The sequence below is a fragment of the Ruditapes philippinarum genome, unplaced genomic scaffold, assembly GCF_026571515.1.
Source record: "Ruditapes philippinarum isolate M1 unplaced genomic scaffold, ASM2657151v2 ctg4900_1_1_1_1, whole genome shotgun sequence".
Lineage (NCBI taxonomy): Eukaryota > Metazoa > Mollusca > Bivalvia > Venerida > Veneridae > Ruditapes > Ruditapes philippinarum.
In genome coordinates this window covers 86,094-230,272 of record NW_026856496.1, presented here as the reverse complement: position 1 = coordinate 230,272, position 144,179 = coordinate 86,094, and the positions used below count along the sequence as shown (strand labels likewise).

General features: G+C 32.7%; 2 protein-coding genes across 8 annotated transcripts; both read left to right on the top strand.

Annotated features, from left to right (window-relative positions):
- The first annotated feature begins 54,267 nt into the window (after positions 1-54,267).
- Positions 54,268-75,062, top strand: LOC132746741 (acetylcholine receptor subunit delta-like). Its single transcript, XM_060735992.1, has 4 exons — positions 54,268-54,641; positions 56,663-56,787; positions 72,839-72,967; positions 74,400-75,062. The coding sequence occupies exons 1-4, from the start codon at positions 54,446-54,448 to the stop codon at positions 75,060-75,062; spliced, it is 1,113 nt and encodes a 370-aa protein (XP_060591975.1). The 5' UTR covers positions 54,268-54,445.
- Positions 75,063-81,563: 6,501 nt separating this feature from the next.
- Positions 81,564-138,726, top strand: LOC132746740 (LIM domain-binding protein 2-like). Of its 7 annotated transcripts, XM_060735991.1 has the most exons (12): positions 81,564-81,685; positions 85,695-85,870; positions 112,531-112,606; positions 121,123-121,225; positions 122,364-122,536; positions 125,998-126,144; positions 127,359-127,436; positions 127,964-128,093; positions 130,348-130,407; positions 131,997-132,023; positions 134,987-135,135; positions 135,781-138,726. In XM_060735991.1, exons 2-12 carry the CDS (start codon positions 85,818-85,820, stop codon positions 136,024-136,026), a joined length of 1,242 nt encoding a protein of 413 aa, XP_060591974.1. In that variant the 5' UTR covers positions 81,564-81,685; positions 85,695-85,817; the 3' UTR covers positions 136,027-138,726. The 7 variants fall into 7 exon arrangements, with proteins under 7 accessions (XP_060591974.1, XP_060591970.1, XP_060591968.1 ...); XM_060735987.1 differs by lacking the exons at positions 81,564-81,685; positions 85,695-85,870 and having other exon boundaries at positions 111,453-112,606; positions 125,998-126,135; XM_060735985.1 differs by lacking the exons at positions 81,564-81,685; positions 85,695-85,870 and having other exon boundaries at positions 111,455-112,606.
- The last annotated feature ends 5,453 nt before the right edge of the window (positions 138,727-144,179 follow it).

Here is a 144,179-nt window from a genome sequence, read left to right as displayed (position 1 = left end):
GATGCGCAGGCTGGTCTGGATCCATGCTGGTCGCAAACCCATTATGTTGGTTTTGTTGTGACGCGGCTCAAATATTCATGCACTGTATGGTGCCTCGCTATTTAATCCATTACGTCCCAGGTTGATTCGTACTCACCATTAACCGGAAATACAACGATGGTATTCACTTGGGTTAGTGTGAACAACATTGATATCAGTAGAGACACAAAAAACTAGTCTACATTTCTAACTATCACATTAAAAAATGTACTACGTTAAACTTAAGTTATTAGCTTTAATAATACTTTAGCATTTTTGCCTTTTCATTATTTTAATTTTGTACTCTGTTACAAATGAGCAAAGCTGTACAAGGTTGTAATTTAAACCGGGATCACTTACAAGTAAGTAAAGAAAGGATTCGCTCTGTTATGATAAAAGTATCAATGTATTACAAATAAGAAAATAATTAATTAACTCATTGTCCTTTTTTTCTAATAAATACTGATTTATTAAATATGAACAAAGATCAATTCGTCAAACCCTTCTCCCTGATCCTAATTATTCTTTCCGCTTTGAAAACAAATTACTATACCTTCATAAAATAGCTTTCAGCATCATTTTCGACCAGTTTACGTCCGCGACGCTCTCGTTCGGGTAAATTAGGGGCTGATGATAACGCTGGCAACGTGTCTGCAGTCTGAACATCATCTGACAGCGAAGGTCCGGTAGATAGCTCCAACGACGGCTTTTCGTCTGCTGATTTCGTCTTTGGCAAAGATAAGTCAAGAGCCTCATTCTGAAACGCGAAATAATAAAACCTTGCAATTAATATTTTTTCTGTACGAAGTACCGGGAGTGTATTAACTAAGGAGGGAGCGTAGAATCTGCTATGGTCATGGAATTATTTACATCACGAGTAAAAATGAATGAAAAGATTAAGAATGACCTTTTACATTTTTCTCACTCTGTGACATTTGGCGCCCAACGGGGGACCGTGAGTGATATAGTTCAGAGTTTGATTTACATTGCTCTCTAACTCTTTGAAATTCGAGGACGAATTTCAGTATAGCAGGGGAGTATATCACGGTTCAAAACTGTTCACTAATTAGGGGAGAAAATGTGTAAGCGGCCGGATAGCTCAGTAGGTAGAGGCGCGGAACGGTATTCCGAGGGTCCCTTTTAGTTCTGGATAAGTAAAATATCACGTCATAATGTTATCTTCATGATGAATCATTCAGTCACACTACACGGACACCGGCTTGCAGGTCCATGATGATAGTACCAAACCCGAAAGTTATCAAATAATGTTACTTAGAAGTTTTATAACATGCGTTGTGTCCTTTACCAGATGTTTACAATGATTTTTACACACCCTCTACGTTAAGGTACAAAAAGTACAATAAAAAAGGACAGTAATTCTATGAATGCCATACACAATATTCAGATTGTTTTTTTTTTTTTTGCTTTTATTTTCATTATACTTTGTAACCAGAAGGTAATTATTCCAAAGGAAGACAGTGCTTGTGGTTTATTTTCCCATTATACATGAATATAACTTCTTTATAATATTTCTACTGTACTTATTTCAGCAAAATATTGACATAATTGGTATAAAAATTGGCAATATGTATTGACGACACGATGGGCTATGTTTGATTGAAATTTCATTATTAGTAAAAGCAAATAGCGGATAAATCAAACTCGCAAATTTGCAAATCTTGAAAATAGTTTCTCACTAACCGGATAGAAAATTCCGTAAATGATTCCAAAGAAAGCGGTGTTGGAAAATCTTATCACACATGGTCTTATCTCACACTCCACGTGAAGCACTTCTTCACACATGCGCAATATTTACTCCTATTTTGACAAAAGGGACAAATGTATCAAACATGTGAGCTTATCTATTAAATTGTCCACGGAATCGAACGTGCAGCACTTCTTCACGTATTCCTACACATGCGCAATATTTACTCCTATTTTGACAAAAATTAAAAGTCAAATGTATCAAACATGTGAGCGTCCAGAGAATCGAAATAAATCGATATTTACTTTCACACTTCAATGGGTCCTACTCTACCTATGTCCGACATTTCCTTTATCGATCTGTTACTAATAATAGCAGACTTTAAAATATCGCAAAAGTCTTCGTAAAATCGGATATTATGACTCTTTGCCTGGAAAACATCCATGTTTTCTGTAATGATAACGATGCTTCTTGATAAAGAATCTCTTTTTAATGTATTTTAATTGAATATTTGGCTAAAATAACCGAATAAGTAGAAGAAACTTTCTCGCCAAGACTCGTTCCCGATGGAACCGATCACCCTCAGGTTGGGATTTCCCTTTCCTCTATCTAACCCAACGTAAGACTCTATTACTCTCCCTTTAGATGCTTCAATATTTGCATGGCGACTCCATTAAACGTTACGTCAGACCGATTGATCAGTAGACGACGTAAACCTAAACGGATACAGATTTAATGGCAAATGACTAGACAATAAGGCGTTAACTTTACATCCTTTTAGATGCCTAATGCAGAAATTCCTTTCTGATTTCAGTAAGCACACAGTCTGTATGGGGTGTGGGTCCGAGCTCTACTGGGGTTCAACTTTTTTTTCATTCTTTTCTTTATTCCATTTGTCTGGTCGGATTATGATGTTTGTTTGTTTTTTGTTGTTGTTTTTTTTTTCAATTTTGTTTATAAAGATATATTTGAAAATTTATTCATACATTTTGGTGTTAAATGAGTGAAAATAGGATAGTTTTAAAACTTTCTTTTTCATATCTGGATGGTAAACCTCACTTATTTATTGCAAACACATGTTCATAATTAAATTATTGATAGATGACAAACATTTTCTGTTTTGTGAACCCACCCTCATTCATTTTTTATCAAATCTGACACATACCGGTTTCAATTAACCATTTGTTTTTCATATATGCTTTTGATACTTTTCATTCCAAAGCTATTGGTGTTTCTTAACACTTCTAAAGTCAGATGAAGATGCAGTAAGTAAAATTGTTCTTTTACTGCTGTAAACATATTTGAGCCACGTCCCGACAAAACCAACATAATGGGTTAGCGACCAGCATGGATCAAGACAAGCCTGCGCATCCGCGCAGTCTGATCAGGATCTATGCTGTTCGCTTACAAACCCTATAACAAGTAGAGAAACTGATAGCGAACAACATGGATCCTGATCAGACTGCGCGGATGCGCAGGCTGGTCTTGATCCATGCTAGTCGCAAACCCATTATGTTGGTTTTGTGATGGCGCGGCTCATTTATTGTTGTTGTTGTTTTATATAACTGATACAAAAGGTGTTTTTAATCGTGAATACATTTCAAAGATAATGGTAAACATTTGTTATGTTTGTATTTGCGTCAAGAATATGATAAAATTTAGTTTATACATCTAATACATAAACACGTAAATAAAATTGCAACGATAATCATCGAAGTCAATTAAAAAAGAAAACCGTCTTATGTGCGTAGTCAGTGTATTTTTTACCAAATTTTAATACCAAATTTTCTAATATTTCGCGCCAGTAAGTTTACTAATCAAGTACAACTCAGTGCAACATAATGTAAAGTTGTTGTAAAGTTATATATGTATACATATACTGTTATATTTCATATTCAAAACAAAAATATATTGTAAATACTTGTTGAGTAATATCAGCTAAAATATTTATATTTTTTGTATATATTTTTGTCTATATTGTTTTTTTGTTTTTGTTTTATAAAGCTTTCATAGACTATATTATTTCGAGAAGCAAATTGCACCAGTTATTAACAATAAATGTTTCTGTTTAAAATATGACTAAATTTAATATAACATACCAAAATAAATAGTTTTACCTAAAAATAAATAAATAATTTTACCTAAAAAAAAATATAAAAAAAATAAAATAAATAAACTTACCATTTCTGGCTCGGAATCCATGATTTTCTTTTCAAGTAAATTATAACACTAGATAAATGAAATAAAAATTATAGTTAAATATAAAATCCTACTTCTTATTTATTAAAGCGACTAAGCAACTAGACCGGCAGTTAACAGTTTAACACATTTTGTGTTTGATATAAAATGTTTCCCTCTATTAACATCAGGTTTCAACACTATGACTATAATAATGATTTCATCAATATATATAGAAAGTCCGCCTGAAAGAGGAACAACAACAACAATTACGTTTATCACCTAGGAACGGACCGAAATCTATTAGTAAAAGGTGTTGAAGAAGGAATAGTCGCGAAAAAAATCGCAAAAATAGTCGCAAATGACGTTACTAATTGTTGACTTTATATAAATTTAACACCGATAATTAGACGGACAGATGGACAGACAAATAAATCTTTACTAAACATCACGTATCGTACAATATTTAGTCTTTTTTAAATAAATTAATCGGGAGGACGAAAAAAAAATGAAGAAAATCATGAATGGTGTGATTTATTTTCAAAGTTACAAAAATTTCAAATGTTAATAATCATTTTTTTATTCAATAACTAGTATCAAATCAATATAAGGGGAGCGGTAACGTAGTGGTTAAGGTGTCTGCCACTCAACCCAGGGATCATGGGTTCGAGCCCTATTCGTGTCACGACTCTGTTTCCTCATATGACAGATGGACGGACAAATAAATCTTTACTTAACATCATATATCATACAATATTTAGTCTTCTTTAAACTGGAAGAAGAAAAAATAATATAGAACATCGGGAATGGTGTAATTTCTTTTTTTTTTCAAAGTTAAACAAATTGCAAACATGTTAACAATTCAAGTTTTTATCTTTTTATTCAACTGGTATCAAATCAATATAAGGGGAGCGGTAACATAGCGGTTAAGGTGTCTGCCTCCCAGCCCAGGGATCATGGGTTTGAGCCATTCTCGGGTCACGACTGTGTTTCTTCATATGACACCAATCCTTATTAGTTCAAAGTTTATTTTCAACACCGACATTTATCCATAATAGTTTGTAAAGGTACTTGTGAATAGTTTTCTTTGAAAGGGAAACTACACATCGTTGTATATAAATGAGGAAAACCTATTGTCGTTCTCTATGCTAATACGGATTAAACTCTGATACCGAATAAACAAAAAGACACGATGTATATTTGCCACATAAAATTTCTTTTAAACAGTTAACTTGCAGCAGTTTAGTTATTTTATGTTAAAAATAGTCGGGCAGGCACAGTTTCGTATATACTTGATATTTTTAGGACACGATTATCTTGAAAATGTGTAAAATTGACATTTTTTTTACTCGTGTTATTATTATTATATATATATTTATATTTACATTGGAGTAACTTAATTTAGGGGACATACCCGCGACATTCACAGTTTTGATACAAAATCGCCTGCTTTTATTATGTTCGTGTCAAAGCAATTTTTCAATAAATAAATAGCATTTTCACCATATAGTTCACAACTTTTGCCAGTTTTCACGATGTAAAAGTCTATAAACTGTTAACGAATTATAAAGACAACAAAAGGCGCGATGCTTCTTTTATTCCCCTTACAAATGACAGGTAACACTATTTGCTAGTACGATAATGTGGTGTGAATAACGACCAAAGAAGGCGAGAAATGATAGTTAACTGGTTCCTACAGGAACATCAACGTCTAAATATACCGTGTATTACCGTTGACACCATAATGCGGTTGTAGCAAAGAGAATGCGGTAAGTGTTATACCGATTAAATGTAATACGAGGTGGAGATTTTTCCATCCGTGGTGCACGCTCTAATTGTCACTTATCTTTTCACTAATAAACTGAGTTAAATGTTCATACGGCTTTTTTTAACCGGGTTATTAGATAGACAAGGTTAGCTTTTAAAAAAGCTAGTAGCGACTCGCTTCGTAATTTTTTTCAAGGGGTGTGTTTAAATGTAAAAATGACAGTTCTGTTAGCTGAAGAGACTTCAGCGAACATCAAAATAAAAGTGAAGTCAACACTGGCCCGGTGCCCGATGGCCAGTGTATATAAGTTCAGGCCAGAAAAGCCGGGATCCTATTAAAAAATATAGGGATCCCGAAAATTGACCAGTCTAAGAAGATGTTTTTCAGATAAGCCGGGATCCTATTAAAACATATAGGGATCCCGGGAATTGACCAGTTCAAGAATATAGTTTTCAGAAAAGCCGGGATCGTATTAAAATGTAAATAGATCTCACGGATTGGCCAGTTCAAGTATATAGTTTTCAGAAAAGCTGGGATCGTTTTAAAACATATAGGGATCCCGGGATTTGACCAATTCAAGAAAATAGTCTTTGATTTTTCCAATTAATTAGGCATATAATTATAAGTATTGTGATTTCCGCATTTTAAGTTTGTTAATAAATAGCTCTAAATATATCTATATTCTAAGTTAAATTAATTTAACGTTCATTATATACAATAAAAAAATTAACGTTTAATGGCCTTTCATTACGACAACAATCAACACAAATATAGTTCATTAGGTTTTTCCTCCATATCTTATACGATCCCGGATCCCGGATCCCGGCCAGTAAATACATACACTAAATACCGGAAAGGATAAAATGACCGGAAAAAAGGAAAAATAAAAAATGCACAGAACCAGATGTACACTTATGTTAATTAACCAAACGAAAACTTACTACAGAGAAAACAGGTGAAATCGCTAAATCAGAAGTCAGTGTAAATATGATTTATTGAAAAGAATTCATAAAGACAAACATTTTAATCATCATTATATCTTTGCGCTCAAAACAAAACTTGCTGATTTTTAAATATGGCGTGAAAATTGAAGGTTTTTTTGACGCTATGTAAGATTAAATTTGATTGGCTAAATAATTTTGGATCCTAGCCCTGATAGATAAATTTTGTAGAAAGCTGGAAGCCAAGCTTCGATTAAATTTTTGGATAGCTTCGGAGTTTTAGGTTGTTTCTCAGTAAAATCCTACCGTAATACCGGCTCGCCGTGGCGAGCCGGCATGAACGTCGGCGGGCGGCTGGAATAAGGTTAAAGAATTTCTTCTGTGCGCAAATCATGTCAAAATAACCAAAATGTCACAGTATATTGTACAAAAAAGGCTTGGGGAAAAGTTGGGTTTTTTTAATGATTTTATCATTTTTTTTTTACCCAACTAGGGGCCTAGTTTTTTATTTCACAAAAAAATGTAAAATTAGAGAATATTTTTTGTGCGCAAACCCCTCGTATTTCTAAGTGATTTCAATCAAACTTTCACACATTTATTGTCACTGTCTTGGTGTATTATTTTTGAAGTTTTGCGATTCAATTGATTTTGACAGCATTGTGGCCAATTTTTATTCCACATATGTAATACAGAGAAAAATATTCTGTGTGTAATTCTTTTAAGGGATTTCAACCAAATTTTCACCTCCGTTATCCAGCAACGCGGTATCGTGAAAATAACACCAAACCTGTGAAAAGCAACGCGTGAAGTAAGGGGCTAATTTATTTTATTGTAAATAAAATTTAAAGAAATTAATTAGTGTTCATTTTTCAAGATCATTCGTGGTAAAAGCCATCAACTATTAAAAAGCTGAAAAGGGTAAACACATTTTATGAAAATATCCTTTTTTAATTGAAGAACGTCGTGCCGCGTAGAACATTTTTCTTATCATTTTATAGACAATTTCGATACAACCTACCCAAAATTGACGTTGATAGAATTTTTACCAAATACCAATTTGTGTATGCCAAAAAATACGAAAATATATATCAATGCGAAAAGATTAAAATGCAAGAAGACGGGAAGCAACAGTACAAAAAAGCAAATATGTGATAATTCAATGACAAGACAAATGAACAGGGGTAATACGGCATATTATATGTGTAGTATTTTTTACTTAAATTTTTGGATATTGTCAAATTATGTCGTCATTTTAAAAATGAAATCGGCATGTTTATATGCACATTAAAAATACAACAACAATGAAAAACGCATTAAAAAAAGAAGCGTACATTATAGTCGGTCGTTCTTTAAAAAATTCTTCTACAATAAAGCACTTTATAAAGTACATCATCATATTCAATGAGGTTTATTTTTTTTTAATTTTAGGGTAGATCTGTGGCTGATATAGTATAATTTAAGCAGACGGCATAAATGGGCATGTTGATCTGACTTAATACTCGTAATAATGTCGCTTCAAGTATATGATATACATGTAGTTTTGCCATTTTTTTCAACATTTTCGTTAACTTATTGTATTCATTTACACATACAGCAATAACCGACAAGTTTTATAATGAAGTTTATAAATATCATAGAAGACGTGGAAAGTCGCAAAAATCAATTTGTTACTCTAACAAAACAAGTTATTCATAAGATCGACTATGGTTATTCGACCAGTAGTCTATTCGAGTCTAATAAACACTTATGATGTTTCTATTGCTTTTTCCCTTGTATAGAAATGTGCACACATTTTATCGCAGATTTTCATATTTTGAAATCTGTGCTTTCGAAATAAACTGTATGCCTTGTTCTGATAAAAGTTTTATTCAATTGTTGTATTTTCAAAATTGCAAATAACACGAATGACGTAGAAGTACATAATGGCGTTTTCTTTCGTGTTAACTCAGTTTTTTACTTATTTAAAACAATGCCATAAGAAAAATGCACGTATTTTTCATGCAAGCAATGTCATTAAAACGTATTCTTTCGTACAAGCAACCTGTTAGTAGCATTAAACACGTATAAATATGTTGTCGTTTTCTTTTATCGTTTAAAACCTTAATAATAGTTATATTTCGTCACCTGATTAAAATATGCAATAATTAGACCTTTATGTCAATTTATCTCCTTTTGATAATAGTGAAAGCAAAATTTCGATTTTGACAACCTCTAATTTATACGCAATATACTGTTTCTTACGGAAGCTTATCAGGGCCTCCATTTATCTAAAAGTTTCACGTCATGTCAACTTGTTTCTTCTCGTTTTGACCAAAAACATTGCATGAAGACGTTATGATTAATACGTAATACATAAAACATTCCATTGAGACGTTATGATTAAAACGTAATACGTAGAAGTTTTTAATAATTGCCAAAACACTTTTGTTGAATTACGTGAGCTATTTGTCAATGCGAGTAACGTCTTTGCATCTTACTAAATATTTCAGCAAAGTCGTGAACTTACGAAGTTTCGACATGTTTTGTCGAAGAGACAAAAGCTTCAAGCGTATCGAGAAAAATTCAGTTACAATGCCTAAAAGCTTCTCATCTTTGACAGTAAATTTTATAGAGAAATGCAAAAATATCTTATCAATGCGAATAAAAATAAGTCGACTTAGCGCAAAACATCTTACCAACTGTAGGCCCTGATACGCTTCCGTAGTTTCTTATTGAATTGCTCATTGTTGCGATGGTAACAAATACTGTGTATTTTACTTTTCACCTGGTGATAAAATCATACTCCTTACAATAATTATCACTTTTCATATAATTCCATGTAATCGATTTTTTAAAACAAGAGCTATCTCGCAAAAGTGACGAATTCCTCCGAAAATGTTTCGTAAGTATTACAGAAAGGTATTATGAAAAGAGAATAAAAATAACTAATTGCTTAATATTGTTCTTGTAAATCGAAATGCTTATCATAACAAAATTACCACACAACAGAATAATTTCCAAGGTGGTGTATAGCCTGTCCATACCTATAATTAAACCTATCATACCTGGGTGAAGTGAAGCAATCGCAGCTAAATTACTTGCTCAAGGAAATTAGCAGTGCCCCTGGTGGGGTTCGAACCCAGGACCTCTCGACCCATAAGCGCGCGTCCTACCACTGGACTACCGCTCCTGTCCTTCCTTGATAATCTTGTTTTTCGTAGTTTTTGTTTCTCTACGAACTTTTTTTAAAGATCCTGTAATACAATCTTTTTATGGTTTAATATCATAAATATGATGCTCAAATTAAGATTTATCAAATTAGTAAGTTCCAGAAAGCATTATTTATAAAGATATTACCGAAATTAACATTTCATGTAAATAAAGAGGGTAATAAAAAATTATTTTCTATAAAAACTAAGTCAAATTTTTCAATAAGAAATGAAAACATATATTTTAATGATTGCATATAATAATTATTTACAAATATTTGCAGTTCATATTCTTCGATGTTTGAAAATTATTTTATAAGCATAATTATATACATATATATATATATATATATATATATATATATATATATATATATATATATATATATATATATATATATATATATATATAACTTCATTTAAGTGTGGTATACAACCTCAATTACAACATACAGGATCTTTAACAAGTGTCTTGTAACTAACAAGATTTGTGTTAAGCCAATGCATGTACATGAAGCAAGGCTTATGAGGATAATCAACAAAAAAGCAAGGTGTATGTCATCAGACCTCAGTTTTGGTGGATGCCACAGGACACCCAAGAATGATCACTGTAATATGCCAGTGTTGTTGTTGCTCTTCGTCTTACCAGTCTGGAAAGATACAGGTGGTCCAGACAAGAACATATGTTCAATGAGTATGTCTGATCGGCAGAAGTTGCAGTTAGGTGCAAAATAACTGAAATCAGCATACAATGACATCACATAGTGCAAGGCAATGGGGTCAGTGATAATATCTTGTTAATGATGGCAAGGAAAAGACCTGATGTTGAGAAATGAGACAAATAAAAGCACTTCAAACTAAAGAACAGGCTCAATCAAAACGAGCCTGCAACATTTTCAGTTTTGCCGTTATTGTGCGTTTTTTATTAATCCTTTATTTCTCTCTATTTCTCTAGAGATTCATATATTCTCTATTTTATCGCCATATCTGCGTTGTTTGTGCCGTGTGGAGGCTGTAAAAAGTCGCCCAGTACATTCAATCAGAGATGTTATATTTCCGATCCTTAGAGATCGTTCAACACAACATTATTATGTTTGTGGTGTTTTCTTGGTGCCCTGCTTGGATGTGTCGGGGGCTGCGTCCTGTGAACGTTGCTTTTACCTTGTTGATCTTTATTTTTGTTTTTTATTACCATACGCCGCTTTTCATGGAATGGCACAGAATTGTCACATTAAAGGTTCCATAATAACCGCAGTATGAACACATCTGTTGATGTTTCTAAATTTTTACCATTTCACTTTTAAATGTTGAATTCTGCTTAAGTCGGTGCTAGGAGGCGTGGACGGTAGTTTGCACTTGACAGTGCCATCCATTAACATGCTCAATAAATTCAATTTTGTCGTTTTGGACTTTCTTTGGGGATTCTTATTTTCTCTATTTTAACTATTTGGCATTTTCTAGTTGGGTAACTTGGGTGGTTCAAATATTCCTACTTGAATAATGTTGAATCACCCCAAGGATATTTTGTCTGCTTTTTAACTTTGTTTTCTGACGTCTTATCTGTGACATGCAAGCTTCATAACCTTCGTTTCCCTTTCAAAATTCTATTTTGTTTACCACTCGTTTAGGGTACACGCTTTCTTTTACTTGCGGACATTACGCCGCTTTTCATGAACTGGCACGCAAGTGTCACATTGAAATAGAGAAAAACTGAATCCCTTAAGAAAGCCCATCACGGCAAAATTGTAAAATGTTGCAGGCTCGGTTAGATTGAGCCAGTTAATGGACGGTACTGGAAAGTGCAAGTTACCGTCCACGCCCCCTAGCACCGGGCTTAAGCAGAATTCAACATTTAAACACAAAAATGGTGAAATTGTGTATTTAGAAGCATCCGCAGATGTGTTCATACGGCGGTTATCATGGAACCTTCAATTTGACACACACAGTGGTGTCATTCCATGAAAAGCTTCATGAAGTTTCCATGATAACCATCGTATGAACAAGCTCTATCACAAAACAAGATTGCATTTGAGAAAAGTGCTATGCCACCGCATTAATATAACACTAAATAGTAGTGTAGGAACAATTTTTTTTTTATTCTATACAATTGAAGATTGTCATAATGCATAGATCCCTGACCTGTCTAATTCTTATTATCAGATTAGTGGTGAAATCTATTGTTAATCCAATAAAAGATCAGAGTAGGAATATATCAATGCACTTGAGTCTAGTGAATTTGGTGGTGAAGGTAATATTTCACACAGTCTAAATTTCATGACTACATCAAAGGATAACACAGTATTTAAGACACTCAAAATCTAGGTCAGCTGATATCAAAGTTCACTTTACATCTTAATCTGCGCACATGGTTCAAATTTAATAGCTGTGCATCAAACGACTAGAAAGTAGGTCACATCATCAAAATCTATGGGCGGACCAATTTTGACCCTAGGGCTATAATTTGAACAATCTTGGTAGAGGTTCACTTCGCAAAGTCTCATGCCATATATTTACCCTCTAGCCTTTGTCAATTCAGAGAAGACGTTTTTACTTTATACATATAAGGAAAACTATCGCCTCTGGGACAGGGCAATTTTAACACTAGGGGCATAATTAAAACATATTTAGTAGAGGACCCATAGATGATATTATATACCAAATATCAAAGCTCTAAGCCTTGTACCTTCAGACAAGATTTTTTATTTTTTTTACTATATGTACATAGTGAAAATCAATGACCCCTGGGGGTGGGGCCAATTTTGACCCCAGGGCTATAATTTGCACAATCTTGCTAGAGGTTCACGACACAATGTTTCATGCAAAATATCTTAACTCTAACCTTTGTAAATTTAGAGAAGATGATTTTTTTATGTTTTAACTACATGTATATACATATAAGGAAAACCTATGGCCCCATGGGCGTGGCTGATTTTGACACTAGAGGCAAAATTTGAACAACTTTGGTAGAGTACCTATAGATGATATCATTTAACAAATATTAAAGCTCTAAGCCTTGTACCTTCAGACAATAAGATTTTTTGATTTTTTACTATATGTATATATTGAAAAGCCATGACCCCCGGTGCTGGGACAATTTTAACCTCAGGGCTATAATTTGAACAATCTTGCTAGAGGTTCACTACACAATGTTTCATGCAAAATATCTAACCTCTAGCATTTGTCAATTGCTAGAAGAAATTATTTTAAAGTTTTTACTATAAGTTTTTACAATATACATAAAAGGAAAACCAATGACCCCCGGGACGGAGCCGATTTTGACCCCAGGGCTATAATTTGAACAATATGGGTAGAGGTCTACCAGACAATGCCTTATGCAAAATATCTAAGCTCTATCCCTTTTGGGTCTTTACAAGAAGGTATTTTAAGTTTTTACCATATGTACATATAGTGAAAATCAATGACCCCTGGGGCGAGGTCGATTTTGACCCCAGGGCTATAATTTGAACAATCTTGGTAGGCGTCTACCTGAAAATGCCTTATGCAAAATATCTAAGCTCTAGACCTTTTGGGTCTTTACAAGAAAATTTTTTAAAATTTATTCTTATAATTCCTTTTGGTTGCCATGGCAACCAGATTTCTGCATGGAATGAAATTCTTTGAACAACTTTGGAAGCCCTTCACCCAAGGATCAATCCTGCCAAGTTTGGTTGAAACTGGTTTTTCACAAGAAGATTTTGAAATTCACTATATAATCTATGTAACACACAAACACACACGCATACATACATACACACATGTGAATCGCTATATGCCACCGCATCGTAGATGCTGCGGTGGCATAAAAAGAAAAAAAGATCAGCAGGCAAAATATGATAAACAAGACCAACAAGGAAAGGCGGCGTTCAATGAACGCAACCCCCACACGACCTAGCAACAAGAACCAGTGACAAGGAGCCCATGTGGACCCAAAACAAAAACAGGACAGGGCACATGACAGAGCACGGAAAGGCTAATCACTAAACTGATAATTAAGGCAAAAAATATGATAAACAAGATCAACAAGGAAAGGCGGCGTTCAATGAACGCAACCCCCACATGACCCAGCAACAAGAACCAATGGCAAGGAGCCCAGGGGGACCCCAAACAAAAACAGGACAGGGCAAAGACAGAGCACGGACAGGTTAATCATTAAATGATAATTAATTTGTAACTGATTAGGAATTCAAAGGACGTTCAAAGGACGCAGCCTCCGACACACCCAAAATTCTGGAAACAAAGTGATCCCTCGGAAGCATTAATCACAACAAAATAACATAAGAATTGCAGACTCGGTTTGATTGAGTCTGTACATGAGGGATAATGAATAAGTGCAACATCCCTCACGCCCCCTAGCACCGGCTTGAGCGGTACTCAATTCTCAACACTTTATAGTGTTGGCATCAATGATCCCGAAGGACCAGAAAATATAACAACACTGAAGTGAAGTACGGGGCAACTTTTTACGGCTGCCACACGGCACTTGCCACCTGCTGTTGTGAAGTACAAAATTCTGGAAACAAAGTGATCCCTCGGAAGCATTAATCACAACAAAATAACATAAGAATTGCAGACTCGGTTTGATTGAGTCTGTACATGAGGGATAATGAATAAGTGCAACATCCCTCAACAATAAGTGCCAACATAAGTAGGGCACCCAGAAGGCAAACCGAGTGTACATTTTCAGTTTTGTGCTTTCTTTAAGTATTCATATAAACTTTATTTAATAAACATTTAAGAAATCATAGAAGAGTGCCATATTTCTTTTATTTTCGATACGGTCCATTTCTGCCTCTATTGTGTTACCTATTTTTTTTTTGTTAGTATTATGACTAGGTTCTCTACACTGCTGCGAAAGAATGGCATTAAGTATGTCTAGCCATTTCAGGTCAGCAGAACATACCAAAGACGAAAGTACTTAACAGCTGCCACATTTCCGACAATATTGTGGTGACCAACGGACTGTCTGCAGGAAATGGTAGCTTTTATGTACAGAAAAAAAATAAGAATAAAGATCAACAAGGTAAAGACAACATTTCACAGGACGCAGTCCCCGACACACCCAAGTAGAGCACCCAGAAGACACCCAACAAAAAAACCCCCAAGAATAAAGATCAACAAGGCAAAGGCAACGTTCACAGGAGGCAGCCCCCCGACACACATCTAAGTAGGGCACCCAACCAAAACCTGGAGTGGACATAAGGGCGGCGAAAGGAGAGGGACATGTAATGTGTGAAATATTATAAACTAAAACGGACCCATATTGGAATTTAAAGGATAAGGGTGAAAAGGGGAGGGGTGAGAAAATATCTACCGTAAACGTCAATCAAACAAGAAAGACATCACAAAACGTGTAAACATTCAAAAACAATAAACAATACAGACATGAAAAACAGGTGAAGGCACACAGAGGGGTACCGCCTTGGAACGGTCAGTGGTAGTTAAACCACTGGGGTGTTTAAAATATGATATACAAGATCAACAAGGAAAGGCGGCGTCCTTACGACCCAGCAACAAACCGGTTTTAGGCGGGTCAAACCTCACTCATTAGCCCCAATATGTGCCTGAATGACACAAAAGTGTAAATAAAATTAATCCCCATTCTATCAATTGTCATGGTTACATTAGACGAAATAAATACTATAATAGTAAAAAACAGAATCCCTAAAGAAAGCCCAACGCGGCAAAATTGACAATGTTGCAGGCTCGGTTTGATTGAGCCTGTGCATGGACGGTAATGGAAAGTGCAAGTTACCGTCCACGCCCCTAGCACGGGCTTTAGCTTAAAACACATACTCTGAAGCCACTCCTGAAAATGACTGTTCATGCACACAGGACAGCGTAAATAAAAAAGAAAACATCAATGCATGCAAACAGTTGTTGTTATTTGGGATTCACCCTATTGGGGATTGATAGGTATTTTAAATGAAAATGATCATATCTGGTAAAGTTAAATGTACACTAGAAAAGAAATACTTTAACAGCCGTCTGATTGGCATGAGTATTTTTCTGACTGCATTAATATTATTATTGACTGTTATAAAGATAATAATTATATAATTATTTTCATTTATAATTTGATTTTTTTTCTTTAACAGTGATGGCAATTCTTTTCAGAGTACGGAGGTGTTTTAATTTGAGGTCAACTAAATTGCTGGCTGGAATTTACAGACTTCTGGAGTTCTGTTGAAGAAGGTTGCTTAATTAAATTTACAGACTTCTTGAGGTCTGATAAGGAGACTGCTGCTGAATATAATTTACAGACCTCTGGAAGTCTGTTGACGTAGACTGGTGAATTAAATTTACACACTTCTTGAAATATGATAAATAAGATCAACAAGGAAAGGCGGCGTTCAATTAACGCAACCCCCACAAGATCCAGCAACAGGAGCCAGTGGCAAGGAGCCCAAGAGGACCCCAAACAAAAACAGGCCGTTGAAGTAGACTGTTGAATTGAATTAAAGTCTGTTGAAGTAGTTTTCTTAAGGTCTGCAGATGTATACTTCTAAAAAGTAAATTATCTTGTGAAATGTTTACATAGATCTGTCCAGATCTTTATGTAAATGTTAGCATGTATGTATCTACTCTATTGTGAAATAAGAATCCCTAAAGAAAGCCCAACGCGGCAAAATTGAAAATGTTGCAGGCTCGGTTTGATTGAGCCTGATCATGGACAGTACTGTCAAGTGCAAACTGCCGTCCACGCCCGCTCACCGGCTTAAGCAGAGATGTAAAATATACTGTAGAGGTACAACTAAATAAAAGTAAACAGAAATTTGATTTATAATTGTTGACCCTGTCATGCAGTTTTTCAAATTGTAATATAAATATTATCAATTCCTAGTCTGATCAATGTGACATTAAAATATCTATAAGTTTGGATGAAGAGTAAAATTTACCTAGTCCTGCCTGACTCTTTTGCGCTGTCTCTCTGTCTCCATTTCTTTCTCACGTCTGTTTACATTTTAAACCGATTTCAACTGTAACTTCTCATCTGATTTTTTAAACTATTTACATGAACATTAAAAAAGACCAAAATAGAATAGTTAAAAGGAACTTATTTTTATATAAAAAAGACCAAAATATAATAGTTAAAAGGACCTTAGATTCCCAATGGGTGAAAACAATATTTACAATTTGCAAAACAAATACAGCTGAAATCACTAATGTGTCAGACATTATTTTGAAGATGGGAAATAGAAATTTGCATTTATGTGAAAATCATAAACCCACTTGTTGTGTCTTTATCATTCAAGCCTAAATGGAAGACTATTTGCTGCTGTTTTTGATTTCACATTACATGTCCCACTCCTTTCGCCCTTGTGTCCACTCCAGGTTTTTGTTTGGTGCCTTCTGGGTGTCCTACTTGGGTGTGTCGGGGACTGCGTCCTGTGAACGTTGCCTTTGCCTTGTTGATCTTTATTCTTGTTATTCAGGAGGTAAAAGTCACTTGATATTTGGTATGTGTTATTATCTATAGGTACTCTACCAAAGTTGTTCAAATTTTGCCTCTAGTGTCAAAATCAGCCCCACCCCGGGGGTCAAAGGGTTTCCTTATATGTTTATAGTACAAACTTAAAAAATCATCTTCTCTAAATTGACAAAGGCTAGAGATTAGATATTTTGCACGAAGCATTGTGTAGTGAACCTTTAGCAATATTGTACAAATTATAGCCCTGGGGTCAAAATTGGCCCCGTCACGGGGGTCATTGATTTTCAATATGTACATATAGTAAAACATCAAAAAATCTTATTGTCTGAAGGTAAAAGGCTTAGAGCTTTAATATTTGGTATATGATATCATCCATAGGTACCCTACCGAAGTTGTTCAAATTTTGCCCTTAGTGTCAAAATTAGCCCCGCCCCGGGGGTCATAGGTTTCCCTTATATGTATATAGTTAGAACTTAAAAAAATCATCTTCTCTAATAGACAAAGGCTAGAGGTTAGATATTTTGCATGAAACATTGTGTAGTGAACCTCTAGCAAGATTGTACGAATTAAAGGCCTGGGATCAAAATTTGGCCCGCCCCTGGGGATCATTGATTTTCACTATGTCATTAAGTAAAAAATTAAAAATCTTATTGTCTGAAGGTACTAATCTGATAATAACAGATAGGTAAGTGATCTATGGAAATTATAGCAATCTGTATAGAAACAAAAAAAATGTGTTCCTACATTACTATTTAGTGTTGTATTTATGCGGTGGCATGGCATTTTTTACAAATCCCATTTCCTTAGCACGCTAGTATTTCACTGAAACAACGTCAGGGGCTTAAATTCAAAACAGTGAAATTATCAAATTGATAAATTCACTGTTTAAAACAGTGAAATTATCAGTTTTATATCACTGATATATTTCTATAAACTACCGAAAAGCATGTAATAAAAAGCAATCTTATTCATTGTGTACAATACATAGGGTAGACTTTTTGAAACGATTAGATAATTGTTTAGAAATAGCGTTAGAACAAAATAAGCGTTTAATTACTGGAGGGCATATTATAGTACAGTGTACTTGGTCTCAATGGACACATTTTCAATATTTGAGCCACGTCACGACAAAACCAACATAGTGCGATTGCGACCAACATGGATCCAGACCAGCCTGCGCATCCGCGCAGTCTGATCAGGTTCCATGCTGTTCGCTATCAGTTCCTCTACTTGTAATAGATTTGGTAAACGAACAGCATGGATCCTGATCAGACTTCGCGGATGCGCAGGCTGCTCTGGATCCATGCTGGTCGCAAACGCACTATGTTGGTTTTGTCATGACGCAGCTCATTTCATATTTCAAATATCCATAAAAACAATTTATCATTTGGATCTTCTTTAAAAAAAAATTGGTAAAAAGAAATGTTGATAAGTTTAAGTGATTTAATAAAAACATTTAAAATACTTTGTTCTTGTACACGTTTCTAGCTGATATATAAATATCAGGTATTATTGGATCATGTATCTCACATTTGCGAACAACATACTTATACATGTATAATTCTTTCATGGTTTGATTAGATGACTGATGCTAAATACTATCATCATGATTATTTATTTTTATACGTTCCTTCCATTACATACCAGTTCACTTTAATGATTTTAAAATGGGGTTTTAAAAATTAATATGATAAACATTATTCAGTGCCCTACACCTGCAAATATGCAAACACTGCTCGATCCAATTTCCATAAAAAATAACATTCATGTTTTATGACTCAGGCGTTATTAGCGTAATCAGTGATCAATAAGGAACATATATTAATTTAACAGTAAACATTGATTGAAATAAGCTTTTTGAAATGACAAAATTGAATTAGATTTAAGCTGATTTTGTAACATTTAATTCATTGGAGTACTGGCCGGTCTTTTATTCAAAACAGCAATATTATTGAAGCGTGCAATTCCAACACGGTAACACTCTTCAGTGCATTCAATCATGCTGGCGAAATGATAACTTCCATTGATAATAAGTTCAATAATAATGGGTTCTATTAATATTATATTCATATTCTAGTGCTTTAATACATGCAGTTGTGAAGCAGTTAATCAGCATTGCGTCCTAAGGTAGGAAAGTTGATTGTGCAAAACTTAAAATAGTACATATAAATTATAAATAGATAATAATATGTGCATATTTTATATGCGTGGATGCAATAATAGCCTTTTGGGAGTGTAAGTTTTAATAATCTAAAAATTGATAAAAAGAAATTATTAAAATTGGGTTAAATAAAATCTGATTATTTCTTTTGTTTAATATCATTTACTTTACCTTAACGATAACACGGTGCAAAAACAGAACATCCTTATTCGAAAATTGGCGATGGAATTAATTTTCGCTTTAAAAAAGTAAGTAATCCCCCTTGATTTGTCTTGCTAGAATCGAAGCATATTATATAGCTACCTACACACAAACTCATTAACATTCCAAAACCATCTGTTTTTTGCAAGGTTAATCAACTGTATAACAGCTTTTGATATATCTATAATCAAATCAATTTTACTTTTGGCAATAAAGAAACAATTGTTATTATATTTTGCGTTCTCTCAAAAGCGATCGATTTGGCACAAGGATCTCATCTGAAAATTAAAACTCTGGAATTCCAGGAAAATTTATCTCATGGTTAAACATCTATCTTTATTAAAGGGAGACACAGGCAAAAGTTTCATATCTTCGTTTTGTATTTTTCATTCATTTTTATATAGATGACATCAAAACAAATACACTAGGCAGTCACAGGAACAAAACTTTTCTCCTTTATAGAAAATAAAATGGTGGTTTCCTAACTTGACCCACGTGGGTCAGGTTAGAGCGTTAAGATTCCATAATAGTTGTCAAAGTGAACTCTGGAAACGTTAAAGAACGTGTCAAATGAACAACTTAGACTTGTTTTCAATCATACACTATCCAAAATATCTGCTATTGTAACATCCAGGGTTTGTTCAAGTCAAATGACTTGTTTTAAAACTACTCCGTGATTCAGTCGGCGTTCTGAATTTCATACAACATATAATTATAAACAGATTTTACACTTAAACCCAAAATTTAAAGAATTTATACAGAAATCCATGCTGGTACTTACAAAATATCATTGCTAGTGTTGAGTTGAGTGCATAAACTCAATTTAATATTTTTCTCATTAATATGGCCTGAGTATCCCTTTAAGGTCTTAAAATGTTTCTGTGCCCTTTCTTCTTTCTCTTTAAATACAGCATTACTTTGATGAGAATCTCAAGGTCCTTAGGTCCTCTTTTGTTTATAATCTTTGTGTTAATGACATTGCAGAATCCCTCAAGTGTAAGAAGCTTTTTTTGCCGACGACATTTTCGTTTTAACGAGTTCGTGTATCAACACAAGACGTGCCGTATCACGCCCGTTTTAATCACAACGAGTGAAAATGTCCATCGGGTTAAATGTTGTGAGCAACTTCCGGTTCCTCGTTGTGAGCACCCATCTATGACGTGTGGACACGAAAATAAACAAGGTGAGTTTTTCATAATTTTTGAAGATTAACAAGAGACATTTATGTAAAAATATCGGAATGCAGTTAGCTTAGCGATTTGTTTTCCGATTATGCACATGTAAAGATATTTATTTTGGCGGACAATTTGATGGAAATACCGTGCGACGCAGTCACTCGGGGTAGCTGGAAAACTGGAGACAACTTCTCTTTGGACCTAATTTAAACATTGAAAACGTCCGATTCTGGTGACGTTTTGTGCATTCTAAACTTAAAAACAGATGCGCACAAGTCTTCAGCCGTAAATTATTTTCTGAAAGTCTTCATAGAAACGAAGATATACCCTTTTTTGCTTTTATCATCGTTGTGAGCACCATAACCTCGTTGTGAGCAAGACAAGCGCAGTGCGTGTATGGTTTTTAAAAATGTAATTCAGATGGTTAAAATATAATTTTCAATCTACCAAAACCAATTAAAACGTTTTTTTTGCACAGCAGCATTTCTTTGCAAGACGTTGTGCATACCCGAAAGGGAGGCATATTAGTTTTGAACTGTCCGTCTGTCAGTCCGTCAATCCGTCCGAAAACTTTAACAATTGGCCATAAATTCCTTATTAGTTTAACTGATTTTTGATTCATATTTGAAACACAAACAACCCTTAGCACAAGACCTCCCTACGGACCTGTAATTTTTTTAACTTGACCCCTGAATGGCCTTTTACCTTAAAGGTCAAATTGTTCAAAATACATTTAAGAATTGGCCATAATGTCCTGGCATAATGTTTAGGCCACAACACCTCTTTGGACAAGGGCCTTCCAACTATCCTATATTCTTTTGACCTTGACCCCTGAATGACCTTCACCTTGAAGGACAAATTGTCCAAAATTTTAAAAATTGGTCACAACTTCCTTGTTAGTATACAGATTCTACTCATATTTTGACAAAACACCCCTTTGGGCAAGACCTTCAAACTGATTTGTATTTTTTTTACCTTGTACCCTGAATGACCTTCTAGAACATCCAAAAACTTTAATATTGGTCATAACTTCTTTATTAGTGAGTGGAATTAATTCATATTTGGACACAATGCCCCTTTGGACAAGACCTGCCAACTGACCTATATTTATTTCACCTTGACCTTGTTTGACCTTCACATTGAAGATCTATTTGTCCAAAAACAAATAATCTATCTGGTCCATAAATCAAAGGACAAAGCATCCCACTTCGGGGGCATTGTCAACTTACCACCGTGACAGTTCTTGTTTTACATACCTTGGTCAGTCTTCATCTCAGGATAAACACATGTATGTGTGTATCACACAGATTGTGAAATTGTTGAAATAATTATAAACTCCCCGTTATGTTCACTGGCCACTAGAGTATACGAAAAAAAATACCTATTTACCCCCACGATTAGTTTTCTGTTAAATTTTTATGACTTGTGAATATGAAAAATATTTTCAAAAAAGAAAAGAAATTGCAAAAAAAAAAATTTACAAAACGTTTAATTGTTTTGGTGATTGAAAATTGTATTTCGCCCCCTTTAATTCATATTAACCCCGAAAGATTGCGTTTTTTGCTACAACGAGGGTTTGGTTCCCCAACGAGGATTAAAGCCAAAAAAATATATCTTCCTTTCTATGAAAACTTTCAGAATTAATTTCGTGAAAACTTTGGGGCATCTTTTTTGGGAAAAATCAAAAAGTCACCAAATCGACTTTTTCATGTTAAATAGTCCAAAGAAAATTTCTCCAGTTTTTCCCGCTACCCCGAGTGACTGCGTCGCACGGTATTTCCATCAAATTGTCTGCCAAAAGGGGCAATATCTTTACATGTGCATACTCGGAAAACACATCGCTAGCTAACTGCATTCCGATATTTTTACATAATGTCTGTAATCTTCAACAATTATGAAAAACTCACCTTGTTTATCGTGTCACACGTCATAGATGGGTGCTCACAACGAGGAACGGAAGTTGCTCACAACATTTTAACCGATGGACATTTTTCACTCGTTGTGAGTTAAACGGGCGTGAGTATATGGTACAAAGACCATAACACAATTGCATCATAATCTAAAAATAGCTGGTTAATTTCAATCAAGCAAAACTGACGTCACGCTTTTCTCATGTTGTCATAGAAATTTCAATAATGTATTTTAATTTTGAAGACCATCATTAGCATTTAGCGGTAACATTAGCATTAAAATTCGCCATGGCATCAATACATATATCTATTATGTATCCAAAGTTTCAAAGATTCTTGGTTCAATGAAGATGTTAAAATTCAATGTAAAAAAAGTACTCTAAGTAATACCAAGAACATCGAAATACGACTCTGGATCATTTGTCCGAGTGGGGTGCAGTCAATAAGTAGAAATCAGATGGCTGAGTGTTTTGATTTTGATTTCACTTTTGTATCGTAGGCGAAATAATAAAGATGAGCCAATCAACGAGCATGCCCGACGGACAGTGTGGTAACTGGAGTGTGGGTAACTAATACACGCAGTCCGGTTAACGCATTGAGCATGTGTGGGTTAACGATTTGACTCTGACTCATTTTAAATAGAAATGTCTTCAAACTATGGTACAAATAATATTTACATATCTTATTTACGTCCTATTTTAGAATATACATCTTAAGTTTCGGACAATTGTACAAGGTACAAAAATGAATGTTAGAAAAATACAATACGAAGCCACGGTAGTAACTGGTTTAACTAGATCCGAATCAATTCAATATTTACTGACATACATAGGGTGGTTTTCACTCTCACACAAAATACAAATTCAGAAAATAGTTTTAATATATAAAGGAAAATACAATTTATTACCACAATATCTTATGCAACCTTTTCCATCATGTGTCGAGATGGAAATTCTATCAGCTATACAATTTTGGAATAATCTACCAACAAACATTCGCGAGTCAGAATCACTAGCGACATTAAAACCTAAAAAAATATCGTTTCACATATTTTTCCAACATAAGATGGGAATATCAAAACAAAATGGTATTCATCTTCTAAATCAATAGTATTACAACATAAACAATGTCTTTCACTCCGTAAGATTATATTTTGGCCATATCAACCCGTTTGTACTCTTAGTGTAATGTGCATATATTATAATTCTTGTGATGTAAAATATAAGTTAATATTTTAAGATAGTTTTCGTATGAATATAATTTTAAACAAGTTTTATAAAATTCTTAAATAGAACTTTTTGCTTCTGATGAATGCCATATTTGTATATAATTATCAAAACTATTAAAACCCTTTGTATGAATAGTTTTGGAAATAATTTACTATCAAACATATTATGTTCAAAAAGGTATTCAGATAAACACATATATCAAGCATTTCTTTAACATTTGATATCCAGCTCTTTTTACCCTTTGTAGCAATCACATACCCTTAATTCGTACATTTTCCGTATAATTGTATTGTTAGTATTTATCAATTTGCACCAAAATTTTATTATAATTGTATTATTCTTACGTATCTATTACAATAAATTATGATACTTTCTAAGTATTTCCACCATTCACAGCCACTATACCGATGATAAGGGTGATGAGAAGGGTGTATATCATCGTGATCCAAAAGAAGACAATATCTATAGCTTCAACGATGTCCGGCCATGTCACGCTACCATCCGGAAGATTGCGCTTCTTTTCTTTCGAACTTATTTGCCTAGTTGATGGAGCCACTGACTTTCTACAGACCTTACATGTAATTACATGTGAACATTTAATGAAAAACAAAAAGCCTTTGCCTATAGGTTGAGTATTGACGTCTCGAGTTGCAAGTCTCAATTCTGCAATGCTTTAAAAAAGTAACAATAAAAAGTACTCAAACTTATCATAAGCATTAAAGTAAATAGACCGACAACAGGACGTTGTCACAGAATTTTGTGGGTAATGCTTGCTGCTATTATATTGTTAAGAAAACGGCCATTGACAAGAAAAATCTGTGAATCGCATGGAGCTTGCTCTTTCTCCAGACGGCACAGGCAGAACGAACAACGAATATGTCCAGGAGGGAGAGAAAAATTACTGGTACGATACTGATATTCAAACACGTAAAGTTTGGTGCCTCTTTAATTTTAACGTGAAGAAAATACAGCTGCTTCTTTCCGTAATATTCGTTCTCTCTTGCTGAAGTTTGAACTAATTCCCATTCGGAATTTTCTACATACTCTTTCAAGTTGTACACCTTTGCTTCCCACATCCAGATCGACATGAGATTTTGAATAACTCCATGCTGTGAACTTTAGCTCAAACACGTCTGTGTGTCAAATGGAAAAAATGTAATGTTCACCGAACAAGTTGATTCTAGAACCTGTAAAAACAACAAATAATGCAATAATTACATATAATTGTATATGTAACACCAGAAAAAGAACATTGACTCCATTGTTTTGGTGACTGTTTTAAATATATAATGAATTCACTTATAGAATGTAAAAGTGACAGAAAATTAAACATAATCGTTTTGAAATATTGGGATTTGTTTCTATTTGATATAGACTCCCTAAAGAAAGCCCAACGCGACAAAAATTGGGGTTAATGTGCAGGTTCGGCTTGATTGAGTCTGTTATCATGGAAGGTAGTAGGCAATTATAAGCTTTCGTCCAAGCCCCCCCACCACTTGCACCGGCTTAAGCAGAAAAATTCAAACATTTTTTAAACATGAACTGGCGTAAAAATTTTTAATTATCAGAGACATCCACAGATGTGTTCATAAGCCGGTCATCATGAACAGTCTTCCATTCCATTTTGGTCCCCAAAATATAAATGCGTGTGCCCTAAGCGAAAAAATAATGGGCGAAACTAAATTAAATTGAAATTTTAAAAAGGGGATTAAAGAGGTTATGACGCCTGCATATTACAGATAATCTGAGACAGAATTGAAAAGCAGGTGGTAACATATCCTAAAGGGCGATTAAAATTAACAATATTGAAGTGAGTAATAGTTGCAAACCACCCCACTAGATAAAACGCTGAAATTGGAAAAAAAAAGTTCCGAAAACATGCACTCACTACAAATAAATGTAGTGCTGAAACGATCTTCAAGGATCAAAAATAAAACACCTTTATTTAAATGTACGGAGCCGCACGTGCCACACCTTACCTAACACTATGTGACAATAAAATAGAGAAAAACAAACAGAATTCCTAGGGAAAGTCCACCACGGCTAAATTGATAGCGTTGCAGGCTGGGTTTGATAAAACCGAAAACCGTTTTCCGACATCTCGTTCTAAGAAAAGATTATACGCATAATCTAGCAGGCTATTTTAAAGCTCATTGCTAGTTTATAGTAACATTTTCCACTAATCATAAAAACAACTAACATTTGGATACAAAAATACATTCAAATACAATCTTTTAAGGGCATTAATGTAATTATAATAACTTTTCCTGAGAATCTAATGTGGATGCTCAATTTTCCAAGCATATGAATTGCACACAACTTGCCATATCCTGGGCGTCATTTTATCACATTTCCGGCTCTAGGCAAATTAAAATTTAGGGGAATGGAGGAAAAGAAATTGGCCGAATTAATTGATGGGAGATTATTTCTGATTTAATTAGTTGTGCTTAAAATAATTTCTACAAACGCATTTAATCCAACTGTTAACAAGATTTTTTGCACGCAAAAGTATGTACTTGGACACTGAAAAAAAACTGTTTTAAGCGGACATGCTCTTGGACGCAATGTATCCAACATTTCATTTTTTTTCAAATTTTCATTCTTACCAAGATCAAGTTTATATTCAAGACAGTTTCAATTTGAGCTGCGCCATGACAGAACCAACATAATGGGTTTGCGAACAGCATGGAATCCTGGATCAGAACATGCGCGGATGCAGGTCTACTTGTTATAGGGTTTTGTAAGTGAACAGCATGGGATCCGTAACAACTCATACTGAAATAAGCTTGCCGTCGTGAAGAAACAAAAATTTGGTCAAATTTTCCAAACATTAACCCTGTATATACAGACCATTTTGTGTCCGACCCACTTTTTACAGGTTCTACTATAAAAATGATTGCCAATCTGTAAGTTAAACAAGGTGCAAACTGCCACTGCCAAATGAAAACAATTGATTACATGGGGTATGAGTCTCCATTCAAACACCCCATTAGATGTAAAGTAGACATTCAGGTAACTGGCACCAAGGTCCAGTTAAAGGATTTAAATGTGTTCCTGAGAGAAATATCTGGCTTCCAAATATCATCCTGTGGCTGAAAACATATAATTATCAAGAAGTTGTCGTTATGATATAAACATCAATATAATCAAAATGGCGCGATAGTGACCACGATAAAACGTCATGGTGGCAAGGATATTATCTAAACTGTCATAATTTCAAAAATAATTATAAATAAACTGTTTTCGACGTCCATTTTCTTTCTATTACTAGACAATGCATTTGATATCATTATATTTATTTTTGATATTATTGACAATGTCGTAAAGACTTTATAGTCAATTAATTAAAAGTGTTAATGATAATCAGAAAAAGTGTTCGCTCTAAAATTCAAGTGATATGCTATTTTTTTCCATTTTCAATTTGACTTGAACTGATTTTTAATTTTTAACATTTTTTTAACATTGACTGTTTATAAATTGGGGTGGATTGACAAACAAATTGATATTTGAAAATGTTAAGGATAAAATAATAAATCTGCTTACAATATAAAAAAGGACTGTCCCAACCTTTTTAATAAATTTTGAAAGGGTACAGGTTAATTCCTGAATGGATATTTATAAAATTTCCTTTTGGCTATGTGAGTTATTTTATTGTTCAGGAGCGACGTAAATAATTAAAATTTTGAAAGAGCATATTAATGTAATCTTTATTTTAACTTTCATCTGTAAACTCACTAAACCCTCGATGGGATCATGTACGTTAACAAAAGTAAACAAGTAAAATCCTTGAAATAGCCATAAGTCAATAATAGAAAAAATTAAAATGCATGTAGAATGACTGTTATACAACATCACCAACTATAAATTATAATCTCCAATTTGTACACTTAATTCAAACTCACTTGATTTTTTCCATAAATCATAAATTTTAGCATAAATTGGTTTTTTAAAGCATCTTTAAGTGCACGTATAATTACAATGAATAACTCAGAGAATGTTTGAAAATGAAGTTTTGTCCCAATTCAAATACTACGTCGAATCCATGCGCAACTTTAAAAAGCCAGATATTTTCAAATTTTTTTTCTTGTTCATCGAAATCGATTACAGCTGAAAAAATATGACATATGCGCCATAAATATAATGTTGACATTTTAATTGATATCATCCGTGTTTGATTTTTGGATCCTTTTTCATTGATGAAAATATTTTACAGATGAACGCCATGTATCTTTGAAGAACAGTGCATTCATAATGAAATAAGATAAGCTAAAAGATAGTGTCAGATACAAAGAAAAAAACTAAATTGAAACGATATAGGTAATTGTATTTCTATTTTTATTTTTCTGATAAATGACACTGACACGACCTTTATAACCGCATTTAGCCTCACTGAACAAGCCTGATTAATAGAGCTCCGATTTTGGGATCTAACCCAGTGACCAATTACGAAGTTCGTTTCTGGTGATCATTCCACTTAGCCAATCATCGGCGAGCCAATCATCGGCGAGCTTTCATAATTTTGAAAGACGACGCGGCTTCTAATTTTAACTCTGGGAAACTAAGGCTGAGTAGGAAATTGTCACTATTACGAGAAACAAACTTTGCCGTTGTCCATAAAGCCGACAGGGTAAACTGGCAAAACGATCTGGCCAATTAAAAATTAAATATTATTTCAAGTTAAAAAATTACTTTAATAACAAAAAATCAAAACACTTTGTTTAACTTTTAAGGGGATAATGGTATTTTGATACTTTTTCTAATGCCTATGTAAAAACCGTTTGATTACATGGCTAAAATAGCTTTCTACGGGGAAAATTCGAATAATAAAAGAAAGAAAGCGAAACATAAACGGTTCGTAAACACGAAATAGGTAGATCTGAACTTTAGCCAGACTGCCTCCTGACTTGTTTTAATTAATTCGTCCTGTCTCCATATTGTTAGAACTGTCCAAATTATCATTTTGGTAATAAAGATATAGCAGCTAACAGGATAGAGCCTGGTTATAAAAGGTGTCCGTGGCCGAGTGGTTAAGGTCGTTTGACATCAAACCACTTGCCTCTTACCGCTGTGTGTTACCGACAGCTACTTTGAATACTTTCATGTGTGGAAGCTATCCAGCTAGCTTACGGAGGTGGTTCTATTCAGGTGCCCGTTCGGGCCTAGGATTACGCACGGAGGGGCACCTGCATAAAGGTGGTCCCCCAAAACCATTTTAAAAAGCGGGAAAAGGGTCGCCAAAAAATTTAAACCTAAAACTGTTTTTAGTGGGGACAAAAAATGGTCAAAAAAGAAAGAAAAAAAAACGGGGCAATGTTTTAAATTGGGAAGACGATGTTTGCCCTTGCCCGACTATAGCCCTGACAAATAAAAAACGGGGGAAAAAGGCTAATCGGGGGAAAATTTCCTTTTCAGTTTGAAAATACTTTTTTGTAAAAATAAAGGGAAATGATTTAAGGAAAATTTAAATTTTAAACCTTTTCTTATAAATTTAAACCTTTTTGGGGTTTTTGTTAATAGTTGAAAAAAAATAATTCTATGTTAAATGACTTATAAATTTAAATTTGGATGATGTTCTTATAAATGTTGATACAAAAATACCCTTTTTAAAAAATGATATTTGTTATTAAAAAAGGGAATAACTAGTATTTAAATAATTATAATCATCTATTAAATTTACTACTCACAGGTTTAAGGAAATAGTCCACGCTAATTAGCATTGTTTGTTGTTTGGTCTTTTCAAAGGTCGTACTTTTTTATTGTAACCTTCAGCTAGTGAATAAATGGAGTTAAAACAGTGCACTCACAAATCCGTACCACTTTGACAATATGTCAACATGGGAAAAGACATGAAAAAAGTAGCACACTTATCACATTCATATTTGATCTTAAACTTGTCATTAAGTTGATAGAAGAAATATTTGGGTAGACTTAAAATACCTATTTTGTATAGAATTTTCCCCCTATCATTTAAAAAACGAAATGGTTCCCGAGTTCCAATAAGACAGCAAGATAATTAAAATATGTTGGCTGGCTTTAAATTATTAAAAGTTTTTAATCGATTCAAGGTAGTCAAATACCCGTCGGGATATGTTAACTATTTATTTTTAAATGGGTTATCATTGATGCAAAGCAAAATAGAATTAGCTTTCGAATAAAGCACTTGTTTTCTATGACAAATTGTTATAACACCGTTTTTTACGGTGCTTCCATGTATGAGACAGGAAAAAGATAAACAGTAAAGGGACATGTGTCAATTTATGTATATATTTAGACAAATGTGTGTATAGTAAAAGAAGAAAGTTCCATATAAGACAAAAATAAATTCACTAGATGATCACAATATGGTGCATGATGTAATGTTTACATATGATTTATATGAATAATATTTTAAGCTTAAATCTTTGGGTGAATGGATGTAACCTAATATTTGAATCGAGAGAAGTGGATAAAATATGTTTGTATTTAAGTTAAATCTCCGTACAAAAGTCACTAGTATTGAAGTGGATACGTTATTTATTACAGTACATGTATAAAGTCATCTGTGCAAATTCAACAATTTTTTTTCCTGTCAATTTGTTGTGTCGAAAGGTCAGACGTTACTTCCTTTTTTGTCTCGACAACGGTGCAAGCAACAAGCAAGCGAACAAGTACTGCCACAAATTAGACAACAGAGCATACATCTGTATGCAAAAAGAATACGGTTCAGACAACACAAAATTATTCATTGTTCATGTAACATCACATGTTTTTAAAAAATAACACAAAATACCACATTTATCTTCCTTCTACCAATAAATTTACTATCTAAAACATCCCAACAATAAAAGTTTTTGTTTTAATCAATTCACCTTTTTTGTCCTATCCTAACCCTAGCTACAAAATGGATTCAGAAAACTGTAATGTTCCTTCTCAAAGAAAGCTAAAAACCAATAGAGGAACAGAGTTTTGAAAATAGATAAATTTTTCCCTTTTTTCCCCTATTTTTCCCTTTTTTCTTTTTCTGGGTTTTATACATGACTGGTCAAAAATTTTTCAACCCATCCCCGGGGGGGTTTTGGAAACCCGGAAGGGAAAAGGCTAGGAAAGGGCCTTCTTCCATTTCTGTCGGTTTTTAAAATCCACAATTCCTTCCTTTGCCTATGTTTGTTTTTCAAATGTTTCTTTATTCTACCCCTTGACAATTGGAAAAACCAATGAAAACCGGGCATTAAGGAGATGAATTTTGGAAAAACTTTCCAAAATTAAGAAAAATTATCCTGCAACCCAAAACTGAACACCAAATTAAAACAAAAAAAATTTTTTAAACCAAAAAAACCAAACCCATAAAAATAAATAGAACAATTTCCCTTAAAAAAACCGTTTTTTTTTACCTGTGTTCAAAAGTCTCAAGAAAAATTTCCCAAAGTATCTATTGATTAAAAAACTTAAATGCCTTTTCTCCCCCCTACATTTTTTTTTTCAAAAGGGTCTCTATGAAAGAAGTGATAAAAATAGTTGAATTTTGGGGTTTTTTTTTGGACCTCTTGGGCCACGGTAAGGGGTAACTGAAAATTTGGGAAAAATGGTTTTCCCGGGCCTCAAGTAGAATTTTAAATTTTTGAGTCCCGGGAAAAATGATGCTGTAAACAAAAATTTATTATTAAAAACAAAAAAAGATAATACTTCGGGTTTTCGATTTCTTTTTGGAACCAAAATAACAAGGTTTGGTCATTTTTTCTTTATTGCAATTTGGTTTACAGTTTTTTAAAGTGCAAAGTTCCCTTTTGATAAGTTTAGTTTTTTCAAAGGGGGGTAAATTTAAATTTTTAAAATTTTTTAAAAGGTATGTGACATATTATAAAACAAATAATCTTTTTGTTTTCATTTGTTGGATTTTTTAGTGTTTTTCCTACTGTCCATTATTGATTTGTGTCATACCTTTTAGATGAAAGATTTTTTCAGTCACGCAAAATTTGATATTGGAGTGCTTGAAAGTTTGGGATAAGCACTATATCTTCAAGCATCGTGTAATCGTAAATTTTTGTAGCAAAATGTGCTACTTAAAAAGCTATGTGACAAATATTATAAACACAAATATATACTTTAGTTACATTTGTTGGCATTTTGGAGTGTTTTTCCTACTGTCATTATTGATTGTGTATACATTTTAATGAAGATTTTTTCAGTCTTGCAAATTTGACAATCGGGAGTGCTTGAAAGTTTGGATAAGCTATATCTTCAAGCTTTCGTGTAATGTTTGGGGAATTTTTGTAGCCAAAAATGTGAAAATCTTTGCTCGAAGCATAATGTGAACAGGTGACATAACGTGAATTTTTGTAGCTATCGATAATGTGAATTTTGTAGGTGGAATTCTGTGCATTATATGAATTTTTTGCAGGTAGCATTATGTGAAATTCTGGCATGTAGGAAAAAATAATACAATGTAAAATTTAAAAACGAGACTTTTTGGAAGCAGAAGTTCAATTTATTATTAACGCCACTTCGTGAGAATCTGTTTTTAAACTCTCACTCTGTGAAAAATAACATTTTCATTTTAGACACAAAAAAAATTATTCTCTATGTATGTATGTATGTATGTATGTATGAACAAAAGATCCCCCAGAAGCAATAAAAAGAACAATAATATATGAAAATGTTCAAACTTCGGTTTGTTTCAGTTTGTTCTGAAATAATGTAAGAATACAGCAACTCTCCCACCCTAGCACCGGCTTTAAATTAACATTTGATATTAAAAAAAACCCGCTTTACAGTAACATATTGGGGCCCAGTTTAAGCTTAATAAATAATGTTCACATAACTTGTCTATGCCTTTCAACAGAACATTGGTGTGAAAGGAGACACCAATTAAGTGATAAACTACTGGGAATGGATTTTCCCCGGTCGCAATAGAAAAATATTGTGATATTTTTCCTAAAGATAATGATTTCCCTACGTGCAATTTCGATTTGAACATCTTCTATTCAATTACATGTAGTTTTTAAATATTAATATTTATATTAAATCTATCGCATTGAACAATTTTAAATACAGCTGTTTTCGCAGGGTTTATTAATGTATAACAAAATTGCAAAATCTCGAAACTTAGCAATGTATTATTTTGATATAAAAGTGCGAGTAGTCCGTTAAAATATAAATATTTTGGGTTATCGAATTCAGTGCGAATGGTCAAGTTATGGGGGAAGAGCATGTCAAAAGTCTATTTGTAAATAGCATCAGGTTGTTATGTTTGTTGGAAAATACGTTGATATGATTTGACAATCAATTTATATTCGGAGCAGTAAACACAAATAGCAAGGATACTAAACACCCTGGGTCAATATATTATTCAGTCTGCAAGGACGTGGGCAAATGTTTTCAATAAGTATTTTCAAGTTTTGATAAAAAAAACAAATGGAAATGTATCATTTGTATATTCTTATAAGACGTAACCCTGGTAAAATTGTAGGTGATTTTAGTATGAACATATGTGTGATGAAAAATAGTAATTTTGTTTATAGAACATTTTATTTAATGCTATAAAAAATGTATGTATTTTCTGATATGTATCTTACATGTACAATTGGGCAACAACATCCATGTATAATGTTTGTCTGGTTTGTGGTTTACGTTTGATTCAAAATACTATCAAACATAATTGGCGAGCCGGTTAGCGGCGTGTCATTTATGGAATGCTTTTTATTTTGGCTTAATGGAAAGGAGCTGTTATTATTAGCAGTTAATGTCATGTTGTGTTAAAAAAAATTTAGTTTTTTATTTTTGATTCGTAAAAAATCAAGGTAAACAGATATTGTTGTTATATTTTGTATTTTAATAACTTTATGTAAAAAGCAGTGCTTGTGATATTATTTCCCACGAAATTGGCAGGATAAGTTTTTAACAGCTTGTCCCTTAGTTTTTTTTGACAATACTAAAAAAAACCCCGGATTTTGAATATCGTTGTGGTCTACCATTGATGCCGTAATCCATTCATTCATTTCCATTTATATTTTTCAAAAATTTTCCTACAAGAAGGAAGTTCCCTGCAAATGAGTTATAAGGTAGGTTATGAACTGTTGTAAAACGATTATCCTATTGGATTTTATCCTTATTGCGTTTATCTGTTTTGCGCAGAATGGTTGTTTTTACAAAGTGTACCAGTATTCGGATGTTGAAAAGCTATCCGATTTTTCTGCAATTACTGCTGTACATGGCCATCTATTCTTTTATAAATATTTTTTAAACCCTTGGGTTTACATGGGTAAAAAAAACTGAGCCCGGAACATTTATAATTTTTTCTGTTTATGGTGTTCTTTTGGGGTTTAGGTTTTCTCTATTTTAAGGGGGAAATAATCATGTTTACTAATTTAAATTTTTTCTTTTTTCTGTCTTTTGGTTTTTACTTTTTAAAACTATTTTTTTGTATAAAAATTTTCCCCGTTGTAAAAAGGGCATCCAAAAACAAAGTTAATGTTAATGTTAGGTTTCATATTTATTTGATAGAAAATGGGGAAATTTTTTATGTTATGTGCATCCCTGTATATCTAAGTATTTGGCATTATGAAACTTATAATTTTCTGAAATTTTTAAAAAAGTTTCAGTTAGTCCCTTATTATTATAGGGATGAGAACCCTTTTATTTAAAGTTATAAATGATAAACTGTATTGTTGAAAATGTCCTTAAAAATTGGAAACAAGCAAATAAATTAATAAAGTTCGTCCTCAAAAATAATATTTGGAATTTTCTAATTTATAAAAATTTCCTTTTTCAAAATAATAACATGGCTGCATAGTTTGAAAAGGATAGCTTTCCTGTCTTAATCTATTTGTTTAATGGAGGGACACCGGTCTCAACCTCCAGGTCTTCCTTGAAGTCAAACCCCCACTACAGACTTTACATAGAGTGAAGATTTTTACTTGCCCTTTTGAATAAATTTTGTGCCTAAATTTATAGTGGGTGATTTGTGCAACAATGAAACCAACATAGTCAAAAAGTAACTGGGGGCCAGATGATAAACATGAAAGTAAAAATTACCACAAAGTGGGGTTCATTTGTTGGCATTTTAAAGTTTCGCCCCCGGTGCCCTTGAATGCAAAATACAAATCAGCCTCATAAAAAATTTTATCATAGAAAAAAGGTTAGTTTTTTTAATCTGTACAGATATTGTTACATGTATTTAGCACAGTTATGTTCATTTCAAATTGACCTGTTATAAAATAATGGCACAACCAATAACTGTCTTAGCCCTTTTTTTAGTAAAAATAATTATACACTAATATAAAATTGTTATTTTAATTTAAGACAAGAAGTAATGTAAGGTTTTTTTTTTCCTTTATTTATTAATAAAATTAATTATTTGGGTTAATTTAAAAATCTAAAATATCTGTTCACGGTTTTTAGAACTGGTTCACTATTTTGAGGGGAGAAAATGTGTAAGTGGTCAGATAGCTTAAAATCGCTACAGCTGCGGTACGATTATTCTGTGGGTTCTATAGACTGGTTTGATTTGGGAAAAAATGTTCATTCCTAACGGCATTTTTTAGTACAAGCGGTAGTTGGGCTTAAACTTCCCCTTTTAAAGTACGCTGAATCCAATTTTTGCTCTAACCCCCGCCGGGGCCTGTTTTTTTTTTAAGTCCTTGACCTTTAAAAATCAATTTCAAAATGGCCGCCATTGAATTTTTTAAATTTACTTTAATTCTCCCAAATGGGCGAGATATATACAACATTTTTTGGCATTTTAAAATTTAAGACTTTGTTTAATTTTAGTCTGCCCTGGAGTGTGGACGAGAAAATAGTTGCAAAAACAATAAAATTTAAATTGCGGGCAGCCACTTGGGATTTCAAAATGGCGGATAATTTCCTATGTTTTATTCACTGTATTATAATTAAAGTAAACAAGCACAAGAATGCATTTACAAGGCCCTTGTTTTCTTTTATTAGAAGTGCAGTGGATACTTATAAAGATTTCCAAGCGAAGACTTTGAAAAAACACATCCATTAAAACTACAAAACTTTTAATGGTGCAAAAGGTCCACAATTTTATACCCTAATACAACGTAAATGAGAAAGTCATTTTGGGTTCACTTTGTCATTTGGTTTTATTTTTAACTTCTAAGAATAAATCATGTTTTTTTAAATTATGCGATTTTTTTTTAAAAAACATGGCCCAAAGGGGGGACCTTTTAAAAATTACCCTGCCCTTTCTTTTCTATCTGTTACGCCCCTTTGTTTTTCATTTTAGGGGTTTTTTGCGATCAAAATTTTGGGGCCTTTTAGTTTAAAATTTCGTAAAACCCCCGATCTAAGGATTTAAAGGGGAGGCAACAGGCTCTTTTTAGAGTAAAAGCAAACATAAATAACAAAAACCATCTTCAAAATCTTCAGTTTTGAGGGGGGCCCCTGTCGTCCTTTTTTAAAATCCTGTCCATATATTGTCATTTTTGGGAATAGATTTTGGGAAATAAAGATTCTGCATTAATGTGTGGCACATTGATTACAATGCATAAGAAAGACCCAGGTGTGAAGCTCAATCCTCAAGTTAGACTTTAAAGTGGCTTGGGGAAATAAAGATGTGGCATTTTAAAGTATTTCTGTCATTTAAGATGGATTTCGCAAATAGTTAAGCATAAAAATATGGCCCCTATAACGGATTGGGAATGATGTACTTTTATTATTACTTTAATCTTTAATTAGGAATACCATGAAAACTGTTTTGGTTATTGCCTTATTCAAAAGTCAATTGCGCAAGAACATGTAACTGGGGACGTGGTAATGCTTTGAGAAGCCCAATTCAAAACAGTTCCAAAGATCAGGGTCATGTCTATCAAAGGAGGAACAAATTTTGAAAAAGTTCATAAGTGGGGGAACCCGGTCAACAATTTTTTTTCCATGCATGACCTGATATTTAAAAAAAGTCTTTGTATTTCCAAAAAGTAATAATAGGAATCGCCATCCAGGCTTGCATTCGAAAAACATTTTTTTTTTCAATAAAATATACTACTTTCCTGAATAACGAGTTAATGGTTTCTTTCTTGGTAAGAGACATATTCCATATGGTTGTTTATCCCATAAAGCCTCTAACAGTCTAGTTGCCGCGCTTCGTGCATGTGAGATAGTATTTCATTGCTTATATGTAACCCGACAGAAACATGGTGGTTTGAGGCCCTTTGTTAGGACTTTTTTCGTCTATTTTGTTATCATGTGATGATTAAATAATCTGTTTTGATTGACCAGCAGACGGAGTTTTCGGGTAAAAAATATTTAAATCTTGTTAACTGTATATGCCGCCGTCCTGGAACGACAATAATTTGTGTAAATTTGTGTGTAATTTGAAGAAGGTCCGTGTCAGGGCACAAGCAGCAAGCAGGGTTATGTTCTACAGTTAAACTTCTCTACATCATAAATCCATGATATAAACGTAACAAGTTGGTTTTTGTGTCCGAACTATAACTTTCTCAAAATAAATTGATGCTTTGAAAATAATTCTGGCATAAATATATGGCACATTTTGGGGACAATGAGTCACATGTAAAAAACTCAGCTGATGATGTAAATCAAAGGGACCAAAAAATCACTAACTTTCACTTCGAACAAAATAATTTCCTTAAAGTCTCTAAAAGTCATTCATGGCAATGAATTAAAAAAATCATTTTGGGAATAAATATGGGCGCCTTTTTGTAAGACGACATCGTAGCCGGACAAACGCTCCAAGGTCACACTTGTATTTCAAAAGGGTCAATGATATGAGAGTGCATTTGTGGCCATGTCCAGTCCATATATGGTGTTAATTCAGCGGGAGCTAAGAATAAACCGTGGTACTTTTGAAACAATTGTCTTGGAGTGAGAAAAGAAGATTATCGCATAAAGTAAGATTTTCAGACATTAAAGGTCATATTTTTCATTTCATAATAAAATATTTTGAAGGTCATGTTCCGGTCAAAATTATTCCCTGTCATTCAATGGATTGAATATTGGCGTAACTAGGCATACATTTTGGGTGGCACAATTAAGACTACTTTGTAATGCTTTAAACACTAGGTTGTTAGCTAGATAGGAGTCAATTTAGAACATTGATGGTTGTGGTCTATATCTTTTGTCATTTATTCCCATAAGATGCTTTTTGAAATAATAAGAAATACTGATTGATATAAATAAATGCTTCTTGAATGTTTCTAAATTTTTTGGGCAAACTTGTAAAAGGCTAGGGTGACCAAAGCCTTCTAATGTAAAAAATGGGGAGAAAGAAAATTAACAAAGAAAGGTGGCATTTCAATAAACGTAGCCCCAACACGACCAGCAACAACGGTAATTTGGATCCTTAACTGAGCCGAGCTTCGGAGACATTTCAAGTGGCACGCCCCTTGTTTTATTTTGTTTTACATAAATTGCCAGGATAAGTGCAAAAAATAGTTGGTTGGCACATTTTAGAGTTGAACTAAAATTACAACTTAGAAAATACCAAAGTTTTAATTTTTTTAATGGAGTGATGGTTAAAAAAATATAAGATAAAATGACATAAAAAATAATGTTATATTCATAATGGAATAAGGGATACTCTTCAATTTCTTTGGGGAAAGATAGCCAAGAACAAATAAGTATGAAGATTTTGAATATATCTTTGTCACTTGAATGATTTTTAAAACATGAGATAGAATAAGGTGCAGCGTCCTTTTTGGCAAAGTGACAATAGTTAATATGTAGATGTTGATATTAAATAAGACAATGGAATTTTGAGAACAAAACGCAAAAAAATCTCCGTATTTTCAAAGTTAAGTAAAATTAAAATTTGAAGACATAGGCTTCGACAGCATATATTTGACATGGAATTTAGTAGCAGAAAAACAAATGCTCTATCAAGACATTTTGTGTTAATAAAAAAAGTGTAAACAGCAGTAAAATCGTCCAATAAAATATTAATTGGGCAGAATTGGTATCAATTAACTGTCTAATCTGCTTTTCATGTACCATTATCGAATCCAAAGCGGTAGAACCTATAATGTTTTAAACTCTATACTATTCAATTAACGTAAAAGACAGTGCAAGCTTAAGACTGTTTAATGGTTCAAGTGTTTGCGAATTAACTTTTTTTCAAAAGTTGAAGAGTAATAAAGATTAAAAAAAATGGGGGTTTACCATTTTTATTTGAGTTTATTTAATTAATAAATAGATGATCTGTTTTTAAACCATGTCTAGGCATGTTTTAAGAGTTTGAGTGATAAATACGCCCCTTTATAAAGGGTAGCTATATTCAGTTAAACAATAAAAATTAAATCGTAATAAACACAATTGCGGATGTTTCTAAATGCCAAATTTAACAATTTCCCCCTTTGAAAAATGGAATTTTGCGTATGCCGGTGCTAGGGTGCTTGGACGGTACCTTGCAATTTCCAGTAACGTCCCATGTACAGGCTCAATCAAATCTTAGGCCTAAACCGTTTTCAATTTTTGCCGTTTTTGAAAATCGCTGTTTTTGGGAGTCTGTTATTGTTGTTGTTTTTTCTAATTTTTAAATTGGGTCGTACAAATATATTTTTGGGCAAAGACAATAGTCGCTGCCCTGTGAAAATGACAAGGCAAAATTTTTAAAATAATTTACATACTGACCTTGACTCTTGGCATTCAAATTAAATAAAATGAATCTAGTGTCCATAAAGGTTTTTACACAAATTTGCTATTCTAATCAAAATAAAGAAATACCCTTTAAACATCTAATGGTAAATTTAAATGTGCGTTTTTTAAGACATTTGGGATCTCAAGATACCCTGATATTAGATTATTGTCCAAAAGGGAATGACCTGGTAATAGTTTGGTTTAATGATGTTAATTAAAGTGTGCAGTGGTACCTAACACAGTGTGTACAATTCGACATGACATTCTGCTCTGTATCATTATTCAATTTTTTGAATCCTTCATTCCTTCAGAAGGATCCATTTTGTTTAAAAGCACTTTACTTATTATTTATTAAAAAGATGTCCATTTTTGAAATTCAAAGATGACCGTCATAGCAGTCAAATATGTATATTCAAAGCCATTTATTCCTAAAAGTAATTGAAACCTTTATTCCATGTAGAATTACAGGAAAAATACGATACAATATATATAACAAGAACTAATAATCTTTTAAGTAGATGGTAAAGGACAATGGCCCGGGCCATTTTGATTTGAACCTTTAAAGAAGGTCAAGGACTTGAAGTACAGCGTGGGTAGAGCAAAAAAATTGATTCAGCGTACCCGGATTATTTTTCAAAAACGATTGACACCTTGACTTGTACTAAAAAATGCCTTAGGACTCTCAACGGAGGGTCCTTTTTCTGAAAAAACAAACCGTCTATCAGGTTCGAGTTCTGGTCAAGCTGAAAGTTTTTTCTCATCCCGTTACTGCATAATTATAAGCCATGAGTTAAATTCACTATGCTCTGTTAAAACATAATAAATTCCAGGACACAAATCAATATAGTGGGAATATGTTGGGTGATTTAGAATTGTTTCATTATTAAAGAGAAAATTTTGTAGCCGGCCGGATAGCTCAGTTGGGTCCCTTCTGAAAGTCATGGGTTCTGAGTCATGGTTTAGGAGTTTTCAAGTCAAGGGTTTTTAGAAGTTGGTTTTTCTACTTGACACATTGTTTGATTCATTTAACAGAGTGCATTAAAATTTGAAAAGGCAGTCTTTTGCACGATTACAGTTTGATTTAACACCTTTTACTGCACATGAAGGAGTTTTTTTTTCTTCTTCTTCCCAATGAAACTTCAAGCATCTGCCATTATGTAATAACATTCTTACATAGTTTAAAAATTTTAAGTCTTATCTCTGATAGAACAGCAGCTGGTGGATGTGGCTGGTAACTTCATTCTACCACTGCTCTGAGTACCTATGGTGTCCCCCTGATGTTCATTTTAGGTCCTCTTTTATGTCTAATATATGTCAATGACATGTCCTGCAACCCTAAGCAATAATAAGCTTTTATTATATGCACAGGCACGAGTATCAGACCCTTGGGGAAGAAAAAATATACCAGATTTGGGATAAAAAAAACCTGTGTTTCATCTTCCAAAGTGTCATAAAACCAAAATAAAATTGTAAATAATGACCCCCTTTACAAATATACTTTAAAGTTAATTTATTCTAAAGTTATATTTTTAAAGGGGGTTATTATTTACAAATATTTTTTGTTTTTGTTTTTAATTGAACACAGTTTTTTTTTTTAATCAATTATGGTCCCATATTTTATCTTCCCAAAGGTTTCCAATACTGGTGCCTGTGATTATATGCTGATGGAAACTCAGGAATCCTTATATCTGGTAAAAATAAAATCTGAAGAAATTCTTTCTTATTATAAGTATGAGTTTTATAAGATTTGGTTAAAATTGACTATATTAAATTGTCCCTTTGCATCTTGGTAAAGACCAGAGTCCTATCCTTTTTGGTTTAAGTTTCAACTTAACTGGGCCTAGCCTCCAGGTCACAATGTAATGGTACTGCTATAAAGTACACAAATTTTTGTTAAGTATTTAGGTGCAAACTGGATTCAAAATTCTTTTGGCGTCGCCATTTGGTGCTTTTTCCATCCAATGCTTTTCTTTGGGTTGTTTATTGTTTACAGATCTCCCAAATTATAGACCATTTTCACTTTGATAAATGAGCCCAACCATGGACATCAATGAGATTCTATTTGAAACCTGACCAAACATACAAATTATATTAACAAATTAGAATAATACGTTTGAACATAATTATGTCTAAAAAATCTTTTAGTCGTGTTTTTTTTCGTGGTCCATATTGGGTTCGAGTTTTTAAATAGAGAGAATGTGAAATATTTAGTATTTTTGTTTATTTTATTTTATTTCACTAGGGCATTTAAAGCGCGGGCGACAACACACAACACACACATGCGCACGAAACGCACACACACACTCACAAACAACCTACAATGCATGCATGCATACATACAGACAGAACCAGACAGGACAGACAGACCAGACCGCTACGCACGCAACGCAACGCACGTTCGCACACGTACCATACATACATACATACATACATACAATACATACATTACATACATACACATACATACATACATACTTGGGTAATGCATAATAAAGAAATATACATTACATACTTTGTAATGCTAATAAAGAAAATAAACTAAATAGGGTATAGATAGTAACTTAATAAACACCCAATATTTAAGTACTTTGGAGAACGTTGAAGCTCAACCTTTAAAGAACACCTTGAAACTATAATTTATAGGGGAACAAACATTTGTCCCAATAAATTAATGCAAACACTGCCAAAGTATCTTAACAAAAAAAAAGGATTAATTAAGTGGTTACTGTTCCTGAAACAAAATAAATTTTATTCTCTGTGCTTTGAACGGGGTTACATTTCAGCTATGATTTATGAAACACAACACAATCAAAACAACAAAAATACATCATTTTATACATATTATTGATAAGTTCATATAGTCATATTTTCCTAACCCTTAACGGAATTTATTTATTAATGTTGCTTTGTTCAACAGACTTTATCAGTTCTTATCCGTTTTAAAACATTTAAACATATTCGTTCTTTTAAATTGTATTCGGTTTTAATAGTTTTTTCTTAAACCCTTTGGTCTAGTAACAATCAAATAACAAATAAAAATTCAATCCACTGGTTGTTTTTTTTTTAAACCCCCCCGCCCCCTTCATTTATGGGTAATTCCGTACCGGTCGACCCATCGACCCAACTCAAATCATAAAGATAACTGGCAAATTTGTCACAGAAACAGTCAATGTATGAAAAATAAAGGTATATATTGAACGAGTTGCATAAGAATTTATTATGCCAGCCTCTGGTGAAATCGTAATATCATTTTATTCAACGAGTGCAAGTTAATTCATAATGAACCTACCCGAATTAAATATTTTATTCATTACATACCCAAAATAAAGATAGTTTAAGTAATAGTTATAGTATATAAATTGAGTTAGTTTACGAGGATAAAACAACTGGTTTTTGGGGCGACATCGAGGGATGTTTTCTTGTCAAAAAATGGTGAGTTTTTTGTTTTGTTTTTTGTTTTTCCCCTACTTGGAATGTTCGTTACCGCTGCTTCGATTTTGAACCTACTGTTGAAAAAAAACCTACAACTAATTATATACAAGGTGCCAAAAATCTTCAAACTGTTATATATCAGTTGAGGGTTTTTCTCTCCTATATGAATAGTGAAAAAGACTGCACTGTTATTATAAAACAAGTTTTTTATGTGCTCAAATTAAACAGTGGGGCCTGAAATAATGTCGGTTAGTAGAGAAAAAGAAAAGTCCCAAAACACGATGGTCGAATTAAAACAAATTAAAAAAAACAAATAATTGCATTTTGGTCTCTGATACGCCTATAGAGTAACGCCCCAACATTTGTTTGTTTTGTTTGTTTGTTTCATTTTATCGCCTTTTTCCAACAGTATTTCAAGTCATAATAGGCGGGTAGTTTCCCTAACCATCGGTCCTTGGAGAGTTACGGGCAGTACTAGACTACCTTCCTTTCCGCGCTAAGCTACCAAAGTATCTCCCGGGGACTCGAACCAACGCCCGAGAGGTAACCTGGATTAGAAGTCAATCGACTCTATCCCCTCGACCACAGAAAGGCGGTAACGCTTAACATTTAGCGCGGTTTCTGCATAACGCTATTGACGGTCACATCCAAAACATAATGCTCGTCCGTGCAAAAGAGGCAACGGGTATGTATAACTCATATATTTTTTTAAATGATTGCCTCTACTTAAGGCATTTATGTATGCTGCAGAATTCTGAATAAATAGATTTAAACCATAAAAAAAACAATTAAACATTAACAACATTTCCCCCTAACCGTTCATCGTAAAAAAAAGAAAATAATTAAGTTGTTTCCAACAGGAAACGTGACTTAATTTTTCTATTACAATGTACCCCTTTCATTAATATATATTATGTTGAGTGTATAATAGATCTTAGATGATGAGTCATATCTAACCTTTTGGTAACTCAGAAGGAAATACAACTTGACAAATATGTATAAGTAAGTAATTTATTTATTATAGTGACATGTGTAAACATATTTTAGCAAATTCAAATAATAAACATATTAAATACACCCGACCCAATGGGCCTATAAGTCCTTCAATAAACATGAGATAGTTTTACATAAAGTCATAAGTAAATATATTAACAAATTCATTTGTAAAAATCGTAGCTATAACTATAAGTTTATCTGTAAATGCTTCACGTCTGTACAAGTTATGATTTGACAATGTATTTAGGCAAGAGTTCTAGATTTGTTATTTATCAAATAAACTATTTTTTTCTGAATCAATTCTTTGAGTTAAAATCTTTTGTATTAAATAGTTCACCAAAGATATTCAAAACGTATATATCTATAAAATGAGCACTTTACTACAAATATTCTTCGTTTTCGATACACTGATCGGTACAAAATCTACAGAGTCTATTTTCAATACGTTCACCAATGTAAAATCCTGTCTCAACGCGTAGTATCTTAACTGGGCAAGAAGTGATTGTTCGTTTCTTTTCATACTTAAAGAGACATACTTTTCAGTTTCAAACTCTGTTTTGAATGAAGTATAAGTCCTTAGCTTTGACACGTTTTCTATCCCGATTTTCCATATCGCTACTATGGTATTCAAAGATCTTAGAGCGCGCAAAGTCAAGATTTATAACCATTTTGTTGTAGTACGTACTCTGATAAACCGATTAAGGATAACATTTCTTTCAAATCACTACACCAATTATCTGAACATAAACTATAATCCATTTCAAATATATTCCTTGTTAGACGATTTTCTTTGAAAGAAAGAAGCCTATTCCAGTAACGGATATATTAATCCACCGTCTATAATTTCCCGGCAGCTACGCGACGTCTCCCATTATGGCAAGTACAGGTGCAAAACGGTGAACACTCAGATATACCTGATTGCTTCGATGCTGCACATTTTCTAAACTCTGGAATTTTCGGTATCCCCAAACGCCAGAGCAATAATCTAATATTGTACTACCCACGAATTATACAGTTTTTCAAAGGTTTTAATACCGATAGATTTTAAATGGATGAATTTTTTGAGATTATCTTGCCGAGTGCTCTTTCCTGCGCTTTTCCGAGAGTTTCTGCATTACACGAGAAATTTCCATTACTGCTGAATACAACGCCAAGATACTTGTAATTCTGAACATTTTCAAGCACGTTATTTCCTTTTCTAAAGTCCTGTGTCGTTTGCTTCGCTCTCCCTTTCCGGAAGAGAACGCATTTAGATTTTTCACTGTTTATCAGGACGCGCCACCGCTTACACCAATCATGAAGTGTACCTTTATAGTATTTTGAAGGTTGTTTTCTATTTCTGCTAGTAAGACAATGTCGTCCGCGTACAGTAATGATGAGATCTTTTTTCCTCCTATTTCGTAACCAATATTTAGATCCTAAATTTCTTTCACGAAATCATTTATGAAAACGGAGAAAATTGTCGGTGACAGATTGTCTCCCTGCTTTGCTCCGGAGTTACAGTCAAACCACTCAGTAAGCTTGTTATTTATCCGAACACAAGAACTAGAATGTTGATATATGTTTTGAATTGTTTTATACAGCTTCCCGTCGATACCGTTAAGAAGTAGTTTGTACAGCATCATTTCACGATTGAGGAAATCAAAACATTTTCGAAGGTCTATTTAAAGGCGATAAAAACATCCGAATTATTCTGAATGATGCTGTTCAATGCAAATACCTGATCCTCACATGAGCGGTTTCTTCGGAAGCCATTCTGTTCGACTACTAGTGTGTTCGATGTCTCTAAATAATTTGTTAATCTTTTGTTCATAAATGCACTATATAATTTGCTTGTACACGAGAGCAGACTAACACCTCTGTAGTTCATTGGAACGCGGGGATCTGGGGCTGTGTCTTTATGAATAGGACAAATAATTGCTTTTCTCCAAGCTAAGGGTATCAAACTAGAGTCAAAATATAAGCTGAAAAAGCTCCTGAAGTACAGTTATAACCGGTAGGGATTTCAGTGCACCATAGGGAATATTGTCAATACCAACAGCTGACCTAGATTTTGCCTGTTCAACTACTAAGCAGATCTCCTCAATGGTAATGTTTTTATTTAGAGACCCGTTCGGCGTGTATAACGGATCGTCCATATTGTTTTCTAACAACAGTTTGTGTACTTTTGCGCGATCAAAATGTTCTGAGTTAAAATCCATACTATCCACACCGTTGTATAGTCTTTTTCCACTTCTCAAGAACAGATCTTTCTTCACGTATAAGTATTTGTGATGGCAATAAAAACATGGTACTGAAAAACATGTAAAAGGTGCAGTATTAAGTCAAAACAGCTTTCAGAATGCAAATAATAATATAATAATAATAATAACAAATTACTATTTAAAACTGTTTTTGTTTCAAAATATTTTTTTAAATTTTTTTTATAAATTCTAACAATACGTTTTAAGTACATTCTAAAAGATCTGGACCCTTTAACGTAAGTTTAAAGAATGATAACAAAAGACAAGGCAATGTAAAGCTTTTAATATACCAATTATTATTCGTACAAAAGAACAGAAAGATTTAATTATTTCACATTCAAATGGAAGACAAAAAAACACATATAGTACTAACTATTTTATAATCGATTTGCCTATCTCGAAAATCATTTTGATGTTATGGTCCTTGGTTAAGGTAATTAACTGACAATTTTAATACATATTTTATACTCCAATACCGCGTTGTGTGTTTGACATTTTTATTGCTAACGCTAATTATATCGTATATTGAACATCTAAATTCTATACTTTATCTGATTCTATCGCCCTAGCAAGTGGTGTACGTGTTACAGGATAAGAATCTTGACGCAGAAAGTTTTTGTAGTAGCCATAAATTTAATAATTTAGATTGTTGTTTTGAAGAATTAGAAAAAACTTTAACTGCACAAGATATTTATAATGCTGCCAAAGGTATAAAAAGGGTAAGGCTTTTGGTAGTGATTTTATCTTGAATGAATATTTGATTGAAAGTATTGATATTTTAGGGTCGCACATTTGTGATATTTTTAATGCTAATTTAGATTCTGGGTAGTTTCCAGATAAATGGATGGAAGGCGTAATTATACCTTTACATAAAAAGGGTTATAAGAATGACGTTAACAATTATAGGGGTATTACATTAGTTAGTTGTTTTTCTAAGTTATTTACAATAGTCTTAAATAAGCGTGTCACGTCTTTTTGTGAAAATAACAATGTTATATCTGACGCGCAGTTTGGTTTTAGAAAGGGTAAATCAACTGTAGATGCATTATTTATACTGTTGAATGTTGTGCAACACTATTTAGTTTATATTGTGTATTTGTTGATTTCAAAAAAAAAAATCTTTTGATACTATATATAGAAATGCATGGTTAAAATTGTATAAATTAGGAATACAAGGTAAATTATTAAGAATTATTAGGGACATGTATACAAAAGTTAAATCCTGTGTTAGATCTTGTAACGATTATTCCTCTTATTTTTAGTATGCTGTATGTTTAAGACAAGGGGAGATAATGTCGCCACTACTTTTTTCTCTGTTCGTAGAAGACCTAGAATTATTTTTACAGGATAACATTTGTTCTGGAATTGATATAGAAGAAATTATCTTACTTTTACTATTATTTGCTGATGATATGGTTATATTAGGAAAATCGCCTCAAGAATTTCAAATGCATTTAGATAAATTATATGAATATTGTAAAAGTTGGGGATTAGAAGTAAAAACAGATAAAAATAAAATTGTTGTATTTAGGAAAAGAGGCGGTTTATTAGGAAATGAGTTTTGGACATATGATGGTTATGATATTGAAGTAGTGAATGTTTTTAATTATCAAGGAACAGTTTTCAATTACACCGGAAATTTTACTTTAAATCAGGAATACATTGCAGGTAAAGCTTTAAAGGCGCTTAATGTTTTGCTTTTAAATTGTAAAAAATTATTATATAGTTTTAAACCAAAGTTATTATGTCAGCTATATTTATACCAGAATGGAACCAGTTTATTCAGAGGAATCGCCTGGAAAATAGGGCTCCTGAATATCAATGGGTTAATATCAAAAAGAACAAATAAATTGAAATTAAAAGATCTAAAACTCATATTTGATGAACACGATATAATATTATTAACTGAAACATGGACAGACAAATATTCTGATTTAGATGTGAATGGCTATGACTATTTTGTTTTAAATAGAACTACTGTGTGAAAAAGGCGTGTAAACGAAATTCGGGAGGTATGATTATCTATATTAAAAGTCATTTGCTTGGTACAGATACTTTGTTTTTTAAAAGAAAGGATGAATATGTTATGGGTGAAATTAAGCTCAGAAGTATTGAACATTTCAAAAGATATTTATGTGGCACTTTGCTATGTTTTACCCGATGATAGAAGTAGTGAAGATAATATTTTTGATCGTTTATTATATGTAGAAAATCATTGTAATGGTAATGCAAATTTTATTCTTTGTGGTGACTATAATGCACGCACATCTATTTTGAAAGATTTTGTCTCTGATGATGATATCTCGCATCTTGAAATGTTACCAAGATGATTATTTTTTGTGATACTGATTTACCTAGAAGGTCAAAAGATCAAGGGTCATGTTAACAATAACGGGGGTCTACACTTGATTGATTTTGTAAACAAACCGGTTACAGGATAATGAATGGAAGATTAGGGAATGACTCGAATGTTGTCAGTATACTTTTTGTTAATAATCGAGGCTCGAGCGTGATAGATTACGTTTTATGTAAGCCTGAACTTTTTGAGCATGTAGATTATTTTCATGTAAATGAACCAAATATTTTATCTGACCATTGTTTAATTGAATTTTCGTTATTGTTTGATAAAATGTTACCCACAGAAGCTGATATTTGTGAAAATGATAGTTTTGAGAGTTTAAATGCTAAATATACTTGGAATCATGAATTAAGTGAAGAATTTGTAAGTCGTTTAAACAGTGACGATGTACATAATGAATAAATTAGCATAGCTGAAAATATAGTGTTATGCCCTGATAATAGCAATATTGACGCGTGCTTGTGTGATTTTGAAAGTATAATAGATAGTGTTGCGTCACCGTTGTTTAAAAAGAGTGTTAAACCGATTGTAAATACAAAATGTAATGTTACAACTAAAAGTGATAATCCCTGGTATACAGAGGCATGTCGAGACAAAAGAAATGTGTTTTTAAGTTGTTTGAATAATTTCCGTAATAATCCATGTGATGTTAATAGAATAAATATGGTAAAAGCAAGATCAGATTATAAACTTTTATTGAGAAAATGTAGGTATGATTATGATAAGCAGAAAACAAATGAATTTGAAAATTGCAGGCTAAAAAATGCACGACTTTATTGGAACATGCTTAAGGAAGCTTCCGGTATAAGAAATGCAAATATTCCGCTGTCAGTTTTTGAGAGATATTTTAAAGCTGTAAATAATCCGCAAAATATATTTTTTGTACCAGACGAGGATATTTTAGACTTTAATAACAAATATAAAAACAATGAGTTTTAAGGGTCATGTTTGAGAGCTAAATATTGAACTTTCTTCGGACGAGGTAATAGCAGCAATTAAGAAATTAAAATATAATCGCTCAGCCGGACCGGATTTATTACTTAATGAATTTTTTATTGCTGGCAGAGACGTGCTCGCACCATATATTTATTTGTTATTAATAAAAGTTTTGATTTTAGGATATTTTCCGGAGCGCTGGTCCGAAGGTTACGTAATTCCTTTACATAAAAAGGGCAAATTAGATGATGTTGAAAACTACAGGGGATAAACATTATTGAGTAACTTGGGAAAATTATTTACAAGTGTAATAAATAATAGGCTGAAAATGTTGGGCTGAATATTATAATGTATATATTGAAGCGCAAGCTGGTTTTAGGTCTGAAATGAGCACTATAGATAATGTTTTTGTATTAAATGGTTTAATTTTGCATTTCATTATCAAGGAAAACAATTATTCTGTTTATTTGTTGATTTTAGCAAAGCATTTCGATTATGTAGTCAGAGAAAATATGTGGTATAAGCTTTATAAAACTAGGATTTACGTGTTAAAATTTTGAATATTATTCAGTCAATGTATGAAAATGTGAAATCAAGGGTTAAATATTTAACAAATTAAGTGTTGAATTCACATGTGCTCTTGGTGTAAGACAAGGAGAATGTTTATCCCCTTTCCTTTTTTTTCTATGTTTGTTAAATGACCTTGAAGATAGTTTTATACATATAGTGATGTTGAAGGCCTTGATATAAGCATGTTTAAATTATTTTTTGCTCTTATATGCTGATGATATTGTTATTTTTGCTAACTCAGCAGTTGAATTACAGACTTGTATCAAATTTATTAAGTGATTATTGTGACAATTGGGAAGTTAAAAGTTAATGTAGAGAAAACAAAAATAATGATTTTCAAGAAAGGTGGAAGACTTCCTGATAACCTTTTGTTTTTATTATAAAGAAAATTTAAATTGAAGTTGTGAATAAGTTTACATATCTAGGTATTGTTTTTTACGTGTGGCGTTTCTTTTACTACTGCACAAACTAAATTATCAGATCAGGCCCAGAAAGCCATTTTTAAATTAAATAAATATTTATATAATAAGTTTACATACATTAAAACCTAGACCCATAAGTTAGTGTTATTTGATGTTTTAATTGCACCTATATTTTAATTATGGTAGTGAAGTTATTTGGGTTTTAGTTTTAAGCCAGTCAATTGAAAGAACACATTTGCAGTTTTTGTAAACAGATTTTAGGTGTTAAGAAAAACAACCCAAAATGACTTTATTTACGGTGAACTTGGAAGAATATCTTTTCAGTGTAGACATTTGTTTAATATCATTAAAAAAAAAAAAAAAAAATTTTTTACTGGATAAAAAATTTTAAGAAGTAACGAGAATAGGTACATTTATAAGATATATCAATTTGCTTAAGAACGATTTTGAAAATAATCCAACTAAAGTTAATTGGTGTTCACGATTGAAAAAATGTATTATGTGTTTTAGGTTTTTATGAAGTTTGGTTACAACAAAATGTAGGAAATGCAGACATATTTCTAGAATTAGTAAAAAAAGATTGAAAGATAATTTTGTTTCAAAACTGGCATGATAGGATACAAAGTTCACCACGAGCATTATTTTATAGAAATATAGCAGGTTTTCAAGTTTCAAGAATATCTAGATCACATTACAGTTAATAAGGTTTTGTTTTTTCATTGATAAGATTAAGAGTGTCTTCTCACAGATTGCAAATAGAGGCAGGGTAGATGGACTAGACCATAAAGAACACCAATTGATGAAAGAAAATGTACTATAATGTAATATGTTAGAAGACGAATAATTCATTTTTATTCTTGAATGTTCATTGTACACTGATTTAAGGAAAATATATTATATACATAAAAGATATTGGGAAGCATCCAAACATGATTAAATTTATTGAATTGTTAACAATAGAAAATGTAAAAATTGTTAGTAAAACTTGAATTTATGTATCTAAAGCTTTTGAAAAACGAAATATAATGTGTTGTACGGAAGTAATACATAATACAATTATTATTATTATTATTGAAATAATGTGTTGTACGGAAGTAATGCGTAGATACAATTAATTATAATTTTTTTTTCTCTCCAACTCTCGATGCATTTTAAGATTACATCCTTATTAAATGTTAAGTATTATTACTTTAATGAAAATATTAAAGTGAAATACTTATGAAATACTTACGATATCTCCTTAATATTGGTCTTGAATTTCGTCTCGTCAAGACCAATAGCTTGATATGGAGGTCGTTTCTAGACAATAATGACTGAGATCGGTTTAATGTATCAAATATAATTTATGAATACATGTATATCAATATGATCTGCGCATTACATCCGTAAAACTTAATATGTATGTACATATATATATATATATGCGCGTGAGTGTGTGTGTGTGTGTGCGTGCGTGCGAGCGTGAATGCGTGCGCGCGTGTGGTGTGTATGTTCTTATGTTTGTAATATTCATGTTCGAACTTCTCCAATTATTGATGTTTAAGGTACATTTTACTTGTCATTGTTCGCCATTTATAACATGCTTGTAATGCCATCATGGGCATATTGCCTTATGGAATAAAAGAATAAACTACTACTATTTGATTCTTTTAGTTTTTGTTACGAAAAATTATTTAGATATATTGCCTGATCATTTGAGACGACTTATTACTAGATTAAGAGCTTCTGCATACAAACTGGTAGATATGCTAGAAATAGAATACAAAGAAATGAACGGTATTGTCAATGTTGTTCTTTAAGAGACTTAGAAGATGAGTTTCATTTTGTTCTTATATGTCCATGTTATACAAGTATTCGTACCCTTTATATTAAAAGATATTATTTTGTTAACCCAAGTAACTATGTACAAATTTATTGCATTGCTGCAAAGTAATAATAGAAATGAGCTATGTAAATTATTAGCACTATATTTACAAAAATGCTACGACTGTTAGAACTACAGTTGTTTAAATAATGTTCAATGATAGATCAAAATTTAGTTTAATTAAAAAATAAAGTTTAATGATAGATTAAACGTTAGTTTTGATATTGATTTTTCTTCTTAAATATGTTCATCCTCACTTAACTGAGGAGCTTAATAACAAATATCTGAACAATGACAATTATTACAATTACAATTATTAATCATCTTTATATTATTTATTATATTAATTTCTTTATATTGATTGCACTGAAAATTACATGTTACTCAAATATTATTATGTTATGTATATGATGATGTACTATGTACAAATCAGAAATAAAAGATCTGTTCTGTTATGAACGAGTGTTTTTCTACTGCTCACATAATAATTGGTGGATTATCTCCCAGCAACAAAGCAAGTTGACGGACACAACCCAATCAGGCGACGATCAACGAACACAGCCCCGGGCACAACTCAATCACACTTCTCAGAAGGCACCCAATCAAAAACGGGAGAGACCACAAGGTCGGAGAAAAGAGGAGAAGGGACGTGCTCATAATTGTTATAATAAACACTTATACATGTATAAGAGAAATTATAGAAATGGTTAAATAAAAAAAATTGAAATGATGTCTAAATAATTTATTCTATTCAATTTAAGTTTTTTAATACATTCTAGTAACCATTTGATCAAAATGAAAATTATCGATGTGAAGATAGCAAGAAGTGTTAAAATGCAAATGTAGCTTCTTGTTGTGAATAAAGAAAAATACTATAACATAAAATCGTAGCTATTAAGTCTCACTTCATCTATGTGCGTATGTAAGTCCCTATTGAGTCTTTAAAATATGAAATTAAAATCTTTACTCTTGATTCAAATTTTGAAATTTTAAGTAATTTTGTTACTTCTTTTCCTTTTTCAGATTCCAAGGTTTCAGAATTTTGAGATTTTGATGTTGCCAATGTTTGTTATCAGGAACTCTGGCAATTGAAGTATAGAATCTTCTGCCATTATAGCAAGAAAAAGGAGGCAACATTCTGTAATAAAAAATACAAGTATAATTGTGTCTAATAATGCCCCTGAGTACACGAATCATCATCAACGTCAATTTCTTAAATTATTTCATTAAATATTTTTAACGTTTGGGTATTTTTTTTGAAGTTCATAACAGATCGAAAGAAACTTTTTTATTTCAATCCCCAAACCTGAAAAAAGTTGGCACTGGCCCTATAACTTTCTGTACAATACAACTTACAAGCTGCGTATGCACCACCTAATCGATAATCTAGAAGATGTCAAGTGCCGTGTGGCAGCTGTAAAAAAATACCTTGTTCTTCGCTACAGTGTTGTTACATTTTCCTGGTCTTTTAGGATCATTGATTCAAGAACTTTTAAGTGTTGAAAATTGAGAACCGCTCAAGTCTGTGCTAGGGGGCGTGAGGGATGTTGCACGTATTCATTATCCCTCATGTACAGACTCAATCAAACCGAGTCTGCAATTTTCATTTAAGTATGTTGTGAAGGATAACCCTATAACAACACATTGAATTAAAATGAATTGATCATTTTTATAAGCAACAGGAAAATAACAGATTAATAAACTATATGATCATTAAGTGCGCTAAATTGTTCATTAGCTACTAGTTAATGACCTCAGTATTATTATTTGAAATATGAGAAAGGAATTAAGAAACGCCATTGATTTTTAGCACATTTATAATTGGAAAATTAAACAATAGGTCACAGGTTTCTTTTCTTTACCGACACGGTAATCAACTTTGCTTTGTCCGAAGTAGAACGCACCAATGATAACCTACGAAAATAGAAAGTTAACATATCCCGACGGTATTTAACTGATTATAGTATCAATAAAACATATTTAATGAATAAATCAGTCAACATATTTTTTAGTAATCTTGCTGTTGTGATGTGGATACTAAGAGAATATTGGTGTAATTGATTGAAAAGTCTATGCAAAATATAATCTGCCAATATTCCTCCGATCAACTTACCGTCAAGTGAATATCAAATATGAATGTTTATAGACTGTGGACAAGTTTGTTACTGTTTTTCATGTCTTTTCCCATGTTGACATATTGTTACAGTGGTGCGGATGTGAGTGCACTGTTAACTCATTTATTCACTACTGAAGGTTACAATAAAAAAGTGCGGCCTCTGAAAGACCAAACAACTGCAATAGAAATTAGAGTGGACTATTTCCTTAACTGTGAGTACTTATTTCATAAATTATTATATAACTATAATATTGAATCATTATCTATTTATTTGTCCGTCCGCTCTCACGGGACAGTAATAATGTTGCTAGAGGGACAATTAGTAACTAATCTTACTCTTTGATGTCATTCATTCCGTAATGCTTTTATGTGGCTATTTTCTTTTGTGTGGCTAAAAAGAACAATAGAGAGAACAATTGTGTAGCCACATTATTACTGTCCGTTCGTCCTTCCATTCATCCATCCATCCATATACCAACCGACCGACCCATCCATCCATATCTATCTATCTATCTATCTATCTATCTATCTATCTATCTATCTATCTATCTATCTATCTATCTATCTATCTATCTATCTATCTATCTATCTATCTATCTATCTATCTATCTATCTATCTATCTATCTATCTATCTATATATATCTATCTATCTATCTATCTATCTATCTATCTATCTATCTATCTATCTATCTATCTATCTATATATATCTATCTATCTATCTATCTATCTATCTATCTATCTATCTATCTATCTATCTATCTATCTATCTATCTATCTATCAAATTTTGTTCCAATTTAATGTTTCTCTATCTGGCACTTTCATTCTGGTAATACATGTATATACATTGTATTTCTAACAGATCAATCAAGTTTCAAGTTTTATTGAATATATAGAGGATATTTGTTTGTTTGTGTGTAAGATGAAATTTTATTTCATCGAGTGGGCTTTAAAAACTGTATTCTCACGAGTGGCGTAGCCACGAGTGAGAATACTGTTTTTAAAGTTCACGAGATGAAATAAAATTACATGTTACACAACAAACAAACAAATTTTCTTTTTATTTTATGCTAAAAAACAAGTTTAAACGAAATTTCCATAATATTAACATAAATATTAAAATCTGTTTCCCCATTGAGAGCCTCATTTCGTGCGAATTTCTCATTAAAAACAAGAAGTCTTGAACTGAAAAATAAGTCCGACAATCAACATTAAATGACAGTGATATTATTTATTTTGTTTAAAAAATATGAATGATCGCTTGTTTTAATAATAAAAACAAACTATTCGTGTAGGAGAAAATTCCAACCATCCATCCATATTTCTGTTACTTACTGCGAATTTATATTAGACCTGGCTTTGTTAAATGTAAGCGGCAGCCATTTTTTGAAGTTGTGTATTTCACGGGAGGAAAATAATTGTGTTTGATTCAGAGGGATATCATTTGGAATTGTTAGTCATACACCTTTTTAAAAGAAAGAAAACATATTTGAGGATTGAAACAGACAAAAAATAAGTGTTGACAGATGTGAAAACATGAAAAAAGCAGCTATAAAAATGGAAGACTTGGAACTTGCTCGGAATGCTGGGTGGTTTACTTGTTCTACGAGCTGTAGCTGTCATTGCTTTTCAATTTTTCTTAAGCATACGGCAGTTATTACTCGTAGGATACTTTAATATGCCCAAATGTCATCAAGAGCAGTTTGCATGTGGAAGGAATGTATTTTTCAGACTGTAAAAATGAAACAAAAATTTAGAGACGAAATTTGGTGATTGGAATTTGAATGAATAGAAGTAAGTTTTCTTCTTTTTATTACTTTTGACGTTTAAGGTATTTATCAATTTCAGCTTTGCTTTTTCTTTAAACAGCCTGACATTGTCAGAATTGTCAGAAAAAATAAAATTGAGGTACCACATGGGGAAAATCTTAAAAAAGTAGTTTCGTCATTGAAAAAAGTGAAATTATATTTTGATAATTTTCACTGTGAAATTACCAAATATAATTTTCACGGATAAATCAGTAATCCATTGAAAAGCATAAAATAAATATCCCAGTTTGCATTACAATACAAAAACACGAGACAAATACATTTGTATAATAATAAATAATAATAAACAGTCACGTGAACATGTGATAAAATAAATACTGTAAAAATATTTTTAAAAAATAAGCATGGTTGATTTCATTAAATGTCAACAGGAATTGATGTCATATATGTCATATATTTTTCAGCTGTTATCGATTTCGATGAACAAGAAGAAAGTTTGAAAATATCTGGCTTTTTAAGTTGTGCATGGGTCGACGAGTATTTGAAATGGGACAATGCTTCATTTTCAAACATCTATGAGTTATTCATTGTAAGTATGCGAGTATATGCACTTAAAGATGCTTGAACCCCATTTATGCTAAAGTTTATGATATGAAAAAACAATTAATTTATGTTAAATGATTAAGCTTAGAAATATCTGCAAAAGTTAATGATATGAAAAACATTTAATTATGTTAAATGATTAAACTAAGAAATATCTGCAAAAGTTTATGATATGAAAAACATTTAATTATGTTAAATGATTAAGCTTAGAAATATCTGCAAAAGTTTATGATATGAAAAACATTTAATTATGTTAAATGATTAAACTTAAATATATCTGCAAAAGTTTATGATATGAAAAACATTTAATTATGTTAAATGATTAAACTTAGAAATATCTGCAAAAGTTTATGCTATGAAAAACATTTAATTATATTAAATAAATAAGCTTAGAAATATCTGCAAAAGTTTATGATATGAAAAAAATTTAATTATATTAAATAATTAAGCTTAGAAATATCTGCAAAAGTCTGGATACTAATATTTTCTTATCTTTAGGTGTGAGTTTAAGTGGTTGTATTTATTTATTTACGAAATACATGTGAACACAAACTCATTATGGAAACTCGAAAAAGCTACGTCCCTTTTCAAGAAGTGCGATCAAATTAAAGACCTTTATCACTTATAAGCTGCATTGTAAATGTCATGAAAAGGATGAGATTTAGACATATATAAATATTTTATAAATTGATTGATATATCCGTTATAATCAGAGTTTCTTTCGGCCATTACTCAATATATCAATTCATGGACATGTGTCATCAAATTTGAGAACGATTTGAAAAAAAAATCGGCGACAAACATTGTCTTCTTGACATATCAAATTCGGGCCTAAGTTTCAAACTGAAACAATATGGTAGGGAAAATGGATTTCAAATTATTTGTCTTATTGTAAACAATCACGTTTAGTAAGTCATAAATGTTTTGAAGAACTAAATATAGAAACGGGTGCCCTGCAGTGCTCAGCCCTTGGTCCCCTTTTATTACTCATTTTATGTGAACGAAATTGCTGAAAATCTTCTTAGCGTATCAAGACAGTTTTGCTGAAGATTGCTCTTTCTTTGTTTCCACTAATAATCTACCTTGAAACTATAATAAATGGTCTTAACAATTTTTCTTTAATTCTAACTCAAATAAAACAAAAGTTATGTTTTTTCCTTGAGACCATGAATATCATTATGACAGCTCACTTGAATACGCGGATGATCACAAGCACTTAGACAAATATTTTTTGCGACTGGAAATGACACGAACACATTGATATTACTTTATCTCAGGCCTCAAAAGTATTAGGTTCTATGCGTGCTTTAGTATTTCGATCCAAGAGATCTAAACCAAATGTATCTTTTATGCGTTAGTGGGATATGCACCAATGGTATTATATATTAAAAGAACAATCTGTTTAGAAATTACAATACCGCTATAATTATGACGGGCGTTACTCGATCAGTATCAATACATTGCTTGGTAAAGATGTCGGTTTGGTTTGACTCTTTCACAGGCGAAAAATGTAAAAACTTGTTATTGTTTATAAGGCCAAAATGGATTACTACCATCATTATACCAAGCATCCTTCTAATAAATATGGAATAACCTCGACTAGACATATGAAACTCTCCAAAAATAAACCTTCTTTATTCTAAGTTTAAAGCCTGTACTAAAGTAACAATTGTTCATCAATACTTTCTTCATGGCCAGAGATACTAGTCTGTATTTCATGTAAGAAATAATTGCAGTAATTTAAAACGAAAATCGATTTATGTTATAATCATTTGAGAGAAGATCATTTTTGTCAACATTTTTTGTGATTGAAAATGTCGCGCATTTCTTTTTCAAATGTAATCGTGACGTCGAATAAAGAATCATTCTTTTTTTTCCAAAAACTCAATCTTATCATGCATTAAACATTGAAACATTACTTTTTGGTCGTTAGATTTCATGCTTTCTTTGTTTTCATTCTAAAGGTTTTCATTGATGAACACTTATGTGATTTACTTTAATATTCATAAATGTCAAACAAACATAAAAACCTCAATCCCTACAAAACTATAATTTTGGCTAATAAACACTGCTAAGATAAAGGCGGCAACCTGCGGAAGAATTGCATATTAAAATTTAAATTATATTTATATCTTTAAAGAATATCAATGAACTGTAAAATATCAATTACAAGACGCGTTTGGTTTTAGTTCTTGATCTCAACACAAGGTCGGTCATACACAATTTTACGCTTATTTTGTGCGACTTGACTTTACAATATTTAGAACAGGTAAAATTAGTTTATTAAAGAGATATGTATGAGATGCTAGAAATTCGTATTAGATTTTATTTTGTCTCAAGTTGATGATATGCCTTTAATGTCTGTAAAGAATGTTTTTATAAAGTCATATTAAAAATCCACCTGTGCAGTAACAACTATTCCAAGATATGTAAACTTTTTAACAATTTCAAGAGGTTTGCCTTTATATTCTGTCTTCCCTTTTTAAAAATCAAAACCAATAAGCACTTAATTCCCAGCAAACACTTGTAACGAACCCCTTCTTCGAGCGTTGGCCTGTTAACTCTAAAAGGGGTGTTACGTGAGTTCGCCTGGGCCTGGCTTGTGGCGAAAATAATAGAGAATGATTAAAGAATAAAATAACGGAGGCAATTTAAGATTTAAACTATAACTTTATTAACGGTTACATAAAATAGTCACATATAACAACGTTCATCAATCAGACATAAATACAGTAACAATAAATATATTATAACGTTATTTAATCTGCATCAATAATACCAATTCAAAATGCAAAACGTTATATACTGTGCACCACGGTTTTAAGAAATAAAATACACTAATAATAATGTTCACAATTTCACTACACTCGCGAAATCACTAAATTACGCACTTTAAGAAATAATCTTTATTTAGAGAATATACAGGTAACAATAATCACTTTTCCGTTATTATTAACACTAGCCGGGTATCACGATACCAATATCATCAAATGTATATTATTGCCGTTTATCAATCATCTTTGACTCGATAACGTGTTCGCTACCAAATTATACCAATTGGTATTTGGTATTAATGTTAATAATTATAACACTGACGTTCAAATTAATTATAGGATTATTTAAAATACATGTATAAAGATTTGCATCATCACCTAATCATCACGAATTTAAGTTCTAGGTAGAGCTAGCACACAAAATCCAAGTAAAACCTCTGTTGGCATCAACTGGTATCGATACCAGATAAAATTATACCAATATTGGTATTCTATCAAATATTCACAAATATGTTCTTAATATAATTTAATATAATTCATATAGACTCTATATATGTTGGTATATACCATACACACTTTGTTTTAATAATTCATAAATATTTCACAAATATACCAACAAATATTATAGCACAACCGCGTATTGGTATTCGATTTCAGTTGGTATTTGGTATCGCGCGATTAAAATACACAGGAGATGGAGACAAGGGAAACACTTTATTTAATAAAACTTGGTTGGTATAACTTTACCTCTTCATCGCACATTTTTTTATAAATTGGTATATACCCGTTGGTATATTTTTATTTAACCCAGAGTGACCGTATGAATGCCGTCAATGTTCGACATTGTCTTGAATTTCGCGTCAGCTGCGCTTTTATATGACCTGTGACGTCATTGCTCGAGATTTAGTGGCGCGAGCTAATGGCGGTTCTGAACACGGAAGTAAATTAAAAATACACATTCTTTTGATGATTTCATGCAATATTTACTTTTATAAACACAATTTGCTGCACAAACAGTGCGTTCTTCAACTTTATTTCCCGTATATATGAATATTTAAGAGTTTTATACGGTTTAGTGGAAGTAATCAGCATATTACAGAGGACTCAACGTTGCCGATTTTGAACACAAAATTTCCATGAATACTCCGATAAAATATCGCAGTGCACAGTAAAACATTAATCTGAAAATAAACATACATATCATACATAGACAACAAAATGTGATTTATTATCTAAAATTAACCAATATCAACAATAGGATGATTTAGCACATTTAATAACCTGCTTTATAAAAATAGTGGGTGGGGTAACGAACAAATGAAATGATAAACAAGGTTCAAGGCATTTTGGGATTATAAAAGCTACTGAATATCAGTTCGTTACATTGCCCCCAACCACTTAAGTTTTGGTCTCCAAAATTTAATTAATAGGTAGAAAATTTTAAAGCAATAGAAACAATCTTAAGAACAAAATATCATTTCCTCTAATTATGTAACAAGCACATCTTAATGATACCGATCAAATAATATAAATATTTCATATGACAATATTATTTACACAGTTAAAATGTACATTAAAACATAGATCTATATCAGAACTTTTAAACATATTAAGTTTACCTCACAAAAGTAACAAGAAATGCTGTAAGTCCTGATTAAAGTAGTAAACATAGCAACATACATTTTAAGATTATCTTTGGATTCTTAATCATATTCATTGCATAATGAGAAATAACTTAATACATAACAATGAATACTTACAATTATGCATAGCGTAGAACCTTATGTTTCATAAATCTATATATATTTTATATTTATATAATTTAAATGTCAAATATCATAAGAATAAAACAAACAAGACATAAAATCAACAAAGCAACAAATATTCACGATACTGTCATTTAAGTGTCTCTTTTCACTTTATCACTCTGAATATTAAATTAGCACAACAGTTTTCTCCAAAACACACTTTAAGTGTAACTTATTCACTCTTTATATCTTTATCTTATTTAAAGTGACATCACTTTTATACACACATTTCGATTTCACATGATCTGTAACTTGGTTCATCCCAGTTTATGGGCCTTTAAAGGCACCAGATTCGCAGAAACAACACTACACTGTTCGATTTTTCCTAAAACCGCATTCACTAATTCCGGCAAACAATAGAAAGACGCCTCATAATATAGTTCGTACAAATATCTCACATCATGAGGGAGAGTCCTTAGGTCACATGATCCATTTCTAAGGAAGTTAAGAATAAAGCTAAAGTGGGCAGGGTCACGATCTATAAAATACTGGTTACCGTATCTTGGGGTCATTCCCTCTGGACTTACGATTCTTGCCAGTAATGAATTTGGATCTTTCGTTAATGTAGCACGTGAGGTTTCAAACTTTTGCCCACCAATATTTAGTATAATTCTTTCTTTTTGGGTCTCCTCCATTAATGGTATTATATTCACATTACAATAACCCACTGAGGTCTGTTCCTGATTGTTTATTTCATTTTGACACTCCCCTTGAACAATTTCTTCACATTCTTTATTTTCATTAAGTGTCTGATTTTCACTGTTATTGTTTTTCACTTGATCAGCACCACTTTCAATAGGATTAACATTTCCTAAATTTGTTTCCTCACTTTTCCCATCTTTTCCTTCTTTAACCATATTGTCATTATTATCAATTTCTTTGCTTGCTTGTTTTGTTTGTTTATTCTCATTTGTTTCACTTTCGTTAACTTTCTTATCTTTCATCACTTTATTATTTATGTCTCCAACATCTTCAACTATGTTTTGTTTACTAATTTTACCTGTTATGTCAAACCTTTCATTACCGATCTCTTTAATGTTGCTGTCCTTATTATCGTTATTTTGCTCATTATTTTGGTTTAAGTTTATCGTCTTTGTATTCTTTCTTTTTCACTTGATTTGAACTTTTTCACTGAATTTTCATTTGTCGTCTTCTTAGCCTTTTTCCTTTCATCTCTTCTGTTCACAACATGTCCATCTTTCATTTTATTCCCCTCATCACCTTTATTACTAACTCTTTTACTCCTTTCTTCTCTTACCATTTCATTAACCTTAATTTTCTTCTCAACACATTTCTCTTTGACTGTATCACTATTTTTGTCTTTAACTTTTTCAACACTTTTCACATCAACACTAATCTTTTGTCTTTTGATTTACCAGTTCCTTTCTCGTTTCCTATTTCCCCATCTTTGCCTATTACTTTTTTCAACAATGTTAACTTTCAATTCCTTACCTTTTACACTTTTATTTTTCAATTTAGTTTTTATGTTAGTTGCTTTTGTCCCACTATTTACTTTTATTGTATCATTCACAGACATCTTTTCAATGACTTTCCTTTTATCAGTTTCAACCTTATTCCTGCTCATATTTATCTCCTGACAAACTACAACACAATCCTTTAACTCCTCTTTTCTCACTGTCTCTGTCTTATCTAAGTTTAAACTTTTGTGTTCATTACATACTTCAACTTGTGTCTTATTAACTTCTTGTTTGGATTCACTTATTTGCTTAATCTACTTCTGTTTGTGTCTCTTGTTCATATCTTTATTTTCTTTTTTCTTTTTCTTTGTTTCAACAAGTGAACTGTCACTATCACTTTCACTATCCGAACTAGTTTCACTGAGGGAAGTGCAAAACCTTTTCCACGATCGCCTTCTTTTCCGTGAATTGGTCACCTTTTTTTTTGGCACTACCGAGCTCTTTGAAGAACTAGTTTCACTAGAGGAATCACTTGAACTTGAGCTTGAACTTGAGGATGTAGTGTCTGATGTTTCAATATTATGGTTCATTTTATGTTTGTTTGTTTCTTTGGTTTGTTTTTGAGTTTTACTTTCAGCGTCGTTATCAACGAAATCAAGTTCCTCGTCACTTATTTCTTCAAGATCCATGTTTTTTATTAGAACATTTCTTTTCGGACTTTGCACGGGAGAAATGGGGTTTTTAATCATTATTTTCAGGTCAGTGTCAATGTCCATACTTGTGATTTCACTACTTTTTACACTTTCCGTTTTGTTATATTCACAGGGGGTAGGCCCATATTCAGTTTGTAACCTTCTTAATTCTGTAAGGAAACCAGATTTTTACTTTTGTACAAATTAGGCATTTACTCTTTTTCCATTCGGTGAGTTTAGCCGCAGCTCCCTCTCGCTCTCCCCTCTGGATGCCATTAAAGCAAAATCTTGGAGTTGTAAGTTAATAATGGCACTGATTAAATGATTGTAACACCTTTCCTTATAAACAATTTTCTAAAACACTTCAAACACTGAATAAGTTAAAAATGGCTGTGTTTTTCAATAACATGTCTGGATGCCAAATAGAACTTCGAAAACACCACATTGCGGCACACCACACACAACCACTAAAATGTAAAATAAAATCACTCATTTTAGGAACAATAATCTAAACAAGTGGCATACTATGCATATAGTTTTTGTTTGTTTCATTTTGACTATTTATTTATTTGTATATTTATAAATGCACTTTTTTTTCTATTGACAATGACTAATGTAGATGTGAGTTCAAGTTTTACATAACACTTTATTCGTCAGTGGTCCCTTCGTATCGTTTTAGTCGGTCATGGTGGACAACTTTCGGTTTCGAACGTTTGTTTTAATTGTATGCGGTACACACTACATCATTTATTTTTCTGTTAAGATAACATATGGTGTTCTGTCCAACGTTTCGAAAGTTTCGCACTTAAACCGGGCTTAACTTGCGGATTATATAACCACACGAGGTCACCTTCGTTATATGACCAATATTTTAATCTTTTTTATCGTAAATTCGTTTTTGAAGAATCACTAGCGATTGAAATATGTTTCGCGCAAGATTATGGTACAGCTTTCAAGTTTTTCGGAAAGCATTATGGCATAATCGGTTTTTGTTATGACTTGTAAGCGTAAAAGGCGTCCAGTGCTAAATCAATTGGTAAGTCTAATTCCCTTCCAAGCATTAACATTCTAGGAGTAAAGCCAGTAGTTTTGAATTATATGCCATACTTAAAATTGGCAAATAGGCATCCCAATTCTTCTGATTTTCATCAACAAACTTTGTTAACATAGCTTTAATTGTTCTTTGTCCTCTTTCTACAAGACCGTCCGACTGCGGCCTAAATGCTGTAGTCCGTGTTTTCAACTGATCCGAGAATTTTTACACATTTCCTGGAACAAGGAAGATTCAAAGTTTCTACCTTGATCAGAATGAATTTGTTTTGGAACTCCAAACACAGAAACAAATTTTTCCTAATAAATTTGTTTGCTACTGTGACTGCCTCTTGATTTTAATAGGGATTGCTACAATCCATTTTGTAAAGTAATCTACTATCGTCAAAACGTATTTGTTGCCCTCATCAACTTCTTGTAGAGGTCACATTATATCTAAAGCTATTCTTTCTAATGGGCAACCTACATTATATTGTTTAAAGCGCTTTTGCCTTTCCTCTGAGGGTGTTTCTGTGATGCACAACATCACAAAGTTTTACACCAAACGCTTTATATCATTTGTTAGTCCATACCAAAAGAATCTTTGTTTCACTTTAAACTTTGCTTTTCTAACTCCCAAATGACCACCTGTGGGACTTTTATGTAATTCTTTTAGAACATCAGGTACTAAAGTCTTTGGTAAATCACAATAAGATAGTCAGAAGTGATCCCATCATCACTCTCCCAGCGATGGTACAACACTTCGTCAATTATAAATAAAGACTCTATTCTATTCCAATAGAATTTGAGTTCGATACAACTAGGTGCGACGTCTGAACCATTCTGCGGTTTTTCATTTTGTGTCTACCCAGTGTTTAACTGTTCTTTATAACAGTGTCACTATTTTGTTTTTCTCGAATTATGTTCTTATTCAGGGTGGCTACAGCTTCTCTTACCGGTAATATTTTCAAAAGCATAAAGTATTCTTACATATGGTTAGCAATTATTTTTCAGCTTTGCCATACGTTTTCGTCTAGAATACCTTTTTCGGACATTTCATCTCTATATCATTACGACGACTCCCTAACTCTTCAAAGGTTTCGTTCTTAATCAGTATGGGTTTTCAATGACCTGCATATGTAAACCCTCGTTGATTTCGTCCAAAGAACTTCATTATCTTCTGAGCGCGTCCGTGTCCATCTGCTGTTTGCTTTAGAGATATGTCTTTGCGCGCTTAGATGCATCTCCAAAGTCGTTTAAGCAACCGTCACCATTACTTAAACAACAATCTATCCTTTTCAAATTTGAGTTCTGACAAACGTTAACTTCATATGTTAATAACTTGTTTGTCCCCTCTACTAACGTTCTTGGGCTATCTTTAATACAGCTCTCATCTAGATTTAATTCATCTTTGAACTTTGCATACCTAGTCTCAGCTCTATCACAGTAGCTGCACCCATCTTTACTACATGGCCGTCGTGACAATGCATCTGCATTTGAATGTATACGACCGGCCCTATGCTTTATTTCAAAGTCATAAGTAGACAATGTTTCTAGCCATCGGGCAACCTGCCCTTCTGGTTGTTTAAAATTTGTAAGCCATTTCAAGGCACCATGGTCGCTTCTTACAATAAAATGGCGACCAAACAGATAATGATGATAATGTTTCACAGAGCAAATAACAGCAAGAAGTTCTCGCCGAGTTACACAGTAACGCCTTTCTTCTTTTTGAAAGACATTTACTAAAGTAAGATATAACCTTTTCTTCAGCTCCTTGTACCTGTTGCAGCACCAACCCACTCCAACAGCGACTTGCATCTGTATCTAATATGAAATATACCTTCTAAAATAGGAATAGGACAATATTGGTGGCATGGGTCAATGCATTTCAAATTGTTCAAAAGCATTTTTCACATGAATCGGACCAAATAAAGTGTTCACCTTTTTTCAGTTAATTTATGTAAAGGTTTGCAATTTGAAGGTAAGAAAACCTTTAACCAAATTACGGAAAATAGGAGCAAAGTCCCAACAAACTTCTTATCTCGCGAACTTTTCGTGGTGTTCTCCGCAATTTCTTACTTTTCTTCCATTTTTCTTGGATCTGTTGCCACACATCACTACTAATCACATGACCAAGAAGAATTTACTTGTTTTTGGAAACAAAACACACTTTTCAGGACTAAGTTTAAGGTTAGCTTCACTCATTCTACCAAATATCTCATCAAGACTTGTCAAATGATCTTCAAATGTTTTGGAATAAGCTATGATCATCCATCTAGGTAAAACTAACCACATTGGCTCTTCCAAGTGAGCCCCAGCTAAAACTCGTTCCATCAATCTTTCAAAAGTAGCTGGTGCATTGCATAGACCAAATGGCATAACGGTAAACTGCCATAAACCAAACCCTTGTACTGAGAATGCTGTCTTATGTTTATCTTTTTCAGACATGCCAACTTGCCAGAAGCCTGATTTGCAGTCTAAAGTACTGAACCATGCCGATCCAGATAATGCATCAAGTGTATCGTCTATCCTTGGCAACGGTTGACTGTCTTTCACAGTGCATTCATTAAGTCTACGAAAGTCACAACAAAACCGGATATTACCATTTGGTTTGGTAACCATTACCACAGGACTACTCCATGGACTAACTGATGGTTCAATAATACCCTTTTTAGCCATATCACTGACTTCCTGTTCGGCTGCAAGTCGTTTTGCTAATGGTACTCTATATGGAGCTTGTTTAACAGGTCGGGCTTGTCCTGTTTCTATATTGTGTTCTACTATATGTGTTCTACCAATGTCACCAGAATCTCTAGAAAATATATTCTGATGTTTTATCAATAATTTTCTCACTTTTTCACTTTGATCCTTTGTTAAATGTTCCGTGGCCTTCTTAAAAGTATCATTTAAATGATCAGGTATATCAGTAGGTTTGTCACTTGAAGCAGTTCCAACTGTTTCAACGTGAACAATATCTGGGGGGGGCTTACTGCTTCATAAAAAGCAATAACTGTGTTCTTATACACAGTGCATGGTCTTGTGTCTATATTTGCAACTCTAATAGGAATATCTCCATTTTCAATATCAATTAGTGATTTTGCTATTAGCAGACCACTCCTTTCATTTGGTTCTATAATACCAATAGTGTCATTAATTACTTCAGCAGGTTTACCAAATAAAATCACCTCTGTTTTCAGGGTATAACATGTTTTGTTTTAGCTTGTATTCGACAAGAAGTTAAGAAAAGAAATTCTCATCTCGATGAAACATGATACATTTTCACCACCATTAAGATTTACAGAATTTTTACCTACATCAATGCGACAGCTGATTAGATTTGAAAAAGTCCATCCCCAAAATACATCACTCTTAATATCAGCAAGAAAGATTGGGTGGTTAAAATTCTGAGAACCAACTGAATAATTTGTGTACAGAGTTTACCATAAAACGGAGCTGTATCACCTGTAGAAGTAGTCCATGGTCATATTAACTGGTATAATTTCCGGTGTTATTTACTAAAGGCAACTTATCATATAAATCTTTCCTTAAAATTGAAAACATTCGAAACCGGTATCAATTAACATAAAAAACCTTTAGTGTTGCAAATTTTCACTATTATGAAAAATCCATCATCTTTTGTCATAGCTTTACTATTAATCTATTGAAATCGGGTCGGACCTTTCTGTGCTTGGTCTCGAACTTCGGCCCTCAAATTCGATCCGTTTTTCGTTTCCCGGGGCATAACTTTGTGGATAAGTTTGATTTTTGTCTCTTCTGTTTTGCTCATACTTATTACGACTTGGTGATTATTTGACCAATGACCCCTGTTATCATGTCTAGAGCTTTGTATGTTTGGTTTGTAAGATCTCTGGTTTTGTGTTCGAGTTTCACCTTTGTCACGGTAATCACGAACCTGATTCATCAAGGCTTTCAATCTGATAATTTAAATCATTTAATTTTCTATCAGTAGAACTTATTTCAGGAGCTACATGTCTGACATGGTTCCTCCCCCCTACTTTTATCTGCTTCTTTGTGTGCGTCTAACCTAACGGCTATTCTTTCAGCTTCACTAATGGTTTTTGGTCCTACTTCCCTTAATCTTAACCGAATGTCGGTATCCGGCAAAGCATCAACAAAATAATCTAATGCCAACAAATCAACAACTTCTGACGAAGCACTAGGATACGCCTTTCTCGTTAGTTTTTTAACTGATTGTGCTAATTCAGGAATAGTTTCATTTCTTCCTAATATTCTACTTTGTAGTCGAGATCTAAATATCTCCGCCTTATAAATAGAACCGTAACGATTTTGTAAAGCAGAAACGATTGAATCGAAATCACGCCGTTTTTCTATGTCTAACTCGCATAAAATAGCACGTGCACCCCCTACTATACTACTTGCCAAAAATAATGACTTAGTATGGTAATTCCATTTATTAAGTTCCGCAACAATATTGAATTGCGCTAAATATTCGTCAAGGTCATCTGAACCATCATAAGTCTGTGGCTTCATTTTACTATTTGACACGTCGGACATGCCACAAGTACCTTGCGTATTTACCGGATATTGTCGGGAATAATCACCTATATTACTATTTTTCTTGCCAAACGGCGTAATCTGAGTCACAGAATTAGGACCATTATTATTGGTATCGTCATTATCAGGAGTACTACTTATTTGACCATTTTCGAGACATAAATCACGTGAACTCACATCTTTATTATCCATGTCATCATATAAATTTGTTTTATTGCACGATTTAGCATGGATATTATCAATCTGCGTTTGCATATGGTCTAATTTACTTTCAAAATCAATTAAAGATTTTCTCACTTCTAACTGTACAGAATGCAAACCTTTTTGTAACTGACTATTAAAATTGTTAACTAACTTTTCAAGAGAATTTTCCTCATTATCTCCATCTCCTGCGCTAATACTACACGGATTTTCGTCAATTGATTCATTATCACTCGGTAACGATTCACAGTCAACATCTTTTGATAAGCACAAATTCTCATTTTGTTTAAATGTTATAATGTCTGAGTCTTCCACTATAATAGATATTTATATTCACCACCGGTACCAGGTTTATGATAGCAATATAAGTAATAGTTATAGTATATGAAACGAGTTAGTTACGAGGGTATAACACTGGCTGGGGCGACATCAAGGGGTGTTTCTGCTAAAAAATGGCGAGGCCATTAGGCCGAGACATTTTTTTGCAGAAACATCCCGAGATGACCCCAGCCAGTGTTATACCCCCGTAACTAACGAGTTTCATATACTATAACTGTTTTAATCGCAATAGCATAATGTTTTCTTTTTTGTATAGAAAACAAATAAATAAAATTAAATCGTTAGCTACATTACAGTTATTTATCATAAGGCAGTTTTTTCAAAGTTGTTGTTCGCTGCCGCAAAAAAAATGTACAAAAGACATCCAATATAAGAGGCGGATTGTATACTGTTACCAGATTGATTTAAGATTAAAGGGCTTTTTTCATTTCATTAATTATCTTTGTTTATATTTTTCATTGTATTAATATATTTATTTTTATTTTATTTTATTGATTTCATTTTTTATTATCTTATGGTTTTTTTTCTACTGGGATTGGTCGTTACCACTGCCCCATTGGAGCCTCTATGAAAAAAACTGTATTGATATATACAAGGTGCGAAAAAAAACTAGAACCGATATATAATTCTAGTACAGTTTTTTTTTCCTATATGAATCAATGAAAAAACTGTACTGTTATATATCAATACAGTTTTTGAAATGCTCATTGAAGTGTACTGAGTAAATGGGTTTGTAAAGAAACAAAGGAAAAGCTCACAGCCATGCGATAATTATAAATAAATATTACAAATGCACTTTTGATAATAACACAAATAGATTGCTTATCCCACACCGCTGCCACCAAATTTGTAACGAACCCCTTCTTCGAGCGTTGGCCTGTTAACTCTAAAAGGGGTGTTACGTGAGTTCGCCTGGGCCCGGCTTGTGGCGAAAATAATAGAGAATGATTAAAGAATAAAATAACGGAGGCAATTTAAGATTTAACTATAACTTTATTAACGGTTACATAAAATAGTCACATATAACAACATTCATCAATCACATAAATACAGTAACAATAAATATATTATAACGTTATTTAATCTGCATCAATAATACCAATTCACAATGCAAAACGTTATATACTGTGCACCACGGTTTTAAGAAATAAAATACACTAATAATAATGTTCACAATTTCACTACACTCTCGAAATCACTAAATTACGCACTTTAATAAATAATCTTTATTTAGAGAATATACAGGTCACAATAATCACTTTTCCGTTGTTATTATTAACACTAGCCGGGTATCACGATACCAATATCATCAAATGTATATTATTGCCGTTTATCAATCATCTTTGACTCGATAACGTGTTCGCTACCAAATTATACCAATTGGTATTTGGTATTAATGTTAATAATTATAACACTGACGTTCAAATTAATTATAGGATTATTTAAAATACATGTATAAAGATTTGCATCATCACCACTACGAATTTAAGTTCTAGGTAATCTAGCACACAAAATCCAAGTAAAACCTCTGTTGGCATCAACTGGTATCGATACCAGATAAAATTATACCAATATTGGTATTCTATCAAATATTCACAAATATGTTCTTAATATAATTTAATATAATTCATATAGACTCTATATATGTTGGTATATACCATACACACTTTGTTTTAATAATTCATAAATATTTCACAAATATACCAACAAATATTATAACACAACCGCGTATTGGTATTCGATACCAGTTGGTATTTGGTATCGCGCGATTAAAATATACACAGGAGATGGAGACAAGGGAAACACTTTATTTAATAAAACTTGGTTGGTATAACTTTACCTCTTCATCGCACATTTTTTATAAATTGGTATATACCGTTGGTATATTTTTATTTAACCCAGAGTGACCGTATGAATGCCGTCCATGTTCGACATTGTCTTGAATTTCGCGCCAGCTGCGCTTTTATATGACCTGTGACGTCATTGCTCGAGATTTAGTGGCGCGAGCTAATGGCGGTTCTGAACACGGAAGTAAATTAAAAATACACATTCTTTTGATGATTTCATGCAATATTTACTTTTATAAACACAATTTGCTGCACAAACAGTACGTTCTTCAACTTTATTTCCCGTATATATGAATATTTAAGAGTTTTATACGGTTTAGTGGAAGTAATCAGCATATTACAGAGGACTCAACGTTGCCGATTTTGAACACAAAATTTCCATGAATACTCCGATAAAATATCGCGGTGCACAGTAAAACATTAATCTGAAAATAAACATACATATCATACATAGACAACAAAATGTGATTTATTATCTAAAATTAACAAATATCAACAAAAGGATGATTTAGCACATTTAATAATCTGCTTTATAAAAATAGTGGGTGGGGTAACGAACAAATGAAATGATAAACAAGGTTCAAGGCATTTTGGGATTATAAAAGCTACTGAATATCAGTTCGTTACACACTAATAATCTTTATCCTTTTCGTTAGCCCTCCTTCCTCCGTTTCTCTTTCACTTAATATATCATTTGCGTGTGAAAATGAAAAAAACTTTAAACTAACCAATTAATTCCTTTAAAATCTGGAAAAGGTGTCATCTCATATTGAAAAAAGAAAAGTATGAAAATTGCAGACTCTGTTTGATTGATTCTATTTGTTTTTACTTCCGTAAACTCTATATTGATACTAGCTTCCGTTGACCAGATTCTATGCGGTTATTTTCCACCCTTGATCAGACTCTTTACTGGTGCTAGCTTTTGTTGCCAAGACTCTATGCTTATGCTTGATACCGAAGACCATACCCTATGCCGGTGCATTGTTCAGTGACCAGACTCTATGATGGTGCCTATTTCTGTTGACCAGAACTCTATGCTGGTGCTTGTCTCTCCGTTTACCAACTTTTAGCTTGCGTTTCCGTTCTTAGGCCAGTACATTTGGTGTGTGTGTGTGTGTGTGTGTGTGTGTGTGTGCGTGCGCGCGCGCGTGCGCGTGCGTGCGTGCGTGCGTGCGTACGTGCGTGCGTGCGTGTGTGTGCGCGCACTATTACTATTACTATTAAGAATTAGCATCAGCACAGACAGAGAGCAGTTTATTTATAGTGTTTGTGAAATTATGACAGTTTAGATAATATCCTGTGCCACCATGACGTTTCATCGTGGTCACTATCGCGCCATTTTGATTATGTTGATTTTTATGTCATAACGACAATATCTTAATATGTTTTCTAGCCACAGGATGATATTTGGAAGCCGGACATATCTCTCAGGAACACATTTAAATCATTTACTGGGCTTGGTGCAAGTTACCTCAATGTCTACGTTACATCTAATGGGGTTGTTGAATGGAACCCATACCAGGTAATCAATGTGTTCATTTGGCAGTGGCATGCACTGTTTAGTATCAGAAAGGAATTAATTTAAAGAGTAGGTTAAATTTGCCGAAAACAAACTTTATTATCGACGAAACTTGTTGTTGTTCCTGACACGTTATATCTAATTCAAGTAAGCATTATAACGAGTGGTTACGAAAACAAGCGAATGATACCATAAGGATTTAAACATATAGATTTACAAATGTTCTAAGTACTAAATATTCCTTTTTTAAAAAAAAAGGTCTGAGGTGTGGGTCTTATCAAGGTGGAATTTTGTATTCGCAGATTCTTTCATCATTTCATTTTATTCAACCTTATTTTTTTAAGCTCATTGAAGCTTACCAAGCCTCCCGGACGTCAGGGACACGATAATTCGAGCATTCATGAAGCAATTACCATTAATTCCATTGCTAGGCATGTATGGGGGACGCTTCTTTTCTCGGGCTTTCATATTATAAAAAAGGGCGAATCTGCCTGGACTAGTGAAGCTAAATAAATGTAATAGTACAAAATTGCCACAAATTGGAACAGGTTGTCAAAGGTTTTCTTCAGATAAAATGTACATACCAAAGAAACACCGAATATCGAAATTTTATTTTCACCCTTACCTCAAAAGGTGTCCTTTTGTTTTTAAATGAACGGCATATATTTGTGTAGATGTAGATATCATAAAATAACCAGAAAATTCAATGATGTATCTCATGATTCGAAATATAACATCGGAGTACTTAGCACATTTGTTTATTGTACATTTAATTGTTATGTTCTTATTAAATAGAAGATGAATGTAGATCTTGACTTGAGATAGAACATAATTGAATCCCACCAATCAATTCGAACAACATCTTTTCCTCCCGTACCTAAATTTTAATTTGTAGAGTGGCCCGTGTCTATCTTTAAGTTTGATAACGAAGACAAAACAAGACCGTTTATTTCTTCCAGTTATTTTGACTGTGATTTCACAGAAAATTGCTAAATATGATATTTTGTGGAGTTAAAATTGAATATAGTATTATTGCAATACAGAGACAAAAGGGATAATGCTACAAGAATCGTTGAGGGGTTTAATTGGAAATGTAACTATAACTCGCAATGCACTGGAGTAGTTTTTTTCTTTTAGTGCACTATCTAGAATGAGATGTCGAAAACGGTTTTATAAGAAAGTTAACAGAAACGTATTGTGAAAGCCATATGATATGGAAACAAATCCCAATATTTCAAACGATGCGTTTCAATTTGCCATGGGTTGAATAAACCAAACATACTTTTATCTATGGCTCAAAATGTGTAATATGAACATTCGTTATTCTATTTTTTGTGCACATATACATGTATGATTACATCATAGCATTATTTGTATTGCCAATACAGATCTTAAAAATACAAAATTTAATATGTTTCTTTTTAATTTTTTACAGGTTCTGGAATCAACTTGTTCGGTGGACATTACATTTTTTCCATTTGACACACAGATATGTGAGTTGAAGTTCACAGCATGGAGTTATACACAATCTCATGTCGATCTGGATGTGGGAAGCAAAGGTGTACAACTTGAAGAGTATGTAGAAAATTCCGAATGGGAATTAGTTCAAACATCAGCAAGAGAGACCAATACGGATGAAGCAGCTGTATTCTTTACGTTAAAATTAAAAAGGCGACCAAACTTTTACGTGTTGAATATTATCGTACCAGTTATTTTTCTCTCCCTCCTGGACATATTTGTGTTCGTTCTGCCTGTGTCGTCTGGAGAAAGAGCAAGCTATGCGATCACAGTTTTCTTGTCAATGGCCGTTTTCTTAACAATAATAGCAGCAGCATTGCCACAAAATTCTGAGACAACGTCCTTGTTGTCTGTATATCTAATGCTTATGATAAGTTTGAGTACTTTTATTGTTATTTTAAGCATTGCAGAATTGAGACTTGCAACTCGAGACGTCAATATTCAACCTATAGGCAAATGCTTTATGTTTTTCATTAAATGTTCAAATGTAATCACATGTAAGGTCTGTAGAAAGTCAGTGGCTCCAACGAGGGGGCAACTAAGTTCGAAAGTAAAGAAGCGCAATTCTTCGGACGGTTAGCGTGACCATGGCCCGGACAATCGTTGAAGCTATTAGATATTGTTCTTCTTTTGGATTACAAATGATTATACACCCTTCTCAAAAATCACCCTTATTCTCGGTTGTGAGTGGCTGTGAAATGGTGGAAATACTTAGAAAACTATTAGAAAGCTAATGTTTTTGCAAACATGTTTATGTATTCATCATGCAATGTTATTCAAACATGGTTCTCTATATTTATTACAAACGTCGCTAGTCTGTAGATGCTGCTTCAATCATTTAACTGTCAGAAATATATATACATCCTGCATGTGATCACAGTGTTATTGCCTGTGGGAAATTACATGAATTTATTATAAAAGGTGGCATCCACGACAAGTTAGATTATTGCAATATTCCCTTCTAGAAAGAAGAATCTGACCCGGAACAAAAAAATTCAGACGTCAATTTCTTTTAATTATTAAAGGTGGAAACGTTTTTACCTTATACATGTATAAAATGTAGATGATAAATACTTGTATTGCAGAAATAAAACCCAAGTTAAAAATAAAAATGTTGCTTTTTTCCAATCTTCAAATCAGAAAACTTGTACATGCTACTGCGAGTGGGGAGTGGAACGGTGGTATGGCCGTCTTGTTGATGAATAGATGTTATTCGGAATGGGGTAAATATTCTTCTTGTTGACAAAAAAGATGGGACGGTGGTGGCCGTCATGTACAAAATAAATGTTGTTGTTAGAGGGACTGTTATAACCGTCTGGTAGGTATGTAGATTTTATTGTGAGCGGGTCGAGTATGCTTCTTGTTGACAAAAGATGTTACTGGGAACTTGATGGTGTTCCCGTCATGTAGACAAAAAGAGATCACTGTGAGTGAGTAGAAATGGTTATCGCCGTCTTACAGACAGATTTTACTTTTTACTGGGATAGGGACTGGTACCAGTACTGTTGTAGATATATATATTTGTTACTGTGAGTGAGACGGGCGATTGGGACAGGTATAACCGTCTTGTAAGATAATATATAATACAGTGAGTGGGACGGGTATACTCATTTTGTAGGCATCAAAATGGTACTAAAAGAATATTGTACAAGTTGCTCCTGGAAATACATTGCAATTGATAACTATTAAAGGTAACATAGTGTCATGTGTTCTAACTTTTAAGCTTCACAAAATAAATAACCTTGAAAAGTATGAAAAGTGATAATTAGTATTAGGTGTATGACTTTATCACCAGATGAGAGGAAAAATAATCAGAAGCTGTTACCATGGCAGCAATGAACAAAAACACAAGAAAGAGTAAACAAAATGCTGATTTTATGTTATAAATGAGAGGTTGTCATAATCGAAATTGGCTTTCACTATGTGCACACAGTATATACAAATAATGTCATTTAAAAAAATTTCTCGCCCTTTTTTTTATAAGAATTTTAAGGGCAAAAAGAATCGTTTTACTAAAATTTAAGTACAATTTTGTAAAAAAATTATCCAAAAAAACAAAGATGAAAAAGAAATTTGTAAAAAAGCTGAAATCAATAGGAATGAAGTTATCACAATCACACTGCCCATAACTTTCACATAAGCGGTGGGTCCATCGCAGCGGCGGTAGAGTATTCGTACCACAGGCAAGAGTATCGGACCTGGGAAGAAAAATATGACCAGATTGATAAATAAAACCTGTGTTCATCTTAAAAGTGTCAGAAAACTAAAAAAAGGTGTAATTTGTAAATAATGACCCCCTTTAAAAATATACTATAAGTAGTAAATTTTTAAAGGGGGTCATTGTTTACATTTTGTTTTGTTTTTGTTTTACATTTTTAAGGTGAACACAGGTTCTTTTATCAATCTGGTCATATTTTTTCTTCCCAGGTCCGATACTCGTGCCTGTGATTCGTACGTGTTTTAACCAAAATTAGACAAAAGCGGCGTCCCCCTCGTCAAACTAGTGTGTCCATAAAGGGTAATGAATTGCATCATGTGCGTGTAATGAGTTGAAAGAGTACATATGTGGGTTCCTGTATCATTAAGTGTTTCCAGTAAACACAAAATTCAGTTATATACTTAACGATTGTAAAAGCTATGGCCAGTAGGACAAAGACGGTTAGTTAATTGTATTTTAGCGGTTCAAACAAAGAGCACATTAATACATTTTGTTGTACACAATATGTAAGGGAATAGACTGAGTCAAATCCTCCCAGCAATTACTTCGTCGATTATCGCATTAACAAAATATATTAAAGAGTAATATTCTCTTTCGTAATATTATGTGAAACAGAACAATACACAAGCAAATTTCAGTTTCAAAATACAAAAATAACAAACAACGGGTATATATATAGTATATTCCTAAGGAATATGAATAAATGTGTAATATGTGGCGCACATGACAATATCTTAGTTAGCATAATTTTGTATACATTTTAAATGGAAGAACAATATTTTTCTGTCTGATTTTGATATTTGCGGAATTTCAAGAGCGACTACAGCATTGGTATTATCTATTTTTGTCCCTCAAAATTGTACTATATGCACGCATGCAAAGGTGCGCAAGCACACAAACACACAGACGCGCGCGCGACCCCTTACCACACATACATAATCACACACGCAATTTTAATAATATGTCTCTCTGACATTTCAAAGTCAAGAACGAAGGCTTATTTTACTTGTGTCACGTAGTATAATCTGTAACATCAAACCAAATTACCATTGAACAGCTGGAGATACATATTAAAATAAATTGTACTTTAATGGTATAATTCTATTTGAATGTTACACACAGTTCTTAAGGCTCATAATGCCTCGAAAAGGTTTTTATTTTTTATTGTCATTTTTTTTTTCATTTAAGTGTCATGTAAAAGTTTTCAAATAGTTAATCATTGGCCAATTACTTGGTTTATCATTTGCTTATGATGCTTTTTGGCATTTAGTACAGTAATAGTGACTAAGTATTTTGTATGGAAGTCACAAATAATACCATGTTTATATGTAAAATGATTAAACCAGAGTATCACTTTCTATTAACATGTCATGTAAATGTTGATCTGAGAGCTAGAAATTTGAGTAATTGTGCATGGCCTAATGTACAGAAATGTGTGACCATTATGTCTTGTAGTAGTAAATGTAAGCTGTATAAAACTGCTAAATACATGTATGAGACTTTCCAGTTAAGGAAGATATGTTTTGAAATGAAGCTGCTTCTTAAATCTTGTAAAACTAAAGTTTTCCCCTTTGTAAAAAAGAAAAAAATTATTCGGTTCTGAGGCACAATGTGCCTTTAATGTTAGATGTAGCATTAATCTGTTTGCTTATTTAAGGATTTAGCACCACTTTATTTAGGCGTTTCCTTGCCAGTGTTCTAAAATTATGTTGTAGTACAGATTAACATGGCTTGCCTCAAGCTCCTAACGACATCTAATAACACATCAATTCGTCTTATGTAATATACAAAATTACCCTCTGATATTAACAACAATTTACAATCATTGCTTTTGAGAAGTACTTTATTAAAAGTTATCAATACGTGACATTTTGCAGCTTTGATTTTTTTCACAGACGAACCTTTATATATGTGTGTATATTATCGATTGTCTAAACATATATATTAATATCTTTTTAAACCTCATGTACATGGTGCATATTAGGCGACTTTTACGCGAAATTATGTAGATTACAAAAATACTATTGATGACGACAAATGTTGTCACTTGCAAGTAATTGAACATTTATCAACGTCATTGAAACACGTCTGTAGACGTTTCTTAGGAACATTGAGGTGCTATAAACATCTGACACTTCCTGTCTACGTCAGTTACCGTTGTCAAAATCTTTATAACATCCAAGGACACAAACTACATTATTGCACTTGGGATTTACGAACGATTTCGGCCAGAGAAGTATGTTGCTCTTATTTAGCACACATTATATGCAATTGAAAATTCGAATCTACAGACCGTCGCATCTTTCACGAATTCTCGTATCATTCAAGCATGCCTACAAAAATTAAATCTTCAAAACGTTAGTCCCTTGTCTTTGGAGAGAGAAAAAAATGCCCGGGGCATTAAAAGGACTCAGCTGAGGTTGTATTTTTACATGCCCCGACTTGAAAGGTTTCTTTTTTAATTGATTTTTATTCGATTTTGGCGCAGGTTTGAACCTATAACTTGTGTGCAAATTTCAGATCATTCACTCATTCCGTTTTTCCAGAATAATGATTTCTATTGTGCAAAATGACCCAAATAATCGATATTTAATTTTTCTTCATTATCATTTGCAAACTTGATCTATATAAGCATTTTTATGGTGGCTGATTTGGTACGCTTTTACACGCCAAGCGACATCGCGACACACGACAACACGTTTGGCGTGCCGCGCTAGAGGCAGAGCGCGATAACTAGCGCCAACTATAGACGTACCAAATCAGCCACCATTTTTTGTTTGTTTGTTTATATGCTTAAAGACCTCTGGAGCTCCTTTAAAAAAGGCAAAAATAGCAGCAAAGGAAATTTTCTATCTGTTTGCATGAAAGTTAGAATTAAATTGATTAAATCATTTTGAGTGGGAACCATACTATTCAACAGAAAAAGAATTTTCAGATTGTGTAATTAGATACTAGTACATGGCTTTCAGATGAAGGAGATTGGAATTTGAAGTAAGACTTGAAAATATTATGATCATCATTTGTATAAAATAACCATAAAATAACAAATATTAATCAATCAGTACAAATACATATTATCACTTTGCAATAAACATGTACGATATTGTACATTTCAGCTTGATTGCGACTTAATTGGTAACGACTTTGTACGAGAATTATCCGGGTTGGAGACCAGCTAGACAGAAGAGCAAATACAGGTGTTAAAACAAGCGACGCGTCGATTTACAGAATGAACTTTCAATGTGGTCAATTAAAAGGACCTTTAATCATCTTATGTCAGGTCATGACTTCGAAAGCAAAGAAGACATTGCAAAAAGGAATCTAACAATACATTCTGATGTCACGCAGATCAAAGGAGACTTACATCGCCATGCCATGCAACCTCCGCCTTATATTCTTTTATTTCCTCTAATAGTTGAAGAGCATAACATATATACATACAAAAAAATGCAAATATTTACATCAAATGATAAAAGAACATATTATAAAGAGGCAATTTCCTTAAGGCTGAACTTGTCGAAAAAGAAGTACAGGATAAAAAGTTAGGAAACTTCAACCTCTTGTAACAGGAGTTATAAAATAGTTGGCTTCATAATTTTCTAATACAAATGTACATATCAAATAAGCATTGACTTAACATAAGAAAAAGGAATACATGTTTTATTATTACCTTTCATTTCATAACATTTTATATAACTAACTGTACTAGCTTTAACATTACAAAGGTACAATGTAATTTCAATATTTGAATTATTATAGACGTTGAAATATGTTTTACATATATGCTTATCTTGTAAACTATGTATGTTATATGTCTTGGCCATATTCGTCAATTGTATTTGTTATTTTGGCCAAAGGTATGTTTAATATGCCAATTTGCCAAATAAAAAGTAAAACTGTTTAAAATTTGTCATTTTTATTTGTTCCTGTCGGGTGATAAACATCTAAAACGATCTAAAACCATTATTAATAATGGTAGCGAAATTTCAAAGCCTAATGCTGTTAATTGCAATTGCCTAAAGTAGTCCACTTTTTTGAAGCGGTTACTTCCCTTTACATGTACACTAACGCCGAAAATTTCAGGGGAGGTCAATGCGTAAAGATTGTCAAATGACAGGCGCATTAATTTTCAAGCAAAGTAGTTCCCGAATGGTCGAAGATTTCTAATATTATTTCATTCTTTATAGATATACATGCTTACAGTAAGCTCCATAATTATTTACATGTGTGTTAAACAACAGGTTTAGCGTCGAAATAATAAGAGTTACAAACCCTAATTTAGAATAATATGGTTTTCTTCAAGCCATTGGCATACAACTTCACCGTGGCCGAGGGGTTTGAACGCTCGCTTATGAATCGAGAGATCTGGAGTTCAAATCCAAGTTGAGGCAACTAATGTTTTTTTAATTTTTTAAGTCAAATAAACATTGAATTGACTATCAGTGTTGCAATTAGTCTTATAGCCAATTTACTACAGTTAAAACACTGGAAATTATTGGTGGCACTATACGAAAACAAATTGGTTATATAATCTCACAACCTTCACCTTTCTGACATTCTGAGACCCAAACAAATTCAGCGCCTTCTGTGCTTTGATTTTATATATATATGATCGGTCTGACAAATATATCTTTTATTTAGATTTTAAAGGTATTTAAAGCTCATCACCCCAAGTGTCTGTGCTTTTGTGGAGCTTAATTAATTGATAAACTCGTGTAGTATTTTGTGAGTGGGTGCAGGTCGGGTGATGTATATATAGTAAATTATGTTATTTTGGTGATTATATATATTTTTCTGGAGATCAAATTTCCACGAACCTGTTCAAACTGTAAAAATAATTATAATCAAGTATGACCATACTTGTAGACTGCTTTCCATCCGCAAAAAGTATTTTGACACACTGTACAAAATGTACGTGAACCAATCTAGCCTTACCCCATAATGCAATAGCAAATTTATTTACATTTTGGAAAGAAATAGCTTGCGTACGTTAATGTTCATTCTAACTACACTTTCCACGTTTAGTTAGTTCGATTGATTCATTCTATAAGCTGGCCCAAATATATTTTATTTCATACATGTCAAATTTTACATGTCATCCCAAAATCATTGAAAATTTGCACGACACTAATCGTGATTGTTACTGTATGATGATTTTGGTGGGTGGGGGAATTTATAACTGAAAGCATCGTCTACACTAGTCCTTAATATTAGCCGTAAAGACTTGTTATATATTATTCATAACGGTTGGCAAGCTTATCAGTTATCACGTCTATACAATTCAAATAAAATCTACAAAATTGTTCACAAAATTGTTCATGATAACAAATTGACATTACGGTTTCAGCAATAATGTCCCTTACCAGTTCAGTCCCCAGATGGTTCTCACCCAAACTGTTTCTACCCCTGACAGTTCTTTCCCAAATTTGAAATATCTTTCCAATAAATGGGGTTCCACATTAATTTGTAGACCCGAAGCTGAAACCAAAAAAAATGTTGCGCCGCTATTTAGGGGAGAAGATGTGTAATTAATCGGCCGAATATCTTAGTCGGTAGAGCCGCGGTACGGTATTCCGAGGGTCATGGGTTCGAGTCCCCGTCAGGCTGCACATTTTTCTCACAAAATAAAAATGAAATATGCAGAGTTCTTCCATTAAGAAATTTCTAATATATATTAAATTTGATATTTTATATAGCAACTGTACTGAACATATCATAATTTTGTTGCAATATATATGGATTGGTACCATGGTGATTTGTTTATAAACGCAGTCTACAATTATCATTATGGTCTAGTGAATAGAATAAAATAACTTATTTCCAATCAAGGGTCATGTTAAATGACATGTAAATCACAATAATAATAATAATGAGATCAAAGATCAAATAAAGACGTTAAAGAAACTAAAACTTGATTTGTATTATAGTAACAGCAATGAACTTAAAGAAAAACAAAACAAACAAACACATTAAATGACATAGTTTCGCTAATTAGAATTAAACATCAAAATTATATAAATATGAACTAATAATGAAATTATGTTTTTAGAATTATTTCGAATAACATTCAATTTACACAAAAAGTTAGCTCCTGTAGTATAACTACACTGTACAATACACATGTCCCTCAAAAACACAAATACTAAGTTAAATCAATTTATGTTTTCTCATTATCATTTCTGATTTTAAAACAAGTGAAAATAAAATCTACAAATTGTTTTATGATTTTTTCATCTTTGTTGCTCATTAACCAAATGAATTTGCTTATTTCAGATATTTTTTCAAAGTTTAAATTCTTATCTTTTATTTCATTACCCGGTATATAAAATGCTGCGTTGACTAGTAAAAGCATTGCAAGCAGTAACAAAATGTAGCTTGTCTTCAAATTCATTAAGAGTTGCATACTTTGCAAAATCTTTTATCAGACTTGATTTTTTAGCTCGACTATTCGAAGAATATGAGAGCTATTGTAGTCGCCCCGGCGTCAGCGTCCGCGTCGGCGTCTGCGTTGGTTAAAGTTATTTGTAAAGTCAAATATCTCAATTATTACTTGAGATATTCAATTGAAACTTACAGTACTTATTTATAGTAACAAGGTACATCAGATTGACAAGTTGGATAACTCTGCCTACAATATTGACAGAATTATGCCCCTTTTTAACTTAGAAATTTTGGTTAAAGTTTTTTGTAAAGTCAAATATCTCAATTATTGCTTGAGATATTCAATTGAAACTTACAATACTTATTTATAGTAACAAGGTACATCAGATTGACAAGTTGGATAACTCTGCCTACAATATTGACAGAATATGCCCCTTTTTAACTTAGAAATTTTGGTTAAAGTTTTTTGTAAAGTCAAATATCTCAATTATTGCTTGAGATATTCAATTGAAACTTACAATACTTATTTATAGTAACAAGGCACATCAGATTGACAAGTTGGATGACTCTGCCTACAATATTGACAGAATTATGCCCCTTTTTAACTTAGAAATTTGAGTTCAAGTTTTTTTGTAAAGTCAAATATCTCAATTATTGCTTGAGATATTCAATTGAAATTTATGAATAACTATTACAGATATTAATTTAAAACTTCACATATGCATTTAGTGTCATAATTGTAGGTCACTGACAAAGATCCATAATTCTATCTTGCATTTAGGCTGATTTTTTCTCCCCTTTTTCAACTTAGAAATTCATGGTAAAGTTTTGCTTGTAAGCTGTTATCTCAATAACTACTGAAGGGTTTGTGCCTTTTTTGGGACAATTTTATGCATTCATTATAATAAAGCAGTGATTTACTTGATAAAACATCTTAATAACAAGCCTTTGTACCTTTTCTGTCAAATTTATGTATTCATAGGTAATTAGTATTATTATACTCAATAAAACACCCTTGTGACATTACCTTCCCAATAGTCAAGCCAATACTGTATAATTAGACTCTCTCTAAGGCCTATAACATGAATTTATAAAAAAAATTAGCCCTTTTGTGAACTTTAAATTTAACATTATCAAGGCTCTTTTACTATCAAGCACTTAGAATAGTCGAGCATGCTGTCCTACCGACAGCTCTTGTTATATCTCCCAATCTCTATTTGTAATTTGTGAGAACTTATCCTTTACTTTGTAAAACAAGCTCTAATATTTCTATCTTAGTGATCTCAGTCAACTCCATTCATTTTTTCTTTTGTAAACTGAAGTGGTTAAATATATGTTCTGGTATGTTAGAAAATATTAAGTGTATTGGTCAAGTATTATGTCAAGTAATAATGATACAAAATCTTAATAAGATAAACACATAATGTGTAGTTATCTACTTAAAAAATACTCTTTTTCCACCTAATTTTATATAAAATTAAAATTAACATACCCATAAAATTTAGTAAACATCAAAAGTTTTTGTTTGTTTGGGTTTTACATCACACCAACACAGTGAAGGTCATTTGGCTGCGTTCAAGCTTTACTGGTGGAGGAAAACCTCAGGTGCCCTTCCATGCATTATTCAGGCACGAAAGGGCACCCGAGTAGAACCACCAACATTCCTTAAACATCAAAAGTATCAATACTGATCTATTAATGATAATAAAATTGGGTCGGAACAGTATGCAAATATTGCACAAATGCAGACAGTTCTGCCCCAAAATAGGGTAAGAAAAGTTGAGGAGGAAGTGTTAGGGAAGGAACTGGTAAGGGAAGAATAGTCTGACTTCCTAGGTGAACATAAAATTCTTTTGCATGCAAAAATTGTTATTGAATATTGCGAACACTATTTTAATCAATTTAAACCAAAATTAAAGGATTGACTTTTACAGATTAATTTTGTTGGTTTGCATCCACCACTGATGATTTTTGCTTGTAACTTCACACGTTTATTTGAGAGCATAAACAGGAGGTCACTATTCAAATTATGGCTCTTCTTTAACTTGAAAGATTTTTGGTTAAAATTTTACATGCAACATCTTAAAAAGTACTGAAGGCCAGGGTATTGAAGGTATTGCCTGTAAGATAAAGTTGAGAAATATTTTAAAGACCTGAAAAGTTTTTTATTCTTTATTGCAAATCAATATTGAGTGGAATGTTGAAAATTGAATATATATTGATAATCACAATCTAATTTTCATTCCTAACAGTAAAGCATTTAAAGATAATGTCTGTATGAGGATAGGATCATGACATTTTTTTTTTATAATTGTACATAGTGATAATATGATAAGTGGCGCACAATCATATTCAGTCCTGAGCAAAAACATGCATTAACAGTATAACAGTGCAGGGTGCTTTAATTTATCCTTTAATGCATGTTTCCGTCTCTGCCAGTGTATACCTGTGTGCACAGTTTTTATGCAAGAATAAATGAACAGATTTAATTTCTCTTCATCAAACAAATCCTTGTTGTCCTCATTTATTAGATACTCCCATGTCAGATTTGATTACTTTTTAATTTGATATGATTTACTATTTTCTAATGAATGTTTATCTTTTTAATTCCAGAACAGGAAGTTGAAAAGTGCTGAAAATTTTGCAAAAAAAGTTTAATGGTTCTTAAAGAGGGCAGCCCATAATTCTCCTAAAGTTTATACCATACTGGACAGGATACGCCTCCCAAGCCCCAGGATGCCCTCCCAGCCCCTCCCCAACCCCATGGAGAGGGATCTTGGGATGCAAGGGTGAGTAGTATTTTACTTCTTGTTTCAAATTTTATTGTAATTAGTATTATTAGTCAGTAGATGAATTTGGTGTTAATAGCAACAATTCTTTTAAAAAGTTTTACATGTGAGGGTATCTTTCACGAAGCAGTTATCACAGTGCCCAAACCTCATTTCTTATATAAAATATTCAGTTAGGTAACTATTGATATAATATTAATAGATATCTCACTGAAATAACTCGCCAGCAGTACCTACTCAGTCACACCTACGTCATTTCTTTAACTATCCTAGCTTAACTATCCTAGCTTAACTATCCCCTGTAGAACTATACAAGTATGTTGATCTGTGATATTTTCATGATGTGTTATTATCTTTCAAATATAACTTCATACCAAAATTTAAATTACTATTCTCATCCTTGAGTAAAATATGTTAATTTAGATAATTTATTGAAATATGTGAATAAACTATATATGGGAAGCTGTGTTCCCTATTACAGGTCAAGTAAAGATGGTCTTTTTTTACAAAAATAAAACAAAAAAACTTAACATATCTACTTTGTGTGAGCTCAAAATATGTTTATTTTATATTTACAAAGAGATTGTGTGGCAGTTGTCAATATTTTCTAATAGTGCATTATATGTTATACTTCTTGAGTAATATTATACAACATTATGTAATGATTATGTAAGCTGTTGTAGTTGGAATCCAACTTTACAACACATGTATCAATGTCTCAAATATCAATTTTTGATATTCATGGTTATTTAGCATTTTTTGTGCCCCCACGTTAGTGGCGGGCATTTAGATTTACCCTTGTCCATCCGTCCGCCCGCACTCACAGGAGAGTAATTATGTGGCTAGAGGGACAATAGGTAACTGTTCTTTCTCTTTGATGTCATTCATTCCGTAATGCTTTTATGTGGCTATTTTCTTTTGTGTGGCTAAAAAGAACAATAGAGAGAACAATAGAGTAGCCACATAATTACTGTCCTCCTTCCGTCCGTCCGTTCATTTTTGTGTCGCATGTAACTCAAAAAGTATTTGACCTAGAGTCATGAAACTTTACAGGAATGTTGATCAGCATGTGTAGTTGTGCACCTGGGTATTTTCGTCTGGATATTTTTAGTATTTTCAGAGTTATTGCCCTTGACTTAGTAAAATTTTGCAATTTTTCAACTTGTGTCGCACGTAACTCAAAAAGTATTTGACCTAGAGTCATGAAACTTTACAGGAATGTTGATCAGCATGTGTAGTTGTGCACCTGGGTATTTTCGTCTGGATATTTTTAGTATTTTCAGAGTTATTGCCCTTGACTTAGTAAAATTTTGCAATATTTCAACTTTTGTCGCACGTAACTCAAAAAGTATTTGACCTAGAGTCATGAAACTTTACAGGAATGTTGATCAGCATGTGTAGTTTTGCACCTGGGTATTTTCGTCTGGATATTTTTAGTATTTTCAGAGTTATTGCCCTTGACTTAGTAAAATTTTGCAATTTTCAACATGTGTCATGTAACTCAAAAAAGTATTTGACCTAGAGTCATGTAACTTTACAGGAATATTGATCAGCATGTGCAGTTGTGCACCAGGTATTTTCGTCTGGATTTATGTAGTATTTTTAGAGTTATTGCCCTTTACTTAGAAATTTTTTGCAATTTTCAACTTGTGTCGCAAGTTACTCAAAAAGGATTTGACATATAGTCATTAAACCTTATGGGCAGGTTGCTCAGCATATTTAGATTTGCACCTGGGGTTTCGCTTGTGGATTTATCCAGTATTTGTAGAGTTATTGCCCTTGACTTAGTAAAAAGATTGACAGAACAGTGGCGCGGTGGGGGCACCCGTGTCCTATGGACACATTTCTAGTTTTAAGTACAGTCCGACCCTGGTTATTTGACAACCCTTTTTTCGAATACCCAGCATTATTCGAAGTAGATTGGCGGTCCCGTTTATATCTTTATATAAATCAATATAAATACAAGCCTATTATTCGAAATGCATTATCTGAATACCTCCTATTTTTCGAAGTAAAACTTTGGTCCCGATTATACCATAATGAAAGAATTTCACACCTATTATTCAAAGCCAGACTAATTATTATTCGAAGCCAGACTAATTGGCGCAGATTCACTCGCTGACCGGTCGATTTGTGAAAAAATATCAACAGTCATGCGTGTATTTAGACAATCATGATAATTACGCTTTGTGGGTTCTTTTAAATCAACTTTAATTACCGAAAATGAAAAGCTACATGTATGCACCGTGTCCGATGTTGTTACTGTTATTGCTTGAAGATAACAGCAATAATTTTCACACATATAATATTATGTGAATTTGTCTAAACATCCAAAACATTTTTTTCATTAACCTTTTCCCTAACAAAGATGTGTTTTGACGGCATTTTGCCGCCCCCCCCCCTTTTTAGAGGCCTCAAACAGTGTATAAATGCCCTATTCAAGGCCCCAAACACTGTGTTGTTAAAAGAAGTGACCACATTTTCTGCGCTGACCCCCATCGAAATGGTACATGTGTGTGGGGTTTAAAGGGGGTCCGCAGTTCCCCTCATGGCCAAGAAAATTTTGGATATGTGACAGGCTAAAAATGGCCACAGGTCAATCTTAGGGTAACTAGTAACCGAAGCTGAAAAGCCTTTTACTCTATTTTAATTCATTTAGAAGTTGCAGCACTTTGAAATCAGTTTTGATGGAAAAAAACAATGCAAAATAGTATTAAAGCAATTTTTTAGAAAACCCCCCTTCCATGGTAACAGAAATTTTTAAAATGAGCTGCTGTTACAGAGGGCTATGGTCAGTCAAAATTTTGCCAAATTTTCATCACTGTTGAAGCTTTTTTTACTGTTTTTTGAGTTTGAAATTGTAAAGGGGGCTTTTCAATGAAAAAGGCTTTTTTCGAAAAATGCTCATGGGGGGAAAAAGGTAAAGAGGCCTAGTTATCTTTAAAAAAACCCGGTTTTGCTGTAAATACCCCCGTGAAAAAAACGCAATTATAGGTTTGCATGAAAAGAAAAGATACAAAAGTAAAAATTTAAAAAGAAATATTTATGTCTTCAATGCCAATAAAATAATTTTTATGAATCTTTTCTTTAATATCTATTTTTTCTCAATTGATTGCAGAAAGTAAGTGTTGTAAACGGTAGTTTTGCTATGATTGGTCAAATCGGAGTATATTCGTCTATCACAATATTCCGATTTCGATTATTCGAACCTATCGATTTTTCGAAGTAAATTTTCAGTCCCAGGGACTTTGATTAAAGGGGGTTGGACTGTACATAGAAAATCTTAAATTGCATAGTGAGCAGACTTATTTCACCAATCATAAATTTTATAATAATAATATAAAGATATAATAAAAGTATTCACACCTTGCAAATAGGTATACAAAAATAGGCAACTTTACAGTAACAAGAAGGTTGGACAAGACAATAGGTGTGAAATATCAAATACATACATACATGAGGAATTTGAAAACATACCTGTGAAAACAATAAATCTTTGACTAAAGGAATGGTATCTGTTTGACAGCAGAAAACTGCAAAATAGAAACATGCACAACAAAAATTTGAAAATTTTAGAGCTGTCATCAATAGAGACGATATTGATGTATGGTTGATATTTTTCTGTCGATCAATAATCGATGCACATTTGAAAAAATAAATTATTTTGATTAATTTTTTAATGTCTATAAATTATGAAAATTCACCTAAATCATATACAGAGGCAGGTGTCCATGCATGTCTAACACCAAACTGTTGTTACATTATGGACAAAAAAATGGTCAGGAAAAAAATCATGCAATGGGCATTTATACAAAAGACACTGAACAGAACATTGTATTTTACAGAAATCATTTAAACAGGTATGAAAGTGAAGGACATCTGACAAGTTAGTAATTATAGTTAATTATCAATATATCAGTGTATCGTTGATAATTGTCATCTAATATTGATGTATTGTTGATATGCTTTGCACTGAAGCAATGGCAGCCCTACTAAAATTAGATTCATTAAAATAAGATTACTACCAAAATTGAGAAATTTGTCATACAAGAAAATAACCTGATATGCGTTATATAGATTCCATTCATGAGAGGTTAAAGTTGGCATTGTTCAAGTGGTCACTTAGGTAATGTAAGGACTTACAGTAAAACAAGTGAAGAACAAAGTGAGATATTTTGTAAGCAGTATGTCCTAGCAGACAACAATAGATGAGAGTTAGTTTTATTTCAGTAAAGAATACATTCTACAAACTTTTTATGAAATTTGCAACTAAGGTTAAAAAACAATCACACACCTTAAATTACTTACTTTCTGCAATAATTTGTTTTTGTTTTTTTTCGTTTTTGGGTTTTACGTCACATCGACACAGTATAGGTCATATCGTGACGTTCCAGCTTTACTGGTGGAGGAAGACCTCACTGGTGCCCTTCCGTGCATTATTTCAGGCATGTTCTGCAATAAAGATTCATGTATCTCAGATGACCAATACAGAGTCATCTAGTGCAGTAAGAAGTAAACTCTTCTTAAATTTCAATAGGTGTTAACTTGTGACTGCACTAAGGTGATGATTATTTTATACAGAATCATACCGTTAGGTAGTAATTTCATTTGCAGCATTGATAAAGTATTTAAAATATGATTCCTGTCCCATATGTATGTTAAATCAATAAATCAGAAGTAGTAAGACTTTTATAGATTTATATAGTTGTTTTAAGTGCTACCATTAAATCATTGACTTTAAGCAGGTTAATGTTGCTATGGTTACAATCAGCGCCATATGTTCACTTGTTTCTATTTCATATGACACTGCACTTACAATAACAACTTTTTATTGATGTAATAATGATCTAATGGTTTGATTTATTGAAAAAGAAATATGGAAAGGTATGAGAAGAACTAATGAGAAAAAATATTCATAATCCACATTATTTTGTTAGTTAATGGATATGTCTGTGACCCGGGTGGATGGATCGCCAATTTTGTATCTCACACATACCAACAAATTTCTTAGATATTATTCTTTTTGATGTCAAGTGTGATAAAAATATTATATATTTTATCAGTATAATTATTGATGGTATTAAAGATCTTCCATTATGGATCAATTAACTTTTTAATGTAACACTTGTAACTGATGTGTAAAACAGAAAATTTCAGACTTTTGGACTGACTTCTCTTATACCACTAATGCAATTTCAATGAAACTTTACAGAAACTTTTCAGGGTTATAGAAATTTCCTTGGTCCATGTGAGTTATTTATTTTTAATGTAAAGAAAATCGTACAATTAAAAGGAATTATAGCAAAAAACTTATTTTGACTGTCATCTGTTCACTCACTATATACGGGGCGTCCGTGGCCGAGCGGTTAAGGTCGTTGACTTCAAACCACTTGCCCCTCACTGCTGTGGGTTCGAATCCTGACAGGGAATTTGGATTCTTTCATGTGAGGAAGCTATCCAGCTAGCTTATGGAACGTTGGTGGTTCTACTGAGGTGCCTCTTCGTGCCTGAAATAGTGCACGGAAGGGCACCTGAGGTCTTCCTCCACCAGTAAAGCTGGAACGTCGCGATATGCCCTATACTGTGTCATTGTGACGTAAAACCCAAACACAAACAAAACAAAACTCACTATATACCATTGGATGGGAATAATAACACTTTAAATTATTACCTTTGACTTTTTACTCAGCTTGCTGGAAATTTGCTGAAATTCTACCAGTAATGATCCCGTTGAATTTCCAGTTCTTGTTTAGTGTTAAACATTTTAACTTTTTCAAATGCTTGTAAAGAAAGGCCTTGCATTGGTAAGATATTTACATGCATTGACTTTGAGAAAATGCACAATCTCACGAATATGGAAGTAAATATCAAAACAATTTCTATGTTCTTCAATGACCTTCTTGTTATGCAGGTATTTCTACTTAAATATTCACACCTTAGTAAGTGAATGTTCCTTAAAACAATAATACATCAATGATAAGGATAGGTTGTTGTTACAAAAGAGTTATGATTTAACACCTTTTAACAGGATGATAGGAGAGTGTTTTGTTACAAAAAGCGTTATGATTTAACACCTTTTAATGGGATGATAGGAAAGTGTGAGGCTTAATTGGTTTCTGTTTACTTTAACTAGAATGTTCTCTTCATGAAGTAACTAAGGTTTGACCGGAAAGAACATTTTTAGCTCATCTTTTTGATTAAAAGAAATTGAGCTAATTATCATGAGCCTTTCATCGGCGTTGGTGTCCATGTTGGCTGAACTTCTTTATTGTAAATTTTCTGACAAACTATTTTCAAAACTTGGTTTACATGTTTATTGGCATAAAAGGGCACCATTTCAAAAGAGCAGGTAATCTAAAATAATTTTAAGTAAAGTTATGCCCCTTTTTCAACTTAGATTTTTTACTCTGGTTAAAATGTTTTAAGATCCATTTTCACATAAACTATCCTAGTTATTCACTACAAACTTGATATATAAATTATAATAATGTTCTTTATCAAAATATAACACCACTTCAAGGGGAAGAGTCTGATCTGTGACCTATCTATGCATCAGATTGGAACTAATTGTAACTTTTGTAGAGGACCACCTCTTAGGATCATTCCTGTGAAGTTTGGTCAAAATCCATCAAGTGGTTTAGGAAGGAATGTCATTAAAAGAAATTGTGGACAAAGACTGATGACAAACAACAGACACACTTTCACATAAGCCTCTGAGCTGACTTTGTCCTCAAGTTAGCTAAAAGGGGTATTAAAATGCAAAGAAGAATTTTAGCTTTATTTTAAGTCTCTTTTTTGGCAACATAGCTACAACTAGTCATAAAATAATTCTATAAAAATATGAATTTGTCCAGCAAACCTAATAATGAGATATTGAGAGAGCCAGACTTGAACACATCTGCGAATGATTATCATTTAATAGTGTTTGCCAATACTTCTTTGGCATCAATAAATTTTTGATAAAAACTTCTTTGTGCTGCTCAGTTTTGATAAATTTGTGAAGTCAGATGTTATGTATAGAATGACAAGGCTTTGAGCATGAATTTGATGTGCAGCTTGAGTTAATGTAATTTCTGTGCTTATTGGAATCAAAGAAGTTGCTAATTAAACAGTTACAGGTAAAATAATTTTTTGTCATTTGTCATAGTTATATGTTGATGGGAGGTGGGGGTGGGGTATGTTTAGGAGAGGGTATTGCCATGAAAAATATGGTATTTCATTACATTGCAATATTTGACTTGCATATTGGGATATATTCCTATACATATCTTTTTATTTTCATCACAGCTTTTAAAAAGGAATTGATTTATAATGATTGCATTGCAATGGTTTGAACATATAATGTTACACTAAAACAAGATTCTGCTTTATTTGTGTAATGAATGATCCACACAGCTCAATCATAGGCTAACAAAATTACCATAAGTCGGATCTGCTAAAAAAATAATTATGAACTAAGAAATTAAAAAAAAGGAAAATAATAAAATAATAGATTAAACAGTTATTGTTAGAGCTGTGACAAGTTTTTTGTTTTGTTTTGTTTTATATTGTGCACCAGAACAATTTAGGTCAATATGGTGCCGAAACATGAAGGAAATATGATTTTGGCTTACAATGTGTGTTACAAACTTTGAGCAACACCAGGGTTCAAATGACCTCACCTGCTGGAGCTAAGAGATGTAAGGACTCCAAACCTATTCAGCAGCCCCTTACGATCAGATATAGATTGGTTTCCTTCAGCCCTAATACTTTCGTATCCGAATTATGTATATCTGAATTTCATACAATTTTATAATTAAAGTGTGTGATTTTTTTGCAATAACAGGGTTATTTTTTTATCCCCCGCCGATGGAATCGGGAGGGGGATATAGTTTTGGCGTTGTCCGTCCGTCCTTCCGTCCGTCCGTCCGTCCATCCGTCCGTCCGAATTTCGTTTCCGGAGTAGTTCTCTGCAACTAATGGCTGGAATTCAACGAAACTTTATGGGAATGTTGATCAGCATGTGAAGTTGTGCACCTGGGTATTTTCGTCTGGATATTTTTAGTATTTTTAGAGTTATTGCCCTTGACTTAGTAAAACGTCCGAATTTCGTTTCCGGAGTAGTTCTCTGCAACTAATGGCTGGAATTCAACGAAACTTTATGGGAATGTTCATCAGCATGTGAAGTTGTGCACCTGGGTATTTTCTTCTGGATATTTTTAGTATTTTTAGAGTTATTGCCCTTGACTTAGTAAAATTTTGTAATTTTCAACTTGTGTCGCATGTAACTCAAAAAGTATTTGACCTAGAGTCATGAAACTTTACAGGAATGTTGATCAGTATGTGTAGTTGTGTACCTGGGTATTTTCATCTGGATATTTTTAGCATTTTTAGAGTTATTACCCTTGACTTAGTAAAATTATGTAATTTTCAACTTGTGTCGCATGTAACTCAAAAAGTGTTTGACCTAGAGTCATGAAACTTTACAGGAATGTTGATCAGTATGTGTAGTTGTGCACCTGGGTATTTTCGTCCGGATATTTTTACTATTTTTAGAGTTATTGCCCTTGACTTAGTAAAATTTTGCAATTTTCAACTTGTGTCACATGTAACTCAAAAAGTATTTGACCTTAAGTCATGATACTTTACAGGAATGTTGATCAGCATGTGTAGTTGTGCACCTGGGTATTTTCGTCTGGATTTATTTAGTATTTTTAGAGTTATTGCCCTTGACTTAGAAAATGTTTGCAATTTTCAACATGTGTCGCATGTAACTCAAAAAGGATTTGACATAGAGTCATTTAACCTTATTGGAAAGTTGCTCAGCATATTTAGTTTGTTCCTGGGGTTTCGCTTGTGGATTTATCCAGTATTTGTAGAGTTATTTCCCTTGACTTAGTAAAAACTGTTTCATTATGTTGTTATTTGATCCTTGAGTGCTTGAGTTAGAATCAACCAACTTTACAGGAATAATGATAAACATCACTAAATTACGAATAATGAAGTCTGGAGATTAAGATGTTTTTACATCTAGGTGAGCTATTGTGATCCCCCACCGTCCGTCGTCATGCGTCGTCAGCAATTTCTTTAAACAACATCTCCTCAGAAACAAATGACTGCACAGCAACCAAACTTTACAGGAATGATCCTAGGGTGGTCCCCTGCCAAAGTTGATCAAATGGTTCTGGTCTGTTGCATAGCCTTATGTCTTCAGTTGTTGTGTTAATAATAACCAGTACTCGGCGGGGGATATAAATTCAACGAATTTGCTTGTTTATTATTCTACAAATAAAATTGTAACTGCCTTACTTGGATAAGTAAAATCCAAATGTGTGTAGATGATGGTGGTCAGATGGACAAACACATTAAACAAGCAAGTAAATAATTCTAATTATAAGCTATTTGATGAAAAAATCAATTTGCCAAACATATCAAAGTAGATATTTAAGAAAACAAAAACATTTTCAATAACAGACCTACCTAATAAAAAGTTTGGCAATTTGAGTATTTTATTAGCAAAATGCTGGTGGCCGACATTATAAGGTCTGAATCACTACAGCCAAATATTTGTTGACAGAAAAATAAATCATCATCTTAAATACTGTAAAACACTTATTATTTGCGAGAAATTTATTTTCGCTAATATTCGAGAGTTTTCTAAGACGCGAATTCATATTTCTCGCGAATATTTCACTTTGTCTATACACTTGTCCGAAAATGAACACTATCCGAAAATGCATACACATAGATATATATCTGCGGGAAAGTATGGAAACCAGTTATAGTTACATCATGTAGCTATTGAAGTGTTGCAGCATATACATATCGTACAGATTACTAGTATGAAATATTTACCTGTAACAATTTAGTATTATTGAGGAATTGGAAAAAAACTTCTTCGCTGCATATTACCTGTGTCAAGGACGGTAACTGTGACTTGCACTAGAATTAAGTATAAACAAATTAATGCATTTCACAAAATTTTAATGGTATTTCTACAAATTATTCTTATTAATGTGAAAATCCGTCCAACTTAATGGATTAATTAAATTTCCAACACAATTTATCAAGGCCAATGTCTATTGAACAATACCGACCTGCACCCACCCACGCTTGATCATCTCATTCTCCGCATTTATTTTCTGGACATTTTTAACGAGCCATTTCGCATGCAAAGGCTTGATTATTGACAAACGCAGGTCAACATGTACTGTTACTAGTATTACTAGTAACAATGCTAGAGGCACGGAGTATAATCAGGGACAAATCATGACAAACACAGTGAACACATATCAAATAATTATCAAACTTTATTGACATATTTTTAGACAGACGGTTTCACTTAACAAAAAAGTTAGCAAGCTATCAGAAAAATTGATACAGATATAAATGCATTCGTCGCACAATAAACGACGCAAAGTTAGTGAACGGACAGGACAGAAAATATCCGAATGACATCGGGTTTCAGGTTTCAAATTTTTCAGGAAGACGCGAATTCATGTTGACGCGAAATAATAATTTTGGACATTTTGCCTCAAATTCGCGAAATAAGGTTCTCGCGAAAAATAAGTGTTTTACAGTAATCTGTCACCAACACTCATTTCTTATTTATATTATTTGTTCCGCAATTGAGCGATCTTGCTCCACCACAGTATATAAACAAAATCACTGTACCCCTGGCTGCGAGTTAATATTATAACATGTAGTTTATTAATAAGATTTTTGACATATTACATGTCCCTATATGTTACGGTTGTTTTCATGTAGTGGTTGCAAACAATAACTGTTATATACAGCCATATAACCCATCAAGAATCTTTATAACAAATTAATATTACATCAAACTTTCTTTTTAGAGAAAAAAATGAGATTTCTTCATAAAATAACATCGGCCTTGTATTATACATTCTCCAATAGCAAAGGTTAACGACTATCAGAAACAAAATAGCAGCGCCCAGGATGTAAATCTGTGTCACGTGTCTTGCCAATATAAAAGGCAAAACTATCCATCCACAAGCAGAGAGCACAATTGTAATGCTTTTTTCTAGAATTAACGTTTTACCAATCATAAGTACCAATCTTGAGACAACCAATAAAAAAACCTTCTTTGACACACCTCTTATCTACTGGATATCGGTTAAAAAATTCCCACAACTGATAAATGTTAATGGGTCCACCGTGGGTATGAAATTCATTGTGCACCCTGCCTTGCGATAACATGAACATGTTACTTCCAAGCATTGTACCTTTCTTTGGAGCGTACATATTTTAACTTGAACTTTTCTTGCGATATAAGGAAGTAGACTTTTTAATACACTGTGACGACTGTCTGAAGTCACAGTCTACTATTTTGTAAACACAGTCTATCTGTCAGGCACTTGTGAATGGGATATGCAGATTGGCTAATGATGCCAATCAACCTACAACCTATGGGCAAAAACTGATTAGATATTTGACACCCTCACTGCTTATATTAGAAGACAGGTAGTATTAAAACAAGCACCAATTCAGCAGGTCAAAGACCAAGGTGACACTTGAATGTCAAAAGTCATCATATGATAGTTCATAATTATGATCATATCAATTCAATTCAATTCGTTTATTTGTATATATGGCCTCCGGCCCAAACACAATTTACACAACATCACATATATAATACATACATTGCATGTGGTTATGATCAGACTATACAATAAGATATTTAAAAAAACTTATTAATTATGTGTGTACATATAACACTATCCAGACATACTCATAAATTCTTCTCTTTTTTAAAGAGTAATAAATGTACATTGATACATTTCGCATAATATCTTCATTTTCATTTGACGTTTAATCATAAACTTTTTGTATATTTTGGAATCGAAAATAATAATCTGGAAACTATTTTGTACGAATATTAGCATACAAAGGGCATACAAGTATAAAATGAAATTCATTTGCAAAAGTAGTTTCACAATAAATGCAAACACGATATTCTTTGTCAATGTTAAAATGCCTTCCTTTTTCAATCATAAGGTTATGTGATGAACAACGGAAATTTGCTAGACATTTTCTAAATTTATCAAAATCTATAACTTTAATATATTTTTCAGCCCCAAAACACTGCTTAAAATTTATATAATGACACAATTTACTTGTTTCAGCACATCTAGCAGACCAACATTGCATTGCCTGATCTTTTAATTTCTGAACATATTGAATTAAAAACATTTTGGGGTTTACAACATTTTGAGCTTCCCACACATAGCCAAAACCATTTTCATATAAATTTTGTCTTACATCACTAGCCCAATTGTGGTATCCTAAATTATCAAAATATACAAGCATTTCATAGCAGAGTCTAGTATATCTATGTCTAGGTAGATTTGATAATCTTATCCAAAATTTAATGCACCGTTTAGATGCATACACGCTCATAGGGAATCTCCCTGTATCACCAAGTACGGCATCATTACAAGCTGATTTATTTACATTTAGAAATCTTTTACATGCATATACTTGCAGCGTCTCTATACAGTTTGGTCTTTTTAGGCCCCATATTTCCGACCCATATAACATTACAGATGCGACTTTAGAGTCAAAAATTGCAAAAAACGTTTTATATGGCAAACATGACATTTGCTGAAAAGAATTTAAAATATACAGAAGTACCTTTTTGGCCTTGTTAGACATGACTTCGGCCATTTTATATAAAGACAATCTGTTTGAGAAATATATACCAACATATGTAAACCCATTAACAATTTCTAATTGACTACCGTTATACGTCCATATACATATCATGACTTGACATTCATGTGTGACAGTGACCTGTGAATGAGAGTCATGTCCAATCAATATTTTTGTCATTCATTGACATATTGGCATTAATATGTGTTACTTAAAGATCTTGTATGTTGTAATTGAGGTTGTATACCACACTTAAGTGAAATTATATATATATGTATATAATTATGCTTATTAAACAATTTTCAAACATCTAAGAATATGTAAAATATGTACTGCAAATATTTGTACATATTATATGCATTCATTTCTTATTGAAAAATTTGTCTTAGAAATTAAAGAAAATAAATTTTTTATTACCTCCCTTTATTTACATAAAAAGTTAAATTTGGTAATTTCTTTATATATAATGCTTTTTAGAACTTACAAAATTGATTAATCTTAATTTGAGCATCATATCTATGATATAAAACCAGAAAAAAATTTGTGTTACAGGATCTTTAAAGAAAATTTGTTGAAAAAGTGTGGTAAAGTTTGCCCACTTCATAGGTAATATTTCATAAATGATTACATTGATGGTTGTGTCGGCGTTATCGATTCGATCATTTATGGATAGATTTCAAAATAACTTAAATAAGGCTTTAAATTTTGTGAAAGTTTTGCCATGGTAAATGTCATCACAACTGAGCCTAGAAATGTAGTGAATGGGAAAATGTATTTTGATGTTTGTTGCTAGTTGAATCTTTATCATTCATTCGTGGATCATAGCTTTTTGAAATCAGTGTTGTTTTTTCACCAGAATATTCGGCGAAATTCGGCCCCATTCCCCCCCTCAAAATAGTATGTTTTTTTCAACCTCTCAAAGCCGAAATTTCCCCCTCATACGGCAGCCAAAATTTGCCTGCAATGGATACCATTTTATTTGCATTTAACTGCCGAAAAATGTTTTATATTAAGCCTGTAAGACTTACTGTTAAATTGTTCCCGGGTATGTAAGGGGAGCTACTCCTGGCGTCCCAACAAGTTTAACATGCGACTCTTTAAATTCTGCTGTCAATATTTTAGATCGTATACTAAGAAAAAGCGACGTATTTTACACTTGTGTTGCAAGAGTTGCTCCCCTTTTCTACTCACTGGAAAGAAAACAATGTCAAACAAAAGTAAATCTTACAGTGGTAAGTGATGTATTGAAATATGCATTGGATTCGTTTTTGTTTCTTCATTTGTGAAGAAATAAAAGTCCCCCTCCTTTTGCATTTTTCCCCCTCCAAACGGCACCGACCCCCTTCCCCAAAAAGTGAAAAAAAAAACACTGGTAATAATCTGTTTATAACGCTAAAACAGTAATAAAATGTTTGTCAATGTTTCTTTATTCTTGTAAGAAGGCATCCCTCATTTACTAGGCCCAGCTTACGGACATTTGTCTGTTTTCCAATTACAAGTCTTCTTATTCTTCTTTACTTCAGTGAGCTTTTATCTTAGATATTTAGCATGTCGGTCATGTTAGTTGCGGTTTGAATTTGAAAATCTTTTTCAGGCTTTACAGTTGATATTTTGAAATCTTTTCTGCATTTCAAGTTTTACAATTATATTTGACACAGTATCTCTGAGCATCTATAGTTGTCAACCATATTATTTACTTATTTAAAAAGTTGAGAAGCGGCATTGTTGTTTACAGTTTTAAGTCAAGGGAAATCAGCATATCATGCACATATCAAATTTTGTTGTAAGAGTTGTTTCCCTTGATTAAAGAAATTTTTATATCAACTGCATAAATTACTCCGCTCTCTTACTCAAAATTTTGATATTTTATGCATTCAATTACATTCTACATTGAGAAGCTATTTCTTTGGAGTAAAAATCTAGTCTCTAGGATAGGGTTAAAAGAGCGTTTAATCATTATTATACAAAATCAGCAACTTGAATATTTTATGCTGATATTGATAATGATATTTTTCTATAAAAAAGTAAAACAACAACATGGTCCTATTAACTGTAGGGGGAAAAGTTAGAACTGGTTCAGAATCAAAGAATGGTATTTTTTTTGTAAAAAATTGTACAAAAATTCCATTTAGGCATCCAATACCTAAAATATCTGTCTTGTTTGTTATGTATAAAGCTATGTACCAGCTGCCTATAGTAATTCAAAGTACCATATAAAATATGTTTGAATTTTTCCTTAACAGCAAAATGGTGCATTACACAAAAATATTGCTAAAATGATGGTAAAAACCCTACTTAAAATAGCAGCTTGAAAAAGCAGCATATAATAATTTGTTCTTGAACATTTGATACTGTTTCATATGTACAATATTCATATGTGTTAAATAAAAGAGACATTATATGTTACAACACTTTTAAGACGGGTCTAACATAAGATTTTGGAGCATTTAAATTTATATTTAGATATAGATTTATACCTTATAAGAAGTGTGGATGAATCACTTTTTATGGCAGTACTTTTAAGTTGTGAAAGATAATATATTTTAATACTTGTTATTTTTAGCTCGACTATTCGATAAGAATAAGTAGAGCTATTGTAGTCACCCGAGCGTGGGCGTCGGCATCAGCGTCGGTGTCTGCGTCGGCGTAACCACTTATGTTAAAGTTTTTGTAATAGTTTTAATATTTTCAAAGTCCATTGACATATGGCTTTGAAACTTTGCACACTTGTTCACCATCATTACCCCAACCTATAGACAGGAGGAGGTAACTGTATCAAGCATTTTGACAGAATTATGCCCCTTTTTCGACTTAGAATTTACGTTAAAGTTTTTGTAATAGTTCAAATATTTTCAAAGTCCATTGACATATGGCTTTAAATCTTTGCACACTTGTTCACCATCATTACCCCAACCTGTAAACAGGAGGAGGTAACTGTATCAAGCATTTTGACAGAATTATGCCCCTTTTTCGACTTAGAATTTACGTTAAAGTTTTTGTAATAGTTCAAATATTTTCAAAGTCCATTGACATATGGCTTTGAAACTTTGCACACTTGTTCACCATCATTACCCCAACCTGTAAACAGGAGGAGGTAACTGTATCAAGCATTTTGACAGAATTATGCCCCTTTTTCGACTTAGAATTTACGTTAAAGTTTTTGTAATAGTTCAAATATTTTCAAAGTTCATTGACATATGGCTTTGAAACTTTGCACACTTGTTCACCATCATTTCCCCAACCTGTAAACAGGAGGAGGTATCTGTATCAAGCATTTTTTTACTATCAAGCACTAAGAATAGTCGAGCGTTGCTGTCCTACCGACAGCTCTTGTTTATTGTTGGAAACTTTAGAGTGCTCAAGCAATATGAAGTAACAGGGATCAAGAAGAGCCTCATGCAGTCAGGATAAAACCATTCATCTTAGTTTGGCAAAATTTCTGAATATTTACTGACTGAATAGCAAACAGTGCAGACCATGATCTGACGACATGGTCTGCACTGGATAAATTAGTAGATTCTGCAGTCACCATCAATTAAGATATAAGGTAGAAATTAAAGGGACATTTAACCAATTATCCTGCTTTATTTGAGAGATTTAAATGTCCACTTTTGAATTTTTTGTTTGGTTGGGTTTTACATGGCACCAACACAGTATAGGTCATGTTTTGAATACAGGAATTTTCTTTAATATATGAACATATAAAGTTAAAACTTAAAAAAGGCATTTCTCCAAGGCTAGGGCTTAGATATTTGACATGTAACATAGTCCAGTGGACCTCTACCAAGATTGTTCAAATTCTCATCCCCGGGTCAAAATTAGCCTTTCCGCATGGTTGTTCTATTTTGTATTAATATATGTATAAAGTTTAACATCCCATGCCCTTGATTTGATGGCTCAAGTTAAAAGTCTTCCATTTTAGGTCAAATGTTAAAACAATTTGTATCTGTTCTGTAATTTTTTTTACCCCTTTTAGGATTTTCTTTAGACATATGGCTAAAATGTTCACATCAGCAAGGTTATACATGTGCAGAACTCCTGTAGCTGTGTCAGCTCAAGATCACACTTAAGGATATACATGTTTACAGGCAATTGTGCGCCTGCTCTGTAAATATGTTGTCACAACAAAGTGATTTACACAACCCATGTCACCCTTGTGCTGCCTCAAAGTCAAGGTCATTGCTTTTATGTTCACCTTCAACGAAAATTATGATACATAAAGTCAAGGTCATTGCTTTTATGTTCACCTTCAACGAAAATTATGATACATAAAGTCAAGGTCATTGCTTTCATGCTCACCTTCAACAAAAATTATAATACAAAAAGTCAAGGTCATTGCTTTCATGCTCACCTTCAACAAAAATTATAATACATAAAGTCAAGGTCATTGCTTTCATGCTCACCTTCAACGAAAATTATAATACATAAAGTCAAGGTCATTGCTTTCATGCTCACCTTCAACAAAAATTATGATACATAAAGTCAAGGTCATTGCTTTCATGCTCACCTTCAACAAAAATTATGATACATAAAGTCAAGGTCATTGCTTTCATGCTCACCTTCAACAAAAATTATGATACATAAAGTCAAGGTCATTGCTTTCATGCTCACCTTCAACAAAAATTATGATACATAAAGTCAAGGTCATTGCTTTCATGCTCACCTTCAACAAAAATTATAATACATAAAGTCAAGGTCATTGCTTTTATGTTCACCTTCAACGAAAATTATGATACATAAAGTCAAGGTCATTGCTTTTATGCTCACCTTCAACAAAAATTATGATACATAAAGTCAAGGTCATTGCTTTCATGCTCACCTTCAACAAAAATTATAATACATAAAGTCAAGGTCATTGCTTTCATGCTCACCTTCAACAAAAATTATAATACATAAAGTCAAGGTCATTGCTTTCATGCTCACCTTCAACAAAAATTATAATACATAAAGTCAAGGTCATTGCTTTTATGTTCACCTTCAACAAAAATTATAATACATAAAGTCAAGGTCATTGCTTTCATGCTCACCTTCAACAAAAATTATAATACATAAAGTCAAGGTCATTGCTTTCATGCTCACCTTCAACAAAAATTATGATACATAAAGTCAAGGTCATTGCTTTCATGTTCACCTTCAACAAAAATTATAATACATAAAGTCAAGGTCATTGCTTTCATGCTCACAATTATTAATTTTGTCAACCCTGTGCCACAACATAATTTCTGAATTTTTTTTTATTTCACTAGGATTTTTCTTTCCCCACTCATGGTAGTCAAAATTGAGACTGATTTATATATGTGAATTATACATTATGGTAGAATGAAAGTTATGATGTGTAACTCTCCATTTCTTCGTATTTAACTCTCGGTTGCTATGAAGAGAAAACCCTGTCACATTTTTTTTTTATCCACTCCTGACTGGATGTCAACTATTGACTTTTCATAAAACTACATCCAGCATCAACAAATAGGAATTGTTGAAGCAAATTATTTCTGTGTTATTTTTTTTTCTCCCAGTCATTTTCAGAGAGAAAAATAACAGTTAATTTCTCTTTCTGACAAAAGTTATAGGTCAGAAAATGTGTTGGGGTCAATAATTATCGGAAAACAATAGCATCGACAAAGGTTTTGCATAAGTTTTGTGTCTTTGTTCAATAATATACCATATTTTCCTGTCCAGATTAAAAATTGAGTTAGTGAAGGAATGGGAAAGATATCCCTAGAAAATCAATGCCACTCTATGTGGGATGGATTTTCTATAGTCTTTTTCAACATTAGCGTTCCCATTCAGCATTTAATGCTCAGATATTGAAAGAGATCTTACACAGGTTATCTGGGCTGTAATCAACCTATTGTTTGCCAGGAGCTCCGTGCTGTTATAAAAACCTACACCATACCTTACGAATTTCCTTGTTATAAACATTTCAATAATGTAATATTTGCATATAAAAGCTACACCATACCTTCAGCTTACCTTGATATAAATGTTTGTATAATGTAATATTTGCATTATCTGAGTTTTGTGCTGTATGGGCATGGTTTATAATTATTGTCATAAAGAGGAACTTTTTAATGTTAAGAAAATATTAAAATAACTTTTTACCATGATCATAAAGGAAACTTGAAGATGTTTGAAAAATAATTTCAGATCAAGGATGAAAACCAAGCACAAGTTAAAAAATAAATAAATAAAAATATAATATCATCAGTGTCTATGTAAACACTTTACAAATCAAAGACATTATTGTAAGAAAATTTGATTTTAATGTCAGCAGTGCATGAAACTATAAATTAAGCACTTGACTTTTATAAGCCTGTTCTTTTTCTGGTTTTGACTCCGATTTTAACACATTTTTTGGTTATTTTGAAGCATTTTAAAACATTATTTTTTTTATCTCAATAGTCTGTCTTGAAATCTCGTTCAAGAGTTAATTTCCTTTTTCAAACACACTTACAAGTATGAATTTAGCTGAAATCTTCTGTTTTGAATGAGTTTAAATGGCAGTTACCCGGTAAAGACTTTGCTGAAAAAAAAAATCCACTGGCACATTATTTTATTTTGAGATTTTTGCACTTTTTCTTACAATCATATCAGACAGAAATTTCTACTGTTTTAATACACTGGTGCAAGAAAAATCCTTCTTTTTTACTTGAAGTGCACTGTACAAGAGCAATAACTCCTTTTTGCATAATTTTCATGTCAATGTCCTTTGTTATTTTGTTTTCAAATGGCAATATATAGCTCAAAAGCATTGGTTGTTTTAGCTTGAAACTGTAGATGTTGCTGAGAAAATGTGCATTGTCCAAGACCCATATGTCTCTTTTTTGAATAATTTAGGAATTGTTGCCCTTTGAAATTATTCATACCGTAAAATTCCTATTAAACGCCCCCGGGGGCTAAACATTTTCCAAAAGGGGGGCTATTATTACAACATAGTTTTTCCTAAATCCAAAAATCATTGTAAATACATTTAGTGTTAGCAAGTGTTGGTAATAACATTAAAAAGTGCTAAGATTTTAAAGTTCATACTATAAAATAAAATGGATTCTGAATGATTTGAATGAAATTATGGATTTACACATGAGTTCAGCACTGATGAGTAGATTGTTTTTCTTAACAAAAGGCCTGGGGGGCATTTATTAGGGGAGGGGCGTTTATTAGAATTTCACGGTACTTAACTGTTATACAGGACAATAAGCCTAAACAATATTGAAGATATAAATATCAAACTTTATAGATCTCATTGAGGAAAAGTGTTATGCTTAATAATCATACATTTATTGTAAATGTCTTAGGAGTTATTGCTCTTTGTATTTTTTTGCGTTTTACTCATGTCCGGAAACTGTCAAAGTATTGAATGTACTAAATGGAAACCAAGTGGAATCTTCACAGATAGATAGATTGCACATTGAAGAGAAGTGCTTTTGATCAAGAATCATTGAATATTCTTTTGCATAATTTTGGAGTTACTGCCCTTTGTATATTTTCATACATAATTTTTGTCTTGTTGGTAGCATAACACTAAGTATTGGAGGTATTGACTTGAAATTCTACAAATTGGCAGATTTTAATTACAAAATGAAAGTGCAGTGCTCAGGAACCATGCATAACTGTCTTTTGCATATTTTTTAAGTTATTGTCCTTTTTAATGTTTAAGATTTTTTTTTCCACAGCATAATTGAAAAAAGTGCGAAATATTTAAACTTAAACCTTCTAAGATGAGAAAAGATCTCTTTGAAAAGAAGAGCATTTGAGCATCTTCGCAGTCTGATCAGGATCCATGCTGTTTGCTTACAAACCCTATAACATTAGTAGAGAAACTGATAGCGAACAGCATGGATCCTGATCAGACTGCGCGGATGCGCAGGCTGGTCTGGATCCATGTTGGTCGCAAACCCATAATGTTGGTTTTGTCGTGACCCGGCTCATTTTTCAAGATCAAGTTTTTGACATATCAAGTAAAAACTTCACATTCAGATAATTGTGTCTACAAGTTTCTTGTCTGCTGGAGAACCAAAATTCATTTCTGCATAATTTTGGAGTTACTGCCCTTTGTAATTATAAAACTTTAGAGCATATTAATTCTTTATTGTCAATAAATAATCGTGTGTCAACATGAATCTTCATAATATACCCTATTGAAAAATAAGTAACAGTTGTCAATGTCTTAAAATGTGAGGGTTCTACCATTGAAATCCCTTAAATTTTGAATAGACTGTTCTAATTTTAAAGATGCAACAAGTCCAGCAGGTTAAAGGTTAATGTGACATGTAATCCAGCTCATTTTTTGAAGTTCATTGATATTTTACCCAGGTGCCTATAGTTAGACATATGAAAATTAACCTTCCATTAAACCAACCTCACCATGAAGTTTAGTATTCTTTAAATTTATACAAATTTCTTTTTGGGCATCTGTGGCCAAGTGGTTAAGGCCATTGACTTCAAATCACTTGCCTCTCACTGCTGTAGGTTCAAGCCCCTCTAGCATTCTCTGATTCCTCATGTGTAAGAAAACTATCTTACGGAACATCAGTGGTTCTACTCAGGTGCCCGCTTGTGCCTGAAATAATGAGGGGCACCTAGCTGAGGTTTTCCTCCACCAGTAAAGCTGGAAAGTTGCCATTTGACCTATGTTGGGTTGACGTTTAACCCAATTTAAAAAAATAAATAAAATAAATATATATATTTATATTTGTTCTGCATGTAGCTCTTCAATTATAGAAATTGTGAATGTTAATCTTACATGTAATTATCATTACAGTTACATAGTGATACCACTATAAAAACTTGCAAAACTAGTCCAAGGACATTTCATGGAGCTATCGCGCATAGAGGAGATTCCAAAAATAAATTTATTTTAAAGTTTCAGCCATTGATACGACAGCATTTATCACAAATTTACTGCGGCAGGAAGATAAAATCAGTGTTGTAACCATCACTGTACTTCCTCTTTTTTCAAATGTCAAAAAGTTATCTTAACTCAAGTTGTAAAAGACAAGATTTTGTAGAGTTCGTTATATTTATTACTTTAAAAGCTAGGAGAAAAACTTTTTTTTGTCTCACAAAATTTTTTTTTGGTTATATTATCATAAATAAGGATGACCCATTATTTCAATTTGAACCTGAACTATAGAATTTTAAGAACAATTGACGTTATCCTTTTTCCTATTTTATAAGAGAAAACTGTCATGATGCTCAATATGTTTGAGACATAATTGAGCTGTGTCACGACAAAACCAACATAATGCGTTTGCAACCAGCATGGATCCAGACCAGCCTGAGCATCCGCGCAGACTGATCAGGATCCATACTCTTCGCTATCAGTTTCTACTTGTTATAGGGTTTGAAAGCGAACAGCATGGATCCTGATCAGACTGCGCGGATGCACAGGCTGGTCTGGATCCATGCTGGTCGCAAACCCATTATGTTGGTTTTGTCATGACACGGCTCATATCTTAATTTTATTTCTAGACAAACTGTCTTTTAAGAATTCTAACACAAAAAAAGAAAAATATTTTTTTAACCTAACAGATTTATATAGCCTTGATTTAAATGATACCAGTATACAAGCCAGGCCAGCCTGTGAGTCTGTGCAGTCTTGGCTGTTGCATTTACTCAAGCAAGATTTAAGATTAATTTAATTGTCAGGAGTGATTCAAGATTTTGCCCAGATTAAAAAACAGAAACAAAAGCATTGTGCAAGTTGCTGATACAGGCTGGCAAATTTTCGTCTGTAGAGCTGAAAATGTCAATAATAATGATAATTTGGCTACAGTTCACTTCTCAGTCATAAATTCAAATTTTCAGGAGTATAGCAAAGATAGGACAATATAATTATGGCCTAATGCCGAATTTGTTCCATGAATCAAAAATAATCTTTCAATTCGGAAAGAGACAAGAAATTTGATCTCGACCTTGATCTTACGAAGCTGCGTTCTGCACATTTCTCTTTTTGTTATTCAATTTCCTACCATCAGTTCAAAAGATACAGTTTGGGCAGATGCAAAAAATGCTTAAGACTGACTTGAATGGCAAACCATTATAACATTTGAAATTATTTCTAATCATACACTGATTTTGAAATTTAAAATGTTCTGTTTTTTATTTTTCAAAAATCTACGTTACGTTAAAGTCTACATCTACGTTAAAGTGACTCCATCTGCCTGTTAGACACAAAGGGAACGTTCCCTTGTGTCTCTGCCTACTTTGCAGGGCCACTCTTCTCTGCTTTTGTCAGCAGCAAGGACATATAGGCAGCTAATTTCATACAAGCTTAAAGTTGTGCTGCTTTATACAGAACCTGCATGCAAACCTGCTGTCTTACACATTGTGGTGCATCTTAGCCATGATATCAGATGTCTGTGTGACATGTCTTGTGATAAATTTCGAAGACACAACTTCAATGCAGGCATGATTATAATGAAAGGAACTGGAGAATAACAAGTGATTGCAAACAAGTCTAGATTACGATTATACCATGATGTGAAACCCATGATCTGTATCAGTTATATAACTGTCTTTTTATGAATGTTGTAAATTTAATGTTAATCTATTTCAGTAGTTTTAATTTACATTAAGCCTTAAAATAACTTACAGGGCAACATCTAGTTGACAATATAGTTCGAAACATGGTCATACATGGTTGAGTATTAACTGTGATCACTTTATACCATACCACCGTGATTGATAATACTAACTGTTGTTATATAACCATGATTCATTGCATGACCATCAAGTGGGGTAGTGCTGGGGGGAGGGGGGGGTGATGGACATGATTGTGTACACGCACTGGTGCCATTTAATAAAAATAAAAAACATGTCTGTCTGACCATATTATAAGTTTTAAGCATGATGACCATGGATGTGCAGGCATGACAGTTTACAGAGATAGAAAGGTGAACAAATTTCTGTAAAGTTGTATGTGTAAGTGACCTAACCAGCATATAACACACCTGTAAATATGTTGATCAATTTTCAGAATTTCACTGATGAATTTATACCTTGGTAGCTTTCCAAGAAAGTAAGTGAAATATTGGCATGTTGGTAAATCTTGTTAGATGGGTCACAGTATGTTATATATATAGTCTACCTTGTTATCATGTGATTGCCTGATGATTGATGACTCCATGTTATATAGATTATACAAGTAATATAAGGCTGCATTATCATAACAGTTTTGGTGACCCTGATTATATGTAATAAATCATTTATATATAGGATGCTGCTGTGAAATGATGAATATATAGAATCAGATTGAAATAATTTAATGCAGGTTTATCTTGAGAGAAAAAGCTGGATGTGAAGGAGGAGACTGAGAAAGTTGGAGGGGTGGGGGACTCTATTTTTAAGGACATACAAGAGAGTGTTGACTGAGAAAATTTCATGAAGTGAGCATTTATGAAAAGATGACAGGGAACTATGGAAAGATCAATGGACCATTTCTTTCAATATGACAGGACCCCCTACTATAAAAGTAGACATTGTCTTACTACTAATTAATTAATTTCTTCAAAAAGGGCTAGTCGTAATATCATTTAGGTTGAAAGCCAAAGAGTCCCCTCTTAGAGCGAGGTACTGTATCTTACAGTGTGGTACATGCTTATATATTTCTCATAATTAAATTTATTTGGTTTATAAAGAAATTTATGTTGGTTTGATTGTGTAGGAAGCTGTAATCTTACAGATTCCAATCTGTTCCTGACACCAACCAGTACTGATTCCAATCTGTTCCTGACACCAACCAGTACTGATTCCAATCTGTTCCTGACACCAACCAGTACTGATTCCAATCTGTTCCTGACACCAACCAGTACTGAGCAATAAGTGTAGTTTCTTGCTCAAGGTAACAATGACTTACCCCTGCATATATCACGAGTTGTACCCATGTCATTGTGGAAAGCAATCATTAGAATACTTGCCGAATGTGTTAACCAATGGGTCATGCTGCAACATGATTTATTTTGTCTGTGTTTTCAACATAACTAAATAACATATCTTGTTATACCAGATAATAATACTCTTATAATATAATTTTATATAATTATGCAGGTAACACAGATTTTCCTAACTCTGTTGTATTTATACATCAAAATACATACAGTTATACAATAATTTAAATCATTATATAAATTCTAATACTTGTTATTATCTACAATTTAATCATTTTGCAAAATTTCTACATGTATATATAGTACATTTATTATGTTCACCCCATGTATATATTTACAACCAAGTAAAAGTAGTTTTTAAAGATAGTTAAACTTAAACTTAATTTTAATAAAATAAACCAATAGATCTAGAACTTATTTTAATTCTTTTATTATAATTACAGTCAGGACTGTACTATAGGCTAGTAAAACTTTTACTATTTGTCTTTATTAGTTGAATTTATCTGACACACTTTTTACATGGTTGCAACTTTTACAATACTTTTAAACAATGCTGATTTCCTTTTGTGTCCCAGCCTTGTATAAAACCAAACAAAACTTTACATCAAGGTAGAGAAGTATTGAGCTATTGGCAGGAAGAAATCAATATGATCTCTCAGTGTTAGAACAAAATCCAATATGCCTTCAGTATTATATTGACCTGTGCATGAACATTGAAACAGACTATAGGCTAAAAGTATTGGTCTGTTCTATTTGTAAATTTAGGTTTGTACGCATTACATAGAGGTGTATAGCAGGAGAGTTAAAACATTAAATTTTCATGTAGTTAACTATTTTGATGCAGATTTCTACATCTTATGCACAAGGGAATATAAGTTGTTAATTATTGATTTTAAAAAGACGTTTATTTGCTTTTAAATGCACCTAAACTAACGGTGTTAATAGAAAATCAATATAGTTATAGTAAGATTTCCCCCTGGCAGGCCCCCCTGTGTTCCCACAATGCAAATGAAACAATCTGTATACATGAGCAAATGTACACATGTTTTGCAGTAAACTATACATGTATATATGTCAGTAAGAGAAATAGTTTCATATGAATAGATTTGAGTTTGTTTATATGCATAAGTTTTGAAAGTTCATACTAAAAAGTTGAATTTGTGTTTAAATATTTTTTTTCACATTCTGCAACAGCAAAATTAACTAATTTATTGGAAATGTTGTAATCAAGTTATAGAGAGTTATAATAAACCTGAGTTAGAAAGGGATGGAGAGAAAGTATAAGTGGAAGAGAAATGGATAAATGGACATATATGAGTGTGCCGAGTTAAAGCCAGGATTCTTGTTTAGAAGTTGAAGAAATAAATATAATTTACACATTTTGATGTCAGTGCATCAATTGAGAACTGTACACAGGATTTACAGAACTGTTGATCTTTGATAGAAAAAAAAATATTTGTCAGTGGTCATCTGAAAATAGCATGATTTCATCAATGATGTAGGATTTTACATTGAACAAGCTTTCTTGTAGATAGTAGAACTTTATTTGATGTTATATGCTTGCCCAACATATTAAAGTATAGGAAATTTATTTACACGCAAGCTGGATGCTGATTTGTGTTACGTCGTGTCAACAATGTGTTGAAATTCACTTTATAACTGTCATAAACTAAAAGATTTTGGCGCAAAGATGAACTCTGTTATGGCCAGTATGGCTCATGGTATGCCGGGAAATATGCATCAGGGTATGCCAGGGGGTATGAATCAGCCAGGAATGCCCAATAGTATGTCACCTTGTTTACCAAACAATTTACCCCAGGGCATGCCATGTAACATGTCCCCGGGGATGCCTCCATGTAGCATGCCTCCACATATGCAAGGAAACATTCCACCCCAGAATCATATAGCAGCAATGGGTCAACCTGGTCCAATGCACCCGCGTATGAGTCCCAGTATGTCGGGAGTGTCACCAGGTATGTCCCCTGGAATGCAGGGACCGTCACCGGGTATGCCCCCACAGCAGGGTATGGGAAATCCTCCGCCACCCATGTCCCATAGTATGGGCCCTATGATGAACTCTGACCCATTTTACTCATCTCCGTTTTCTATGTATTCAAACAGGCGGCACGCACCATACATGGGACAGCCAGATTACAGAATCTACGAGCTGAACAAGAGGCTTCAACAAAGAACAGAGGTATGTATATTTATATGTTATATTAAGTTAGTAATACTAATACATATTATTAATTCATGATAATCTTCTTTTTTAACTTTTCATGATTTTAGACTTTTTAGTCAGTCTCCAAGTATACATAAGTTATCAGTCTTTCACAGAGCTTGTTCTGTTTAAAAGTTCAGCTGGAATAAAGGCTTCCACCTTAACCACTAAAGGCTATAATGCTTCAAAATTCTTATAGGCATTATAATAAAATTAAAAACTTTAGATGTCATTCATTTGAGTAACTTGCTATAGTGATAATTTCAAACCAATAAAATTGCTGCTTGAGTTGTTTCTAGGTACTATTGAATTTTCAGTATTTAGAATTAAAATTTGATTTCCAGATCTTTAAGTGAGGTCATATAAAAAATTTTTGATTTCTGTATCATGTTATAAATAAATAATCCGAATGAAAAAGATTCTGAACAAAAGCCTGACAAAATATATAGGTAAGTAGTAGGATTAAATTAAAAGGGAGATAACTACCAGTACATAAATGGATATCATTTTGACATTAATTTTAAACAAGTGAAATTTGAATGCATTTTATATGTTGTGTAATGCACCAGTCAGTTGCCCCAGCACCCCAGGAAATCATGGTAGGGACTTTAGATCCGGGTTTCAAACCTATTGTAATAGTCTGTCCTGCATGAAGTGCCTATAGATTCGCTTCAACATGGTAGTCATCGATGGTAGTGCAGGGAGAAACACTATTAACCACCTTTACCTGGAGGGTGGGATGGAGAACACAGGGATTACAGTTGATTGGTGCATAAGTGTTAATCTAGATGTCTTATTTAAAACTTTGTTATTTTGAATAGAGCAGCATCTGACCTTATTGAAGCAGAATGGACTGAAAGAAAAACCATATTTACAGAAAAGTTCATGTCCTTTGTGTTTATATTTATATTTTCATTGTCATTTTCAGCTAAGGACATTGGCTATCTACCTAGGTGTAGGAGTTTAAATTATTTTTAATCACAACCCTAAAGATTTTGCGAAAGACTCTGTTACATATTGGTATTGCCAAAAATGCCGTTGCGGGGTATAACCTATGCCGTGACCATTAGTATTATACCAAACAATTGTAAGGGGCCCATGCATGCCGGGGCCCATAAGACTTAAAACACCCCCAAATAGTATGTTTAACCGGCATGTGTTTTCCGTGTTATGGAACGTCCAGAGTCCCCGGAATGCGACCGTTGGTTGCCCCAGCCGGTAGGGCGAATCCCCCAAACCACTTCTGTAGGGCCCTCTGAGAACTTATTTAATCTCCCGAAATTAAACAGGCGGCGTTGACAGCTATTAAATTACATGAAAAGCTTCAAAAAGCAAGATGTAATTTAATGTATATTTTAACACTAAAACACAATTAAACTTTGAACCTTTAATTTTATTATCCAATTTTAATTGTTTACGTATTCCGTTTCTATTTTTTCCGGCTTGATCAAAATTCAGCTGGAATCTACTTCAGAACCCAAACGATAATTTTGAAATTTTTAAGTTAACAAAGCTTAGCATTGAGAATAAATTATTAAAATAATCATTGTTAATTACTCTACTCTAGTGATAATTTAAAACCAAAAATGCTCTGATTTTATACTAGAATTTGTTTAGAAAAAAGATCAGTCATCAGTGGTTTATATTTTATTTCAGTAAGTTTATAAAAAAAAATGGATCAATTAAAAAGTTTCTGAACAACTCAAAGATATATATAATAGTAGATTTTTCAAAAAAATAATTACCAACATTAATTTCATTTTCATTTGTGAAATTTGATTTTATGTGTTAATCACGTAGGCTGTTAACCCCAGAATCAGAGTTTCGGTTTCAATTATAATGTCTGTTCCTTCAGAAGGCAAGACGCCAAGATTAGGCAGCGAGCCTATACCACCTTTTCCGGCATGGGTACTTGAATGTTGATTGTACAGATTTAATTACGATTTGAGGCCTCTGAATGAAAAATTCAAATTAAACAAAGTTCTATATCTGGACTCTTTGTTTGGAAACAGGTCAATCTACCTTTTTTTTGTATTATTTACTTTGTATTGTCGCATAGTGAAAGGCTATAACAAAGAGGAGCAGTAACTATGTTATACACATGCGTTTTGGTCCCGTAATATAGACGCCGTGCAAATTTATGTGAAATTTACCCGATATAAAGCTATAATAAATGTTATTACTATAGGCGCGTCTATGAAAAACGACTCTTATTTCACTTTAAACGGTCTTTATTTTGGGTATGTTATAAATAAAATATTAAATGAGTGTAAGTTCATTACTGAATTTATTGCACTCGTTGAATAAAATAATAGTATGCTCGCCAGAGGCTCGCATAATATAATTTTATCCAACTTGTGCAATAAATTCAGTATTGAACTTACCATGCTTACACTCATTTAATATCCTCTATATAAAAAACAACCAGGCTATTTGCTTGAAACTTAGAATCTTGTCTTTTTGATCACTGGCCAAGGCCCATGATTGTAGCCTAAGGCTAGCAGGGTTTTTGACTGAATTTTAGCCCTCTTTGAACTTAAGATTATTCTGGTCAAAATTACTAATGCAAATGCTACTGAAAGTATTTAGTTAAAAACTCCACACATTGCATTATGATTTAAAATTTGCTGTCCAAGACACATAACTGGGACTGACATAGATTTTGACTGATTTATGACCCTCTGTGAACTTGAAATATTCCTGTTTTGGAATGTTAATTGTGTGAAAGATCTGTTTTAAAAACTACAAAGGAATTTAATTGAAACTTGATATATATTTTTAATTTGCATTATTGGAATCTACTATCCAAACCCCTTGCTGGGCTTGCTGTTCTACTGGCACCTCCTGTATATGACATACATTATGCACACAAAGAAATACAATTATTTTTTTTGTGTGTAAAATATACCAAAAGCTACCAGTAGATAGTTGATTAATATGAGAGTTAGGTGAAGGTGAGCAGTTTTGGAATATTTGTAGCATTCGTGTACTTTTTGTTGAATCGTAAACCTAGCTACATATTGGCAAAAGCCTCTAGAATTGTTTGTTGAATGTGCTGAAACCACAGGTCTATGATGAGCATTTGCAGCATAGACAAAAGTCTTTACCTACAACATCATAGATTCAAACTTAATGGATCTTCATTTAAAGTTGTTCTCTAGCTTTCTATGTCTTTATATGGACATATTCTTCAATTAGAGCTAAAAAAATAAAGTAGACACTTTTCCTTTAAATTGAGATGGATCAACAGTGATGCATCATTGATAAGACAGGTAGTACTGCAGGTCACATAAAGTCTATATGAATTTAAAGGAACTCCACTGAGGTCCAAAAGGCCTGAACACATAAAGTTTAAAAATCTTACAAACATCAAATGAAGCACATAGCATGGAATACAGTTAAGGATAACAAAATAATATATTGAGAATCAAATTTTGCACAATGGACATGGTTTTTCTGGTAAACAGGGTGAGGGGAAAGATCTTAAAATTTGCACTAAAGTCAAATAACCTCAGTCAGGTGTCCCTTTAATATCCAAAGAATAGTGGTGCTGTCTTAATTTATGGAAAAAAAACAAACTTGTGTACACTGAAGGCATGTGAAACTAAAGGGAGAGAATTGTTGGTCGCTGATCAAAACCCATAATTCAAGCAATTTTTCTGGTTGAACTGTGAAACTTCCTTCAGCAGATCCTGGCTCTTTTGTATTACAACCTAGAAATGAAAGTATTGGAGCGTTCTTTCAGTTGGGTAGCACTTATTTTATGAGTTTTACCTTCAACTCTTCTATCCACACCTGTAATATCTATTTCTTAACTCATTGTCATACCTGTGTTGAAATTTCTAGAATAGGATTTGTTAAGTCTTCCAGTCTGTCAAAGCTGCACTTATAATGTTTCTATGATTACTTATATTTGTCATTAATAATTGAAAAAAAAAAACTTGTTAAATTGTTTGTTGTATTCAGAAAGTTCTACAAATATACAGGTGGTGCCCTCACATTGATTTTATAATTTAGGAGAAGGTTAGATATTTTCTGTGTCTGTCAGTTCTTTCTAAAAACAATGGACATCCTTAAGATCTTGAGCTACATAACAACCTTCAGGGTTTTTTCCTGGTCCATTTTGATGACCGATAATTGGTCATGTTCCTAATACCAAAAAATATGATTTTCCTAAATTTCAAGAAGAAAATTCCCAATTCAAGGAACAAAAAATAAGATAAGTAAAATTATTGTCATTTTGTTACATTTAACTGCACTGTGCCATAGAAATCATGTGCTGATGAGAGAAATATAAAAGAAGTTTAATTAACCAAATATTTGACTTCTTTGTCTTATTTGATGTATACAGTATGCAGTAAAGTTTTTCCCAATTTGTCTAGAACATTGTATATATACCAAACTCTGAGGGGCCCGGATCATGTTCCCGGTGCTGAGAAAAAACCTGATTATTGAACTAAAAGTGTAACATTTAGTTAAGAACTTTGGTTTTTGATATACTAGAAATATGATCTTTATATAAATAAATGTCAAAATTTCATAATTCCTGCAACTTTCTGCTCTCTACAATTGGAATTAAAGAAATACAGAAACTTCTCAATTTCTGTCTAAAATCTGAGAAAGGCCAGGGCATCGTTAGTCGAGAAAAATCTCTAGAAGGACCATAATGATGGCTGGCTTCTGTCAATGAATATTGTCTGTCAAGTTTGGTGTTGGGCGAGTAATAAAGAAACCCTGATGACCCCTGTTTACTTCGTGATAGTACTGTCAGTTGGTGTTGGCGAGTAATAAGACCATGATGACCACTGTTCTATCGTGGAATATTGTTGTCGTTTGGGCGTGTGTAATGACAGACCATGATGACCACTAGTTACTGTTAGTGGATAGTGCCTGTCACGTTTGGTGTTTGGCGAGTAATGAATGACCATTATGACCACTAGTTTCTGTCAGTGGATATTGTCTGTCCAGTTTGGTGTTGGACGAGTAATAAAGGACCATGATGACCACTGGCTTCTACTCCGTGGATATTGTCTGTCCAGTTTGGTGTTGAGCGAGTAATTAAGAACCATAATGACCACTAGTTAATGTCAATGGATATTGTCTGTCCAGTTTAGTGTATAGTGCCTGTCCAGTTTGGTTTTTGGGCGAGTAATGAATGACCATGATGACCACTAATTTTGGTCAGTGGATATTGTCTGTCCAGTTTGGTTTTTGGGCGAGTAATGAATGACCATTATGACCACTAGTTTCTGTCAGTGGATATTGTCTGTCCAGTTTGGTTTTTGGGCGAGTAATGAATGACCATTATGACCACTAGTTTCTGTCAGTGGATATTGTCTGTCCAGTGTGTTACAGGATGCTATAACCACTGGCACAAAATCACAATTTGATGACAATTGATTACCAATGTGTCACTGCAGCATCATAATCACAGCATAACGATACATACAGTGCTGTTCTTTCTGGCTAGTTCACCCAATCAATAAAACATCATCTCAAGAAAGCTACAGCATTGGGACTTCTAAGTTGTTCTTTATGGCAAGGGTTGATTTTCTATGACTATTTTATAGTATTCATCAAATTAGCTTTTGTAGTTAACAAAATTTGGCCCCTGTTTTACAAGCTAGTTAAGATATCGTAATAATTACATGAGTAAATTGTTGCCATGGTAACTGATTAAGTTAATTTTGTAGTTTTCAGTGAAAGTTATCCTCATTCTAGAAGTAGTTTTGTGGTTACACCTCTTTCAAAAGTGTACTTGAATTATGAGGCTGAATTGTTTAAAATTTAAAATAAAAGAAAAGCTTCAATATTTTTTGTTTCAAAATATGAAATGGTAAGTTTTTATGCTTAGATTTCAACAGTGATAGCTATACTTATATTGAAAGCAAACAGGATTTTCTAATTAACATTTTGTGAAGACTTTTTAATTGCATTTTTCTGTCAATTTTTCTGTTATAATTATTTAGACTTTCTACCTAACTGAACATTTTCATGATGTTGCTTTTATTTTAACATTGTTTAAAAGGATGTAATGTTATGAAACTTTTTCTTTTCTTTAAAACTAAAAAAAAAGAGGTTATAATAGCATGTAAATTAAGTCAAAATTTAGATTTTGGTGCTAACATAGGCTTATTGGTGATGGTTAAACTTAGGTCAGTAGAGTGAATACAGTATAGCCTGAGGGTTGAAAACTGGCCGATTAGATGTAGAAATGATATTGAACTCCACACTTGACTTGTTTGCAGGTAGATATTTACCTGTGTCAACTTGTTAAGTTTACATCACTATTCATTTAGTAAACACACTATAATGTTATAGTGTATACAGGGAAAGAAACATCTTGGTCCTTTGTTATGCTAAACACTTTGTTTTACTAGGACAAATTTTATACTAGGGAGGCTAACAATGGGAATTTTTTGAGCAAATAAAAAAATAAAAAATAAAGGAAAACAGAAAGGAAGGGAAAGGGGAACTAGCAACTGTTACACAAGAAAAATTTGTTACAATTGTAACAAGAGTGTCAGTGAAAGATTAAGATATTTTTGATAGTAGATATTTTCACTGTATTGACATAAAAGTTTTATCAATAAAATTTTGAATAAAAGCAAGATAAGAAAAGTTATCAGCTTTGTTTCATAGCTTGAAGGTTATCTTATTTTTAGAGTGTTTAACTCTTGGAAAAAAGTAGCAGGAAGGGTAAAACAGTTGTGAAGGGTTTGGAGTTTTGTTTCTGTTAGTTTGAGAAAGTATAATCCATGTGACAAAAGCTAACTGACTTGTGGAAGGTCTTTTAATATAATGCCTACTGTCAACACAGGTGAAAAAATTTTTGCCTAAAATTTTAAAAAAAGGGCCCAGGTTCCTGGGGTTTTTACCATATCTATAGGTTAAAAACTAACAAGACCTTTTTTTAACTTTTCTTTAAATTTTAAATTTTTTGGGTATTGACAAATAGGTGATGAGGCCATTTTAAACCCAATATATTTGTTTTGACTTTACTAATTTAAACTTAGTCTGGTTTTTTTGATTCTAAATTTTTTAATTAAAACCTTGGGAAATAACATCAAAACCTTTTTAAGAATAATATGTTTGAGAAATATTGTAATCAAACGTGTTGTCTTGTAAAAGTACCGTATATAGTAAATATTTATAATATTCGATGATAAAATCAGTGGCTTTAATGGTGGGCCCTTTTGCTATCTGTATATAACCCACGGAAACAGCCCACACTGTCATAGATCTATGTATTCTTAACACTTAATGACGGTCAATTCGCCCACAGTATAGACCATATATATGGCATGTTACTGTCTTGCACAGAATTGCTTAATTTTGATGTACCAAGTTGTGATAATGTACCACTGCAATTTCCATAGAGTAATAATTTAGCCAATGAAATGAATTTTGAGCCAAAATGTTGTCTCTTGGTAATGGCCAGACCAGTAACCTGTGACTGTCATGGAATGTAGTTGTGAGGTAGCCCCTGATAAAGTTGTTATGCCAGCTATAGGTCTGCCTTTCTACTGGTCTCTGTACTAGGGGCTCGTATTCTGACCACCATCTAATCTGGCCTGACTTGAATAATACTGCCAGCTGCTGCTCAGTCATAGTATTTTCATATTGAAACATCTGAAAATATGTTGTATATTCAAATTAGGATAAGTCCATTATTTTTAATTTAAAGGGGTAAATAAAATTAAATTATATAAAATTTATTACATCCGGGAATCACTATTTTCAAATCTTTTTTACTTTTGTAAAACTTCTGTTTTAAAAAATTTATTTTTTTAATTGTGATGATTTTGAAAAAAATTTTTTATTCCGGGTGTATAACCTTAAATATTGCTTTTATGTTTAAAAATCTTTTTGGTATTTTTAGATAAATGTAAATGTTCAAAAAAAAAAGTATCTTGTTCTTTTTCTGTTCTGATATTAAAAATTTGTTTCATTTTTTACAGAAAAAGGGGAAAAAAAAGAAACCCTTTTAAAAAGGGAAATTTGTTCAAACTTATGATGATTTTTTAATTTTTTAACTTTTACCCTGCTAAAAGTATTTTTTAAATTTGGGCCATTGGTAAAAGAGCCGGGGGCCAATGAAAACACCCCTTCATTATGAACGGGGACCACAAAAGGGTGGCTGACTGATTCCAAATGTCATCAGTGATAAAGGACAGTTTCAAAAATCGAAGCTTAACATTAAGAAATTCAGCAGGTTGAAAGAAAAGTTAAATATCACATAATGCAATTCATAATCCTATTTTTCTATCTTACAGGAGAACAAGAACACTGCAGGGTTGTCAATAAAATCTTATGAGTTGCTCGGTTTTAAATTTGAGGCAGCCATTTTTGGGTGTATCACATTCAACTTAGAGTGTTTTCATCCCAAAATTTCTAATCCTTAAATGACAACCTTGCTCTGATAAAAGAACAAGGTAGCAACAGTTAATCCTATTTCTTAAGTCTAAATGTTCTCGTTTTACCTGTTTCAGGACAGTGACAACCTCTGGTGGGATGCCTTTGCAACAGAATTCTTTGAAGATGAAGCAACCCTAACTCTATCTTTCTGTCTGGAGGATGGGCCTAAAAGATATAGTATGGCATTAGTTGTTATTTTATCTGTTGAAAAAACAACAACAAAAAAACAATACAACTAAAGACCACCTTTGTGTCACATGTTTTCTTATAATGATCTAATATAACACTTGTCATGGCCGTTCCTACTTCCACAAGTGATCTATGTAGAGAAGTTGTTCATAACTTGCGGAAAAACAGGTTTTGTCTGGTCAAAATTACAGAATAACATCCTGTCTATAATTTAAACACTGATTATAGATATAAAATGTTAAATCCTGAGAAACAAAATAATTTAACGATTTAGTGGAAAAAAAATGATAAGGATATCTTTTTAATGGGATTAAAGGATATCTTTTTAATGGGATTATTTTATCCATTGATTATAATCAGTTGAAATATGGACCTTCAGGATTTTTTATACGGTAATTTGGCCCTTTTTGGGTCTAAACATACATTTAAAATTTCGTAGAAATGTTTTTAAAGGGAAAATGACTGGGAGGTGCCAAATAATGTTATACCATTATTTTCATTGTATTCAAATGGGCCAAAATTTTAAAAGCCTTTTAAAACAATTAATTTAAAGGGTTTGATATGTGGGCAGCCATCCCTTGGTTTCTAAATACATGTAGATTTTTCCCACCCCAGGGATTTCAAAAACTGCATGGCTGTTGTTAATGTGATGAAAGACTTTTATATTTCATGATACATTGAAACATATATAATAATAATATATATATATACTGAAAAAGACTGACTGACATCTGTTACATAGTCTGCATTGCAAGTTAGCATATTTTTGTGCTTGCAGTGTTGTAAGGTCAGCCAGTTAATCCATATAATAAGTTAATTTCTTATTGTTGCCGTGAAACAAGGTATTCTATGTACAAGTTAAGACTGCCACATGAGAGTGCAAGCCTGCATTACATTGTCAATTTATATGTTAGGAAGTTGCTCAGTTATCTTAAGCAAAAGGTGGATCTTCCTCCATTATGTAGCCAGACAAGTTGAGGTTAGAAAAATTAGTGAAGAGAGGTTATGTGAAATTTTCTATGCACATAGCATTGTCCATTTCATAGTTATCTGATGTGGAATTTGGAAAGATTGTTCTCTTTCTATTTTATGCTTGAATGCAAAAAGTTACCTTTCTTTTTTTCAGCCATTGGTAGGACGCTAATTCCCCGCTACTTCCGAAGTATTTTTGAAGGTGGTGTCACAGATCTCTATTACATATTAAAACATGCGAAAGAATCATTCCATACAACATCCATTACATTAGATTGTGATGTGGCAACGATGGTGACACATCATGGAAAACCAATGTTTACTAAGGTATTATGATAAACCTACCTGTAAAAGTTCACATTGACACATGCATAAAGTTATATTACATGTATGTGACTATATTAACATATGATGGAAAACCAATGTTTACTAAGGTTAGTAAGGTATATGACAAACCTATGTATTAAATTTTACATTGACACATGCATTAAGTCATATTACATGTATGTGACTATATTAGCAGATGATGGAAAACCAATGTTTACTAAGGTATTATGCCAAAATTATGTATTAAATTTCACATTGACATGTGCATTAAGTTAAATTACATGTATATGACTATATTAACCTATCATGAAATAAACAAAAGGGGTGTCCGTGGCCGAGTGGTTAGGGTCGTTGACTTCAAAATACTTGCCCTTCACCTCTGTGGGTTGGAATACCGACAGGGACTTTGGATTCTTTCATGTGAGGAAGCTATCCAGCTAGCTTACGGAACGTCCGTGGTTCTACTCAGGTGCCCGGGGTTTGTGCCTGAAAAAAATGCACGGGAAGGGGGCAGAGGGGCTTTTTTTCCACATTAAGGCTGGAACATCGCCCTAAAAAGGGTGTTTTGGGAAAAAAAAAGTTAACATGATTTGGGGGAATGGTTTTATGTTGTTTGTATTGAAAATTTTAAAATAATTTGGGGGATAAATGACTGGCATATACTGTAAAATCATTATTATTCGTGGGGCACGAATTTTCGTGGTTTTCGTGGGTAGATCAATCCACGAATTTAAGATCCCACAAACTTTTATCCCAACAAATACTACTTACCCAGTCTTTGTTCTATATATTACAAACATGCGTCGGCTCTTTTCCGGCCGACATTTCGTGAAATGGATGTATATACAGACAGATAATCAGGTTAGTGACATATTAAATCCGTTTACAATATTTAAGAAATTTGAAAGAAAACTCGATTATAATGTCCTCAATTTACTGTCACAAATGTCGCATATACGTACTTGATCGTTGCAGTCTACTAGCAACAAGAATACTTGACATAATCGAGTAAATATGGGAACCCAGGCAGTGCAATAATTAGCGCTAATAAAAATTGTCAGTTTGCTCTTATTTATTAAAAAAAAGTCTTTGATATAAATGTCGTAAGTACACAAAACTATATAAAAAAATACGATCGCTAAAACAGATTTATTGTACATTCTTTTGTGGTTTAAATGATCCAGTTTATATGAATTTTAATCTGTATTTGTGCGAATGCTATTCCGTCAACATCAAAGACGCCACCGACTATCACAAGATCCACACATACTCGTGTTATTTACCGAGATTAATTTATATGCATGTAAATTTACACAGTCGCTGTGACGTTGCGTGTACTTACTGTCAAATATGTTAAGACCAATTCAGGGTGTAAACTTTTAAACTCGCTGGTTAAAACCTGTCAGGTGTCGTATAAATTATGCGATGTTTACATTGGCGAATTACAGGGGCAGTGTGTCCAATGGAGGTGCATATCATGTCACATAAATGTGTTAATTGCAGTCAATTATCGGCAGTAACTGTGCTATATAATATATGCCCAGAGGCAAGGATTAAATTTATTGACAAGCGCTGTGTGACAAGTAAAGATATGTACATGTTGTAAGTAAAAATGTTCGGCGATTAAGTTTAAGATTATTTTGCATTAGGTTACTGATTTTTTTTAACAAGAAAACGAAAATCCACGAATTTAAGAACCCACGAAAATGCCCTTTTTGATAAAACCACGAAATTTCATGCCCACGAATTTAAGTGAATTCGCAGTACTAGGTTAGACACTTTTGGTACATGCATCATGTAGGCACTACACATATACCTGTGTCAAAGGATTGAACATGTTTGTGTTTATTCATTTGATACCAGTACATGTGTAGTGCCTACATGATGCATGTACCAAAAGGAGTAAGATTGAAATGATAACATGTCTGAAACAAGTTGTTCTGTCTTTAACTTTTTGAGTCTTTTAATTTTGTGCAAGTAGAAAGTTGAGCAAACTTGTTAACACATGTCAACAGTATAGAGATATGGCGGCCAAATCTGACAAGACTCTGTAGATGGTGTGTTAATTTATACCCTGGTAATTAGATCATTATGGACGGTCAATGTAATTACCACTGGTACAAGAAAATGTTGTAATGTCATTGGATGGTGTATTCTCCGGCATTGAATAAACATAAACAACAGTCTCTAAGAATATCAAAATTTATGTCAGATAGTGATGGGGAAAATGTCACTTTATTAAATTAATATAATTATCACATTAAAGGTTTTCTGCAAAATTTATTGAAGTCCTGGCCACGGGGAACAAATGAACAGGCCTATAGAACTGTTTTCTATTTTTCAAAAAAAATTTCAAGTGACTGATAGACGCACAAGGGCCTCATGTTTTCTTTTATCAAATGATACAAATATCTCCCTATAACTTATGGGCCAAAAAACCTGTCCTAAAGTCCTCTAAAGGTTAGTCTGTAGTACCTGTTAAAACACTGTTATTTTCCTTAGTTTCATTTAACATGCAAAAGATTAAATTATAACGCTACTTAAGGTTATTTATGTGTTGTTTTTCTATGAAACATAACTTATAATATTGATCAGTTGGGTAACAGAGGGAAATATTTTTTATAAAGTACAATGTATGATAATATTATAACCTGTAAAGTTGAAAATCTCAATATTGTAAACAGCTGCTTTATTCATAAAGTTAGTTTCTTGATTGTTATTTAAAACAAAAACAAAAAATCAAAAGCTGTCACCAAGAAACTAAAGTTATTATATATAGATTTAAAACATGTTATGTATGTACATTAACAATGAATTTAAAATAATTGTTTTATATGAATTGACTCAATAGTTTTATTTATTGTTCATTTACTCAAATTTTAACTACATTTGTAATAATATTAAATAATGTGGCTCTAAGTCCGATTTCCACTTCCTCATGGTTAGCAAGGGGTCACATTGCTCTGCATGTACAGCAAGGGGTCACATTGCTCTGCATGTACAGCAAGGGGTCACATTGCTCTGCAAGTATTAAGAGATGAGGAAAATTATAAAACTTTTCATAATTTATAAAAAAGATAAAATTGTTGCATATGATAAATTATGGCACAAAAAATAGTATGATGGTGCAATTTTAGCTATTTTGTGACTCATATAATATGTGAATTTAGCTGATTGACACTTCAGTTTGCGTTATTGGTAATAATAATGATAATCATGTTCTTTGCTTACGTTGAACTTGGCATGTTTACTGAAAGGGCTAAAGAATACAATAAGGAAGCCATAGAGTTGGTCACCATTGAATTTAGGGAGCATCCATTTTCTTTACAGATAGTCTTCTTAATATTGTTTGTTTGCTTCGCCATTTCTTAATAAGTGCCTGTAATCTTCAGTTTTTACATCCATTTAAATGTACATTTAATGTAATTCTTTTATTTAACTCTGCATTATATATATTTTAGGTTGTAACAGAGGGTAGATTAGTGCTAGAGTTCACATTTGATGATTTAATGAGAATCCGGTCGTGGCATTTTGCAGTGCGGCAACATCGTGAACTTATACCACGTAGCGTTATAGCCATGCAAATGGGAGCAAATGAGGTAACGGATGTATGTATCCATATTCAACATAATGATTCTTCTTTCATCAATTTCTGGCAAAAAAAATCTACACTTTGTTTCTGAGATCAGGCTCGTTTTGATCTTTCTCCTATATTCATCAACAATCGTAACCAGAAATTGAAAAAAGAAGTTTCATGTTCCAAGTTAAATATTGTCTCATATTGTAGAAAGAGTATCAAAATAGGTTTTGAAACTTAATATGTAACAAGAATTGAGAAGATAAAAGTTCTGTATGTATTAGAATAATAAAGTTTGATTTGATGACTTATTATATTTTAAACTCTACTAGTTGTGTAATCTTAATAATCTTTGTCATGGCAAAGCCTGATATATATTTAGTAGTTAAGGTTGCCTCTTCAAACAATTTGTGCCTGTCTTGTTCTGAGGTTTCAATCGCGTACCACAGTATTTTTGTCAGCTGATTTTATCTTGTACAACCACATTTCGTTAAAACATTTAGTTAATACAGAGGCATCAGTGGCTAAGTGGTTTAGGTTGATGATTTCAAATTTAAAATTTGATTGTGTAAGAAGCTCAAAGCTTATAGATACACAGTCAAATCTGCTCCTGGAATCAGTTTGTTCTGAGCAATAAGTGTAAAGTTTCTTGCTTGAGGAAACAACAGCTTGACCATGGCATGGTTTGAACCCAGTCTGTTATTGATCTTTAGATTACTTATCTGACATGTTACCACATTTGTGTAAGCTAGATGGTTTACTGTTGAACTTGGGGCGTCCGTGGCCGAGTGGTTAAGGTCGTTGACTTCAAACCATTTACCCCTCACCGCTGTGGGTTCGAATCCCGACAGGGACTTTGGATTCTTTCATGTGAGGAAGCTATCCAGCTAGCTTACGGAACGTCGGTGGCTCTACTCAGCTACCCGTTCGTGCCTGAAATAATGCACGGAAGGGCACCTGAGGTCTTCCTCCACCAGTAAAGCTGGAATGTCGCGATATGACCTATATTGTGTCGATGTGACTTAAAACCCAAACAAAAAAAACCAAAAACTGTTGAACTTGATGGTGTGTCATCATACCTGAACTCTCCTTTCACTACCATATTTGAGTTTATAATACTTGTGTTGAATTGAATTAAAACCATAACCACGGCTGTAATGAAATGTTTTGTAAGCTAAAATAATTATGTTCCTTTCAAAAAAAGTAAATATTTTCTAAAGTTAAACATGTAATGTTTTATATTAGGAGCCAGCAATGGTCGAGCAGTTGGGGAAGAATATCACTAGACAAGGTCTCACAAACTACACACTTAATTTCCTGCGGGTAAGTTTGTCAATTACAATATGTTAAGATATGTTAGTAGTTAAACAAGAATTTAAAGTCTGTGGATCTAGTACAGGTTTTATGCTGCCAAGCCAGTATTTTTCCAGCATTTATTCAAGCAAAGATGATTTTTTTGCTCAACTGAATACCTTTGTCAGATCTAACTTCATCATTTTATATAAAGGTCTCATTTAACTTGGTTTTGTTTAACAGATTATGTTTGACATTTTGCCAGTTACATGTAGCTGTTTGTCATAAAGTTACCAGACCTTAATTAAATTATTCCTGAATTTTCTGTGTCAGACAGAGTAGTAACTTGCTTGAAACCTGCCAGACACCTCTTTATATCATAAATAACTTGGATCTTCCTGTAAATGAAAAATATCTTTATGATCATGTATGTAATGAATGAATTTTGAAGGAATGAAAGAATAAAGCACATAAAAAAGAAAAATACTGGTAATAATTCTCAAATTAGGAAAGTCAGCAAGTTTTAAGTGTATTATGTTATAGGCATTTCTTTACAGTTGTGTGTGATACTCGAGCCAATGCAAGAATTGATGTCACGGCACAAAGCATATGGCCTGAACCCGAGAGATTGTCTGAAAACTACATTGTTCCAGAAATGGCAAAGAATGGTCTCACCTCCAGGAAAAGGTAACTGTTGTCTGACTATAGCTAACAACAAGAGTTTTCTTTCATGGGAAGATGTTTTAAAAACCTTGGTTTTAGCCAGAATATTTTAATGACTTATATTGAATATTTTATTAATTCTTTACAAAGCAAAGCTTTATTTATATCAAAGATAAGCTGATAATTTATACATCACTAATATTTTTACTTTCTTATTTTTAATTTTTATGCCCCCACAATGTGGGAGCATATAGCGTTGCACTTGTCAGTCCGTCCGTCCGTATGTCCCGAAATCTTGTGAACACAACTCCTCTTAAACCGGATGGCAGATTTTGCTTAAACTTACGGGATGAACAACCTTAATGTGTAGATGGTAGTAAAGGAAGGAATTTTCGCTGCGACCAAATTTAACAGAATTATGGCCCTTTGTTGATTTTTTCACTAGATACTATGTAGAAATTTTGTGAACGCAACTCCTCTTAAACCGGATGGCAGATTTTGCTTAAACTTACAGGGATGAACAACCTTGAGGTGAAGATGGTAGTGAAGGAAGGAATTTTTGCTGTGACCAAATTTAACAGAATTATGGCCCTTTGTTGATTTATTCACTATATACTATGTAGAAATTTTGTGAATGCAACTCCTCTTTAACCGAATGGCAGAATTTGCTTAAACTTCCAGGGATGAACAACCTAAATGTGTAGATGGCAGTAAAGGAAGGAATTTTTGCTGCAATTAAATTTAACAGAATTATGGCCCTTTGTTGATTTTTTCATTATATACTATGTAAAAATTTTGTGAACGCAACTCCTCTTAAACCGGATGGCAGATTTTGCTTAAACTTCCAGGGACTAACAACCTTAATGTGTAGATGGTAGTAAAGGAAGGAATTATCGCTGCGACCAAATTTAACAGAATTATGGCCTTTGTTGATTTTTAGTTTTCAACTTGTGGCACATGTAGTCCAAAAAATATTTGACCTAGTGTCATAAGATTGACAGAACAGTGGCGTGTGGGGGCATCCGTGTCCTATGGACACATTTCTAGTTTTTTACTTTATTTTGTTTCCTTGGAAGTACAAAAGGAGTGATGGCCTTTACTTTATGCTAGTACACTCCCTCCAAATTTGAACTGTTTACCCAGATTATGTTTATATCTGCTTGTATTTTCTTTGAGACTTGATGTGTTTTGTTTTGCTGAATAACAGTTGACCTTTCTAAAATTCCTGCCCTAAATACTCTCACTTTTGAGATTTTGCTGCTATGGTCTTTTTATAAATACTATTTGAAACAAGGATGGTATTGTGTTAGAAAAGGGAGAGCTATTTTATTACCCAGGCCTCAGCATTTGTGTTGACTTTACTCTTACTTTGGTTAAGTTTTTTATGCAATTTGGAGATACTTTGGTTAAGTTTATGTGTGCAAAATTGGAGATACTTTAGTTAAGTTTTTTTTTTTAGTTAAGTTTTTGCGTGCTAAAATTGGTTTCCCAAAAACTACTGATTGCGATGGGTTGAAACTTTACACACTTACTTTATCAAGCACTGACAGGGAACTCATTTGGTCGTTTTTGGGGCCGAATATGGGTACCGGTCCCCTCTAAAAATCATATGTATTTTTCCCCTATTTCAGAAAAAAATCCCCTCCAAATTCTAAAATAAATCAACTTAAAGTAATTTGTTTGATTTGTTAGTCTAATACTAGCTATTGATTTCAATGGTAGGAAAATTACAAACTATTGAAACCAATGGTAGGAAATAGTGTAATGAGTAAATTTGATAAAAAATACACTTAAAATACATGATAACATACAATTTCGAATTTTGCCTTAAAACGATGCAAAATTCCCCTTCCTTAGTGTATGGGTACCTGTCCCCAAACGGTGTCTAGTGCCCTGACTGAGAATAGTTGAGCATGCTGTCGTACAGAAAGGTCTTGTTTTTAAGTAATTCTTTTCTTCTGTCCTCTTGTATAAAAAATCTATGTTCATATTTTGTATTAAATTACATCTTTGCATATTTTTAAGTCATGCATGTTCTTGTCATGTTACTTTATAGCATTTGTAAATTATTTAATAAACACTTAATGATTGGGGACATTGATAGTACAAGTGAAAAGTACTGTAACCAAAAGGTCATTTATTTTCGATCAGTAAGAATAACTATATGGAGATGTTAAGATTTTCATCTGTTACATTATACAATATTTGCTTGTATTATGCATGACTCATATCATTCCCAAGCCACTGCATGTTCTTCTATTTTCATTTTGTTTGTTAGATGGTTCTGGCGAAATGCCAAATATGCCACACCCTGATATGCCTGGACAAAAGACGAAAAGTAGGTTATATTTGTGTATTACTACACAATTAACAAACTGTGGAAAAAGTAGTGCCTTCACTAACACGCTTATTTTCTTCTCAACAGATTTAACCTACAGATGCCACCTTTGTTTTTCAACATTCACTTTCCTAAAAAAAAACAACATTTAATAATGATATATGTGAAATGTTCAAAATCAAACCTTTCCTGTATAGATAATGTGATGGGTTACTTATGTATAAATAATGAAAAATTAAGTTTGTACCCTGAAAATGAACATTGAAAGTTGATAATGTGAGGTATACCAAGTTTATATAGTGATAAAAAATGGTGATTCAAGTTTATATAGTGATAAGATACAAAATGGTAACTCAAGTTTATATAGTGATAAAAAATGGTAACTCAAGTTTATATAGTGATAGAATGGTAACTCATGTCTAATGGTTACTCAAGTTCATATATTGATTAAAAATGGTAAACCAAGTTTAATCAATATTCCTAGAGAATTTACTCTTTTTCCTCCAGTTCCAAAAATAGAATCCTGACAAATCTATTTAGGAAGTTGGGTAGGTAAGGGGTAAAGGCTTATACCGTAAAAAACAATGACAATCTATATAAGTTTTTACAGTTATACAGTAGTTTACACTGCTAAGCCATTCAAGTTAAGATACAGGTATGAGAATCTGTTTTAAATAAAGAGTTTTAATGTGGTTATTTAACATTCTAAGATTTGATTGGACACAAGGTATTGTTTCTAATCTTTATAACATACAAAAGTATTTAAATTGTGGCTAACATCTTATCTTTTTAGTCTCTTTTTCTAACCATCTTTCATGGATATATTCATGGATTATGTAATACATGTTGAATGATTTTACAAACTTATTTAGTGCTAACATTTCCATATGACATTGTATATTAACATTTAAGTTGTAGTTCATTTATTCAAGAAATACATGTACAATAGTTTTAGTAAAGCTATTTTTTCTCTCGGAACTTTGGAATTTTATTTGTTAACGGCACATTATGCCTTGGAAATGAATAAATGTTTACTTCATAAGAACTGGCAAATATTCATGCTGTAATAAGTATCGATTTTGAAAATTGAAATTATTTTGCACAAATATTCGACATTAAGTTTTAGTTTTGTTAAATTTTACTGAATGATGATATAGATTTCTATTAATTTTAAAAAAATGCAAGCAACATTTTATGATTTGAAACATTCATGTAAGTATGGAATTGGCTGTTTATGGATTTAGATAATTTGATGGCAATCTGTATGAACCATTTTATTCAGTGTTATAAAAAACTTTAGGACAACATAATTATGTTGTCTATATAAGACTAAGTTTATAAACATGTTTATACATTTAGAATGTATCAGAAATGTGTTACATTTTTATAGAAACATGTAACTTTGCAAGACACAATACAAATAATGTAATATTTATTGTAATTTATTTAAATATCAAGATCGTCTCTTATACAAGTAATTGGAACAGCTTGTAATGCAGTCAACTTAAGTTTAGTTTATGTGGTCATGAAAGTTGTATGAATTAGTTTTTGTTAAAATGTTTGGTTAATAAGTAAAGTTTTTGTTTCAGGGAAATGGAGTGTATCTCCTCAGTCTGGTAGATTATAGTTTTTGGGGATTTTCCCTCTGTTTTTGTTCAGTAAAATCAAAACAGTAAAATCAAAACAAAATGATTACAAATATGGTTAGATTTGATTTTCACCTTCTTCCTTTCTTGCATTTTTTCTACTTTTCTTTCTTTTCTTTTTTTGCATGTTGCAATAGGTCCATAATTTTACTGGAATAATGCACAACAAGGCCCCTGAGGTCTTCCTCTTCCATTGAAATACTGGAAAGTCGCCATATGACCTATTTAATTTCTGTTTTAACTTAAAACCAAACAAATACTTGTTCCAACAGTGACTCTAGTTACCTCCCTTGATTTAAAGAGAGATGTCTATATATGAGTCCATGTTTTAAGGAGTTTAATATGCTAATTAACCTAATATATCTATTGGAACTTTGTCAGATTTGTTTTGATTTTACTATTCTCCTCTGCCTTAGACATCCACTTTTATTTCCTGGGTCCCACATCTGTTATTTGAAGGGATTTCAAAATTTTAACTAAATATTGAATCTATCTTTTTGACATAGACCCATTATTATGAACTAAGCATTATAATTTTTTTTTCTGTAAAATTGCTGTGATTTTGAATTGTTTTCCTGTGTAGACTAGATGAAGTTTTCTTTCTTGATTCTTAGTGGTTAAGAATTAAAATCTTAGTGGTTAAGGATTGTAATTCTATTGTGAAGAAAGAATATATCTAGTTAATAACAAAAATATATAAAAAGTATTTGTATTTGGAATCTTTTAGCCTTTTATTGTTGCACAATTATATTTAATATATCTATATAATATCTGTTGGAATAAGATAAAGAAATGAAAAATAAAAGTTAAACTATATGTATATGAATAAAAAAGAAGATTTTTCTGATTTTATAGTAGAAGAATGATAATGATAATTTAAAAGTGGATGTCTGAAGATTTGTCACATGTTTTTATAAGATACAGTTGATGTAACAAGTTGATCTTACCAGATGTTCACACAGAAATAGTTACATTATTGATATATTTTAACTAACAGCAGCACAAGTTCGTAACTAAATTATTGATTTGATACAGGAGGACTACTGAGAACTGTGATATTGTTATACCAGTAGTTATGTAAAGAAAAAAAAAGGGGGAAATTTTATTGATTTTTCCAATGATTATATCAGTAGTATAGACCATGTGATACACATTTCCATGTGTGTAGTTGGTTCATGTAATATTTACTTATTGTATTCAGAGTCCACCTGCCTTTAAAGACCAGGACTTGTTTTCATTAACATTTAATATCCTTCTTTAGTGTTTGCCATATTTTCTTTTAAGCATAGTTTGGGGTTGGTGGGTTTATGTCAAACACCTATTTTTAAAAGGTACATGTAACAATCTTTTGATTCCATTAGTTGGATAAAAATCCCAATTCAAACACTTGTGCTAAAAGTTGTTACTGTTCAAATTTTGAGTGTTCAGCTGTTTTCATCTAGGGCAATGTCTTGAAATTATTTTATATAACTAACCAAGGAATGACCATCCCCACAGTCATGAAATTTCACATGTTTAGCAAAACATTGCTTGAAGTCTTAATTCTGATCTTAAGAAGGGATAATATACAAAGGAAGAGAGTATTTTCTTATGCTTTTGTTCCAATGAGAAATATGTTTCTGTATATGACTTACTTGATGGTATTAAGTTTCTCAAAAATGAAAGAAATCATAGGTAAAAAAATCCGGAAGAAGGCTGATCCCTCCAAGGCATTGAGAACCACAAAATCATATGAAAATTGCCAACTCCCTTTGATTCAGACTGTTCATGAAAGATAATGGAAAATTGCAACATCCTGCATGGCTTAAGCAGTCCTCAATCTCCCTAAACAACCAGATTTATATAACAACACTGAAGTGAAATAATTACTCAATAAAAAAATGCTGCCATTTAAAATATTTGATTGTATACTACTAATACTTTGTGTTGTATTAACCAAAAATCACCTGTAGAAACTAACACTGTTTATATTTATCCTATCTTGTTATATAACATAAATCACATTAACAACAGTTTGTTTTTTTTGTTCACATTGATATTACAGGTTACCCTAAGTGTATTATAAAAATAGGGTACAAGAATATAACTGTATTTATATGTTCAAATTCAGATTTTATTGCAGGAAATGAAAAATTTAAGCTTAACTTTTTTTAATTTAAGTAATGGATTGTCCTGCTTTGAATTTAGAACAGTCCATTGAAGATTCTGAGGGATTTGAATATAAAAATACATGTACAAAACAGTGTAAAGCCTGATCAGACTGGACTAATGTGAAAACTTGCCTGGCTTCAAGGTTACAAAGAAATCATTCTGATCTCTGTCTCAAATTTCAGGTTTTTCATTGGTCAGTGTATATTGTTTGCCTGTTTCTGACCAATCAAAAGTCCTGAGATCTGAGTTTGAGCAGCCTAGAAAAAATTTTTAATTCTCGGACCCAGCTGGCTCTGTACTGGTGTGAAAGGCTCGTCACTTTATGTTCAAGCATGTTAAAGATAGTCCTGTCATTTCATCTTAAACTATATCTTATCTAATGAAAGCTTTTATTTAAATTAAACGAGTTGAAAATAAAAGCTTTTATATATCTTGTCATGACACAACAATTCTTCACACTTAATGAATTAATTTTAACTATTGTATGTCAAGGTCAGTTTGGCTGAAAGTCATATTTGTGTTTGCACTCTATCTTTGTTATGTGTTGTTGATACCATTTTAAGTCTATGTGTTAGTGACATTCAGTATATAGTGCTGTAATGATGACTATGCTTGTTGATATGAAAATATTTATAGATAAAGAATTTTGGCATGTTGGCTTTCTGGTACATAAATGGGAATTTTTCTTCCCCATTGAATTGTTTTAAATGATTTAATAATTCTGACTGCTTATATATCGTCACTTTTACAGTAATACATGTATGTTTAATGTCTATTATCAGATACGACACGGCAACCCGGGAAACGAAGGAAGCGTAAATCTTCAACAGGAAGTGCAGCTAACGTGAATAACAGTGTCGCTGCATCAGGCAAGAAGAACCGGTCACCAGGTCCTCAGGGTATCAATACCTCAGTACCTGGGGTAAGTAAAGTGAGTCCTTTTCTCTTTGATTATACCATCTTGACCCTGCCATTGAAACAAAGGTAAAAATTGTTGATCCCATCCATTGCTTTAAATGTAGAGTGAACTTATCCTTTGAGTTTCGACTTGATGACGGTGTCCTGTGTTAAATTGTAATGTTTTGTTTTTGTAATGTTTGATCCAATCCTTTAGGACAAGACCTGTAAGAAGTCAAAACTGAATTTCACCTTGAATAATGATCTTGACATTGATGGTCAAATTTTTGTCTTTTAACTTTTTCTTTGCTTTAATTGGCTATAACTTAACTATTCAGTAGAATTATTTTGGTAAATGTGCAGTTCCATTGGTGTTATGAATGAATACTTGTCAGTTGTGTACAATAAATACATGTCTGACCTTGCTGTTGTTGTTTTGTGTAGTGTCTGTTGATACTATCATGGCAACAAGCATTAGTTACAGGTGTATTTTGTAACAATGGCACTCTTTGTTGTATCTCTGTGACTCTGGATCGAGAGACAATTTTGTTTTCCATGACCAGTAATTTATGAATATGCCCTGCATGTATTCCCAAAATCACAACTATAACATAATGTTTTAATACAAAGTGGGAAAATGTGAAAGATTATTGTTTAATGACTTGTTTCTGTATTATAGGATGTAATGGTGGTAGGAGAGCCTACATTAATGGGTGGAGAGTTTGGAGATGAAGATGAGAGACTTATAACACGTCTGGAGAATCAACAGTTTGAGAATAATGCCAATGAAGAGGAAAAATTTGCTGCAAATTCTCCCGCTCTACAGCAACATAATAGTCCATGGGGTGGGGACAAGAAACCACCAATACCAACCTCTGGGGGTCCACAGTCAGTTTCAGAGGTGGATACAAAAACTGAGCAATGACTGGATGAGTTTTGTGAATGAGTTTTTGATGTATTCAAAAGTTTAGTATGGCTGATTCATGTGAACATGAACATGCTCCAGCAAAGTGTTATATTGAACATTTAATGTTCAGTATAAATATTTTGGAAAACTGCCAAGGTTTATGAATTTCTGGTGAGAAGATTCATGATGTGAAAATGAAAGTGCTTTTTCAGATTTTGGAAATGATTTTTATGATTGTTGTTAGGGCATGATTTAGAGAGATTTAAAACGGAAATAATCGAGTAAGAAAGATTTCACCTTTAGATTTGATGTGATTATGTAAATAAAAATTGGCAGATATTGTGTTTACAAAGAAAAGTTATGTTTTGACTTCATACAAGAGAAGGCTGTCTCAGGATCAAGTTGTAGTATATAGATATTTGTTTCCCTGGTACCAGTCGAGTTTTTATCTCCCATTGGTTACCATTATTTGTTGTAATTGAATTTTAATTATTTGGGACAAAACTGTACTGAAAGCTCAGTTCAATAGCCTTGAACTCACTGTTATTGAAAGTATGAACACTGTTACAGCAGCCTTTGTGCTTTATGTGAATTTCTTTTCATAATTGGTTTAGTATATGATCAGATTAGATTGATTTTTCAGACAAACTTTTAACAAGAAATAGATATATTTGATGACAAAATTGTTATGATATTTTATGTATATTGCTTAAAAATTGTATTTATGTTTATTCAACGTTAATTTAGATAAGATAAGTCATTTAGCCCTTAAACTGCTGAATTTCTTAAGTGGACTTGTCCAGCTTCCATTTTTGGAATTTGTCAATCATAAATTTTTGGGGATACCGAGTTGAAAATTTCAAGCTGGACAGCCCCATTATACATTTTTAGGGATACCAAGATAAAAATTTCAAGCTAGACAGCCCCATTATACATTTTTAGGGATACCAAGATAAAAATTTCAAGCTAGACAGCCCCATTATACATTTTTAGGGATACCAAGATAAAAATTTCAAGCTAGACAGTCCCATTATACATTTTTAGGGATACCAAGATAAAAATTTCAAGCTAGACAGCCCCATTATACATTTTTAGGGATACCAAGATAAAAATTTCAAGCTAGACAGCCCCATTATACATTTTTAGGGATACCAAGATAAAAATTTCAAGCTAGACAGCCCCATTATACATTTTTAGGGATACCAAGATAAAAATTTGAAGCTAGACAGCCCCATTATACATTTTTAGGGATACCAAGATAAAAATTTGAAGTTGGACAGCCCCATTATACATTTTTAGGGATACCAAGATAAAAATTTCAAGCTGGACAGCCCCATTATACATGTTTAGGGATACCAAGATAAAAATTTGAAGTTGGACAGCCAGATAACAGTATAGAGCCTGATTAGACTGTGTATAGTGCAGGTTAGGCTTGCTCTATAATGGTGACAACACTTTTTGGTTCCAGCAGGCTAAAGGTTAAGACTTACATTAAAATTATCTCTATGATACACGATTTTATTTTACCATTGGTATAGAAAAACAACAGAAGAAAAAAGTCATTGGTTTGATATATTAACTTGTATAGCTGTTTTAGCATTTTTACATTAAACATTTTTCCCATTTTGTAAATGACCATGATGCTGTCACTCATCTTTGTCATTGTAAATGCCATTTCAAACTCTTTAATTATAGCATCATAGGTCATCAAGGGTTTTGTTATAGTAATTGATATAAATTGATCATTAAGTTCATGGATTTTGAACAGTTTTTCTTTTAAACTTGCAAATAATGTGTATCATTTGTATAATTATTATTATTATATATACAACTCTAGCATTTATCTCTCACTCATAATCTCATATTTCTGTTTTTCTCTATATCTTTCTTTACATTTCTGCCTATACTGTACAATTGTATAGAATTATTATATTATGAATCTTCTAAGCCATTTTGCATTTATGTATTTGTTCAAGCCATTCAAGTTTTAAAAGTTTTATATTTATGTAAAATGTCAAATTTAAGCTCTTATCATCTTTTATAGGTTATGATTGAGATCTGCTCCATTTATATGTATTGCTGGAAAAACACCAAATCTAGTGCTGCACACCATTTTCTGTGAACTTATAAAAAGTTGACATTGAGTGAGATATTATTTCATTGGTAAGGGTTAATAATCTCATGAATTTTCTGGTCATGAATCTTTCATTTTCCTTCATAATTTATGAAAAAGGGTAAATTGTTATCATTCTCTCTCTCTCTCTCAATTTGCATTTAATTTTGTTAGGTATTTTGTTGTTTGTTAATGATAAACCATAGAAAACACGGTATTGTGTTTTAGACTTTTTGAGCAATAATAACCTCATAATAGAAAAAAAACATGATATTAATGGCCTTTCTCTATTAGATTGTTTATGAATTTCATTTTCTGTTGAACTAGAGTATCGAATAGAAATTTGGACAGAAGTTTGACTATCTTAATGCTAGTCTCAGATATGGTTAATTGTCACAAGTTTTAAGGTAACTATAGTAGAGCTTATATCAAAATAGAAAAATGAGCGTCCCACCAGCTTCAGAATAATGTGCCTCATAGAACCTAGGAAGTTGTAGTTAAAATAATGATGTACTAATATTCATCTACATCTATAGGCATCTACTTGTAAACTTAGTCCATGTATGTCTTCAATGTTTGATTTTTACATTTTCGTGTGTATATGTGCTACATGATATTTTTGTTGAAACTTCCTATATCTCTTTGAGAAATTTTCACTTTAACATTCAAGCTGTCCTGCTAAATTTGCTTAATGGGCTTGCTCTGGAGTTTTTTTAATGGATTTGATATTTGAATTACAATTCTGAAAATTCTGAAATCAAGAGGTCCTGTCAGATTGTATATATGGAAATGTAGGCAAATTCAGCTCTATACTGTTAACAGTAACTTAGTCAAGTCAAAATTGTGTTTGGTTTTTGGTGATTAATAGATATCTATGACTCAGAAAAGCTCACAAAGTTTCCAGATTTATTTTTATATGAGCAGCCCCACGACAAAACCAACTTAGTGTGTTTGCGACCAGCATCCACACAGTCTGATCAGGATCCATGCGGTTCGCTATTAGTTTCCCTACTTGTAATAGGGTTTGTAAGCGAACAGTATGGATCCTGATCAGACTGCGCGGATGAGCAGGCTGGTCTGGATCCATGCTGGTTGCAAACGCACTATTTTGGTTTTGTCATAGCGTGACTGATATATTCTCTATAGTTTAAAGACATTATTTCTTACCTTCATACTAGACATCACATGCTTCATGAACATTTTGAAAATAAAGCGTGAATGTTTTCATTGTAAAAAAGCCATTTAATGTGTTTGGACATCTTTTATGAGAAGAAAGGTGCTATATTTTTGTATTTGACATCTGTGTTGTACCTCAGTCCATAACATTGTCATTACTTGCTTCTTACAACATATATTATATCACCATATAAACACTTCAAATTAATCAGTTTTCGCTTTGAAAAAAACTACAGCCAAAAAAAAATTGAAAAATCTACACTGAGTGAGAATAGGCAAAAAAAGGGAAAAACCCAACTTTTGACAAGGTTTTTTTTTTTTCTGTGTTAAAAAGGGAATAATCTTTTTTAAAACTCTTTAAAAAACTTAAACAATTAAAATATCTTTTAAAAAAAAATTCATTTTAAAGGGTCTTAAATATATTTTTTTTAAATTAAACAGTGAAACATTAAAATTTTTTTCTGGGAAAGAAAAGAACCTTTTGGTTTTTGTGGGTGGTCTTTGGGAAAAACTGAAAACCTTTTTTGTTAATTTAGCAACAAACCATACTAAAATTTTAAATTCTTATTAGAATTTTCTAGAAATATGTGCATTACCCCCTTTTTCTTTTCTTCTTATTTTTTAAATGATATAGATATTTTTCCTTTTGTACGCGTGTTCCTAAGGTTTGTTTTTTCAGTTGATCTATTTATTTTTGGGAACCTTTTGCGGGCATCTTTTATGGGGTCCAAAAAATTTAAAACTAAAACTAAAAAAATTTAAAATAAAAAGTTTCTGTTTGGTTGATTTGAAACTTAAAATTTGAACTTTACCACCAGTTCCTTGTTTATAAATTTAATCCTTAACTTGCTATATCTAAATGTGATAACCCTTTGTCACAAGTAGAGATCCAGGTCAGTCTGTACAGCCATGGGTAGTTAAATTCTTTAATTTGAAATTGAAATCCCTGGAACTGTGAATGGACTGTTCCAAATTTAAAGCAGGACAAATCCATTACACAAATTAAGTGGGTAAAGGGTTGAATCATTGACAAATGCCAGAATTTAATGAAGTAGAAATTTGAATATTCAAAAAAAAAAGGTAGAAAATACTTCGTAGGAATAGGTAATAACTTCTAATAATAATCCATTCTGTCAAAGCCTCCTTTGAATAATATATCCACATAAAACTATGAAAATACTGGTGCTTGTTGATTTTTTAAGATCAAATAAAAATAAAGCAACATGATTTGATGCAATGATACAGAAAGATCACTATCAGTTCTCTACAGAGCCATTACATGAAGGATCTAGGCTGTTTCTTTGTTTAATAAAATCTGTTGATTTGTAAAAAACCATATGTAAATTTTGAAGACGACTAATACTTTCTCATTCTTTTAGCTTACCTTGAAGCTTTGCGTACTGGCAGCAAATATATCTACCCATGTTGCAAGTGCAGACTAAGATTTGATGTGTTGTCTGATTAAGGTCTGCTTTGTTCACTTTATGAGCCCCGTCACGAAAAAACCAACATAATGGGTTTGCGACCAGCATGGATCCAGACCAGCGCAGTCTGATCAGGATCCATGCTGTTCACTATCAGTTTCTTTACTTGTTATAGGGTCTGTAAGCGAACAGCATGGATCCTGATCAGACTGTGAGGTGTGCAGGCTGGTCTGAATCCATGCTGGTCGCAAACACATTATAGTGGTTTTGTCGTGACTCGGCTCTTATAGTCAGTACTGATTTTTAATTTTTTCTCTAAAACTGATTGTTTTTTGTCCAGATTGAAAGATGCAAAAATCTATTTAAGATATATCTAGCATGGTAAGGATTAAATGTAAATAAGGGAGGTAACTTCAGATGCCACAATATATAAGTGCTAAATATTGTTTTAGTATGATATAATGTGAAGCACTTATCTCATTAGGCTTAAAAAAAAGATAAACAGATGGCCAGTACCTTTAATATTTAGACACATGTTTTACAGAAATATACATTAATTTTCATCATCTTTTTTTTGTCTGTTAAAATGTTTCAAATGATGAAACTGTTATCATGCATAGTTAACAATTCATTCTTAAAGAAATAGAAAATATTGTTTGTTTTAAAAGTAATTTATATTTTGACCATAGGATTTGGTTTTATTTTCCAATGGATTTTTTTAAGTTATTAAAGGCCCATTATGCCTTAGAGATGCTATCAGTTGACTTTATTTTTGGTATCTTTTTGCAATTTCAAAAAAACCCAAAAAAACTCATCTGGCAAGTAGATGAACCATCTTTAACTTCTTTTGCTCTGTGGGCAATGGGTATAATCATACTTAATTAGTATTTTGTATGGAAAACTGCTATCTGTACAACACAATACTGCACATTCAGTGTAGCTTTCTTCAGTTGTTAAACATCTTATATATTAAAACATTATGTAACACCGTTTTGACATTTCTAAAGAATTAAAAATATATGGATTTCTGAGGCATAATTTACCTTTAAGTTTTTCTTTGCTGCAACAGTAAATTTAAATGGTTTTCTTGTTTCCTTTTTAAATTTTATTTTTCCCGAAAAATGGTTTTACTCAAAACAAATGTATGTTATTCCTACATTAAGGGAAAATTTTTTTTTGTACATTGTTAGCTATAAATTTGGGAATTTTATGTGTTTTTTTTATTTTATTAATGTTTAAAGGAAATTTTTGTTTATTTTTTTCAAGTCATCCTGGTTACAGTAGATATTTAAAAACAATAAATGAGCCCTACCCTTTTACAAAACCAAAAAATAGTGGGGGGGTTTGCGGAACCCCCAAAGGATCCGACCAGCCTGGGAAAAAATTCCCGGGGCCCCCGGGGCTGATCTGGATCCCTCTGTTTTTGCTATCAGTTTCCTCTAAATTGTAATAGAGTTGGTTTAAATGAACCCGCTGGACTTATCGCGCCCGGATGTGCAGGCTGGTCTGGATCCATGCTGGTTGCAAACGCACTATGTTGGTTTTGTCGTGACGCAGTTGAAATAGAGAACAGTTTATAATTAAAGGTATCAACTTTAAAAAGATGGTCCATGTTTTTAAAGTGATAAGAAATGAGATTTTGCTTTTAGCTTAGTCTGATAATCATGGAATCCCTAAAATATTCATGCCTTTTATACTGTTTCAACATGATACCAGCTGAGGCTCTGAACTGTAGATGTCAAACGTTGGTGATGGTGTTGGTAGCTTTCACTCAGGATCACGACAGTAAGCCACATTGAATTCACCAGAGCTCAGTTCAACCATCACATCGTTCCTGGGCAGGCTGTCAAGTAGTTTACCAGTACTAGTCGCCTTCACTTTCGCAAGGAACTGAAACTTCTGTATGTGCCAGAGCAGAGGTACAGTGCGAATGACTGTAGAAAGGATTTCATGATCAATCACAATGAAAGTGACCTGCGCCGTCCAGGAATCGAACCCAGGTTGCCCGATCCACAGTCCAATGCTCTACCTAGATGTCAAACTTTTGACAGAATAATTCATATGCACAATTGGCAGTGACCATAATACTGTTAATGTATATACCTGAAAACCAATTTAACCAATTACAGATAATTTAAAATGTATAGGATGATACCTTCTGTTTTATACTATCTAAAGTTACAGTGCTAAGGTGCCTGCTGTTTTATACCATCCAAATCTATCCAGCTAGCTTACAAGTCAGTTTCTTGACCAGGGTACCTGCTGGCACCAGATATATATATAGAGGAATACCAGAGACCTTCCTACATTTATAAACTGAAGTCAATAGCCTACATGAATTTCACGAAGTTAGTGGAACTTTAAACAAAACCAATACAGTACAATACCATTGAAAGTTGTAAATTACAGATTACCATGTAACATCATTAGTTCAGCCTAAGTGTCTCTGGGACCTTTCCAGTGTTTACAGTTTTATGTAAATTAGCTAACTTGTTATCCAATCGCTACACTGAGATAATTCATAGTCACTGGTTGACCTGGTTTACACAAAAGAACAAAGAACATGGGCTTATATTTGTGATACTGTTTGTGAGCAGTTGACCTAGCAATGAATGGAAAAGGTGTGGCTAAATGTTCCGCTACAAAAAACCGGAAAGGTCCATAACTAGTGAAACAGATATAATGGTATAAAATAGTGACTGTATAGAGAAGGGAGTTAACTATCCAAACACATTAAGACTAATGAAATACAGGGTCATTGTTCTTTGCTTTTGTAAATAGATTAACAATTTTAACTATGGTCAGTCCACATTTTTTGTTCTGTGAAAGAGATGAATAATTTCAGTTCATAATTTACAGAACAGAATACACAAATGCCAACATAAAATACCTTGTATAATACCATTCTAGAGCACAGTACCTTGGTGTCACAATATCAGAAAATTATAACCTGGGACAGATTGACAGCATTTTTGAAAAAAGGAAACCAAACACTAAGCTTGCAGACCTGCGACCACTCTGAACCACTCAAAAGTAAAGCCTGCAAAACACTTGTCCAACCCCAAATTGTCTGGTCACGGCAAAATGACCAGTCTCATTAACCAGACTTGAGTCTCTACAGGGTAATGCTGCCACCTTGTCTAGGACCATGTAAGCCAGATTGAGCATGTCTCACCCTATTATACACGCCTGCCTTACTTTTATCTATTTTAAACTTTTATCTTACTTTTAAACCTCAGAGTTTAGGTTAGGTCCCAAGCAGGTGTTTGACTAAATAGACAATATATTATATTAGATAGATATTTACTTTTATGCAGTTTTTGGAGTAGAGGCCTTGGGCAGTACCCCTTGTTGCACTATTTCAGACACCTTAGTGGGACTAACAACTTATAGAGACAAACTACCTTAAATTCTCGTACTTGAAAGAAGTGATTGCCTCCTGCAATAATGGTAAATAA

Excerpts from the sequence above, each read along its gene's own strand:
- LOC132746741 (XM_060735992.1), top strand. The coding sequence starts at position 54,446 with ATGAATGTTTATAGACTGTGGACAAGTTTGTTACTGTTTTTCATGTCT. Across the intron at positions 54,642-56,662 it reads AGTGGACTATTTCCTTAACT|CTGTTATCGATTTCGATGAA; the intron begins GTGAGTACTTAT and ends TATATTTTTCAG. Across the intron at positions 72,968-74,399 it reads TTGAATGGAACCCATACCAG|GTTCTGGAATCAACTTGTTC; the intron begins GTAATCAATGTG and ends AATTTTTTACAG.
- LOC132746740 (XM_060735985.1), top strand. The coding sequence starts at position 112,100 with ATGAACTCTGTTATGGCCAGTATGGCTCATGGTATGCCGGGAAATATG. Across the intron at positions 128,094-130,347 it reads GGTCTCACCTCCAGGAAAAG|ATGGTTCTGGCGAAATGCCA; the intron begins GTAACTGTTGTC and ends TTTGTTTGTTAG. Across the intron at positions 130,408-131,996 it reads GCCTGGACAAAAGACGAAAA|GGAAATGGAGTGTATCTCCT; the intron begins GTAGGTTATATT and ends TTTTTGTTTCAG.